Genomic DNA, 144179 nt, shown 5'->3' with positions numbered 1-144179 from the left:
TGCAGTGTTTTCTTTTATTTTTTAAGTATTTCTAACAATAAAAAAATGTTCTTGAAGCGCAGTCCAAAGTGAGAAGTGGAAGAAAAAAGAAAGAAAGATTGAAATTCAAAAAGAAATTCAAAGGGACCTGCGGAAGGGACAAAAGCAGAAAAAGAGACAAAGAGAAAGAGAGGGAAGTAGAAGAGAGTAAGTTAACAGTTAAAATCACAGGGACAAACTGGAATGAGGCGGCAGCAGTACATCTTGATCAACAGATGACTGATCATATCAGTGCTGGCCATCTTTCAACAGCCTCTGTTTGACGACACAACATGACCCCCTGTACACACACACACACACGCGCGCACATCTATTTCCCCCCATATACCCTTAGGGGGGAGCATCAATAACGTATGGCCTGGCCAGGGGCCTCAGTTAACACACACACAGAAACACACACATACAGGGGCACACACGGGCACACACACACACACACACACACACACACACACACACACACACACTATTCATTCACACAAACAGCACAAATGTGTGCACAAACATACACATATTTGTCACCTTCACATATTCATACATTCACACACACACACACACAAGCGTGCACACACACTCAAACACAAACATGCACGGACACACACACACACACACACACACACACACACACACACACACACACACACACACACACACACACACACACACACACACACACACACACACACACGTAGTGGTCAGGCTAAATGAGAAGTGAAGAACAAAAAGACCTCACAATATGCTCTGTGCCCTCAGGCCTGAGGTGTTCCCCCCACCCCTGGACCACATGTCTTCCTGCTGCCTTGCTGTGGTGCCTCTGTGTTTACTGACAGCCAGAATAAGACAATAAAAAGGAAAGTGGATTAAATTTAAAAAAAAAAGTTTCCACAAGAAGCAAGGACAAACAACGATATTCAGAGGGATATAAAAGATAAAAAGGAAAAGAATAATAAAAAGAAGACTGAAAGCAAAATTTAAATATCAAGAATAATGTCCTATCTATTCAAAATAGCTTTGGTTGTGTCTTCTATTAAGGTAAATACAATGTACAGAAATGCCATATCAAAATTATTATTTCACCTATCCTAACAATCCCTTAAACAATCATTTAATTTTAGTTGGACTACAGCATAGACAGTGTGCTTGGATTGGTTTCAAATGGGTCTCTGTCATTAGTCTGGTTGGTTTTCACAGCAATTGAATGTAATACCTCATGGGCCTGTTTTTCTTTTAAGGACAGTGACTTATCACTGACTTTAACAACAACCTATACATTGAAATCTTACTCTACTGCTAATGCAACCCGCATCAAAGCTAACAGTTATTGGCACTAAACGATTAGAGCTGTTTCTAAATATTAAGTTTGTTGTATAAAGCAGTAAATGATTGATTGAAAATTGTGAGATTTGAATGTAAAATAGATTTGCTACGATGACTTCTTACTCATGAGCCAAAGAAAGCTATAGTGTCACATGAAGTTATTCTACATTTTTAAATTCACACTTTTGATATGTCTTAAAATCCATTTAAAGGCCAATCAGAGAAGTGCAATATCATCTAACATTTCTTTAGAGGACAAAGTGGGCTCCTATCAAAACACAGATAAAAATATGAAATCATAACTTTTTATGATACATAAAACAGAAAGAAATCATTCATAATACATGTTAATGTGATGTGAATTTACCTCAGGCTAAGTGTAGAAGTAATCATGTGCTGACATTGAACCTCTAAACAGATTATGCATTACATAACTTTTTCATTTTTCAAATTTCTCATTGATACAGCAACAAATGAAACTGATCTTCTGTAGGGTGTCCTTTGGTTTTCAGAAGACCCACATGTAACTTTGTAGTGAAAGAAAGAAATCTGTTGCACAAATAGTATTCTACAAGAGTCTTCACGTTAATGTTAAATAATGGCAGATGGATTAAAGAATCATTAACACACAGACTGAAACATAAACACACCTCAAAGTTGTGTGTCTAGGTGAACTACACACATAGACAAAGATACATGCAAAAGGAGTGACGTAGCTGAGTTATCTCTCTCTCTCTCTCTCTCTCTCTCTCTCCCTTTCACACACACACACACACACACACACACACACACACACACACACACACACATGCACACGCGCACACACACACACACACATGCAATCCCGCAAACACGCAAACAGGCAAACAGTCAAACACACACATATACAGGATAATTATTACCTTCATATGTAAACGCCTGCAGTGCCCGGCTGGCAGTCTGACATTTTTTAAAGTGTGTACTTTTCTTATTTAATTAATTAAAAGAATGGCCAATGAACTTTAAATTAGTCCAGCATAAAATAATCGTTTCCACTGTGTGTGTGAGTGTGTGCTTGTGTGGATATTGTGCTGTATGTGTGTTGAGGGAAATGTGCATGCGTGTGTGTTAATAATTAGTTAATTGCATTTAGGATCCTGCCTGGGGAGAAAAAAAAGGAGGAACATAGCAGAGAGCAAGAAAGAGAACAAGAGAGAAAAAAGACAGAGTAAGAAAAAAAAGAGGGAGACTCTCTCTGCTCGCTATTCCTGAAATAGAGAATTCCCATGTAATCTGAGGTATAAACTGGAGCCCTCAGGAACAGGAAAAAACACACATAATGTCTATGTCATACATTCTCTTACACCCCCCCCCCCCCCCCCCCCACACACACACACACACACACACAGCCCCTGGGAGAAAGGAGGTAACCTTAATTAGCCTAACACTGTGGTGAAATTGATTGAAATGCAGAACATCAATTATTAAGCCTAACTGTTTTCATAACCCCACACTAAACCCGCCATGTAGCACATGCAGGAGGGAGTAGGGAACGGATAATAAGGGGGCGGAGGTGCTTGTGATGATAAGAAAGGGAAGATGTGAATATAAATGTTTGTGTGTGTGTGTGTGTGTGTGTGTGTGTGTGTATGTGTGTGTGTGTGTGTGCCAGCGCAACAGTATCCTATTGTTACCAATAACAAAATAAGATGGAAAAGCAACATTTTGACATGTTATAATGCAAAGATGAATTCGATGATCAAAGACACTCATACAGATGTGTGAATCGCTTTGTAAAAAGATCACAAAGAATGTTGTCATAGTTCACTTTTGTGACCTTGTCAGGAAGGATGCATGAAGAGATTGAAATTAGTGAATTCTTATCATGATTATGGGATTTTGCCAGACATAGATCTCCTCCAAATCTTTTTATTCTTTAGACATCACTGGATGATGTAACTCAAATGTAAACAAATATAAACCCAGTGGAAGAATGTAAAGTAAAAAATAGTGTTATAATTATTGATTATATACAATGTCCATCCAACAGTTGATGAAAAATGTAAACTGGACCTGAAAGTGCATCCCCTCAGCCAAACTGCTGGGGGAAAAGAAAAGAAAAGGTGAATGGACTTGAGTTTGTGTCGCTCTTTTCTCTGACTACTCAAAGCACTTTTACACTGCAGGTCACACCTTGATGGCAGAGGTTGCTATGTAAAGTTACCATCAGATTGAACTAAATTCATACACATTCATGTGCTGCACACAGCAGGGGGAGCAACTTGGGGTTAAGTGTCTTGCCCAGGAGCAGGAGCTGGGGATCGAACCCCCGAACTTTTGGTTGAGAGACAACCAACTGTACCACTGAGCCGCAGTGTAGAGTTTTAAACGTAGAACACACTGATAATATCTACTGTATATCTGTGGCTTCATGGGGTTGTTAGTTGACAAGTTTGTGAAGAGGTGAAACCATTATTGCTGTAGTTGTATGTTTTATAAAAAAGGTCTCCTGAAAATTACATGTAGATTGGGAAAATAATATGGCAACAAAATTGTTCCGGGATTTTGCAAAACAACAGACTTTTACATTATTCCAAGTTGGATATTTCAAAGTACGCTGAGTCCCCTGTGTCACTATCTTCCAAACAACTCCTGCTGTTATCAAGTGACCTTTTGAACCCAACCCGAGTGTAGGTCACACGTTGTAAATGATGTCGTTTAAACCACATACTTCCTGCTGGTTGTTCAAATTGGCCTGTGGTTGGATGAATCATTTTAGGTAATATATAACTAACACATAAAGAAATAAAAAGCCCAAAAATCAGAAATAAAAAGCCCAAAAATCCACTTCCCAAATGAATCCATGGCAAATTGATGTCAAACAAAATTATTTTTTAAAATACTAACAATGCCAAAACAGTTCGACCATGTGTTTGTTAATGACAGTTTTGAGTTTTTTTTTTTTTTTTTACATATTCCCATATGGGACTGTACATTAGCTAAAAGGTGCTGAAAGGGGACACGTTGTGGTTTACTTCATGGCTTTAACAGTAACACACCCAAGCCTAATGTTTGGTTGTGGTCCTTTAACATTTGATCATTCTCAGAAGCATAATTTTCAAGAAGTGGCCAAGTGGCTTGTTTTTGGTGTGACAGGTGTGCATCCTTTTAGTCCACTGCATTATTGAAAATAAATTCAAGGCTCCCTTAACTAATACGTAGCAAGCAATCATTAAATAGTTAAATGACGTTTTTTTTTTTTTCAAGGTTGCACATTTCCACAGGTATCACAAATAACAATTATTTCTGTTGCTCAGTTCTATCAGAATTTCTCAGTAAGGCACAGCAAATGGACAGTCCATATACTAGAATACTGAAAACATAAATTAATTCAGCAATCACTTCTTGCATTTTCACCTGGCTATCTTACGTTATATGTAAGTATCTATCATGAGACAGGCCTATTTTTAGAAGCAAATTAAATTAATAATATTTAGTCCTATAGTTCTAAGAAGAAGTTTTATTGGCTACAATAAGTGGCTGTCATTAGGGTGCAGGGCCCTAGATTTAAGAATTATGGGCCTGTTTATCCTTTCCATTTGTGAAAATGGTAAGATACTGGCTGATATTTTATTTACATCAAATCTAAGTCATTAAAGCTTTCATATAACAACAGTACTATTCTGCTGTAGTGCATACTGAAATACCTGCGCCCCCTTTGTTACTACAGTAGGCGCTGTCTCCCTGACTTTCTGACCTCCAGTCTATCTTTGTACCGGCACTGCATTGCCACAACCCACTGACTCAGTGGAAAACTCATTTAGGCCTAATTACATGGGCTGGGCTTCTCTCTCTCTCTCTCTTTTACTTCTCTCATTGAAGAGGAACTTTCTTTCTTTCAATGCTTCTCTTTTCTCCCTCACTCTGTTGCTGTCCTTTTCTCTCTGATCTCCCGTTTCTTCTCTCCCTGTGCTCCAGTTACCAGATCAAGGTAGCCTGCACGACTAGCCAGCCAGAACACACACACACACACACACACACACACACACACACACACACACACACACACACACACACACACACACACACACACACACACACACACACACACACACACACACACACACTCAGGACATCCAACACTCTAGTGTGGTCAAGAGGCCACAGGTACACTGGTACAAAGGCTTTTAGATGTTGCATTCTTCCCTGGGGTCAGCCATAGGTTAGCGCCCAGTCTTAATTAGTCGACATAACTTATACATGATTACCCCTCTTCAGGTCCTTAGCCCCAAAACACACATACACACACACACAACCACACACACAAACATGGTGGTGTGTAGTGCCAAGAAGTAAGTCAGTTAAAAAAAAAAGAAACACAGCAACAGAGTACACTACAAACAAACACACACACACTCTCATCATGTCTAAGGTTTACAATAGACGGGTCAGGTAGGTGAAATGTAAGGAACCCTGGGAGGAACCTAACCCCAGGACGTCAGACGGCACAAAAACAACGTCAGAAACTAAAGTCATGTAAATGATAGATGACAGTCTGGGGTCAGACCTCAGGTCCCATGTCGGGAACTTCATATCTGTCACTAGGTATCAAAGATGGCAAGGAGAGTTAAATGTGCGTTTAAAAATCCTACCTTGAGGTAAACAAATAAAATGTTTACCCAAGATACTGTATACAGCAACACAAAGATAGGTAGAGAGATGGAGAGACAATTAACACAGATCATTACAAATTGACTTCAGCTAGCTTTGATTTTCAGCATTCATTAATGTGGATATTATTTTTGTAATTATTTGATTAATCAGGTGTCGAAAATGTAAAAGAAAATGCTCCACTTGTCCTATCAACAATCAGAATCCGATAAGGAAGCAGATAGCAAAATGTTCTTTAAATTGACTAATCACTGCAGCTATAATAATAATCACAGATAATGTATTTATATTATATATATATTTATTATTTTAAATGTGTAATTTGATTTGTAATATATTTTCAGCTGTAAGTGGGGGAAATGAGAAAAAAAGTAATTTTTCGTTCAGGTTTGCAAACCCGTTTGTGTGTGTGTGTGTGTGTGTGTGTGTGTGTGTGTGTGTGTGTGTGTGTGTGTGTGTGTGTTTTTGTGTTAGCAAAATGTTCTGTTTGAGTGTATAATTTATATAAAATATGTTAACACCAGCAGTCCTAAGAATGCATCTTCTGTAAATTGTCCAGTCTTGTTGAACAAAAAGACGTTCCTCCAGACGGGACAACCCAATGCTTCTCTTTCTATTTGTATTGTGTGTCTTTATTTCCATACTATGAACCTTTGTACATCCCCTGGACAGTACTATGCATATTTATGTTCAAACACTTTCAGATACAGTTTATTATTCATATTATATTTTAAATGATCTTGTATTGTTTTTATTTGAGTTCTTTTACTGTTTGAGTTCTTGCAATTTATTTCCAGGCATCAAAATACCAAGACAAATTCCTTGTATGTTTAAACCTACTTGGCAATAAACCAGATCCTGATTCTGAAATGGAATCCATTAGACACCAACGGCTAATGGTATAAGATCACTGTTTTAATTATTATGCAACTTATTTGATTTACCAACCTGAAGCACTCTCATAGTTATTGGAAGGTATTCTGCATCTGCAGCCACTACAAGAGACAACATGGTTACAGAATGTCCGATCAATGTTTTGTCCATACAGCAGACGCCACAGTCACAGGAATTAACATGCTTGCGTCTATGAACCAGCCAGTATCATAAACATGAACTGAAATCCATTTTGCAACCACAAGAAATAAAATTGACTTCCACCATTATGAGTCTATATTACACTTCCAGAAAGTTTAGGTACATTCAGGTTACAGTATTAATTTGTTTGGGAAATGCTTACTGCTAGGTACTGTAATAGGGCTCTGGGGAACGGATGAGATCCAAGGCCAAACCATAAGGAAGGAAAGCAAACATCAACAACAACAGCTTAATGATGCTCTGGTAATGGAGCACAAGCGGATCACTTAGAAAGAGTACTCACTCTAGCAGGAAAAAAAAAAGACACTCAGACACAAAGATGTAAATGGGTTAATCCAGTGTGTGCTGATTATTTGTCCATGGACATACAAACAAAACTTATGTGCCTAAAATATGTAAACTCAGGTGTATGACCATAGGATGAAAAGAACAACACAACATTCAATTGGGAGCTTCAGTAAAAAAGTTCACTTTACTAAACGTCTTACATTTACATAATGTAGAAAGTTAATGTGCTTGTTGCGCACCTGCAGACATGATTTTTTTTTTTTTTTTTTACCATGACATACTTTTTACTTCAACCTGACCCAACCCAAACATTTTTAAGTATTTTAATGTTTAACTGTCTGGCCATTGTTTTATAAGCAGCTTGCTTTATCGTGCACAGGAGGGAGGGGTTTGAAGTTTTCCTAGCTGACAGCAAAGACCAAAGAAAAATACATAGGTAGAGGTAGAAATAAAGGTTTAATGTATGTTATTTATTAATTGCTGATATCATTATTTTATTGTTGTTTATATTAAAAATGAACAAATATTGTTAGTCTACACAGAGGTGGTTGAAAACATAGTTAGTAATCTTATGAACAAAAAAATATTTTAAACACACTTATCTGTTACAACACAAATATGATTAAACATCTTAGACTTGATCAAATATATATCTTGGCCAACCTGGGTTTTTTAATGACTCGGTAACTTAATTGTCCCAGCATATATTCATGTAAAAAAAAAAAAAAACATTTCTTAATTTAAATCTCAACAGATTCATCTTGGAATTTACATTCATGTAGAAAACTTAATTTAAGAGCATTAATGCTGCCATAAGTTATTCATTGTTTTCACATTGTTAATACAGTATAGCCTCTGAGTTGGTCTCTTATTAATGTGCTCTTAGCTCCCTCTACAGGCTACAAAAGTGTATTACATTGAAGAAATCCCCTCTAATAAAAGGTTCATTCACCACTTGTAGTGAACAGTAGTTAGTAAATGGAGACAGAAACTCTCCAAGTAGGATTTCAAGAATCTTCTATGAAGGTATTTTTTTTATTCTTAACTTGTTTGAGAATCCTAAACTCAGATTCATTGAAGGTTAAAAGCAGAGAAGCTTCTGGAAACATCTCTCCAAAATGAATTAAAGAAAACTGTAGAGAACCATCAGGTATTGTTTCACAAGGTTTTGTTAAAAGAAGAGAACATTTGATGTTTAGATAACCCATACAAAAATTAAAGATTTTTAAATTGTACTAGTATTACAGGTATTTCAGTTACCAAAACAGCTGGAGCACAGACTTATTGGAAGTCTATTGAACAGCAAAGCAAGACATGTTATTTTCCCATATTTGTATTAAGATTCGTCCAAATGCTAAACCCTTCCTTTAACTATGCATGAATGAAGGCTTAATACGAAGCGTTATACATTCTTTACTTCTGCTGTAAAGTTCTGCATTTTAATGAAGCTAAACTTATAGCAGAATATAACTGCAGTTTTTTACACCTTGACATTGGCTTTGTATTTCAGTCCAGTAGATATTCCCCTTCGTCAAAACAAAACATAATTAGTTATAATCCTTAAGTCTGTGAATGTTAGTGCCAACTGGCCTAACAGACCTACTGGACTTAATCTAAACTGCAAAACATACCTTCCATGTTTTTTTTTTTTTCTGTTGGCAATTCTGTTCCCCAACGTCTATACAAGTACACCTGCTTACAAATTAAAAAGCTTAAAAATAGATAAGCAACCGCAAAGCAAAAATGCCTGAAATATAAACCTGCAATAGTTCTAGAAAAAACGTCAGAAATCGTATTACTCTTGTGCTGACCTAAATCATTGATTTGTTCAACAAGACAAAAAAATACTGAGAACATGAACAGAGGATCCAGAACAGTAAACTCATGCCATGGCTCAAAGAACAAAAAGCTAAGACTTGGGATCCCTCTACATCCTGTAAAGGTGGCAGCTATTATAGTTGCATAGTTTCATTACATATAATGTTGCCCAATGTGACTGAAACTATAAAAAGATCACTCATGAGCGGTGTTTTGGGTTATCTTTACTTATCAATCACAGATGAATAAAAGGCAGTTTAAGTTGTGCAACAAAAGACAAAATGACAGTTGAATTTAAACAGCTTTATTAGTGTACACTGTAAGAAATGTCTATGTGAAATAGTTGAAAAGCCTATGTCACATCAGTGTTTGAAGAAGACAGAAATCCTAATAGCTTTTTGTCTAATGGTTGGACAGGAATGGTTGGTTGCAGGAACAAAGAGCAGTGTTTGGTAAAATAAAAGTACAACTACACAATAACTTCACTTGTGACAGGTTGAAAGTTCACTTTCTCCAAAGTCAGCCTCCTAGGAATTCATCAAAAGAGGCTTATTTAGAGATACACAATAGTCATTACAATAAAATAAAACGTTATCTAATCTGTAGATAGGAATGTGAACCCTCAAAGTGTAAGGTGAGGCCTACATGGAAATGCAAACTGAATAAGGTGAGACTAGCTGGTTGTTTAAGGGTCTGTTGGCTGGCATTCATTAAAAAAAAGTAAATACAAAAGCTTTTGTCGGACATTGGGCATGAGACCGTTTGTCAGGCTATCAGAAAATTCACAAAATACTTCTGAGATTATTTTCCTCATATACAGTCTTAACAAAGTAATATCACTGCATAGCATGTGTGTGTGTGATCAATGTTACAACAAGCCATAAGGGAAACACCACAATTTAATTGTAGCATGTGCACTAGGTTATCAGAGTCCTGTCAACTTTATTCATTGAAGAATGGAAAACAGACTGACCATCAATAAGACAGGACAGACGGATACGTACACCAACAGATGAAAAGCTTTGCAGCTTGCTGGTCTAGTCACAAAAAATTACTTTTATATTTGATCCCTGCAAATGTTGATGGAGGAAGAAATTGATTTTCTTAAAGGTAATGGTGAACATTTGCAATGGTGACAACAGCAGCAGATGTCGTGCAGGTTCATTCTTTGCTTCATCACGGATCTGAAACTTTCCAGTTTGGTCTGAGGGCTGAACAACACAACCTTGTTTTTTTTGCAGGATGCTGAGTGACAATATATATCATTAAAAATAAGGATTTCTGAATGGGTTTTCTCATCCATTATTGGATTTAATAAAATGTATTAAAATATGCTGTGTACCTTACCAGAAATGTTCCTGTATTGAGTAATCAAACAGAAAATTGAAATTCAATTTGTGAGGAATACACTGAGTGTAGTAAGAAGTCTAAACTAGGATATAAAATTGTAATAAAATGCCACACACCCACTGTAAATGAAAAGTGAACTATCATACAGTCTTGACAATTAAACATCAGTAGAGCTTTAATAGGCAGCAGCTGCAACCTGGAATGTCCTGTTACTGATGTAAAACATATTTCCATTGCTACCAACTAGTTTGGTACTGAAAGGTAAAACTATTTGTTCAGCTACTGATCTAGATCCTAAAAGCTAAAAAAATGTTGGAGTTTAGTGATTTAAACAGCATCCTTTTACTTACGACTATGGTATAATGAAAAAAAGTGTTTTTTTTTCCCCAAACAGGCACCTCGATGTGTAACTATCAATTTGCGACTTACAAACCCCAGAACCAAATCCAAAGTTTTTAATATTATAATCAAACCAATGAATTTCCATTCAGAAAAAAATCAGAAATCAGTAATGAAGGTTAAGAGTGATTTGCATTGTCCAGTATATACAATAAAACATGCAGTCAGTTTTTGGGACAGTCATAATTATTTTGGCCTCACCAGCCAAGATTAAAAAAAAAAAATTAAAGGAAGGCAAGCAATTACCTTTTTTAAAAACTGTAACATTTAAAAAAAAAAAAAAAACTTCTAGCAGCCAAGTAAGAGTTTAAAAATAGGGTAAAATGATGGTGAAATGGCCTCTCTGTCATTGAGCAGACAACTTGATTGATTTGAATTACTTGAACAGTTTGCAGCAGTTAATTCAGTGAAAATGTGACTCCCCAACTTCATAAACATTTATCAAGCAGTGACAATTTAAGCAGAGGGAATATAAAAAAAACATTTAATTCTAATAAAAAGGAAGAGAGCATTCGATTTGAAATATATTCTTATATAAAAATACAAAAATGTAGCTAAAAGAATATGTAAAGAAAACAATTGTTGTGCAGTATAACCGATCAAATACTTAAAGCTTTAACACTTTGAGTTGAAAACATTTGGACTTTGAAATACCTTAGCAGGTACTCTGACTTTTCAAACTGGGCAGGACATCTTATTCATATCAAATTGATACCCTAAAATAAGCAAAATCAGAAAAATGTACGAACAAATCTTTTTTTTACAAAGGATATTTAATATATATATATATTTGTAATTGTCTTGACTTCAATTTGACGTTCATACATTCCTTATCTGTATATTTCAAAGCACATCTTGCTGTATTTTATATCAAAGGCAACTTTCTTGTTACAATATTAAGGGTGCATCATTTTGGGGCAGTGCAAGTAAAGTGTAGACGCTATTCTTTGAAGTCCCACACTGCAGGAGTTTCATCTTCATCTTCTAATCAATTAAATGTCAATTAAGGGGCAATTGTGCATAAGTCCAAGAGATGGAGAATTCCTTAGCTATCTTTGTTGGTTAGCCACTGACCACACTTTTAAATAAAACTGGACAGAAGAAAAAACATCTTTGTTTCAGATCAGATCCACACTGAACACTGAATAATAACCCCCCCCGCCCTTCACATGTGACCAATTGACTTTAAACACATAGAGAAAACTATTTGTGGTTATGTCAAAACATAGATGTTAAAATATTAAAATAATTGTTTTAGGAATCTTAAAGGTTGTCTGTGTTTCAGTAGATGTGTGTGTATGTGAACATGTGGAGAGAGGCTATGTAAGAATAAGAGACATCAACTTGAACTTCCAGTAGTCACCTCTTTAAGAGCTGAAGGCAGTCAGTCCAATTAGGGTCATGGATCATGATAATACTGTACTTAGTAAGAATTAACAGGAAGAGTGGACATTTTAGATCAAACTGGAATGGAAGTTTGGTCAGCAATACAAAAAGAAATCATGTTCAGGCGTAGAGCTGAGTCTGGGTGAACAAGAATCTGGGAATGGCAGTACTACTGTTAAAGAACCGTGTGTAAACAGAATCAAAGTTGTGCTGTGGTGGGTAAGTATTAAAGTGACAGGGTTGGGAAGTGGTTGGAGAGACTGTCATGTAACCAGAAAGTCACATGTGCTATCCCCAATGTAGCGATTCACTTGACATGAACAGGAAAACAAAGCTCCATCATGCTCAGGTTTCTTTCTTGGGCACAACCTGAGTCAAATAGTTAATATGGTCAACTATGACATCACTCTTGTCTTTTTGATATTGTAAGGTGATATCAATTATTACGTCCATCGTTAATGGAATGTCAACATTAGTCCAACAGAGCACAAGGTCATCTGGACCACCATGACACCACTATTACCATCCCCCTTTTGTAAATCAGTGATGTCATTCTCCAATCCTCCAAATCCATTGTGGAATCCTTTCTTTATTTGTTTTGGTATTTATAATGTTTTTAGTACGTGAGTTGAAGATTGCATGGTGGTCTCCCCAAGGGCATGCTGATCAAATGTTGTGAAATGTCAGTTCGACTCAGCATAGGTATCTGCAGCTAAACCCCGTTTAGGACATACTGGAGCAGCGCACTGATGGTGAACCCATCTGGGTCAGCACTTTATCCAACCACTGGAGGGGGCCATTGAGATGCAGTTCAATCCAACAAGGAGTGCTGGTTACTGTCTGACGTCTGTAGAGATAGAATACAGCAGTTAGAACTTTTTTTATCCAGCTGAGATCAAAGTTAGTAAGACACAACCTGAGTGGTATTTATATATAATGACAGAAAGTCTCCAATGTAATGTTAGTTTAAAACAAAGAACTAGTCATACTTATCTTACTACAGTTATTCATTGAATTCTACATTTTGTTTTGATTACTAAGCAAATACTATATCAAGTAGATGCAGTAGAGGCCCAATACAAGAAGTGGTGTAGTAGTATTGTGCAGTAATAAAAGTGTTGGCAGTGATAGTCTACTTCAAGTGATTTAAAAGTGATGGACGCATGCTTTGCTAAGGCTTTATTAAATAATCCAATACACTAGACCACACTGCCTTGGCTCAAATACTCCCTCTCTTGCTTCTGGAAGTGTACACCACACAGCAGAGCAACAGGCAGAATGGAGGTTTGCTCAGTGGTTAATAGAAAGGGCGTCTGAGCCAGTTAGATATAAATATGTTAAATGGTAAATAGACTTGAGCTTGTATAGCGCTTTTCTAGTCTTCTTACTACTCAAAATGCTTTTTACACAGCCGGTCACACTTTTCACCAACTCACAACCCACTCACACACTGATGTCAGAGGCTGTTGTGTAAAGTATCCATCAGTATTAACTCATCCATTCATACACACATTTACATGCAGTCAAGGTAGCAGCAGGAGAAATTTGGGGTTACATGTCTTGCCCAAGGACACAGTGACATATGGATGCGGGTGCTGGGGTTTGAACCCCAAACCTTCCAGTTGAGAGATGACTGACTCTACCACTGTGGCTCAGTGGCAGAGACATCAACTTGAACCTTCAACCTCTGATTAAAAACACGACTAAAGTATTGAACTACGCTATGCATTATCTTAAATAGACCTTTTGTTTATATAATGTACAACACAAGACTATATTCTATTTAAATGCTTCCTCATCATTAGTCATTATTAATTAAGTGTGAGAGACAAGACAAAGGAGAATTCCATTCTCAATTAATGTTTCATACATTTGCTTTATTTACTAAATTAAATAAGGCTACCTTTAATTTGTAAAATCGGTTCTTTCTATTGAGCTGCATTAATTAATAGTTGGATGATCAGTGCCGCTGACTTAAATTACTGAGTGATTTTAGTAAAAGAAGCTTTTAGTCAAAAATCCAGACATCATTGTTCAGTCTCCTGATCAGTGATGCACTACTGAAGAGTTGAGTCGATAAGTATACTTCCCCAGCTTAAACAGCAGGAAGGCTTCATTTTGGGATGAAATAAGGCATGCTGATATGATCGACTTTAGTTATTTCCAGGATTGTATCTATAATGAGAAAGTTTTATCTGTACTTTTCTTCAGCTCTTCAATGGGATAAAAAACAACCACGAACTAGTTAATTTGAAAGACTGTTTATAGACAATTCATTGTAGATGCAGTATAACTTGGATCAAAGGGTATCAAGACAGCCTTAACATTTACTTGTCCCTGCTCTCTATCACATATACAGTTGTAACCCAGAAATGTAATGATGCATGTTTTCTGACTATATTTTCACATGGTTCATTCATATTAAAAAAAGATAACAATTCAATAATAAAGATTTGCTCTTTAAATTCCCTCCTAATTTTATGAATGATTTTTTTTTTTTTAAGAGTGAGGGCATAGCTCCAATTATTTTTTAAATATCCCACATTAGTCTTCTCCATTCCTAGTATGTTCCAATTTCAGCACCTACCTGTACTCTGCTCCCCAGCCCTTGACGAAGCTCATTCTGATGGTGCACATCCTGGTTAGTTGGTAGACTGCCTCAAACCCCTGATTGACTGACTGGGCCAGCAGTGCAGCAAACTCCTGGTTATTAAAAATCTTCAGGTTACAGCCTTAAAAAAAAGAAGGTCAAAAATATTTGTGAGGCATTTGTCATCACCATCAGAGAGGGTAGAGTCCGGCATAGCGAACACAACAAAATCTAACAATGCAAAATTGTGTGTTTTCAAATCAGACGACTTACAATTCTGCTCACATCACTTATTTGGACACAAACACAATGTTGAAAGTTGCATGGGTACAGATGAGTCAGTACTTGTGGGTGAGTCTGAGAAAAATTGTCAAATCATGGAGGTGATTTTTCTTAACCTTCAATTTTAACAATATCAGGTAAAAAAAAAAATAAGTACAATTCACAATCCAATTAGGAACAATAAGTGACTTAGTAAAGCCATTGCATACAAGCTGATTACATTTTTTGTTGTTGTATAATATAGGTGTTCCTTATGAGATCTAAGGTGCCATTTTAAAGTTAGAGCAGATACTGACTTAAAGTGATGGCAGTAAATATCCACACGAAAGCCTCCTCTGAATTTGCAATGAGAAATATTGGCAGTTACAGTATATAGAATCCATCTGGCTGAACAGAAAGAGAAGTACCAGTAACACTTTGTTAGTAAATCTACCTGGTGGTATCTTGCAGACAGTAGCAGGGTGCCAGCCATATCGTTGGTTGCAGTTGGGACTCTGAACAAAGATGGCACTGTCACTTAGGCACTCTGCGAACACCTCCCCTCCGATGTAGTACAATCTCACACCACGACCTTAATGAAAGAGAGGAGAAATAAGAGGGAAGACTACATTAATAATGAAAAGGAATTCAAAATGTTATATGTTAAAAATGGTTTTGTTTCTGTTCATAATAACATAAATAAATACATTTAGTTGTCCCTTATTGCTACTATGCATACTTTTGCCCTGATTACTTGCATTATAGTTTTAAATCTATCTTATGCATTGTTATTGTTGTTAGTACAAACAAATAGAAAGGTCTAGACCAGCTCTTTTGGGAAAGCGTCTTGAGATAACATTTGTTATAAATTGGGAATACAAAAATAAAGACGGATTGATTGCATAAACTTCTATAATTCACATGGGCTTAAAATCTCAGAAACCCCAACCTACCATGATACAGAGAATGTCCTTCATCTTGACAAGTTTCCTTCTCTTTAAAATAAAATAAACTTAAAACTTAATATTAGTCAATTTATTAACTATTTGTTAAACTATTTTATAAGTGCGTGTACCTATATGTCTTCTTGTCATTTCAACGGTTGCATTCCTGTTAACATTGCTGAGAAGGCCAAGACAGAAGCGTTCAGAGTTGGAGGGGTCTGTGAATCCATCGACTGTCAGGGATGGCTGTGAGGCGTGGAACGTTTCTCCAACCCGCTGGTTTAGCTCATAGTAGGCTATCGAGCACCAGAAAGCAGGCTCACTGTAGGTGACTGGCTGAAGGTCTGAAAAGAAGACATTTAACATGTTACCCATCCATGTTTTATTGCTTGCATTTGAAGGCTTTTTCTAACAAATTCCTTTACAAAATACTATAAATTCAGTCAAATTACAATACAACAAAATAATTTCTTACTTTCAAATTTCTTTAATTTAAGAGGCATATATTGTCTAAAAATAAATTAGAAGAATTTTTGATGGAGAACTACAAATAAGGTATTCTTACCCAGGCTGTGACTGACAGGTGACAAGCTGCTTGGTGACATTTCTGCCGGTGAGCCTTAGACAAAAAGAAAGTGTAGCATTGAGGATGACTTTTAAAAGCTGTCAGAAATTGTCTACTTCTCTATGTAGTGTCTTTTTTCACATACACTAGCAAAACACTTAACTAGTCTTACCTGTTTCCATACTTTGATTAATCTGCTGGTCGCTAGTTTCTCCATCTTCACTGATGTAGCCAGGCGGGGGAGTCTCTGTAAAATATCAAAGACCAAAAAACATACAATAAGCCCAAATTGGAAAACAAAGGTTAGGTGCACAAATGAACATCAGGTTGGCAACATTAACCTTAATTCATTTTCTAATAAAAAAAATCTATTTGTCTTGCATGACAGATAATGTAAGAAGTTGATAACAGAATAAAAACAAGTTCTTTCTACATACTAACCTGGTATATAGTTATTAGGAGGGTCTATGCCAGCGGGGAAGTTGGTGTTTTCAGGGATGGAGTTTGTAAAGTCATCTAGAGGTGGAAGCTCTGTCAGAATCTCTGTGTGCCTTGGAACCAACACAGGAGGCAGCACTGGAAAGAAAAGATTGATCTTTATTGACAAGGCCCATTTGCTATAAAAATAAAACATCTGGCATCTTGTACACATATACAGACAACACATGAAAATCTGCATTTTAACACATGTAGACTCTGCTACACAAACTAGCAACATTTAAAGTCATAAGAAACTCCAAACAATCTTTGTTACAAACTTTGCTTGCCATTAGAATTATTACAGGGCACCTTTAAGATCACAGACCTCATTACTTCCAGTAAAAAGTCAAAAAAAAAAAAAAAGTACACACACAATTGGTTGTCTTTCAACCAGACTCTCAGGGGTAAAATCCCTAACTCCTGCAGACACAGGTTGATGTGTCCTTGGGCAACCCCAAATTGCTCCCACTGCATTGACAGCAGTGTGTGAATGTGCAAGAATGGATTAGATAATACTGATTAACACTTTACATCTCTGTCATCAGTGTGTGAAGGGTAGGTGTGAGTATTAAAACGCTTGGAGTAGTCAGAAGACTAGAAAAGCACACACACACAAACACAAATCCATACCTGGCGTCTCCACTCTCTGGTAATGGTAGGGATTGACACAAACTTCATCCTTCTTCAGGTTGAAGGCAAACTGGCAAGCTTCAATGGCCCTCAGCTCGTGGTGGCTGTGAAGGTCAGGCCATCTCCACAGGCGACAGTATATGACGTGAGGCAGGCCCTTACGATGGGACACTTGAAGACGCCCATCCAGTGACCTGAGCAAAGATAGTGAGAGGAAAGCTAATAGCTCAGTAATGTGTCCAACTCTTGAATAGAGACTATATACTAGGAGTGATGCTTGAATATAGTCGTTCCTTTGTTTATTGTCTGGTTTGGTACTGTTTACCTAGTTCATAATAATAATACAAAAAAGTGTTAAAGGACAAAGGGACACTCTTAATACTCAGTGCTGCTGAGGTTGCTGCTATGTTTAAAAGCAAAATCTAAAGCTATGTGACTCATCAGTAAGTACTCAGACTAATCATAGAACTACAGCTTAAGAACTGGTAGGAGTTCAAAAACAAATCAAGACAGAAAAAAACAAATTCCATTAATAATTATTGAGATGGCCTTACATTTCTCAACTCTCTGGGACTTCAACTGAATTAAATAAACAGGAGAAGCCACATAGACCAGAGTTGACTAATACTGTAGATTTCAGAAAGACGGATGAACACTCGCACAACAAGTGTGGACATTACCATTTTCACTGCATAATCTTTAAAGGAATCTGGAGATGTACAGCAACTCACTGTATTCAAGTGTGTGAAGGTATATTCACCTGCTGTGGTCAGGGTATCCATACATGCCTGCAGAGTCCCACTGCTCTATCGTGTGTCCTGAGCCTAGACCCCATAGATCTGAGCAATTGCTACAGAAACACAGTCATATACACACAGACACACACGCAACACATACACACAGGACAGGTGCAAAAAAGGAAAAAATAAAAAAACAAAAGATGGAAAATCATGAGGTGTTTCATTCCAAATTAGTAGGATGAAATCACAAACATATAGTTGTCTTTTAATGGTATGGAGGAAATACCAAGAGGCTCCCACTATCTGTGAAATAAGGGGCACAAAGTGAATGACACATGAACATGAGACAAATCTGCATTTCACACGGAGAGATGCACAGGTGGTGCAAAGGAAAGATGGCTGAACAACATATACCTTAGACATGATGCCCATTTTTGAATTTTAGTCATATGGTACGAGAAGTATGAGGTGAAGCAACAGGTCAAAAAAGAAAAATATACACATGTACAAATATATTTGAATGGGGATCCAACAGACAGCACAAAATGTCTCAAGACACAACTTAAAAAAAACAAACATAAAGTTTGTACACACACTTTATGTTTGTTTTATTTTATTCTTTTCACATGACTGAGGTCTAGTTGTTCCCTGAAGCTCTTGAAATTAGTTGTGGAGTCTTCTCTCTCTCTCTCTCTCTCACAGTGAGAAGAGGAAATTATTTTGTCTCATTATTTTGTTTTGAAAATTATCAGAGGAAGGACATTGACAGACCTGTCTGTAAGACATCTTCAATCTCAGACATATCAACCTTCTGAAAGAGTTCTAAAATCCTAAACCTGGTTTAGATCATCTCCAGATACAGCTAATTCCTTATCTTCTTCCTTTCTCAGTTTAAAAGGTCACCAGTGCTCTCCCAGATGTCAGTGAAAAGCTCTCATTCTGAGCAAGACTCTCAACCTGGAACAAAGCTAAAAAGCTATACTTGTAGGTTCCCATTGCAATTCTATCAGTTAAACTGGATTATCTGAATATCCTAGAGTTAATTGTAAGCTGTTTTAGAACCTTTAGGAGGTCATCCTCAATTATCAAAAGACTGTTCATGCAACTAGGGTTGTCTCTAGAAACAGTCAAGTTCTAGCACTTGAATGTAAACCTCAACCCTTTTCACACATACAGAAATCTCTTGAAAAACTCAGGAGATTAGTCTACCTGGAGGTTCTTGTGTGAACGCAAACAGCCGCATTTTTCGCAGACTTCGAAGAGTTTCTCCGGCCAGACCCCTAGTATTTTTTCCGCAGAAAGTCAGAGTGAGCTGATGTCTGAATTTGGAAGCATATACACCGGAGATTTCACTTCAAGCCAATAGAAAGAGAATGATGTTTATATTCTGTGTCTGCTACATGGTGTAAAGAGTGTCTGCATGCAACCACTATGATCTCCGTGCACGTATTATACGGCTGCATTATGTTTTCTGTTCGTCAGTATGTTGTTCTCCTCTCTTTTGTGGATGCTGTCATTCCATTGGATTACACATAGCATTGATATAAAGGCAAATATTCTCATTATAACGTTGTGTAGTGGACTCTGTTGCTACGGCCGCTACTTCCGCGTTGTTGAACGCATATGTGAACGGCTAGGTTCTGACAATCTCCATCACTCATTTACAAACTAAAAAAACATGTCTTTGAACAGAGAGATGTAAGATTTGATTTGATGGCTGGGTAGCCTCCCAAAAGATCTTTCCCCAACTATTTCTTTTTTAACAAATTTTAATCCAATGTTCACTATCTAGTGAGCATAGTAGGATGTCTTTCCTGTTATACGTATTTATCTTTTTTATTATGAAAAAGAAATGTGGTATTCAAGCAAATGTCCAGCCAGCACCAACTTATCAGTTCTACTTCAGAAGCTATTATCTAGTCAACATTCCTCAGAGGGAAGACACAGAGAGAGGACATGGTTTCACACATGGTTCTTGTTCTGAACTTTTCACCCTCACTTTCTTTTTAACCATTTCTAACATTTACCGTGTCCATTTTCCATGTCTCTCACTTCTTACTATTTCCTAAACAATCACACCAGCTTCCAACAAACTTTTCATCATACAATATATGATATAATATACACTATATATGTATCATACCTGTTATTATAACACCAAGGGTTGGTAATTTTCAAAAACTATCATGATTTTGATTTTATGATTTTGAAAGTAGCTTTCCCTCATTCCTCCGTCTACACCCTACACTCCCCTCTGTTCTCCCTCAAAAGCCAGGCCCACACATGCACAAGCGCTGTTTGCATCAGAAGCTGACCTCAGCTCATCGCTTGCATTGTGTAGAAACTACGACGTCTCCTGTCTCATTCAGCGAAAATAAACTAAACTTTATCATAACACATGTAAAACATTTACTACACACAAGGCCAACAACAAACTCACAGTATAAACTCTGTCATTGGTGACGCACTTTGAGTGTGGGCTCGTGCATGCAAGGGGTAGAGAACGAGCACGGAGACAGGGAGGCCTGATTGGTTCATCAGATTGGTACCTCGTGGCAGACATTGGTCAAAGTTTTTACATGCTTACAACTGATACAGAAGAAGGATTTTCTTCGTTCCTTTTTCAAAGCACATGAATTATTAATTAGCAGGAGATAAAAAAACAATTAGCTCCAGCCCCCAGCTGATCTGATCTGTAGCCAGTATTGGTATGGAAGGGAAAAAAATTGATGTTTTAAATTTTATATTTAAGTACATTATCAAAACTAGAGAAAAGGAAAGAGATTACTTAAAAAGTAGAGAAGGGAAGCTCGTAAAAAATCTTCAAACGTCAGCTTAGATATATCCTCTTCTGATCCTACTCGGTAGATTGACGTTAATCACATGCTTCTTATGGAGATCCCCTGACGCTATCCTTTTCACGATAAGGTTTCACCTGATCTGGTTACTTGGTGTGTGTAGTCATATGACACAGGAGAAATCTATACTGGAAGACGAATTACCTGTAACTCTTCAGGCTTTGGGGGTGCTCCTTTCAGAATTTTCAGTTGTCAATTTTCAAAGTCATTTTACATTTTGTTAAGCACTGTAGTATTCTGTTTTCAGAGAGTGTATTGATGTCGAGTATGTCCTTTCATATGGGTCACCAAGTAACTTATAAGGTAGATTGGGCAATGCTAAGTACTGATTCAAAAAGACTCATGCTTTTATCGTATCAGTTATGCAACATAAGTTAGGATAGGATAATACTTTATTGATCCCCAGAGGGGAAATTCAGGTCATACAAAATACACATTAAACAATTATGTAAGTTATGTATGCACCTTGTATATACTCCATTCTACGTTAACCTTGAAAAAAGGGTGATAATATTTTGATTAAAAAACATGGAATCCAAACAAAATTGCAAAAGAAACAACTATTGATGAGAATTGGTGAATTCTACACCTAAGACTTTTTGGTTCATGTTCTTATTTTTTCATCACCTGTTGGACTTAATAAGTCAAAACCTAGATTTATTTTAGTTTAAATAGCTGTTCATTCTAGCAAGCCTTGTCAACTGTTTCATTTTTGTTATCAGATCAAAGGCAATGTTGAAACCAGGATCAATGTATGTGTATATAGTCAGGGCTACATCCAGCAATCGATGAAAGGAGAGCAAGCTTTTAACACTATTGTATATAATGGGAATGCATGGATAAATTTTGCTTGAAAATAAAATCTGAAGAAGCTCAAATTAAGGGTAAAAGACATCATATGTTGGACATCTGTTTCCTCTTATCAGGTTTCACTTCTGCCTTAACCTATGTAACAACACATTAAGGAAGTGAACCTGTTGTTTCACAACAAAGACTTTTCTTTCTGCAAGCTAGTGTGTGCTTCATACCCTCCTTACTTTCATGTGCTTTGACACACCTCGTTCCAGTGCATTGTAGTGTTATGGTGTACCAGTGCAAAGGGACTGTGAATTAGGGATGGGTCATTATGTTAAAATATTCAAATAGTCTTTTTTTTTTTTTTTTTTTTAAATCAGAGTACATGCAAACTTTTATCATCTTTAATCCCCCGCATTATTTTACTGGCTCCTTGTTGTAATGTGGTCATACCGCCAGGTGGTGGTTGTAATGCATCTAAAAGCTGTTTGCTTACAGTCATTAAGTAACTAAAGAAGAAGAAAGCATTACACAACTGTAGCTTATTGTAACTGTAGACACAACTGTAGCATTACAAACTGAACATAATGCTACAAAACTAACTTAGCGTCTCAAATAATCTATTTTACTCAAATTGATTGTTTCTTAAATTGTAATAACTGCATCGCTATGTTAAATCTGTAAGCCCTTTAATGGCAACTTCCATTACGTGATAGCATCAAGCTAACAAACCAAGAAGTACATCCCCATCCATCTATGAGAAATTCCACCTAGCCCCCCGCCCCTTGGACATTTCAGTTAACTGGAATTATTGCCAGTGTCTTTTGAATAGTAATTTTCCTTGAAAACGCACATCCTCCATTCTGTGGGTGTGACCATAACTTGGGTTTTTGTGCTCGGCAGGGCAATTTTAAATGAACCATTTAGGAGTTTAGTGATAAAATTGTCTTCAGATTAGAAATTTTAATAACTACGTCTGTCAACCTTGTCTGATGACAAACTTAAAACATGCTATCTGCTGCTGCTGTTTATGTACAAGACCCATATATTTGAGCGGAAGGGGTGTCTGTATTAGTAATATTGTGAGACACACTGTGTTCTTGTATTTGCAATTAAGAATGTAGAAGATCAGAAAGACATGGAAATACAGGAAAGTGCAAGTGACCTCACCTAGGTATGGTGACACACTTTGTGTTGCTGTTCTGTGTGCTGATGGCTTTCTCTAGCTCATCCAGCTGCCCTGTCTTCTTCAGCTTCTTCACCAAGCTCTTCACAGCTTTTTCGCACCATTTCTCCTCCTGTCCTCCTCCATTCTGTTCTCCTCCTCCAATTCCTCCTCCAGCTCCTCCACTCCCTGCTGGAGTCTTTTTCCAGCCCAGGAGGCGTTTCACTACAGGGGGGGTGAAGGGAAGGATGGAGGACATGGTGGCCCGCGCTTGAATGCGTGTCCTATCTGTGTTTTGAGGACCCTTTTAGGGTGACGTAGAGAAAAGGGACAGGGTAAGGAGGGAGGAACAGGTGATGATTGCCGTTGGAAGTTATTCTGGAGATTTACATAAAAAACCTAAGAAACAGAGGATAGAAAAGAGAAAACAAACATGAGCAGTTGTAAACCAAAATAGTATGTCAATAAACAAGATGAAAAGTGTGATGGAGAACTCATTGTATAACATGTCCTACTAACATGATGCCTTAAAGCATGCCCAGTCATCCAGATTAACAGTTTCTGCAGTGTCATGGCTGTCGTAGATATCAAGTATACTCTCTTTATTTTTAGGTATCTTAATGACATTGGGTATGTTATGCTTACATAGACAAAGGTAGATATTATGCATTCATAGGAGCCATTGTTGGTATTTTACAGTTTTTAAGGCCTGTGTGTTGTGCAGCTTTAGAGAGCAGAGTTATCCTTATTTAGAAAATAGTTTGTAGTGGTAGCGGGATGTAACATTGTAATATACCATCAACCTGTTTTTCATCATGCACAACAAAATGATTGGCTCATAGGTAGGGCCGCTCGATTATGGCAAAATCCTAATAACGATTATTTTGATTGATAATAAGATCAAGATTATTAAACACGATTATTCATTGATTTTACAACATCTGCAACATCTGTATAGAAATTAAACACTCAACACTATTCTGAACAAAATAAATACATAATAGATATGCAAAAAAATAAATAAAAACATTTTTTTAAAACATGTTTGTATGAGGTAATGGGGATGTACTGTTGTGGCCAAAATACAACAAACACTTTGAAACAACATTAACGAAAAAACCCATGGACAAAACGAATGTAACAATCTCGATTATCTTATTTTCTTGATCCTGGGAAGCCAAAAAATTTAATTCAAACTCTATTAATTGCCCATTCCTAGTCAAAGGTCGGGTACCTAGCCTAAAAATGAACGTTACTCATACATCTGTTGATCAGCAGTGATGCCTGTAACCGCTGCAATGAGTAAGTGGCAAACAAGACGATTTACAGAAAACAATATCCACAATAAGTGATCAATTCAATTTTGCAATACACAGAGGTGAAGATCAAAACAAAGAGAAAGTTCCCCAGTAAAATCTTTTTAATTATCATATCTAATTCCAGAGGATGTGGGTGGTCTTGTATTTAACTTCTTTGATCACGTTTTAGAAAAATCCCTTAAGACATCTTACTATCTGAAGTAATGTTCAAACATCTTTGTTAACTTAGAATAGATTTTATTTTTTGACTGAGGTCACAAACCTATGTCACTATTTACCCTACTCTAATTTTATCCCTACTAACCAACAGTAAACCTATCCTACCAACAGTAGAAGTTGCCACCCTATATGAAAGCTAAGTTTTGTCAGACTATGTTAAACCTTTCTCGGAAATGGGTGAAGTACAAAATGCTGAACCATTAACCCCAACTGCAAACCTTTTATGGTTTTAAATATCCTTACACCAATTTATTGTATCAACCGTTCTCGCAGGTGAGCAATAGATTTTTTTCTCATTTCATACAGTACAGATATTTTTCTTTAAATGACAAACGAAACAGCTGGAGGCCTTGACATAAATTCTGACCTTCAAACGTAACCGTATCCGATATTACAGTTCTTTTTCCAGCCTAGAGAGCAAACAAACCTGCCCAGAAAAGGTAAATCTAGAAAGCATCAACAGAGAAAAAGCCAATGGAATTAAAAACCTATTTAAAAAAAAAAAAAAATGTAAACATTCCTCTTTTGTTCTGCTCTGCTGCATTAGTGAAATAATGCAGAGTTCTCCACTCATCTTTCAGGGAGGAAGAAATAACTAAAAGCTCCTTCTAAGAATGAATTTGCCACTGGACTGTTTACTTTTAGAGCAAAGGTAGCCTATGGTTTTCACACCAAGGTAGACCATCTCTGAAAACAATTAAAAAGGGTCTTTATCTCAGTACCTGCAGTTGATTGATAATGTCTCAAGAACACGCTGTTAATCGTGACCAACACACTAATAGGCTACTCGCCCAGGGAACACTAGAGAAAGAGACTGTAAAATACATTATTTGTAGCCTAAATACACTGGTTGATGAACAGGCCCCCCTAGATTAAAGACATTGGTTGGCGACTATTCGGAAATATAAACAATAGGCCTAATCTAAATTTAGGGTTGGGATTTTGCTAATGCTAAAGATTGATACACAAAGGGGGATAGATAATAAGTAAAAAAACAAGTGATGGGTAGACCTAGTATCAATACATGTCATAGACTACTGTCATAAGGTTATGAGTGACCGAAAGTCTTCTGAATGGAACAAGAAGCACACAAAGTGCTGAGGTGGCTACAATGTATCTATCTGAACATGGGCATCAGGGCATCAGGGCATCGCTTTATCTTTTCAGTGCGTTTGGGTTATACATCTTCAAACACACAACGACACACACATCGCTTAGGAGAAACAGGCTACGCTACAAACACCGGTGGACTCAGACTTTCAGAAGGCAAAGGCAGCAAATACATTTCCCAATGCTCCTAGTTGTCATTGGCAGTTGCATACAAACACTGTGCAACATGCTTTGGTTGTCTTTTGTCTCGAAATGACTGCCAGCCAGCCAACCAGCCCCCTTGCCTCCTTCTTGCATAAAAAAAAAAAAAAAAAAAGAGTTCGAAAAAATCCGCTAGCAGGCTTGCTACTTTGTGTCACAGACAAATAAACAGGTCTGCTGCATGAGCTGTGCCTTACAAATCAAACATTTTACATTTTAAAACACACTTACCCCACCAGGAGACGAAACCACGTTGAACAGTCACTCATGTACCTGTCAGAAAAGCCTGCTTGCTCATTGAAAATGTAGCCAGAGAGACATAACTGCATTTTCCACCTTCGAGCCGCCGGGATGATGGCCCCTCATGCAAAGCTCAACCTAACTTGTATCGCTGCATGCAAAACAGAAACGGCCCCGTGATATCACCATGTCCCGCCTCCTCCGCGGTCCTATTGGCTGAATTCGGACATTCAGCCGATAACCTGTTGCCAGGCGTTTGTTCTATTGGTTTACATTCATGTCCGTCATTACGGACGAAGGTATGTCGTTGATGTTTTTAAGTGGATACCTTGATTGTCCTTTTAGAAATGCATTATTATGGTGCTCGTTATTTCAATTGAATAGAGGACAAAAAATACACTTTCAGCCCCTATGTTTTACAATGCTTTCCTTCTTATTACCTGCACCGAAACATGACGTAGCCTAGGCTATAATGCATAAGTGTCATGACAGCTGAAAACCCCGAATTTAATGCATATCAAACGGACAGGCCTATAATGTAGCCAAGTAGGCCTACGCTATATAATAATTTAACACTATGACGAATAGAAACTATACAGTAAAAATGTTCAAAATTAAACTCCACAGACTTCAATCTTAAAGTTATTATTTTATACCTATAGGCTATTTTCGCAGTGGATACCAAGCTTAAATAAAGGGATTATATATATATATTATATTATATAAGTGTTTGATTAAATCATACCACAATCAACCACACAAATACTCCAAGGATGCTAATTTTATTTATGTAGGGCTTTGTAGGCTACGTGTTGTCTTTCGTTATCAAATCAGAATATTGTAGCATATTGATGAGCTGTGACGTAAGCCCATATATGGGCAGTCAAGATTAGTCAACTTAATGTTATGTGATCGAATAGAAGGTGATATCACAGAGAATAACCACCTTGAGAGAAATAAATGCCCAGGCTGCTGAAGTCGGATCAACTAACATTTGGCCTCTTCATGCAAAAATACCCTTTGCAACCTCAGCAAATGCACGCAAATCCAGGCCTTTTCTGTTGACAAATAGCTCGATGAAGTTAGTTCCTCAATCCATCAAAAGTACGTGGACTCACGGGTATTTTCCTCATTATACGTTGCCGTGTGGAGGCGCATGCTCTGTGCAGCCACTTGAGACCTGTCGCTCAGCTGCGACTACTGCTTTGTTATAGGAAGGCTTCTTTAGACGGGATTCTTCTCGTTACCTTTCATCGAAATGGACTTAGATGATGCTCTTCAGACTGACCACGTTGTAACCAGCCTATACAAGCCGGATGAAAACACTAAAACAAAAGTTGGATATCCCAAGTCTGTGCCTTTTTTCTCAGCTGGCTTATCCAAATAGGAACACACGCGCGTAAGTATATTCTTTGCTTTTACTTTTAGTCATTGCTTAACTTGGCAGGGGTTTGGGGGATCCGGTACTCTGTCCTTAGACCAACCTACATCACATAATAAAAAAAATGTTTATGCTGACTAGGCTGAACATAAAGTCAAAATGCAGTCTTAATGCTTATTGCCTAATGGAAAGAATTGTGTCTTTCATTTAGTAGAAATAGATCGTTTAAAAAACAGAGATCTGCGGGGAAAACCATATAATCAAATCCTCTTAGAGCCTATAGGAGAAAGTAATGTCGATGTGTTAAGCCAACTTTTAATATTTAAAGGAAGAGTGACTTAATAAAAATCTGTTCTATGTTCCACACTGTGTCTACAGGGGCTGCAAGCTTACTGGTGGTGCTGGATGATGCTCTAATTGTGTAGACAAAAACAGGTAATAGCCCTCACTGGGCCATCACCAAGGAGACCAAAACCCCAAAGGGTAGCCTGCAGTGTTAGCTTTGAAAATCTTTTTTCGTAAACCCATGCCACTGAGTCAGTGAGTAAGGAGGATAAATTTAAACGTTTTCCTTGTCATAATTATAAAACAAATGCATCTTCTTACATGTTATTTTTTATGTGTCTGCAGGTGTGTGTCTGAATTGTACACTAGGGGATATGGGCAAATGCTGCAAATGCAACAGCAGACTGCTGTGCATGTGCCTGCTACCTTTCATGATGACCGGCCACCTTCTTGTTTACATTATGGTGACCATATTTGTCACCATCTCCTACACTCCACCAAAAATAACCGTTCACTATATTGCCCCGGGGGTTTCCATAAACTCCTCTAAACTGGCCTCTCACCCACTTGGCCCTTTCTGGAACCTTCGTCTGGAAGACAGTGCACTGTGGAACCAGTTGCAGCATGCATGGGACCGTCAGCATAATCCAATCTTGCGAGGAAACACAAATGGGATGACGACAAATCCGAAGACTAAACTCTTGCCAGAAATTGAAGATGAATGTATTTCTGACTGCATGTCACAATGTTCAATCCCTCGTATTCAAGGTTTAGACAGCTTTCCAGAGCAAGTGAGAGCATTCATCAGGTCAATGCACTGTAGGGAGTATCCCCTCCTGATCAACCAGCCTGGTGTGTGTCAGGGGAACAGTAGTAGCTCACCTATGCTCCTCATGGCCATCAAATCCCAAGTGGGGAACTTTGAAAATAGGCAGGCTATCCGTGAAACATGGGGACGCAGTGGTCTGGTGAAAGGGGAATCGAATAAGAAAGGTGGATTAGTACGCACTGTGTTTCTGCTTGGAAGGCAGGACTCCAGTACAGGTCCACATCCCGACCTTAAAAACCTCCTGGAGCTTGAGAACCAAAAATATGAGGATATCCTACAGTGGGATTTCAGAGACTCTTTCTTTAACTTGACTTTAAAGGACCTGCTGTTCTGGCATTGGCTCCAGCAATACTGCCCTACTGCCATCTTTGTGTTTAAAGGGGATGATGATGTCTTTGTTCGAACAGGTGCTCTTCTGGATTACTTGCACAAGCAGTGGGATGAGCATATCCTGTGGACAGCCTACACTAATGAAACAGACATGAATTTGTTTGTGGGTGATGTTATAAATAATGCAATGCCAAATCGTGAGCCATCCACTAAATACTATATACCAGGAAGTTTCTACAAAGGTGTTTACCCGCCTTATGCTGGTGGAGGAGGGGTGGTGTATTCTGGCTCTCTTGCATTACGACTGCAAAAGGTATCTGAAAGAGTGCGCCTTTTTCCAATCGACGATGTTTATCTGGGTATGTGCCTGCACAAACTGGGGCTCTCGCCAAGCCATCACCCAGGTTTTTTAACATTTGACCTCCGAGACACAGACAAGCACAATCCGTGTTCTTACAAATCTGTTCTGCTCGTTCATAGACGAAGTCCTAATGAGATGCTGACACTGTGGAAGCGACTGCAGAATCTGCCCAGTCACTGCTGAGGCTCATTTGCCTGCCAAATAGGAGCAATCCAGTACAGGATGCAATATAGCCAACACACTCCAGGGTAAAGTGTACACACTTGACTGACTGTTCACGTCAAGAAGGCAGCGCCCGTGAAGGTCAAATAGAATATAACTGCCTTCCTAAGAGATACACATCCTTGAGGAGAAGACTGATCTACCTCGAAGGGTATTTTTGGAGGCACTAAACTGTATAGGTTGTTGTATCTGTACCCTTTAACCAAAAGTTTTACTTAACACTATGAGGAAATTCAATGTCTGTCAAGAGAGTAAGTTATATTCGGGGTGTGGAAATTTGTTTATTAGTGCTTTCTTTTGTTTTATTCATGTCTCCAGCTTTAGCTAAGATACATTTTCAAATATAGTCCTACATTAACGGTTCAATTTTCATTGCAGCTGATCCTGAGGAAATGAAATAACGATTATTCAGCCACACGTATCACCAATCATTTTTACAGTGGTATTCATTAAGGAAAGAAAAGTGCAAAGTATAAAGTAATTACGGTAACAATACAAATTAAGGTCACAATAATCACCATTAACTAGTTGCTTATTAGCATGCTTATTGGTAGCTTACTGGCTGCTTATAAGTCATTATTAAGTACTTAGTAGTACATTATTATGACCATAGTATGTAGTTAAGAGGTCATCAACAAAGAGTTTGCCCTCAATACCCTCCAAACTACTGCTTATTGAGAGTAAGTTAGGAAGTTGTTGTACATTATTTATGATCTTAATATGATTTTGCTTACTTCCACCTTATAAGAGCCATACTAAGCAGTTCATATTAAGATTATTATTCATGTTCAACAACTTTCCAACTTATAAGTTGTTACTTGTTACAGTAATAAAATCATCTGATTTTGAAACACTGACGGTCAACTCCCCATTTTTAAATGTGAAACATGTTGCAGGGTAAAGATAGGAGTCTTACATTTTACACATCTTCCTTTTTTTTTTCTCTGGCAGTAACGCCACATCTCCACAAAAATAGATTTTCCTGTTATCTGTTGTGGACTTTAAATCACTTTATTTTGACATGGCGGAGTGGAAATGTACAAATAACAAATGTTTATTAAACGATTTTGTCTTTAAAATGGGAGGGATGAGAGTGTTATTGGACATGAACACATTAACAGCAAAGTCAGGCGAAATTCAAGGATTTCAACAATGTGCCACAGTAAAGAGACAAATTAAAGTAAAACCATTATGCAGCTCGAAAGCCAACCAGTCTTGCAGGTAAGCAATACATTTTAAATAGTTGTTTTAAAAGAGGCATTGGCCTTTAAAGGAATGCTATAGTATGCACAGATGTGTTTAATTAACTACTTTTTAAGGCAAATCATGTGAGGGTTTATTTGTTTTTTGTGACCATTAACAAGGCAAATTACAAATGATAAGAACCATCTTTATTTGCATGCTGAAGCAAAGGGGGTGGAAATGAGATGAATGCCCTCCATGGAGAATGAACGCTGTTGAAGAAAAACAAACACAAAGAGAAGACACTCCTCTGTTCTGTTCTGTTCTCTTTACTTCTCTTCTCTTCTCTCTATTGTATAAACTTCCCTAAACGTCCCTTTTTTAAAAAAAAAAATCAAAACTTAATACAAAACAATTACAAAATTAATACAAATATCTTACTCAGAGGCAACAGAAATAATTCTCTGTGCATACACTTTTTCTATTTTTCATATTCATTACCAAAACTCACCACTGGGTTGAGCTGTGACATCACTGGGTCGTCCTTTGTTTTCAGGAACACCCGAAATGCTGCTGAATTTGAAAGAGGTCAACACTAGATGTCACTCAAACCTATATCCCCGGATAAGAAATAGTCTGATTCAAAAGTATTATTTGAAATGATTCTGTTGCTCTCAAGAGTAGCTTCTAAAACGTTTCTGTTAGATGATATTTTATATATTTTTTAAAAGAAGATAATTGTGGGCTGCTAATACACATACGTGTCAGCACTCTATTGTAAGATCAGATGAGATAAGACAAGGCACATTTTATTGTCCCCTTGGGAAAATATTCTCTTGGACCTCGTCTAGCAACAGTTTTGTGTATTTTTATGTTTGAGTAGGCTATTTATTCATCCTACATATTTGAGTTGGTTTTAAGTGTCAAAGAGGGCACTTATTTATAAAATTAAATACCACAGCTGGTCTAGTTTTGTGAATTATTTTAACAGAAATAAGTTAATTTGGGTAAATAAAAAACAGTAAAGTATTTGTTTTAATTGATAAATGTCTTTTTTCCTTGGTGTCTTTTTTGAAGTTTGCCAGTTTTAACGTAATGCTTTTTGACATCAAAGCATGAGGTGATGTGAAAACATTTTGTATTCTTCAATCTCTTCTGATAATTCCCCGTCATTCAAACATGCCCCCACTAGATGGAAGCCTTTCCTTCCAAAAAATAATACTGGTGAAATTGTCCCCCAAACCCCAACAATTTCCTCCTTTCTCACTATTCAAGCACTAGTGTCATTCAGCTTTCAAATGACTTCATTCATGAACGACTATATTCAGAGATTCTCACAAACACAACAACTGTTACACTTACCTGTTACCTTGCATGCATTCTGTTTTCATTTTTCTTGTTTTGGGTTTGATCAAAGTGAAAAACACAACCTTATTGACACTTTTATGCATGAGCGCATCATAATGCTAAGGCCCTGTGTTTTCCAGGTCACATTTCCCTTGTGGATCGGAAACATCATGTGCAAGATTGAATCTGGACTGAGCAGACGTAAGTGAATTAAATGAATTTATGTTTTATGACAAATATGAAAAAAACATGAACTAGGGTTAAGTTAAACAGTTAAGTTATATTCTCAATGAATTATTTAATTATTGGCCCATAATTATGAGTAATTATTATAACTTATTATTTGATTTACTTGTTATAAGTGGTTTTCACCTTTCATCTTCCAGTATTTAATTATTTTTATTTAATTATAATTATCCAAAAAGTGTAGAGGAAAGACGGACAAACTGATACCTGTGTGAAGGAAAGTAAGAATGGATATAAACCCACAGTCCCCCCCCCCCCCCCCCCCCAACGTATTCTATCACTTTAAAAAGAGAGCAAAAACAAGGACTGATGATGAAACCTTGTCTGGGAAGCACACACTTTGCTCCTCAGGGATATTTTGTCAAGTCTGGTGTCAATGTTTTTGACATATAAAGAGAATTTATGAGTTGTTGTTTTTTTATGTGGGGGTATTTTTTGTCAGATTTTCACCTTTGTAACCTTTGTATGAACTCTTGAAAGTGAATGCAGAACAGAAAAGAAGAGGAGCTGGTAAAGGAAAGGTAACAAAAAATTGAAAGGATGAGGAGGAGGAGGAGGAGAAAGCAAGGCTCAGCCCCATGTAAATCATCCACATTGTTCTCCTAATGCTGCTTATATGCACAAACATATTTTTTAGAAAGCTGATGGGACAGCATCAGACACACACACACACACACACACACACTCATGCAAACACGCGCATGCACACACACACACACACACACACACACACACACACACACACACACACACACACACACACACATACACACACACACACACACACACACACACACACACACACACACACACACACACACACACACACACACACTTGCACATACTTCCTTGTTCTGGTCATGGTTTTTAATGCACCATAATCCCTCTTTTCCCTCTGAACAAATAAAAGAGATATCCTTCTATCTGTCTAAGTGGATCTGACGGCCACCACACACAAGCACGCACACACACACACGCATACGCACACGCACACGCACACGCACACACACACACACACACACACACACACACACACACACACACACACACACAGACATAAACATGTAGAACCGCCAGCTCATCAACATGCAGTTATTCCTTTGGTGCGAGATTGCAGGCTGTTAATTGGCTGCCAAGCAGAATGTGTTTGTGTGTGTGTGTGTGTGTATGTGTGTTTGTGTAGCTCTGTGCGTGTTGTGTCTGTACTGCAGAGACAGGGTTGATTAGAAATTCCTGTCACGTCTCCGAGCCTCGATTAAGACGTTGCTCTAGTTTCGAACAGACAGACATGTGGGGAGGAGGGGAAGAGCGGTAGAGAGGGGGAGAGGATGCAGCAATGGGGTGGGGGTTGGGAGACATGAGAATGCCAGAGGAGTGAGGAGAGAGAAAGAGAGGTGATGAGGCAGGACCCAGCAAAAGCGGGAAAAGAAAGGGTGAGAGTGTGAGAGTAAAGTGGAATGCCGCAGTGCCTCTGTGTGAATGAGCTGGAACTGATAACTCTCCTGCTCTGCCTTTTCTAATCACCATATAGATTTGCAAAAGAAGAATCCTTTCAGCTCTCTGTTTAGTTCCATTAAGTCTTGTTTGTTTTCTGCATGTTCAGTGTGATTGCCATCTGTGAACTTCCAAGTTCGAAATGGTATGAAACTCTCCTAAGAAATGATCTTGTTATTTGATAAGAACCTGTCAGCATGTTTACATGCACAGTCAAGTCCAGGTGCAGTTATTGCTTAATTGGGCGATTTAATTTGACTACTGTCCTTTTCCGAGTATACAACCAACAAGGGAGAAATGATTTATTGACGGGAGTATGTCTGACGCCCCAAAGCCAAAGGTAGATGGTGATGGGCCCCCTTTTATCTAGTTACTATTGGACATTCTTCTGGTTGACCTCTGACATCACATAACATACCATCTGACGATTTCCTACCATCCAGGTACTTTAATAAGTTAAACTGCTAAACTGAAATAAACTTTGTGTGGTTGTAGATCTAGCCCTCGCCATGTTGTTACCTTGTTTTCTTCACATCATTCTCCTACACAAACAGTTTGTTAAAGCAGGCAAGACATCTTAAATTGGCTCTTAAAGACTGCAACCAATCATCATTATACAGATTCATGTTTCAACGGGTGAAGTATCCCTTTAAGAGGTCATTCTAAATATGTCTACTCTCAATTCATGAATTAATAAAAAGTATGTTAATATTAACAAAACATATTTTAATGACGATTCTGACGATTCTTTCCCGAGTTGTTCCGAATTGAGCAGGTGTTCATGTGCATTTTACAACTCGGAAACTCGTTTTTTCCGATTGCGCCCAACACCACATGAATGCACCATGATTGTGTTTTCAGTGAGCTTCTCTTTGATCGGCTTTTTTAATGGTGAGCTGCTCTTTGATGGTCTAGCGCTGCATTCATGTGCTGCTCGGGTGGTCCAAGTTTCCGAGTTGGGAAGTGTTTTATCCTACTTCAGTGTGTTCACGTGACTTCAGTTCGGAAAGTCGGAATGTTGTAGCACAAAAAAAAAAACATTCATGCTACGAAGTCGATCATTGAAATGTAACTGTTAAATGTTATATTTGAGCAAAAAGTTGATTTCAATTCACAGTATAGCCTAAGGCATACTGATCATCTATTTCTCTTCACACCAAGAATCAGGAAAGAAATTGGTCGCCGTGTATTTAAATTTAAAGCTCTTCTCATATCTTTAAATCATCTTGACTTACTCATTGTCAAACATCCTGCTCTTGCTTTTGATTTTCTTTCTCTGTTGGACTTAGTTTGTCTGGACTTGCTCTCCTCTTGCTTGCGCTATGTATGTACTGTTCTGTACCTTATGCCTTAATGTTGCGTACACTATGTGTGTATGTACTGTATAGTGTGTATGCATGTATATATGTACATGAATATGCATTTATATGGTGCATATGTGTGCATGGGTGTACACAGCTCTACCTCTACCTTCACATGTATGTTATTGCAGAGGTTTTCCTTTCTTTCTTTCTTTTTTATTTTTTTCTCTCTTCAGATTTTTTCTGATTGTGTAACATTGGCTGTTAGGTGGGTGGCTAGGCTTGGGGGAGCATTAACTGTGAGTGACTGTGAGTGTGTGTGTGTGTGTTTGTGGTGTGGGTGTCTCTGTGTTTAAATGTTTGGTATTATGTTTTGGATTTACCTTTTATTTTGATTTTGTATTATGACGATTCATTTATGTTTTGTAAGGACCCCCTTGAAAATGAGATGATGCATCTCAAGGGGCTATCCTTGAAATAAATTACAAATTACAAATGTGCAATACATGATTAATAAAAGTATGTAAACATTAACAAAACTTATTTTGCCCCCCATTTGATGAAGATTCTGACGTCAAGTCGGGAAGTCAGGCACCTAATTCTATTTCGAATTTCCGAGTTGTTGTTCCGACTTGAGCAGGTGTTCAAGTGCATTTTACAACTCAGAAATGTGTTTTTCTAATGTGTCCGACATCCGTGAATGCAGCTTACTGATTGCGTTTTCAATGAGCTGCTCTGGGATTGGCTGTTTACAGAAAGCTTCTCTGTGATTGGCTGTATTTATAGTGAGCTCTTCTTTGATTGGCTGTGTTTGTCCTGATCTGCTTTGACTGATTGTGTTTTCAGTGAGCTTCTCTGGGATTGGCTCTTCTTACAGGAAGCCGCTCTGTGATTGGCTGTATGCTCATCAAACTGCTCTGTGATTGGTTATTCACAGAGAGCTGCTATGTGATTGGCTTTTCTTGTAGCTAACTTCTTTGTTATTGAGCTGCTCTGTGAACTGCTCTGCTCAGTTTTTTACTGGTCTGCGATTGGCTGTGTTGATATTTGAACTGCACTGGTGTTTCGAGTGAGCCGCCTATACCATTGGCTGTGTTACGGTGACCTGCTCTGTAATTAGCTGTGTTAACTTTGAGGTGCTCTTTGATTGGCTGTGATAACACTGAGGCGCTCTGAATGGCTGTGTTTACATTGAGCTGCTCTGTTATTGGAGCTTCTATTGGAGGCTGTGTTTGTCGTGACCTTCTCTCTGTGATTGGCTGTTCTTACAGTTCTGCGATTGGCTTTGTTTGTAGTGACCTGTTTTTCTAGTTATTAACCTTTACAGAGAGCTCTTTAGGGCTAGTGATTGGCTGTGTGTAATTTCCATTTTGTCCCCTTAACTTAATTTCCGGAGTTGAGCATTTATTTAGAATTACCTTTTAATTTTTAGGTAACTTTTGTATGTGTTGTGCACTCTGAGTCAAGAAGCCAATATTTAAACATGGAATGAAAACAGATACATAAAGGAATACAGGGAGAGGGCAGGGTTATCATTTGGTTACATATCCTGAACTCAATTAAAAAAAAAAAAATTAATTCATGAGAGGCTTTTTGACATTTTAATGTTCTCCAGATACACTGAGTCCCATGATATGAACCTGCCCTGATTTGCATAAACATACTTTAGACACATAACACACCAATTTTACAGCAGGTCTCCTGTTATGTAATCATGCCAGAGAGATGGTGAGAGAGTCAACCCAGCTTAATACCATACACGCACACACACACACACACAGCTGTCTGTCAGACTGCAGCAGGCATGTTGCTCTTTCCCAGCTGCAGCATTCAAATAACTTATTTTGATTTGATGTTGACAAGTGAACATCAGTGTAAAGTCAGTATTTTGATTTCAAGCAGAAAGCCTTTATTATTCATGCACAGCCAGTTGGTGACAACAGAAAACAGAAAGTCATCGTTCCTCTTGCCCCTGAGCTTGTAGACTGAAGGGCATGAGGTAAATGTTATTACACAGTTACAATTCATTAAACCAATGAAAAGAAAATGATGCCTACTTGTACAGAACTAAGAGAGTTATATAAAGTACAATTATGTTCCCTAATTAGTCAATTTGTCATATGTTACAATCTCCACCCATCGCTTAAGAAGCTGCTGTCCATGCTGTTTAGTGAATGAATACATTTTATGTTTTAACGTGACCTTATTTGACTCTTGTTCAAAAGAATAGGTGAACCCATGATGCTTTAACTTCTCTCTTTTTCCTCTCTCCCACTGTGTTTTTGGGACAGAGAGTGTGTGTGTGTGTGTGTGTGTGTGTGTGTGTGTGTGTGTGTGTGTGTGTGTGTGTGTGTGTGTGTGTGTGTGTGTGTGTGTGTGTCTTATGGGTTTGGGGAAGTGATCTCAAGGTGCTATCATGTTTGTTTAATGGAGGATAATTAAATCGGTAATAGAAAGCGGCCCGTATCGATTTATTTGCACACAAATACACACACACACACACACACACACACACACACACACACACACACACACACACACACACACACACACACACACACACACACACACACACACACAGGTACAGGCTCAATAACCTAAAGCCCCTGGTCTTTAAGAGCAGATGCTTGATACTCCCACATCAGCTATCAATAACCTTTCATGTTTTAATGGGTTTGTTTAACCTAATCCACATTAGGCTCCATCCTTCAGCTCGATGCCCACAAACTCTTAAGTGTGGCAGTCAAAATCAATACACTGAGACATTTGCTGAAAAGTGTCTGTTAAATGAAAATCAAACAAATAATCCTGCCAAAGACCATCAGAATCCTTTTTACTGCTCTTGATCCAAGGGTCTAAAGAAAACCAAAACCACAAAAATAATTGCATCAAGGAAACCAAACGTATAATTACAAAGGAGTAGTGAGTCACATGTATTGTCTGTGATTATTGTAGGTGATATTGACTTCTTTGAACCGTTCTTTATCCCAAGCAAGGAAGATTACTTCCAGAATAAATCAAGAACATACTGACAAATGTAGAATTTATATTCAAGATGCATTTTGCACGTCATCTGTTATAACAGAAAATATAGCACCTGCTCTTTGCCTTGAATTTAAGACAAGTGTCACTAATTGCAACATGGTTCTCTGCACCATGTGTGCTTTTGTACTCTGCATGTGTGTGCCTTCGTTCTCCCTAATGTGTTTCGTTTGTCCATGTATCTGTATGACAATGATTAGCTGTGATGGATGATAGTGACCCAATAATTGTGACAAGGACACAACATTAACATTGAAGCAGGGACAATAGCCGAGCAGCTGCACGACCACTGCATTATTCACAAAGGATGGATGGAGTAGGGAAAAGGAGAAAATGGTGAGTGGGAACAAGAGGGGCAGGAAGGAAGGATGAGATGAGGGAGGTAAAATGGGGATAGGAGGGATTGGGCTACGTATGGATAGAAATAGAGGTGGCAGAACAGGACAGATGAATGATTGTAATGAGGTGAAGGTGCTTTGGGTGGAGGTGGGGGTTGGGGGCAGTTGCATGGTTGAATACAATTTAGAATGAACTAACAAAACAAAGGTGAAGTGGACTTTTTTCAAGGACTTACTCTCTGAATGTATAAACAAAGGCTAATCTACTATTCTATAAAACTAGATATTTCATCGAATTTAGATATTTGATACGTTTGTCAATAAAATATTTTAACAATTTTGTCTGAAAAATGTATTTTTTTCACAGGACACATGAAAAAGACTATTGCAGTTGTGCTGCATTTTTTATCTCTTGATGAATGATGTCTCTGAGCTGTGTTGAAGGTTGTAATAAGAGTGCCCAGGTTTTCCAGTAACCAGTGGGATTTTACTAGATGACCAAAACTGTACACCAAATTTTTTTCTTGCTGGCACCTATGGTAAACAGAATAAGCTCCTACGTAACATAGTGGGCAATTGTCATTTTGCAGAGCTTGATAAATACAGATATTTTAAAATATTTCTCACAAATTGCAGGGTACAATACAAATGCATTTTAATATAATATTGACATAGTCGTTTGTTAAGTGAAACAGAAATATATCTATACAGTAAATATTCTGATTGTGTATCATTCTCATTACATTTATGAGTGACTGCTACCTTTAAAACTTTTTTTAACCAACTTGCCAGTTGTCGGCCAGCGTGCACACATCATCCAGTCCCCACCTTTGCTGCCATAAGAAGTTGTTTGCAAGTACCCTAGACTGTAATCGATGCCCTTGTTTAAAAAGGTCCAGGGGGATTTATGCCATCAGGACTATTTCTTTTCCCTAAAGCAGTATCTGTTCACTTAAAGTTGTGGTGTCATTAAAACTTAATTTATTATATTATGCTAATATATCTGTCTAGACTTCTATTCATGTTTTTAATTTGTTAAAATATTGTAATTTGTGGCATTATAGACAAGTTTTTGTTGGAACAGGAACAGTTTAGAGGGCTCAAGGCTGGAAAGGTCAGGAGGTTCGATTGTGCAGTTCCAGTGTTTGGTCCTATAATGGTCTATTTTCAATTTTGCTCTATGTTAAAATTTGTTCCATCTTGCCTGTGGTGTCAGCGAGCTGATAAAATATGCATGGTTTGGACTTTTCACCTTTCTGATTTTTATTCCTTGTATAAATCAAAGGAAAATGGAGCCTTTTATGGTTGGAGCTCATCCATGTTTGATGTGCAGCCAGGAGGGAGACCTAGATAATAGAAGCTATCAGAGACATACAGCACTTAGAGTGTATGTGTGCGCGCAGGCTTGTGTATTTCTGGGCATCTGTGTGTGTCCTCTTTTGGATTCTGTTTCCTTCCCAGGCATTAATGGACTTGAATGCATTACGACATGCACTTTCAAAAGGTCTGATACTGAGCTAAATGGGTTCATACACAAATTCTTATGAACACACATGCAGATTATGTTGTTTAATAATTACAGTAAAACTAGACTGCAGTAAAATGCAACAACATGAGACTGAATCAACCACGACATCAAATGAGGTCAAGCTGTCTAGAATGTTTCTCATCCTCCAAGACATATGATAAAGAGCAGACATACATTTGAATTGTAACCTGAAGCATCACTCAGTCATCCACAGCTTCTCCATACAATAGGTATTGGTAGAGTTGGTAGTCTCTCAACCGGGGGTTCAATTCCCAGCTCCTGCAGACACAAGTCTGTGCTTGGGCAAGACACTTAACCTGGTGTCAGTTTGTCCTGCTGCTTCATAAGCGGTGTATGAATGGGATCACATCTAAGGGCGCGGTCACACTGGCCATCCGTACCGTGCCGTACTCAAGCACGATTGGCCCCCCCCCGCTGCGCCATTCCCACGCTGGCCGGCACGGTCCGCGGTCACACTGGCCAGGACTAACCGTGCCTAAGCACGTTTACCTCTTGTACATAACGTCGTAATACAACACGTGCACGCTTTATGTTATTATGAAACGTGCTCAGTTTACAAACAGGCGGACGAGAGAGAGAGGGAGAGAGAGAGAAAAAAGGAACGTGCAGTCGAGTCCACGTCTGCATATCGGAGAACAACACAGAGAACATGACAGTGCCTACTTTGTGGCTTATATTGAGTCATTTTAGTCAGATACAGCCATGAAACTACAACATAATGTAATGAAGGCTGTCAGCGTTGTGTACCCGTTTGCTGTCAGAAGACTAAAAACGCACTATACGAGTTCAAGTCTATTTACAATTTACTGACAAATTAATCCTGTCAAATATTTCAAACTGTCATTTATTTTCCTAGAGGAAGGCTACACAATTTGATTAAAAGATCTTCTCACGGAATATCACCAAGTCACAAACTAATAAAAGAACAGTGCAGTGATGCATCATCAGCTGTAAATGATCAGCGATCCTCTTATTGTCTTTGTAGAAACTTCGGTCATATCTAAATCTGTGCATCTTTTAGTATTGGAAGCTTACTTTTGCTGTGGGACAAATTCAATAGTGACTGTAGGAGACATAATGTTACCTCTGTTGATTATTTGTAAAGTGTCTCTCCTTAATTGGGTTTGATAAAACTTAATTAAAGTAAAGTAATTTTCAGCAGGCGTGGTTTTACCTTTTTTTACCTGTTCAGTTGCGTGGCGGGAGGCAGGCAAAGGGTAAGTGGGTTTGAATATTTTCTGTTGACTGTCATTGTCATCACAATTATCTAAATCTTTTGGACTTTTGTTAATAAATCATTTCCCCCCTTTAGTTTGATAAATCAGCAAAACTTATCTGGAGTTGGATTTTTATTTTTGATACGAAAGAGCCACCTAGAATTCCAACAGATACATGGGCATTGCGTGCGTGTCAGCTCTGCTCTATAACAGCTCTGTGCTCCCTTGTCTGTCAATGTCCACAAGCTGCTTCCTCAGAGCGCAGCCCGGAGAATTAACGCTGGACAGCTGGAGTCTTGAGACAAAGGAGTTCCCGCTGTAGTTACAGAATCATGTGCGAGATAACACAATGTATTTTTTATGAAACTGTATAAAACCCTTATAATCACAACAACAAGCACGCATCAAGTCATTGTTCCCAACCATCAAAACAGAGTGTTTTATTCTGAAATTAAGCCAGATGTTTTGATGTTGTTTCGGTGTCTGACTTCACATCCAACTTGATCTGCTCTGTGGTAAATTGATGCGCCGTGCCCTGGCATCCTGCAAAAATAGAAGCCTTTGCGTATCTGCTGCAGAGGGGAAGGGTCTGGCGGAGCGGATGCGCTGCATCTCATCTCCGTCCCTCATAAGTTTTACTGTAATCTGTGTGTGTGCTTCCACTGGCTCCACTGTACTTACAACAATATTGCACAACCCCTTATACCAGCAACACCACCTTACAATTCATTCACAATCTTTCAATTAAAACTGTCTCAACTAGGGGATCACGTGTCGGCTAAAGCTAGAAAGATCATGGACAGCTTTGTGAACAGACAACCAGATGATCCACCATCCTCACAAAGTGGAGCTGCTGGCAAGCCCACTATGAGTTTTCTGTCTTTTGAAATAAGAGCTATACGAGTGACTTGAACACGACACAAGAGAAATGAGCGCCAGTTTGGAGAACTTCAAAGAGAAAATTGGCAACCTGAGATCATGTGTGATGAAGCTGAAGTTCAGATTGCCACATTGGAGAGCATCGCAGACACGTCCAAAGAACAAATTGAGGTTGTCTAAGCAGGAGTGCAAAAGTTAGACTACTTGTGTAATACAGGACGATGCTGCACCGGAGCCTAAAGAGGGAGAAGCAGAAACGTGACATGCTGAAATGTGATTTTCTGTCCCCACTGGAGATTCAGAGAGCCCATAGAGTACCCCCGGCCTGCTGAGAGGTGACCGGAGGGAAGCAGACAGACCGATGTTTTGGTTAAAATGCTTCGATACCAGGTAAAAAAGGAGACACTCCTCTACACAGGGGAGGGAGAAGGTGCACATTTTTTGGCATGGAGTTAAATAATGATTTTCCCGGATTACTACAAGCAAGTAATGGACCGGAGGTTCTCCTTTAGACAAGTGGAAACAGATTTTAAGAAGGAGGGATGGAGATAATCCTGGAGATAAAACACAACTGAGCGTGCCATTGTTTTAACTCGCCCGAGGAAGAGAGGAAGCTTATAGTTTGTTCACTATTACCAAAATCTCCTTTGTTTTAGGAAGTTTCTGTCTCACTGGACCATTTCCCTGACAATATAAAGATATGGTCCATGCAGGATAAATGACCTCTTAGTTATGCTATGACCAATGTATGTAGTTTAAAATGATCCAGTTGGACTCTAAAGGGACTTAACCATATAAATAAATAAAAAACAATTTTGGCATATCTAAAATCATCCATATATCGTCGGCATAGCCTTTGTCCAGGAAACCAATCTAAACAAAAATTCTTCTTTAAAACTTAATTGCTCCTGGGTTGGGCTGGGTTGGGCTGTGGGCTGTGGGCCTCCTGTGTCAGCAACTCACAGACTAATATTTAGCCGAAACTGGGCTAACTGCAAGACTTCAACTAGATGCCATGCTACTCAGCTTGACTTCTCCTGCTACAGCCTGACAAAACCTATAGCATATGATGTTGCTAACATTTTTATGCTAGTTCCAGGGCCCTTAGCTTCACCCCAGAACATGAATAACCAGAAACACACATACAAAAAAAAACACACACACACACACACACACACACACACACACTTAATTGAAATGCAATATTCAGGTGATGCATTGCAGTCTTTAGTACGGAGCCCAGTGAATATTAAGACAAATAGAATGTTTCTCACAGACATCAAGATTTCTTACAGCTATTATCTCCAATTTAAACATATCTGAGGAAAAACACAAAATATTACACAGTATGCTTGGTACTGGCATTAATGGCTTTTAATAAGAAGTTACATTTTAATCTTTAAAAAAAAGTACAGAGATGCTGCCTTACATTTTCGTGCTGGATTGCGAGTCCGCAGTAAACTGCCTGGCTGGTTCGCTGCATAAATACAAATACAATTATTAACATGTAATAAATGGTGGATGGGTAATTATGTATGGATTATGTTTTATGATTTTTAGAGCGCATAGAGGGGATGGGGTGGATTCCTCCCTCACTACCTGGATCACACTTCACCTGACAGGATGATCACAGTTTGTCAGGCTAGGGATCTGTGTTACTGGTACGGTGGTTAGCAACACAAGGGCTCCTCAGAGGACTGTGCTAGCTTCATTCCTGTTCACAATGTACACAGCGGATTCCAACACAAATCGGAATTCTCATTTTTAGGGCAGGTGTAAGGACTCACTGAGGATTGAGATGGAGAGACGCATGGGAAAGAAAGAACAGGATATATTGGACACTGGTAGTCATCCTCTCCATGACATCGCAGGCCAGAGAAGTAGCTGTAGTGGACGGCTAACTTTACTGCAGGATTGAGAGGTTCAGGGGATCCTTTGTCCCCACAGCCATTAGGCTTCGTAACACTCAGACCAATCGTAGCAGCTCATGACTGGAGCTGTGGGTGGAACGTCACTGTCGGCCTTTTTCTCCTTTCTCTCCCTAAAACTCTTGGGATTGGTGCAATAATAAGATGTTTTTAGGACTGCAGTGACTTTTAGTATGTTAATCATCTTTTAATTTATCTATAAATAAATTAACATTTTCGTTTTCACTGTCTGGACAATTTGATCTGAATGTGCTTAGATTGAAGCATGCAACTTTATAACCAAATATTATATCATTATATCCAGATACTGTACATATTTTGTACTCTGGCTCAGTGGAAGGCTGATTATTGAGAATGTATGGCACACAGACAGTAGGATAATACCCCTCCAGCTCTCAGTGGGTAATGTCAAAATAATTTTCAGACCAGACAGCTCAATGTGCAGGCAGATACCTCTTCATTATGAAACAAGTTTGATAGGGCTAACAACCTCAAAAGTGGCAGTGCACACCATACAAGGTTTTGCTTAAAACGTTCCAGTCCTTCTTCACCATCACCCTTAGTTCTGCAGCTCATTCTCATAATTTAATTGAGTTTTAAAGGCACCTCATGTCACTGCTGCGTGGTTCTAACTCTTGGACCTCTCTAGGAATGGTCACAACATTTTCCTGCAGTTTACTTTTTGTTTGTTCACCATTTGAAGTCAATATTGTAGAAACCCAGGTTTAACCAGGATCCACTTTATCTCTACATAAATCATCGTAATGTATCAAAGAGGTAATGTTGGATTGTTTTTGTCATTGTAAATGAGACATCAGCCATCTTTTGTGACCATTGTTTAGAGCAGCATTCAAACTATTGCCTACAATTGGACCAAAAATGTTGGTAAAGGACTAGACAAAAATGGGAGAAGCTAGCTTCAAAGATAGGGAAGTAAGCTTTTCAATCAATCAATCAATCAATCAATCAATCAATCAATCAATCAATCAGTCAATGTGTGGGCAGCTGGAGAGGTGCCAGTCCACCTCCTGAGCACTGCCATTGAGCAAGGCACCTAACCCCCACCAGCTCAAGAGCGCCCACTGTGGGCAGCCCCCTCACCCTGAGACCCCTCCATTAGTGCATGTCCATAGGATCCTGTTTGTGCATGTGTGTGTATTTCAGCCTATGTTTGTGTAGCATGTTAACTAGACAGAGTGTAAAAGCAAATTTCCCCTCGCGGGATCAATAAATTATAATCATTATTTGTATAGTATATATTTCTGCCTCTGCACCTTTAAGAAAAAGCTAAAGACCCAGCTCTTTATGAACACCTACTAACTTAATAATGATGGTCTCCATATGATTGATGATGATGATGATGGTAGTGACGATGGTTTTTGTTTGATAACGATGACTCATAAGATGGTTTCTATACTGATTAGAGCTCTCAAGAACTGCCGTCAATGTTGTGTTTTGCCTCTGGTCACTTCCTGTCAGCACCTGTGTGTCCAATCGGACTCAAAGCTGATCGTTTTCTCTTACTGACATTGTTCCCTTTTTTCTAGATCCTTGCTTGTGTTGTACTTACTCTCTGATGTACGTCGCTTTGGATAAAAGCGTCTGCTAAGTGAATTGTAGAATTGTAGTAGAATTGTAGAATTGTATTTGTAATATATCAAAAAGGTAATGTTGGATTGTTTTTGTCATTGTAAATGAGACATCAACCATCTTTTATGACGATTGTTTAGAGCAGCTTTCAAACTATAGCCTACAATTGGACCAAAATGATTTGTATACCGCCAATTCATAACAAGTGTTATCTAGAGATGCTTTACAAAAGAGCATATGGGATAATATGCAGGCAGGATTTCGACATTGTATCCTTTGGGTTCCTGTTGTCCACACTTCCTTGCCGCTGAGGTCGGAGAAGGCCGTGTATGAATGAGGACGGCACAGTGTGATGGTAGCGACTGGGCGTCAGGCGGTGGTTGTGATGACACAGCTTTTAAAGTGTTTTCTAACAAAGAATAACATAAACTGGATAGATGATGAAACGGAAAAAATAACAATACTGATGGCATATTTTTCTATGAATCACAGCACATGGATTACCATAGAGCCGTGCAGATGATTTTTATAACACGGGAATGTGTATGTGAATATTCAAGAGAACCATGAATTACATTTTGTTTGAGATGCTTGATGTAGTTTTTATATATAGTAACCCAGAGTGTGTCTAGCCAGGTCGTGAATAAAGTGTGTGTGCGTGCACGCATCTGTGTGGAGGATATTTAAGCTATTATTAATATAATTCCTTTGTGTCTCAGGTTAACTGCACATTTTTTTCACCTTGACTGACCTTGCACTTGCACAAACATGCATGGATGCACGTAACTGAGCCCCCCTCCACCCCCGACAACAAAGGGACTTCACATTATGGACATTTCTGCTCTTATGATTGACTGCTTCGTATAAAGGACCTTGGAAAAACATCTGGGCAAGTGAAGAAATATGCCCCTGTGGCTGCCGTTGATGAAGGCGACAGATACTGTTGGAAAGAGAGAGAGAGAGAGAGAGAGCGAGAGAGAGAGAGAGAGAGGGAGCCAGTGTATGTTAAGTTATCTCTGGAGCTACACAAAGGCTACTGCTGTCAAGGTTTCTGTGTGTGTGTGTGTGTGTGTGTGTGTGTGTGTGTGGTGTGTGGTGTGTGGTGTGTGGTGTGTGTGTGTGTGTGTGTGTGTGTGTGTGTGTGTCCTTGCCAGCCACTTGACATCACACAGCCCTCTCATCGCCTGCTACTCGGATCAGTGGCAGAATGGATAAGGCTATTTACCAGCAACTTATTTGTTTGGGGTCAGACCTCTTGTAACAGTTTAATGGGTGTTGAGGGTGTAAGGGTGGCCACTACAAGGAGGCAAGCAGCTTTATCTGGCAATTTGCACCTTGAGCTCTCATATGCATGACAAAGAATTTCAAAAATAATAATTTTGACAACCTGGAAGTAGAAATTCAGTACAAGTACATTTCTTATTTTTATTGAATATTACACGAAAAAGTTATTATGAACAAGAGTGATAATGTATCCTCTTAAATCTTCAGTGCAGAAAGATGTTGGTGAGCTGTTTTGACTTGATCTCATATTATATGCTGCAGTATGAACCATAAATTCCATCAGTTAGAGTTTTTGTTAGAATAAATAAACCATGACTTTAATCGCCTCATATGGTGATTTAAAGTAAAAAAATCAGCTTTATTGATATTTTCTGAAATACTGGAGCACAATTTTTTTTTTTAATAAGCATACATAATAGGCAGATATTCTCACACAACAGATGAAAACACAAGTACGTAATACAGTAGTTCAGCTGTAAACAGCTCAAAATGAAATATAAGAACAAACTAGACTTATGGTGGTATTTTAATCATATTTGACATATGAAACAAAGTAGGCATAGGCCTACTTCATTCAGTGTCGATTTGAATGTGCATTAGCTTTATCTCCAAACACAATACTGTATTCACACACATACGCTAAATGTCCTCTCACCTTTATCCTGTTTAGTTTATTAATTATCCGTAATTAAATGAACATCTCCATGCGTAAATGTAGACTCTTATTCCCTGTGGAGTAATGTAACCCCTTCATCTCGAGGCTCCTCGACTAAAAGACATGCCTTTTTCGACAAAATAGTTTGTTCTATACTCTACAGTAAGCTATAGCCTACCTAACAAAGGCTTTTCTATTAAAACAAACTGGATTTTTATTTAGACAAAGGGTGAATCTTCATTAACACGTGCGAGTGAATGAAAGAATAAGGAAATGCAACGGTGTTTCTGGCTCTGAAAGAGGGAGGAGACCGAGAGAAACTTGGGGTTCATTAAAGAAAACCTGCTCTCGACCAGGTTAGATTCACACTCAGAGCTAAAGTTACCTCCCTCTCTGGAACGGGCTTGAGTTACCCCTCTTTCCCGGCTTTGAGTGACCTCCCTGTCTGAAACGGAAAACCCAGATGTTCCCTCATTTCAGGGTTAACTGACTGAGAGTTTGCACAAAACCTTCTTTCAGAAACGATCCCCTGCCCACTGAAACAGGCCCCAGAACCCTACAAAACAAAAACAGAAATTTAAGGCTAGGTCAAGTCATTCTCATGATAACCATTTCTATTTTAAACACTTTTTTCTACTTATTGAGTTATTATGTATTCGACTTAAATGTATAAGCACTTTATAAATCCTTATTTCCTTCAGGAAGTAAATCTAATTTGACTTATTTGTTGTGCTAATATTATTGTATTTGTCTTTCGGATGTTCGAACATCTGAAAGACAAATAAATCGTTATTACCAGGAAAAAAGTCGGTATTATTATTACCAGGAGAAAGTCATTCACCAAGCTGAACTATTACCTAACTGTGTTTTCATCTGTGTTTTTTGTTACCCTCTTTATTGAACCCTTTTGAACTGAATTGACTAAATAAATCTAATAAACCTGTACCAAGTTTCCTTGCTGGATTCATGCATCCTGACCCGATGCCCATGGTGATAGTTTCTCATAAACCTTTAACCCTTCTTAACATACAGACACCCCCAAAAAAATCATGTATCCCAGGCATGCCTACATCCTGACATCCATACACAGAAACCAGTAGATTCACTGGCAGCCTACACCTAAACTGACAGCGAAGGTTCTGATGAAGGTCATTCATAATGATTAAAGAGGTATCTCTGCAATGATTTTCAAATGACCCTGGGGACGCCTAGACCACTGACAACTCCTCAATAGCAAATTACTTGAATGTGCCCTGGGACACCTGACTTCAGCCTGACACAGTCAGACAAGCAGACTGTAACGAAAGACAGACAGAGATGTAAAAATAAACTGAAAACCAGACAGGAAGAGAGTCACAAATGGAATGGCATACATGATAAGGAAATGTACATCCATGTGGCAGTCAAGCAGAAGAAACTGGTCAAAACAGAGAGAAGCAGAGAGCAAGTGTGCCGGTGTGTTAGGATGATGATATAGAGACAGCCCGGTTTGCCCAAAGCAAGAAACCTAGCTGTCCATCCATCCAGGAACAATTACAGTCAGCACCAGTGGAATTATATAGCCCCAGTTCAGTCCAGATACACATATACACTCATACACACACATACCCTGTAGCCTTTTTTTTTTTTAAAGCTGCTGATACAAAGGTTTCAGTAATAGCCACACCGATGGTGTTATGGCAAATTTCACCTTTATACACTTGATGAGTGCAGGCTGTGGATTCCCCCAGAGATCAGCCAGTTTGATTTGACATGTTCTCTCACACACACACACACACACACACACACACACACACACACACACACACACACACACACACACACACACACACACACACACACACACACACAAACTACTGTAGAGCGGTAAGAACTGAACATCACCTTCACAGATGATTGAAGGTTATCACAAAATGAATAAATAGATTGAAATAGATTTTTTGTTGTATTGTAAACAAACGCAGTTATTCCCTTTCGTAAAATAAAATCATAGCTATTCAAATAAAATATACTCCACCATGACCCTTCTGTTTGTGATTTGGTTTAAACAATCAGATTTTATTTCACTATTTGTGGCAAGGCTTTCACATATAATGTGAGTGATCACACAATAACAGCTTACTGCTGACATCAGCAGCTAATTCATCCGACAGACACATTGTTGCCAGGCCTTGCATCATCAGGTCTTAAAACCTCATGAATTTTACTGAACCTCACAGCTCATTATCACTGTAAACCAGTGATAAACTGGATCATTTTGTCAGCCATGATGCACTGACAATATTAACCTTCACTATTAACTTTTAAATAGCCCAGCAGAGACAGGGCTGTGTTATTAATGATGTCTTTTCTAACTTGGGCAGTACTTGAACTGTTACCAAAAAAAAATAAAAAATTCACATATGCACAAAACTCCTGAAAACTTCCATTCATTGTCAGAGTTGAATTGCGTGTGTGAAAACAAACAGCCACATTTTTTCACTACAGCTTTACCCAGAATTTTTCCTGGCAGCCTCATAGTAAATTTTACTTATGAAGTTGGTGTGAGCTGTTGTAAGAATACAGCAGGAAATATTAAGGAAAATTCACCACAAGTGAGTGGAAGTTAATGACATTTATATCCTGCGACTGATGGATGATGATGGACCTTGTGACCAGTGTGTTCTCTGTGCATGTATTGAATCTGCTACATTATGTTTTCTGTTCATCAGTATGTTCTTTTGTTGATACCAGAGATACAAGAGAAAAACTGCTCATCACCTAACAACATCAAATGTTGTCTATTAACTGGGGCATATAGATAACAATAACAGTTTTATCCAAATTGCACACAACTGAAGCCAGAGAGTACTTCATGAACAGTTAGAAAATGCCCCATTCCTTACTGCCTAAACTGCAACATTAAAAATTTGCAGAACAGACATCTGTGCCTTTCCATAATGTTAAGTCAATACATGCATGGCTATTACTGTGGACAGCAGTAAACAGAAAAAAAGAATTGACATATATAACGATGGGTATAAAGAATAATTGGCTGTAATCATATTTTGCTTTCCTCTGACAACAGGGAAAAATGACAAGCAAAGGGATCACCAATAGCATCACAATTCATCATTTGAGGATTATGAATGCCTGAATCAATACTTTTAGATTCTTACAATTGTGTAATATTATTTAAGAATGTGTTTTTTCATGCAGTTGAACTTGCTAAAGGTAAATCACAAATCAGACAGTTGCTTTTTAAATGTTTTATTGTAAAAATATAGCATTTTATACACTACAAAAACATCAACACAAACATAATACACAATAGTCTCAAAGACGAACCAATAGCACAACAATTGCTAAGTATCTTTAATGTGCTTTCAAAGAATCACAAAACAGTAATTCAGTTCTTTTAGCTTTAAGTGTGACTTAATGATAACATGATCATTGTCTTTGACTTGGGGAAGAACCTATGACTGCATAATCAAGACCAACTGTGTCATGACCACATAAATATACCTATTTCCACTTCCTGAGAAGTTAAATACACGTTGTAAAGATGGCTGGCCATTGGTAATAAAAGTATTTTTCCCACTTTCAACTTTTCATCACACAACAACACTGGAGTCCCCAATACCATTTCACCAGATGCAAATACTTAAGCCCTCAACTAGTTAATGGAAAACTGTTTCTTTCCCAAAAATGAGTTTGTCAATGGCAACATATTACAATGCTCACATGCCTTATTGGCTGTAGCCATGGAAAAGATGTCAGCTAGAGATGTAAAATTTGCTTAATATTATTACAAACATCTTGCAACCAATCCAGACATGAATAGTCTTGTGCCTTTAACTCTTGCCTGGAACATCTGATTCAATTGAAGCTCATTCTGAATGACTTTAAGTAATGCTCAAACAGCTTATTATAAACAATAATTAGTTGTCCTGGCCCCATTACTGTTTCTGCTTCTTCTCTGATCCTTTTAAGGACACTGACACTATGTTTTTCATTATTGTGTCTTAATCTCGTTAAGATGTTATTGCAATTCTTTATGGACGTTATACCTCCACACATTTATTTTTGCTATCAACATCATGTATTGCTTGTGTACATTTACTAAAATTCTTTCAAACCGCGAAAATGTTTGTGTATTTCATGTGAAACAATATATTATCCACTTTGCAAGTCAATTTCACACAACAGAGTTGTTTTTTTTGATATAAAATCAAAGTTCAATCAAAGAGTTTTGCATTTGAATTTGACACAAAATCAGTTGCTGCTATTGATGGCATTCTAACACTCATTGTCAAGTAAACACAAATCCATACTGTAAATGTAGTCTCTGCTGGTTTGCCTGCTTTGCTACATTGCAAAGGTAGCAAAGCAGGCTACCTTTGCAACCTGATAAATGACAATTGCTTTGTAAGAGATGATCAGGAAAAATGGCCTCATTGCAAAAGTGTTACAATAATATGTCTTTCTATATTTTTAGGCTAACAACACCAAACCACAATGACAACAAATCAATGCCTCATAGTTTTCTACTTAGCAGTGGTAATGCTGAATGCAACAAACACTCAGATAAAATTTGGGTCTTGACTTTGTTGACATCAAAGGCTAGTGCAATTGAATATTTATAAAATCATATCAAACGCTCACTGCCCTTAAGATTTTTTCAACCAGGTACTTACATTCTCGGGGTGTATCAATGTGCCGTACACAAGAAAACAGTGCTCTATATCACTGATGCTTCAGTTTTCCTTATATAGCTTTGCTTTTTTAAATAAATATTACCAATGCCTTGTGCTTTCTTAATTATCCTCTGGGAAGCATTGGCAATATACTTAAGTGATATAATCAGCATAAGGGTACATAGTAATTATAGTAAATCATTGAGAAAAATATTTTTCACAAAAAATCAGCCATCTATTGAAAGTTTTAGTCAGAAAGTGAAAAAAATCTCATAAAGTGCAAATTAAATTAGTTCCAACATACACATTGTCTGACATTCTTCTTATTGCCTGTAGATATTGTTGGCAAAAAAAAGGAAATAAATAGAAAGATGGGGCAGAATTGGGGCAGAGCATTTTGGTGGGAGAGGGAATAATGGTGCTTTAAAGAAGAGAGGCACTTTAAAGGTCAGAATATTCACCAATTTTTCATGCCCTAAGTACTCTTTTCAAGTTGAAATGGGTGGTTGTAAAAAATCCAATTGACTAAAATTTTGGTAGGATAAAAACACTGATGTCATCTAGTGTCTATGGTATTCATATGACTAAGGACATTTTAATTAAATCTTTCTTTCACAGGACATACCTGATACTATCAGAAATAACAGCTGCATCATGTCAATATAATATCAATAATGTATTCCCCAACTCACTTAAAGATCTGCTTGGGGATAGTTGACAAAGCATATTTGTATTACTTCCATAGATTTGTTTGCATTTTGAACACAAGACCTGTCTGAATTAAAAAGGACCCTGCTGCTGGGAACCAGCCACTTCTGCAGGGAAACCACGTAAGTATCTAAATGGCCCCTGTTCTTCACAATTCAACTACAATACAGACTGAATTGTAGTCTTACATATGAGCTGGAGCAAGTCATGAATGTTGAAAGATAAACATATGTTTATCTTGTAATCAAACTTTTACTTTTACTTGTATAACATCTTGCCTTTAAAACACATACCAATAAAAAATCACTGTTGGGATGATTCCCCACCTACATTTTGTCAAGAAACAGGTCAAAAAGTATGATCATTGTTGGCAAGTGTAAGAGCTTAAACGCCACAAGGAGGTTGGCTATCTAGCTACATTTACTTTGACTCCTCTTGAACACACATGAAGGTGTGCATGTTTGAAAAGTAGAATTATTTTCTGAAAAAGTGAAACACCCCTTTAAAACCTTACATTCTTCTTGTGTGCGTTTCTATGATTTTCATAAAGTAAAGTGTCACCACCTCTTATAAAACTAGCTTTACAATCTCATTTGGTCTCCACTCTTAAACCACAACACCAGCAGTACAGTTGTGTAAAACCAAAAAAAAAATGTGTTACCTTTCGTTGACATCAAGGGCTACATACTGTCAGAACTCCTGAACACGATGGTGAGAAGGGTTCAAGTTTTAGCAATAAAGCACTGAGCAGCAATGCATAACATACCATCCCAAGGAGAAGTAAAGCAAGGGCTGACATCATTGTATACTTTTAAACCATACCAGAAGTTCATATAACAATCCCTGTGTACACTTCTCTGGCTATTTAGAGACAGCAAAGTATTTATTGCTGCCTCATTATGGGAGATAAAAATATTAGGTCTTGCAAAATTTTAAAAAAGACAATCACCAACAAAACAACATGAATATTTGATAATTCTGCATACATTTTGCAGCTTTCATATGTGGAGACAGTAATGCTGGTTGCATTCACCTGACAGGCGCCCTGGTCTAGGTAGCAAGAATGCCGATTTAGAAAATTTGTCATGATTTACTAATGTGTACTACTCTGAGAGACCTTAATCAAAGCTGACCTGTCTACACGATGGTAGACAGGAACAATGCTCCCTGCTTTAAATATATAATACAATATATACATGAAAGACATGTAGACAAAGCTTCTTAGTAGTCAAAGAGAGGATTATGATGGAACACAAACAGTTCACATCATTCATATTTTTTATAAACAAGTTTTAATAAATAAATGATTATCAAGTTGACCAATATTGCCTTCTTTCTTTCAAGCAGTCCTTTAAGAGTGAGGCTTATGGTGGTGTGGCAGACATGGTGGAGAAAGACTGAACAAATTGCTGAGGGTTTTGTGTGGTACCTGAAGGTTGTTGGTTAAGTGAAGGCTCCATGAAAATCTGAGTGCACTCTTGAGTGAAGGCTGCATGGGATCGAAGAGATATTCCATTGGAATCCGAGCAAAGGTTTCTCTACAATACAAGCAAACAGACCCAGCAGAATCTGGTTGACCATTTTCAGTTGAATTTATGTGGTAGTTCCATCATGACAGTGACAAATCAGTTTTTACTTTAACTTTCCATGACTTTCTGATTGAGATTTCCAGTTGCATCCTTTGGGAAGTGCCTTCGAACATTATCTTATTTCCATTTGAGGGTCAGTCTCTGAGCCTGCATGAGGGTTCATGAGAATCTGGATGAAGGATCAGTTCTGCTATAGTATCTGCTTGACTCTAAGTGACTGATTTCAAAATGTTAATTTGAGAGCCTATATGATATTTACCTGAAATCTGAGACAAAGTTCCCTTTAAACTTGTGCAAAGTATCTATTGTATATGAAGCAATTTAAATTTAAATCTGCATACCCCTACATACATTTAGAGCAAGGATAATGAAAAGTCAGATGAATCTTTTTTAAGTTTAATTCAGATGCTAGTTGTAAGGACCAACATTTTAAAAGCCAATTGATATCCCGCTTGAGGGCATATCAATAAAAATAGACCAGTTTTTTGTTGCATCTGAACCTAGTGTTATGTGTAAGGTAATACATTCATGCAGAAGAAAAGTTATGGATTATACTAAAGTCTAGTCAAACTTTTCATCTGGAGGGCAACAAGACCTGGTAAATAACTTTTTTTTTAAAATTTCAGCCTACTGAAAAATTGGTCTGGAAGATATTCATAAGCATACTGTATAGCAAAACAGGAGGAAGAATCATTGCTGAGTTGCTGGGTTACAACTTCAGTCTTGTTGCATGAAGTCCTGCCTGAGACAGAAACGCTCACTCCGGAGTACATCAGCATGGAAAAGCAAAAGCTGAAACTAATGAAGATTTTTTTTTCCTTTGTTCATTATTACATGTTAACCCTGCCTGTGAATGGCACTCAATTCTCTGACTGGTCAATGGAAGTGTAATTTCAGACAAAACTCCAATAGAAAAGGTTGGTACTGTTCAGAGCCACTGGGTTCAGATCCCCTGAGACAAGCTGACTGAGTAAGGGTTGCGGCCTGCTGTATGAAAACTTCCATATTTGTGATACTGTCAAAAAAGTGCTGTTTGGTCTCAAAGCCAGATCTGGGGTCTTTGTGTCAGGTTTGATCTGAGAGAATCCAAGCAGTGCAAGAAATTTCACAATCTCAAAGAGTCACAAAAATTAAATAATTAAAATGAATAGTCTTCCCTTGGTTTTACTTCAGTTTAGCTCTTCATCTTTTTCCTTTCATTATGCACCACTCAGCTTCAGTGAACAGTTTGGTTCAAGTGCTGCAATGTCAAAAATCCACTTTGACAACACAAGCAAACTCCATACAAAAGCACCACAAAATGTGCTTTCTCCAGATAAGATCCAAAAACACTGGGGTCTCCTTAACCATAGAAAGTGCTATGCTGCTCTAGGTCCAACAGCAAATCTCTGTTTTTTCATCATACTAGGTCCAAAAATTGGGTGTATGTTTGTTTTTAAGTATGTGTCTTTGTGTGTAGGTTGCCTCTACATATGCATCAGATGTTTACAGTAGAGTTTATGTTGTTCATATGGACTCTCATCTCCTGAATGCTTGTGATAATTTTTTTCTGATGTCCAGCTAAGTTGACTCCGACTCTTCGTAAATCCCTGAAAAACAGCAAACAACATGTACTTATTTATTAGGACCCTTGTTTGATCTGCTAACACAAAGAAATATATGATGCAGGTAATAAATATTACTGTTTTTATACCTTCTTTTTGGAAACATTTGGAAAACTACTATTTTTGTTCCAATATGTTGATAACATTATTTTGTAAATTCTTATCACAGGTAAGCAATCAAATCTAAAAAAAAAATCCTATAATGGTTTTTATATGTCAAACGAATGCTCTTTATGGAGGCCCTCGATTTTATAAAATATGGGCTTGTTATAACATTTTCACATACTTGAAACATTTGAATAGATCCTGCATTCTCATGTCACTGAACATTGAGTGAATATTGCTTCTCTTATTTGCCTGATATAATATATAAAACTGTATACTATTAAAGTTAAATTCATCTCATTCTGCTAAATGTAAGTCTTCTACTGGCAAGTCCACATTCTACTGGGTAAAAAGTCGGTATAAAAATGGATTACAGTAAGGTCTGTTGATCGCGAGTAATTAAAATCCAAACAATTTGTAAGGGAAGATTACACAGTAGGCAACTGGTTTATGTTTTTTGTGCAAGGAGCAGACTTACTCGGATGTCATCTGAGCCACTGTCTCCAGTGAAGAGTATCCACCTTCCATGAAGAGCTCAGTGTAACGACCCATCTTAATGGAGTCAAGCCACTCCCCAATGGTCTGGCTCCGAGTACTGCAGTTCCCTTCTACACTGGCATGCTCCACTAACAGGTTGGAAACCCTGGCACAATCAAGAGAGCACAGTAGAAGAAAGAGTGAGGCAAATCATGTCAAAACACAAGATCATCAAGATTATTTCCGAAACTATCTTCTTTTACGATGACAGATTATCACATTTAATGCTTTACTGTAACCAGCCACTTCTCACATTATTATAAAACATTTTAAGAAGTGTAATGTGTTGTGCAGTCAACCATCTCTTAAAAGCCAAGGGCTACAAACTTCTGACAGTTACCAGTGAAGCTTAAAAAAGAAAAGAAAAATGCAGCATTGACGCTATAATTGTTTTCTACTTTTGTCATTCAACTCACCCTCTGAGCTAACAAAGAGAGCTCTCCGGGCTATAAAAAAAAAAACGTTCTTGCTAGCTAACAATATCCGCCAGGCTGTAGCTAAAACAGAAATGACATGGAGCAATCACTCGTCCTGTTTACATCTAATTTATCTTCCATATGTTATTGCAGGGGGTTGGGTTTGACATTCTAGTAGGTGTGTTCCCATTTGTGCATGTAACTGTAAACCTTGCGGGAGAAAGGAGCAAAAATCTTACGGTATTATTCCATTTTCTCTGCAACGTACAAGGTAATTTGTATGCTGCTTGAAAGCTCTCAGAGCCTTTTAATGCCACTCAGTATTTCTCTGCTTTGTATATTCATCACATAGTCTAATTCAATGTTCATAACACATAATCAAAATACATCCTGCTTGATACAATTGGGATGAGGATGCCTTGTCTACAAGTGCTTCCTGTAGTCTGTTCTGTGGGAACAGTTCTGTTCAATGAGCAGTGGACGCTTCCGTTCATGCTTCCGAAACCTGTTCTCAGCCAACGGTAAGCAGGTCCAGGGTTGGCTGCCACCAGGTTACAGCCTTTTCCTGTTGGCTATTCTGACGCCTGTAACTTCAGTGGTGCCACTGGGCCTTTTTTGTACCAATGGCCTCCATTTAGATCCCGGGGTGCACAAAGTCTCCTTGCTCTGCGGCCATGGAGATGCAGGGAGTTTCTGTCCAGAGGCAGTGCAGAGCAGTGAGAGGGAGTTGGACAGCGCAGGAGGCTATGCAGCACATAAATGTGCTCTAGCTCCGTGCAATGCATTTACCACTCATCGAGTTCCTGTCCTATCTACCATATCAATCACCAAGGGGGCATCAGGTCGACCCGGCTGCTGCAGGTGGCGCACCATCTATTTGTATGGGCTTTCCCTCGCCTTGTCGGCCTCAGGGCCATGTACCTGCCAGCGCCACAGAATGTGGTGGCAGACTTTCTATCTCGCAGGCTGCTGGACGGACTTCCATGGTGCCTGTCGAAACAGCAGGACCTGCTCTTTCAGCTGGGGGGCAGCATCTGGCATCTGACCCCGGAGCGCCTGCAATTTTGGATATGGCCCTTGAGGGGTCTGAACCACTCCTAGGTGCTTGTGACAACGCAGTATTCCGGTCCATAATGGACTGGAGGGCACCGTCCACAAGGGCACTTTATGTCAACAGGTGGAACCTTTTTTCAGAATGGTGTAGAGCCCACAAAGGGACTTCTGAGATTGCCTCTGTGCCAGTGGCTTATGATCCCTTATGTTTAAAAACAATCAAAACTGGCCCAGTAGAAAGGGCCACACATTTAAAAAAAAAAAAAAAAAAAAAAGTATTTTCAAATAAATATGTTGTTTTGTTATTTGAATTCATACCTGTGTGAGGAGTTGACAAGTTTTTTTAATGAGCTGGGGTTTCGAATGAGCTTGTCTAGTAGACAGACAATCTCATCAAACTTGGGCCGGTTGCTGCGTTCTCGCTGCCAACAGTCCATCATCAGGTGGTACAGAGCCTCAGGGCAGTCCATAGGACCTGGCAACCTGTAGCTCTCCTCTACCGCTTTAATTACCTAAGGAGAGGCAAGGACACAATACAGAATAGTTAAAAAAAGATCTGCTTACAATTTAGAAGTTGAGAAATGTAGTGATATGGAGGTAAAGGGTTAGAAAGTAATACCCAGTTAAAACCCAGGGGTGGAGAAGATATGGGGTTACAAGCCAGATAATTAAAACCTCCCTGTAAGACTCAATCCTCCTTTAGAGAGAAAGACGAGCAAGAGCCCTGAATATCATTTTAAGTAAGTGGAAATTAGTAAGAAAAGAGTTCCTAAAATGATCTAATATTACATAAAAACACATGCTTAACCCTTCACAAGACTTCATAAAGTCCTCAAGTGACAGAAATAACTTCATCCATCATCCCATCAGGTGTGCAATAGTTATAAACTGACTCGTCCTGAGCATTAAACAATTTCATGAACATGTTTATGACTGTTTCTCACCCTATAACATGTCCATCTTTGGTCTTTTGAATAAGTAACTTGATCTTTCATGATCAGTTTCTTCAAGTGACTCTGGACTAGGACAGGTTAGTCCACACAATGAACAACATTTAACAATCTGCAGAGGGTGTACTAACCCTAACCCTGTGAGGAAGTCTCATAAAGTATACACACACTTTAAATAACACATCAGCAATACACATCCATGTTAATGAACCTAAATTAGTACCAAAGCTAAATTACATCAGTAGTTTCCTGAGGCAGGGAGGTACAAAAATAAAATTTTCATTTTCAGGAGACCCTGCGGGACAGTCCACAAGACGGCATACAAAAATATACTAGTAGGACTGCTGCTGAAATTCTCCAGGGCTTTCACACTTGCTGAAAACTCCTCAAAAACTCCTGATATCTGCAGGAGGAGCTGCATGTGTGAATGCAAACGGCACACATTTTTCCCTTCCTCTCCTGCCAGCCCCATTGATATCCACACCTGCTGTTTGTCTGACCTCTCAGTCAGACCTCTGTTATGTAAGCAATCAAGAAGGAATACTCTGTGGGGACAGCAACACATTGTAAAAGCAAAGTTTGTTCATTTGAAACACTGCAAAACCCAGTGAATCAGTTCTCTTGAACTATGCAGAACTCACTGACAGATATGTTTGGGGTGGAAAATTGAGTAGAATGAATAATAAATAAACATGGCTCTCTCTGTTAGACCCGGCTGAAGAAAGCAGGCTGGATTCCTTAGCCTAGTTCTGCCAGAGCAAGACACTGGAGGGAATTGATTTGTTGAGTTCATGACAGCCCTAACTTGTGTCAAATTCCCACAAAGGACTAACGTGATAGCACTCCAGTACACATGAATGCGTGAAAGCTCACGTACACATGCACCAAAGCGTAAGATAGAAGCGCAGCATTAAATCATTGCTACGTGCTGAGAGGGAGAAGAAATTCACATACTGTAGCTGACTGGCAGGGAGGAAAGATCAGAGGAGGAAAATGAGAGGCCAAGGTGGGAGAAGAAAAAAAAAAGAGCAGGAGGTGAAGAGGCAAGGAAGAATACAGACAGATATTGCATTTCTGAGAGACAAAAGAGAGAAAGAGAAAAAAGAAGAGAGAAGCAGAGAAGGGAAACAGAAGGAGAGAGCTCGGAGAAAGAGAGTGTGAGAGCCTGCACTTTCTGGCGTAGATCAGAGAAAATCCAGCATAACGCTTTCAATTAAACATCAAACGTCTCTTCTGCCTTCCCCTCATCCTCCTCTCCTCTCTTCCCTCGCTCTAGACTTCTCTGAGACAGGCAGCCTAATAACCAGAAGGAGGAGGGGAGGGGAATGAAGAGGTCACTGGAGGGCTGTGTGTGCATATGTTGCCTGTGTGTGTGTGTGTGTGTGTGTGTGTGTGTGTGTGTGTGTGTGTGGGTGGGAAATGAATGCATGTGTGTGGTGTCTGAATCAAATGCTACATTCTCACTCTTTGTCATGTCACAGGATTGCTGTACATTTGGGTACTTGCTGAGCAGAGCTTACTTGTTACAGCTAGAACATCATTAAACAGTTACACATTTGCAAGTGTTGCAGTTTTAGGGGCGGCTGTTGCTTAGTTGGTAAGAGTCGGTCGTCTCTCAACCGGAGTTGGATGGTTCAATCCCCAGCTCTATCCCCGCTCTGTGTCCTTGGGCAAGAAACGTAACCCCGCATTGCTCCCGCTGCTTCGTCGGTGGCTTATGCATGTGTATGAATGGGATTAGTTACTTCTGTTGGACACAAGTAGTCAGAAGACTAGAAAAGCACTATACAAGCTCAAGTCCATTTACCATTTTGCACATGGAAAATATTTTGAATAGTAATATGATTCTTACAATAATCAGAAGTTTAGAAGGGATGACTATTTAGAGATAAGTTCTTTGAGTTGTGGAGAAACTAGAACAGTGCTTCAGAAGTGCGTCAAGTAAACGAACAGCCTGTTTGCTTGCCATATTGTTCTACTAAGCACTTCATCTCCATTTGCACTCACCTTTTGCCTCCACACACCTTTCACTATTTGACATAATATCTGTGTGTGTGTTTCCATTAGAGCTATTCATTGCCATTGTCTGCACTTTGCAGTAACAGATTCATTTCAATGGAATCAGTCACAGCCTTCCCAATTTCTATCCACATTTAAAACTCCCAAGCAACAATGCAGTAAGCCTTCTTCTAACAATTGCTACACTAATGGAAATGAATACTGAATGGCAGACCAAAGGAACCTGCTAAATTCAAGGTGCAAATGTAAAAATATGCAATTTATTCAGGACGCATGACCTTTGAGTTGAAATAAGTTATGGATTAATAAAAAGTTTATGTAAGTGAGAAAGGTAGAACAATGGGCAATGGCCTGTGAATCTAAGAGCTGTTCAACTTTAATTATGCATGCATGAGGTAGAGAACGAGCAGGGAGACAGGGAGGCATGATTGGTTCATTAAAATTGGTACCTCGTGGCAGACATTGGTCGAAGTTTTTACATCCTTACAACTGCTACAGAAGACTGATTTTCTTTATTCCTTTTTCAGAGCACATGAATTATTAAATTCTGTCAGGGCCTAAAGACAATTTCAACCAAAGTCTTAAAAAGTGTATCTGGAAAGAATGACCAATCCTGCCTTGAACTGTTACTGCTAATACTACACATACTTTACCATTATAACTATAAAATCTATCTTCTTCTTCCTCATTGTTGTTGTTGCTCTGTTTGTTTCTTTCCTTCTCCTTCTTTCTGCATCTCCCTCTATCCCACTTTCCAAACCCAACACAGTTTAGGCAGATCGCTCTTCAACGTGAGTCTGGTTTTGCTCAAGTTGTCTGCCTGTTAAAAGTTTTTTTTCTTGCCACTGTAACTTTGTTAAATGTTGCTTAGTGCTGTGCTCATTGAGCTTAATGTTTGGTCTTTGTAGATAATATAACCACAGGTAAGGTATTTAATATAATAACAACATAATACTGTATAATATAACAAAGAGGAGGGTATTTTACCTACTCAGTGTTTTGAGATATTTGGTATTAATTGGCACTTTACAAATAAAGATTGTTGATTGATGAACTGAGCAAACTCAATCTGCTGCTAAAGATCATATGACTGAAAGCTCCTCAACACAGCTACTAAACAACTAAACTACTGGACATGTGAGTCATATGGCAAACAATTTCATTGCCCTTGTTCAGTCCTGCTTTCTTTCCATGCACCACCCAAAGGTTAAAAAGATAAATGTTAAACAAGACAAATTAAACCAACATGCAGTGAATGCACACAAACAGTTTTCATAAAAATGCCACCTCAAACTTACATCTTGATTGGACATCTCCCAGTATGGCCTCTCTCCGTATGACATCACCTCCCACATGACAATACCATAACTCCACACATCGCTCGCTGAGGTGAACTTCCTGTATGCAATCGCCTCTGGAGCTGTCCAGCGAATAGGAATCTTCCCGCCCTGGGACAACATGGGAGGAAATTGTCCATATCATGCAAAGTGCTTGGTGTATTTAAATTAATGTTGGCTGTATGTAATCTTTAGCTTTTCATTTTTTGTTGATGGGAATAACCCAAATATGTTGAAATTGACAACAACTGAGTGCTACTCTTCTACAAATGTATATCAGTAGGGCTGCACTCTTTTAAAAGTTTTTACTTTTTGTCTTTCTCTTTTTTTTTTTACACAAGGTAAGCTTTTTTTTATTAGAGGATAGGACAGTGCATTCAGAAGAAAACTCTGAAGAGATAGGCGGGGGATTACATGTGGCAAAGTGCCGAGGGTCTGACTTGAAGCCTGGCCACCCACCTTTATGATATTGGGTATGAGATATAAATGCTAGACTATCTGGTATGGCACCCCAGAACAGATCTTAATTGAGACATTTCTGCTCCATGTGGTCCGACCAACCCACAATTACACAAAATAAAAACCAATCCAGGAACTCATTAATGAAACCAAGTTTCACTTTCCTTTTCAAATTTCCTGAACAAACTGTTGGGGGCCAGGGATTTTGCTGAGTTTCACAGGAAAACGAGGTTTCAGCTGATGAGTGGTAAAATTAGCTTGATGCAGAATTGATGAAATTAGCAGCAGGATATCGCTGGGTCTGATTATTTCAAGGGGGTGAATTATGTTGTTCTCACTACTCTGTAAGGCTGTAAGGTAAAGATAGCAGAGAAAACGGTTGTGGAGGTGGGGGGTCTTAAAATGAAAGGTGATTGAAAGTATATTTGACATTAGGCAGCAATACCCACTGCTAATTGAGTGTTGTAGAGACTGAGCAGAGCACTAATTGGTCATCCTCCTGCCGAAAGCAGCTCCTTTCTGGCTGACAAGTTGCCGCTCAGCCTGGGACTCATTGCACAATTAAAAACCTGCTGCTGCCGTCCTTGAGTGTTTGTGAGTGCGAGGATGTATGTGTGTATTGGATTTCACCAAGACTCTTGTGTTACATTTTTCCACTTAATCCAAAGTCTGATATGCAAAACTCTCTGCATGAACACACACAAGTACACACAGGATTAAATATAAATGTCCTACACATGCCGTTGTGGACAGTTTCAGATTAATATTTCTGACGTTAAGCATATCAGTGAAAACTTCTCTGGCTAAAGCCCTTAATGTCCATCATTGGCTTCTTATTTCTATTTCTATGTGATTGTTAGTTGTCAAGCAAACCGTTTTAATTGTGACAAAACTTTAAGGTTCAGAAACATAGCTGCAGCCCAATTCTTCACACACAAACGTGCATTCTTACCCGTGTGGTGTATGCAGCCTCCGGGTCATCTTCAAGGACTCGGGACAGGCCAAAATCAGATACTTTACACACAAGGTTACTGTTGACCAGGATGTTACGAGCTGCAAGATCACGGTGCACATAGCCCATATCGGACAGGTATCTACAAGGATCATAAATAAAGGAGGGGATTATACATGAACGTTGTTCCCGTTATGTGTTCAGTGAATACACTTTGTGTTAATGTGTACTTGTTCGTGTACCTCATGCCAGAAGCGATGCCACGCAGCATACCAACCAGCTGAATAACGGTAAACTGAGCATCGTTTTTCTGGAAAAGAAAAAAAAAACACTTTGTTAACTTGGTTCCAGTATCTTTAATTAAACCACTGTACACATTGCATGTGAATAATTAACAGATAACATTAAGTGTGAAACAAAATATAAAACAAAACATACCCAAATTCACTTTCAGTTATTGAGCATATCCAATGCAATACTTCTTAACAGTGCCTTAATGCATTTTAGTAATTCTGTATTCTACATCTTCTCGTTCTGTAATGATAACAGAGCAACCATATGGTCTGACATTAGAAATATACTGTAAACATTTGAGATTGATTTAACTATAAAATCAATAATTATAATACAAAGCTAACACCACTTCTCTGAGTTTCAGTGGTTCATAGCATTATTGGAGTTTGCCTCAAACACAGGTAAAATGTCAACATGGTGGTATGCACTAGTAAAGGAATTTGTAAGTTCTCAGAGAGGATTACTTACTCCTTTGGAATTTGTTTGGTTATGAAGTGTCAGATCTCGAGTAAACCGCTATTAGCGCTATAAAATCTGGTAACTAGGAAGCAGCAGTATGACTTATTGCAGCCAAGTGGGATAAAAAACCTGCACTGCGAGTTGAACATAAAGTCAAAGTGAAAATAATTTAGGGCAGTAGAGTTACTCTCATTTGCACATCTCATGCCTGGAAATATACAAATGAAATAGTATATGTCTAATAATCAAATTACCTTCTTGTAATGGCAATGATGTTCGCACTCTAATAATTCTTCTCCATGTTTGGTATCGACTGACCATCTTTGTACCTCAGATCATTTATATGTGTTCTGTAGGCTTACCAAAACCAACATTAAGGATTTCTCTAATAAAAGCATGTTCATTTATTCTGTCCAATTTAAAATGATTGGTAGTTACTGGAGTTTGCAGTCTACCTGACAAACTTGACAAAAAAGCAGATTTAGTATATAGAAGTAGTATAAGAAGAAGAAGTAGTAGAAGTAGAAGAAGAAGAAGAATGTCTGACTCATCAGGAGGTAACTTCTTGAAGAGCTGGCAGACTCAGGAGACTAGATCACTGATTTGGCCGTTCAGCAGTGGAGTGCAGCAGTCTCAATGTTAAGTCTTTTTATCAAACAAATCCTCGTCAAAACCAAGCACATGCAATTCCAATCAATTCCTGACTATAAGTTCTGAGCAAAGTAGCCTCAAGTAAACCCAGTGATCAGGTGTGAGCCTAGAAAACTACAAACTCGCTCCTCTTAACTACAGATCTCCTTTTTCATTTTCAAAGTTGTAGCAATTTCTTAAGATCAAACCAAGAATGAATAAAATATCCCTGGAATCTTCACTTCTGGTCACATCACTGATCAAACCCCATCTCTTCCAAGTATGTTTATATTTTTACCAATTGGTCATCTTGGCCATCAATCTTAATTATAACTTGATAATAGTTTATGCTACATAACTTTGTAAGTGGTCCGTTATTGACCAGCACCAAATTGTGATTAGTGTATGAGCAGAAAACAAAACAAGGAACAATTTTCCTTTAGCTTATTACTATGAAGGGTTGTATGCCTCCATACGTAACTGATGAAAACAGAACATTTCAGAAAGTCTCATCCTCAATCATGGAAACCCTGTTGATTTCTTCAGATAACAGCTCTCACTTTTAGTTCAAGCCTTTCGATCCAAAAAACAAACCATCCATCCACAGCATCATGTGAAATGAGATGTTGAGTCAAAGATGTGAGGTATGAGTCCTATGGTGCAATGCCCATAACTGTGACACTAAATCCAAAACTCAGTTTAGCCCCTGCTTCTCTCATGTCTGTGTCATTTATACCGACCTCAGTACACCAGTCATCCATGTAATTACTTCACAGGGTTTTTTTTTTTTCTCTGCTCCGCCTGCTTGTCCCCCAGCTCCTCTGCCTCCCCTTTGCCATCCAGGATTACTCCCGAGGCACACCGACCAGTCATGTCAGCAGTTTCCAGTGACCATAAAGAAAATCTCCAATGACCTTCCTCTGTCTTTTGTCTCACAACGACAATTTTATTCCACACTGTCTGAGTGACGATATCTTGTTAAGGTAAAGGTCCTGCATTACCCTTAAGACCTATCCTTCCAAACACTACCTTGCTATCGCCATTTCCCAAATATTTCTGTAATTGCCTTTCAGAAATATGCCCTAACAATTTCACAATTGTTTGACCTTATTTTTTCCTCATCCGTCCATTTACCATCTGCTGCAGGAATGTACCCATTTTTTCATGCAGGATTTAGCCTTGTCTGCCAACTGAACATCTTGCTATTGTAACCAGTGAACAGACTGAAGTGCTCTGGAGAGGGATCACTTCATTTAGGGATTTGACAGCCAGTCCCTCCATTAGATTTCACCTTCTCTATTCAGTATACTACACATTTTCAGGAAAGTGCAGACATTATTCCAGCTGAGTGTTTATGTTTATTCAGATTTTCCAGCAAAGCGAAACATTTCACAATTGTAAGAATAAAATTAAAACGTGTATAAAAGGTATACACACTGAGGGCTGAACTCCTTAGATAAAAAAAAATAGCCACAATAAAAAAGATTCAATGATCAAATGTAGTCAGGAATAATACTATTCTCAATACACAATGAAGTAAATTTGCTTTCAGTCTTTATTTGTATAGCACCAACTCCCATTGAAATATGTTGCCTAAATGATTACCCACATTTTCACAACTATCACATATTCTTTCCTTATTACCTTATGCTTGAATGTGTAGAATGATGGCACTGAATTGGATTGATAATAGCTTTGGCTGACTTTCTTTCATCCAGGCTGATACTCTATGCCTCCAGTGATGTGTTTTCCTTTCCAGAAGATAAAATGCTTTTCCATCTCTGAGATAATAATCATCTCAATTATAATGTCAGCAAGTAATGGTTCTCCAACTCTACCCATTTGCCATTTACTTTAGTACAGTGCAACACAAGTCCACAACTGAGATTTTTACTATGCATTATTTTACTCTCCCTCCTCATTATCCACCTTCCATTTCCTATAATTATCATCTAACTATTTATCAAAGTGTTTCTGCCCTTCACTAATACAGTCCTTTTCTTCATTACCTTCTGAGTTTCCATGACCCTATTCTTTTGAATTCTTATTCTTCCCCGGTCTTACCTTGAGGAAAGTGTCCAGTGATCCGTTCTCCATGTATTCAGTGATGATCATTACTGGCTTGCCTGAAACCAAATATCCACAATAAACTTGAGAAATACAGAAGAATACATAGAAGATACATAAATAACAATAATAATTTGAGAGAAAGAAAAGATGAGCCATAGGTCTGTTTCTAGATAGATAGATTTTTTTCCTGTACTGAACCACCAAATGATATCGGTAATACTTTTGAGTTTAAAAGAGTAAAAACCACAGTACTTTATAAATCACAGCTGAAGCTGTCGAGAAGAAAGTAATGTAATGGATGCTAAAAAACCCTGACAATGAACAGCTTGCAGACTAAAGAATTTAGAAGAGTCTGACAAGTAAACCAGAACCTGACATGTGCAGCTTGAAATGTCTACATAGTAGAAGGCATTATGATGAGTCCTAGTAATCTGCATTATGACATATAGTACATCCAAGAGGGTGTCCTTCTAAAATCTGCTGATAACTTACTCTTGGTGACCACACCCTCCAGACGGATGATGTTTGGATGGTTAAACTGGCCCATGATTGATGCCTCCCACAGGAAGTCACGTCTCTGCTGTTCAGTGTATCCTGCTTTCAAGGTCTTAATGGCAACCTGCATCTCTCTTTTCCCAGGCAGCCTCAGAGGTCCACTGCATACCTCGCCAAACTCCCCTAAAGAAAAACACAGTGTTTGACTGTGGACCCTGAATTCAGCCCATATTGAGCTGCAAAAGTTTAGTCAAACGGTGAAACCAACTTTTCAAAGTAACCTGAATCTAAAAGTTAAAAGTTCACATTAAAAGGTGGTAGTGTTGTAAGGATTCTTGAAAAAAAACACAACATTTTGAAGATAATAAACCCAAATGACTTCGGAATGCTAAAATAAAGCTGGTCCAAGTTTAAAAGAAACTAATTATTCATTAATATTTAATAAATCTACCAATTTAAATCCTGCATGTGTTGTTCAGGGTCAATAACTAACTTGTCCTGTCTACCTGCAAGCATCACTTAACACATCAGTGCTCCTAATGTTTATATACACTAGACTGACACCAAACTACTTTATATGTACAAGGGCTGATTTCACTCAACATGTTTGAGCCATGGGAACTGTCGTTTTCAAGCACAATGTTTGATTTGTTTGACTGTGTCTAAATGTGTGTTTATTCAATGGAAAGCATTTAAAGATGAGACTATTGTCGAGGTAATGAGAAAATGATGTAATTCTATATGATTCTATATAACTTGAAGACGTAAGTCCAGGCTCATTAGTGTTTAGATGATATGTTTAGAGTGTTACAATGCAGCATCACATGCAGAAACCCACCAGCTCCGATGATCCTTTCTATAGAGATGAATGAAACATCAATCTCCTGTGCAAATTCATGGACCGCCTGGTTGGGATCTTCATAGGTGAGGGGGTCAATGTAGGTACGCACTCCTGGAAACTTAACTGCAGACACATGCATAGAATTATTACCATCACTATATATCATTGACTATTACTTACATCAGTTCAGGGGACACAACATGGATGGTCCAACTCTGAACACCTGAATAATGACTTTGCTACAGATAAAGGTATCTTTTAATCACTATTGCCAGCATTAGAATGATTATTTAGTTCATTAACAATAGTAGAATTAAACATTTAAGATAACATTTATAATACATTTTTTCAAAATATTTACATTCTGGCTAAAATCTGCTTTCATGCAAACAATTTTGCGTTGATAAAATTTGAAAAATTAAATGAAAACAGCTTCTCACGCTTTTCATTGTTTTTCCTGACTCATTGTATTGTTTCTGAGATTTAGTACATGCTCAGAACTACTGAATCCTAACACGCCACATACTTAATAACAGAATACAATACATCTAACATGCAAATACAATTCACATCCTTCAATGTTCCCCAAAACAAAACATTCTTAAAGTCATTTTTCTGTGGGCATGACTAGTCGTTAACATATTTTCTTTCACAGTATGTATCAATATGACATTAAACCACACATACTGGCACTTGTTAGTGTTGAATGACCCATCACAGCCAGCTCTGATGGCAACAGATGGTTAGCAGGATACCATGCCAAAAATGTGGTGGTGAATATTAAGCTGTTATTGCCTACAAATCATCATAGCTTGTGCGCCTTCTGCCAACATGGCTGCAGAGGAGAAGGCCTGTGGAAGTGCCAGTCAACTGTACTGGTAACACACACGCATGTGTTTGCTTAGAGGGAGGTACAAACTCATGAACAAGACCGCTGTCCGAACCCTGTAGTGTGCACATAGAGTAAACTTTAGATGAACTTTCCCTCACACACACATACACACACATACACACACACACACACACACACAGACATACACAGACAGCATGAATTTGGGTTTTCTTAACATACTGTGACCGTTGTGGAAATGCATCTTCTCCTCTTCAGGATCTTGCTTTGCTTTGCTGTAGCCACAACGTCTGCAAGGGAGAGGACACAAACACATCAGAGCAAATGTCTTGCCTCTGTATTATCATTTACAAGCTTTTTCTGAAATTTGAGCATCGAAAAAAAAAACATTTCAAGATTTTGCTGTAGAATAGTTTTACTTTGTTCATTCACAATACCATTATTTATCAATGCATGGAGGTATTTTGTTAACACACATCTCCAGTTTCTAGTATAATGAAGCAAAAAATATTGTATGCCTTTATGGTTAAATCTACTGTGTCTCTAAAGTGATATTTACACTCAGGGAAAAGGCAACAAATAGATTTCACAGTAAAGATAGAACAAAATGGCCCATACACAAAAACACAAATGTTGGCCAATAGAGGGCAAGATCACACTCTGATTATGTTTTTTATTTCCTACTGCTAAAATAAAAGGCTCAATATAATTTATGAAATGTTCAAAACTACAAATGTATGAAATTACAATTTTTTTCAAGTTTTTTTTCAACTGAAAGATAGATAATTTAGGTCGAGTTAACAAAAGTACATTTTTTTAACCCCTGGCTATATTCATCCATAACAGATCTTTTTCTGTCATGCAGATGTGAGAAAGTATGTCCATGTAGCCCCCGATATATAGGCCAAAGCCCTGTCATGATTGTTTGTGGCATGCATGTGCGTCTGTGCGTACTGTATGCTCAAAGCTTTAGTAGTCAATATTTTGACAAGCAGCATCAGAGATAACCACAGATAACCCAGATTAAACAGGAGGTTTGCTTTTCAACTGGATCCTATGTGCAAACACACAAAAACAAATGATGCTCTTAGGACACACAGACTCATGCAAATGTGTATACCTTCGGGGTAAATGCTATTTACTTGACTACATTTGTAAGACACAAAGTCAACAAAATAAGGGTTTAGAGTTTTTCTGACGTATTGTTCTTGAAAACAATGCATGGGCCATCTACAGGGGTGGGTCCACTTCTTTCCCATCGTGACTCTCTGCAGGATAACCAAGCTTGGCTTGAGGGGTTTGGCATGGGCAGCTGGATAGTCTGGGTAGGGGAGTCTGTGTGTGTGTGTGTGTGTGTGTGTGTGTGTGTGTGTGTGTGTGTGTGTGTGTGTGTGTGTGTGTGTGTGTGTTTTGTACATGTGTCTGCCTGAGGGTGTTTAGTTTGCCGGATCTGTTGAGTCAAGGGGATTGAGCACGCTCAATGCCCAGCATGCCCTCCAACTTCCTACTAGTGTGTGTGTGTGCGTTAACAATGCATGCATGATTAATTTTGTGTGCGCATGTGTGTGTGTGTGTGTGTGTGTGTGTGTGTGCGTGTGTGTGTGTGTGTGTGTGTGTGTGTGTGAACATGTATGCTCTATGTCTATGTATGTGTGTATAGAGGGTCATGCAGGGGGGTAAATTGTGGTTGGAGTGCTCGTGTCCTAAATCCATTACTGGAAAATGTTGGTATTCCTCCCCCACACGAAACGAGAATAATCACCAATCCTCAAATCTGGTCTTGCTAAACCCAAATGCCTTCTATGTCTTTCTGATTTACTTTTCAATCATGACCAAAGCTCCACCATCTATTTATCTTGGCTTTTGACAAACAACTACATATTAACAGACTTCAAAATAATAAGAAAATAAACTAAGTTGCTGAAATGGAGACCAGTTTAAGCAGGATGGAGAGTAAATTAAGTTCAATAACAAAAATATATGAAAGGGGTGAAATGTGAATGACTACATCACCAAATTATAGATGTAGATCTAAATCCACACTGAGCTTTGACCATCCCCCAACCGAGCTTTACATGTTGCAGTAAAATTAACTTGGCAGTAGTTTCATCAAATTAAATAATATAAAATTGCTGTTTCTGTTGAATAGCAAATATGTAAAAAAAAGAAAGAAAAGTGTAAATATATTTACAGAGATTTTAGGGAGTTTCAAGGACATCCATTACTATTTAAATTAAATAAGAATGTATAATAAAAGCTGCTAAAGAAAGATCCCTTTTAACAATGGCATGCTAAGTACTAGTTCTCAGCAACAACATGTTTCTCTCTGTGTTTAAATGCTTCCACTGCAGCTTTTGCATTTGTATATGAGGTGTGTGAGCATCATGTGTGAAAATGAGTTGCTCAAGGTTAAGTGAAGGTCATATTAGTCCAGAGGCATGCAGGTTCAGCAAAAATGTGGGTTTTTTAAAGTGTCAGGAAAATGGTGCGAATGTGTAACAAAGCAACCCTGTGGCATGAAACCAGAGCCTCGACTGGATTGCATTGATGAACTACTGCTGAAACCTAAAAAGCATCCTTTACATGGCCTATGGACGAAAAGAAAAACTACCCATGCTTCTAAAACCGAATTACTGCTCAAAAGTCAGAAGAGTCCAAACCGAGATTTCGATAGGTCAGTAGGGACAAGGGGACGCCCTCATAGACAGAAATGTTACATTACATGTGTGTGTCATAAAGTTAAAATAATTGTATTTAAAATTAGTTTATGCTCAACTTTGACCATCACACTCACACATGTGAATATTGCTTGACGACATGTTTTTATTTCTTACCGTCCACTAAGCAAGAACCCAGCAACAACTGCCAGTAGTACCAGAGCCAGTGTGATGGCTACAGCTACTATCAAAGCCTGAGTCCGCTCACTGGTAGCCGTTACTGACAAAGAAAAAAGTTGAGATTAGACACAAATACTACACGCACAAAAATCACACCCGGTGTCTGTTGCCGATGTCGCATCCCAAAATGAGGTGTGATTCACATACAGTTTGACACTTTCTGTGACATCATGCTGTCACGCACACTTTCTCCTTCTCAAGTGTACTTACAGTAAGGGCTGGTCTGGAATTCAAAACGTCGGCTAAACGCGCCGTAGCCTGCTGAGGTCCTGGCTCGCACCTGTAATGCATTCAATCTGATCACATCTACAGATATCAGATCATTATTTTCTAATAATGTATATTTTAAAAGAGCTCTGAATGACTTTGATCCAGCAACTACTTTGTAATGTCTCACTCATCTCAGACTGTTATTAAGAGCTTTTTGGCATCTCTTCACACTTGAATGTCTACACATAAATATTTATCAGCACTGTGTTTGACCTGGAAGATGTAGGCTGATGAGGGCTTCAGGCCGTCGACCACCATTTCAGTCTCTTTGGACTTTATAATGGTGTAGCTGGAGTCTTGCTCCTGTAGTAAGAGAAAACAAGTAGGGGTTAGTACTATTCTTTTACATGCATACAAACATTTGTGTAGCCTCAATGGTTATGTTCGCTGTGTTATTCATTCAGCCAGTATTTAAATAGATATGTTTTTCCTGAAATTTTTTTTTTCTTCTATTTTTGTACATTTTCGTAGATGAACTACCTGTAGTTGGTGTGAGCTTGATTGTGTGAAAGTGCATGTGCAGTATCAGTTTCCCAACTGTAACCACATCAGGTTTAAACAAAGCTAAATACCCGGTCCATTAGGCAGAAGCCATTAGCAAACCACTGACCACAAATACTGCTCAGCTCTCCTGTTTGCCTTTATTCTGACCTTTCCCAGAAAAGAAGGCATCAGAGGATGAAAGAGAGAATGTAGGGACGTGAACAAAGATCGTAATAGAGGCATCAAATTGCTGTCTCTACCAAAGTCCAATTAAAAAATACTACAAAAACAAGACCTTTTTTTAAACAGCACTTTCCAGTGTAAGGGTGAGTTAAGGATTTTTCAATGTGCCTGATCAAGCTGATCAAGTAAAAAAAACTTACAGACTAACTGATTTCTACAAATAAAATGATGTTAAGCATGATGCTGTTATCTTTCAAAAAAGTTACTTCATAGAAATGAAGTATGGTATGGACATATGTGAAATGTAAAAAGATGATAAAAAAAACATCCTTATATTGGATGTTGGTGTTGAGTGGTTTGCGTTCCCCATGTACAGAGCCCAAGGCTTCAAATCTGATCTGTGGCTCTTTTCCAGCAAGTCTTTCCCAGCTCTCTCTCCTAAATTTCAGACTCTATCTACTGTTCTGTCTCTCCAATAAAGAACCCCCCCCCCAAAAAAAAAGAAAAGTATATGGAATAGTCAATAAATTAGCTTCAGAGAAACCAACAAAAATCTTCATAAATCTCATCGGTTAAGCACCAATAGCGGTTTTATAGTGCACTTATTAAAATGAAAATAAATGAAAGACAGAGTGTATTTGGACCCAAAAAATAATTTATAGATTTATTACCTTCTCAAAATACTTGATCTCATACTCCAGGATGATGCCGTTGGGCCGATCGGGCTCTGCCCAAGAAAGGGCGATGCTGCTCTTCTCTGTATGACCTTTTCTCACCACACTCACTGGGGAGGGCGCTGCACACACAAAGGTATAAAAAAAACATTTTAAACACTAAAGCTCATTATCTGGTTTTACTTGTAAAAAAAAAACAGTAGTATGATGTAGTGTTTTAAAGTGCATCTCTTTAATTTGAAAGCCTAACCCGACTTATGTTCCATAAGAAAGCACTGTGATTAAACACAAAATAACATTTTAGCTGTGAAATCTGCTGGAAATCAACAGCAATGATAAGTCCTTTCTCTTATGGTGACACCTCTTTATTTAATTGTATCATGTGCAGAGCTATTTGTGATGCTTGCTGTGATTAATATGCATTATGAAATAAACACAGATTGTACTTTTTTTTACAACTTTTAAACTTGAGCAATACTGTCAAGAATGAAACTCTAAGGTCTAACTATGTTTTGTTTTTTCGTGTCTTTGCAAAGTTTTCAATTCTATTATTTTATTTTAGGGTGAGATTTATTCTGCAAGTTTGGCACCCAAGCTAGGATGATTTTAGATCAATCATCAAACCAGACTGTTGTAACCTGAACTGTTGGCCCCTCTCTCAGAGGGACAGTTGAAGAGTCTCTGACACATAAAGAGCTTTTCACCAGGCAAAATGCTCCCTAAGGCAACAACATCCTGAGTGTGTGTCTGTTGGAAATCCTCTACTGAAAATGCTAAACACTGTTAAGGTTTCAATGGCCTCAGCAGAACTCTGCAGGGAATAAATCATTGCTACAAACACAGTAACTCTATCCATGAGTGGATGGTTGCACAGAAGTGTTATCTGCCACATCTTAAAAGCCTGAAACCAGAAACCGTATCACACACACACACACACACACACACACACACACACACACACACACACACACACACACACACACACACACACACACACACACACACACACACACACACACACACACACACACACACACACACACACACACACACACACACACACACACACACACACACACACACACACACACACGATGTGTAGATGAGAGAGAGTGGTTCTTTTCTCAGCAGCTTAACGGGTAACAATACACCAAACTTGAAGTTCAAATCCACTCAACATGAATGCAGTTTGCCTTTCTATATTTAATTGAAAGTTAAAACAGAAGATGCCCTATGAGGGTGTACAGCTAAAGCCTGGTACACCAAGTTACATAAGCATAGTAAATGTGACTAGAAAACACCTTAAACTTAGGATGATATAAGGCATACATTTGAACTTTTAGGGGTTGAATAAAACAGTTGTTAAATAAACTTATTTGCAAAAATAACATCGCCGTTTTAATCCAGAAAAGGAAGCGTGGAATGATTTAAGCTTAATTAAAAGCTGTAAAATGTGCAAGATTGAAGCTCCCTTTAAAGTAATTTACTTTTCTGTGGTATTTTTTCAGAGTTGTTTGAATAGTATAGTGGTACTTTTTTAGTACATGTAATACATGAATATTTAAATATTTGATATATAAAAATGTTTAAATCAGCAAATTTGCACTCTTACCATTTTAGATATTTGGTCATCTATGCCTGTTCCTTCTTAACTTTCCCAGTTTTTGTTTAATACAACTCAGATGCAACATGTCTATGTACAAAGGCAACACAAAAAGTAACACAAAGTCAGCAGATGCACATTTCTGGACAATGTCACACCTTTAAGTGTCATAGCTCCTTGGCTGAGACTAAATGAACCAGTCTTTTAAAATGTGTTTTAACTGAGAAACATAGAAACAGCAGGAGATTGGGGGTTGATGGAAGAAGTGGGAGCTGACGGAGGAGTGGGAAAGTGTGTGCTTAAGGAGCAGGAGGGGATGACACAAATTGAAAAAAAGTGAGAGATGAATTATGAGGGGGAGACATAGAGGGTGAGACATAATGAAAGGGTGTTGACAAAACTCAAGCAACACTTTCAAGTTAGCAACCGAGGAGATAGTGGAATCACACTTCCATGTTTAAACACTTCCAGCGTGAGCTACATCTGCTAACAAGCAACACTAGTGTTAACTCAGACACAAATGAACATGCACTTCACCAAAATAAATCTCTGGAAAATGCCATTCCATGCAGACAAAGGTCAGAAAATGTAAAAGCTATTTACTGGACATATGCAACTACAGCCTTGGATAAAAGCCATGTTTTTACAGTGCAGAATGTAAGCCTCTCTCTGTCGAAAGTATCACCAAAATCAATACAGAACTTTAACTGTATGGTTTAACTATCGTCAGAGAATGACAAAAAGTAGGCTCCAGACACAGAAAGAAGTAATAGGAAAGTATTAGTATGCACACTCACCATACCAGATGTGTTAGCTTAGAATGTGTTTGATACATTTATTTATGAGTAGTATTTGAAATGAACCAGAGCTGAATATAAGCCAGCACTAGTAATAAGAAGGCCAATTATTTATGGATCCTTGGTAGGTGTGGCCACTCACTCTTCATTGAACATTAAGAGCGTAAGCATAAGCGTGGAGGGCGTCTGCCATTTTTCAAAAGCTCCCTTAGATTTTAGATAACATATTGGTTGAGTATCACAATCTGGCTACCAAACATCAGCTAAGTGATCGCAAATACTTTATGCCACCACTGGAGGCTTTCAAAAGGCAGTCAACAAACCCATGGGTGATGTCATGGGAACTCTTTGGATTAAGACATTTACGTATTTATAGAGGTACAAAAGTTTAGATACTCCTACTGATTGATGCTCTCTTTGTCTTAAGGTAAAGAGTGTTGATAATGGATGTATTCATCTGGTCGTTGGACCCTTGTTGGATGTTATTTCAATGGCTGTGGAAATTATATCAATTTCTGAATTACATCAATTTCCACAGCCGTGGCTCAGCGGTAGAGTCGGCCATATCTCAACTGAAGCTCCTGCAGCCACATGTTGATGTCTCCTTGGGCAAGACAATTAACCCCAAGTTGCTCCTGCTGAAGTGTCAGCTGCATGTGAATGTATATGAATGGGATAAGTTAATATTGATGGACCCTTTTCCATTGTAGCCACTGCCATCAGTGTGTGAATGGTTAAGTGTGACCTGCAGTGTAAAAGCACTTTGAGTAGTCAGAAGAGCTCTTTACAAGCGCAAGTCAATTTCCTATTCTCCTATCCTTCTTTTCATATAATGCCTTGCGTCTCTCAACTGTTGAAATGCACCATCACAGACAGATGTAAGAAGTCTTTGTAGGTGAACAAAAAGGTTGCCTCTCATTCTCTCTCTTTTTTTCTCTTTTGCTGTCACGATTAAAATTAGCAAAGTTAGCAATGCATGCTGTTAGTTCACAGTGCTCAACATTAGAAGCAGATAATGCCGACTTTCAACAGAAACCAGAACAAGCTTATTAGCGACTAAATGAATGAATTGTTGTGATTATAGAGAGACAATTTAGCTTCTTATTTTCATGATTTTGTTACATGTAAGAGACACTTTAATTATATGATTATTGCCACTCAAACTTTTAGAGTATAATTTACAAGGAATGATCAAACATCTAAAACATACACACTTAGAAAGCCATTGGGTTATAAGGATAGTTCTATATTGAGTTTGGTGATTTTTTTAAAACAATTAATTTCTTCAGCTTATTAAAGGTTGCTTGCAAAGCCACCTTATCACATTTTTGTATTAGCATGAAAGGAAACATCAAAGCAGTGCAAATATATGACTTGCATTCCAAATTGTTAAGCTGCACAAGACTTCTGAGTGTTTTCTGAATTTGTTCATTTGACCCCCTTCCTTCTCTTTCTTCCTTATCCTTTTCCACCTGCCAACTCTTGCAACCATACTTTTTATTTCCTTATCACAACTACCTCATCATTTCTCTTACAGTCTGTCCCTCTAACTCTGACTGTGTCATGTTGTTCTTTCGTTTTCTTTCCACCTTTCCTCCTGCCATTAACCTCTCCTCATCACGAGAACCGACACTTTATTATTCAGCAGGGCTTCACAGGGACACTGTGAAATCACCTATTTCACGGATCCCTTATCGAGTGTGACACCTCCCACATCAAACGGCAGACTCTCCAACTCCTTTTCTCAATCTCTGTCTGTCTGAGTCCCTGGTCTCCCCTGTCTCTCAGAAAATCAGTCTCAGCTTGTTGTAAAAACCTTTTTACCCACACAAGCAAAGAACATTGAAAGCACACAAAAACAGATGTAGTGCTGATCATTGTCTTATTGGGTAATTACATTTGAGATAGAGATGGAGGCAGGATCAGAGTAATTATTGCCTCAGGATTATTGTAATGATTAGTCTGATGACTTTGGGAAATGACTTGACACAAAGATATCAAGCAATTAAAGTCCAAACATTGCAGCAGTGATACATACTGAGGGTGTGTGCAGCATTACATCACTGCTTAAGTGTGCTAAAGTGCATCAGAGCTTAAGGCAGCATTTGCAAGTAAGGCTGGATGTAGTAAGAGGTTCTTTGGAAAAACTTTCAGCCAGAAGACAGTTTCATAATGTACTTCTAATGAATGTTTAGACACTGTTTATTAAGTCCTGACATTTTACTCAAATGAACAGCTGTGGAAAGTTTTGGAGGAATAAAACCAGATAAGAAGAATATATACCTAAGACAAATCAATGGAAATTAAAAATTCCAAGATTAAAGCAATTGCATGTCGCAAAAGTCATCACCTTTCCTATTTCTTTGGGCTTAAAGAGGTAAATCCTTCTGGTACGCACAGAAAATCAAATGAATATAGTGATTCTGATTCAGATTCTCTACGTTAGACCTCAAATCATACTGCTGACCCTTTGAGAGGTCCAGACCCCATGTTGGGAAGCATTAACTTAAAAAAATATGATTCACGATTTATTGGGATTTATGGGTAACATTATTTAATTTATTTGATCTTAATACAAATCAGCCAATTGTATGAAAACCTTCTGTAACAACTGTTAATGGAACTGCTGAGGACCACATGTTAGAGATTTTCTACAACACATGACAAATAGTTAATCAAACATGCTGCTGTGAACTCAGGAACTATTGTCTGTGTTTTCAATATATGATTCGGCAGCTTTTCAACTTGCTCAAGTGTTTGGAACAGCCTGACTGAAGATTTCAAACGTGCCTTTAGTTTAACTTCGTTTGATATAATACAGTACATGTTATAATATTCAAGTTTATTCACATGTGTGTCACTTTAAACTGCACTAACCTGTATGAAAGTTGCAGCGTGAATAAACTGCATGGGTACTGAATTGATCTGATTGTTGTACTTAAAACACCACCCATGCCAGAGAGAGGCACAATGTATCTGTCTGTGACTCCGTCGACCATGTGTAATCTAACGTAATCCCTAATCTCCACTTGGTCTAGTGACTGGCTAACTTTAATCCAGCTACAGCGCCAACACGCCAAATGTGTGTTCTGTGGTATGCTGTAATCCACTCAGACTGCTGACAGCCACAGTGACAACACAGTTAGAGGGCTGTCAGTTTTCTCAGTTGTCAGACAAACGTCTGCCTCACTCTCTGTCTGCCTGTCACCCTCTCTCTCCCCAAGACTAACTGTACCCAACCTGCTACAACTCAGGCTGCTGTGGCTTTAGGATAGAGCAGATTGTACATTGTTAGGAATTTCAGCGGTTTGATCTTCCTCCTGCAGACATTATGAATTTTCCTTGGGCACGACACTAAACCCGATCCAAGTGGCATAGGCCAGTGCTGTTTGAATAAGAGTGAATGTTTTACATAAAAAATAAAAAAAAAAGATAGGCAGGATCGTTGGCTGTATGGTAGTGTCTCTAAGTGCATGAGTGTAGACCAAGAAGGCTAAAACATCCTCCCTTAAAAAATATATTTTTATTCTCTGGCTTTCCCTCCAGATGGAAGCCTTGTTAAGAAAAGCATTAACCTCATTTAACAGTGTACCACTAATTTCATTACAAGCAAATAAAATGCTACAACGGGACGCTCTTCCCGTAAACATTAGACTGGGTTCCTAAATTAATTGTAATATCCCTTTAAAGGAAAGACAACAAAACGTTCAATACTTACAGCCATGGGAAGCAGTTGGATTCTTTTTATGGTCCTATATTGTTGAGCTCTTTTTAAGTTTGCCCACTGTGCTGCTCAATTTATCGTTTTTGGTTCGGTGCTCAAAATAGTTTTTCTAAGCTTCCCTCGTGTTACACAAAAGCTGCTGGTTAAAGCAGCTGCAGTTTTCCTTTTTGGGGATTGCTCAATAGTGATACTTCCCAGCCTGGAATTACTATGCATCATCAGCCTGATTCATAAGTTTATGATAGGCATGAATAGAATCAAATAGAATAAACACTTGCTACACCACAGAAACAGCCCGCATATGAAGCACTTTCAGTATGTTACACATTCTTGTTTTTCTTGATTTTGTAATGAGGGGACCAAGCTGCTTTTTCAGAAACAAATCTTGGAAAGAAAGGCAAAAGCAAAAAAAGCGTTCCACTGTGCAATGTTCTCTCCTACACTGCGGGGAAGGCGGGTGAGGGAAAATGAACACAGTGACAGATTTGTTGGACAAATACTGTGATAATTTGATCATCTGGTGCCGATGCTTTCAAGCCCTGATTATTGTTTAATGAATTCAACTTACACATTGATTTGTTGCTGTCTCAATAGGCAAACAGCTATGTCTAAATGGGGATTATTTATTCTGGGTAAAACTCAAAAGAAGCTTGAATACTTGAGATAGAAAAACAGGACGATGTGGTGCTAATTTGAGAACTCATGAGGAGGCTGTGATGGGCAAAAGGCAAGTAGTGATAGTTGTTATACATCTCGTGCTACATACCTGCCTGATTGGTTGTCACATTAAGTGACACATACTGCTTTGCGTGATCTTTGGCCAGCTCGGACACACCATTGACAGCCTCAAGCAGAAAGCTGTAGTTGGTGTGTGACTGCAGGTCGGCAACCATCACAGACGTGTTTGACAGGCCGACGCGGCGTGGCAGAAAGCGTACGTTTGGACCACATTCTTCAAAGCCCCTTCCATCTGGTAAGACCCGTCTGCACAGGATGTTGTAGCTGACATCCTTTCTGCCACCTGTTTCCATCGGGACAGACCACTCCAGGAAGACGCTGGTCTCGTTGACATTGGAGATGGCGTTGCGTGGAGCAGAGGGGGGACCTGAGGGAGATGTAAAGGTTTAGCAGCAGACAAAAAAAACAAATACATCTAATGTTATTACACAACGGCAACTTAAGGAGCAGAAAGTTACATTTTAATTTTAAAATCTGATCTCATTATATACACAAAATATAAAATAAGCCCATTTACAAAAACTTGGCAAAGATTGGTTAAATCCAAAAATAAGAGTGAATACATAGAAATGTGTATTATCCTCACGTGTGCAGGCCATATTGGGAGGGTCCGAGTCAATTTTATAGTATCCATCCTCACAACTGCAGGCGGTGGCTCCGGTCTGCCTGGCCACACTGTGGGGAGGACATTTACTACAGCCCACGGAGTCCAGCAGCGAACGGTAAAACCCTATTTTGCAGACTGAAAGATGAGCAGGAGGGGGGGGAGGGGGGGGGTGTTTGGGGTTGAATAAAGACAAGATGAAATGATAAAAGTAGACGTTCCAACAGAGAAGGAAAGGGGTTTATTGGAGTAGAAGGTTTGTGAAAGCGTGGGGGAGAGAAAAAGCAGGACAGTTCTTAGTTCCTATGACAAAAAAAGGAGGTCAGTATCAAAACAGTAATGTCATTTCCCGGGTGGTTGAGGTTGTTTAAGCATTATCAGAGACATTAAAAGATACACATTTTTTTGATTTTTGATTATGATTTGAACCTTCTCAAGTCTGATTTGTTCTTATATTCCTCTTGGGACTTGCATATTTGTTGTTTTATTTTCTTATATCTCAATCAAAATGCTTGTTTTTTTTATCATATTGTTCCTTCACACAGGGAGAATTCCAGACAATGATTTTCAACCCGTACCCGATTAGTAATTTGCTCTTGCATCTGAACAAATGTGCACCCAAACAACCCCGTATGTGAGGCATACTAAACAAAACAACCAACACCGGAACAGACATAATCTCTTTTCCACACACAAACAAAAACACAGTCAGACGGGTGATCTATCTGGGGCAGGTAGACACCAGGGCGACACACACAGAATGTTAACACCCAAGAATACATCAACATCCTCTGTTGCCATCGCTGCGTCCCAAAGCTAACCAATCAATGAATTATCATAACATCATTTTCTACTTTGTTTTGGCTGTTGAAACCCATGATACAAACACAAATAGAGATATGCCATGGAGTATAAAATACTTAAGGATATACAAATATCTGTTTTGTTTGCTGTTGGGGAGAGTTGCAGATACCAGAGAGAGGAGACAGGATATTTTTCATCTTCTTTGTTCTCTCAAAGCTTCAAGGTGCAAATCTATTGCTTTCCACATTTTTGGTCTGTGTGGTTGCATGAAGCTATGCAGCCTGTACCTGTGATTTAGAACTATATACTTAGACTAAAAGGTCATAGGAGAGAAGAATAAAAATATGAGAGGAATATACAGCTAAATAAGAGAAATGTAAATACTATGGGAGAATAACATGATGCCGGATAAAGGAGGGAGAAGCCAAGTTCAAATGGGAAAAGAGGCAAGAGGAAAGACAAAGGAAGAATGGGGGAGAAGATTTGTGAGTGTGTCTGTGTGTGTGTGCCCATGTGTGTTTCAGTCATTAGGCAGCAGTGGCTCTGATTCCCCTTGACAGAACCTTGGTCCATTGTCATGGAACATTAGGCCTGAAAAATTTTCCTTCTGCCCTGGATCGCTCTGTGTCTCACCTCTGGATCACGCACGCACACTAAACCAGTACACAGAACACAGGATTCAATGCTTAGCCTGATTATGTGTTGAGGCTCAAGACAATGCTTTTGAGGCATCCATGAAGCTGGCCTAGTTTTAAATTATGAGATGGTATAACATTTGATAATCCATGCGTAACTGAGAAAAAAAAAATGATAATGAATGCCTTAGTGCATCTTTTATTCAGACGAGGAAAGATGGAAGATGTTTTGTTTTTTTGCTGCAGCATCAATTTTGTCTTTGTCTTCGGTTCTGTTAAAATGGTAAAATTCCCAAAAGGAGACATACATTTTCATACTGATGCCTACAAAAAAGTACGCACAATTACAAAAAGGTATATTTTGAATTGCATCTCTATATTGTTCACTTTTTGTGTTTGTGAGTGAGACAGAAGGGAAGGATGCAACATTGTGGGCAGAAGGACACACCTGATCCTTTGTCTGCTTCAGCACAGTTTCTGCAAACACATTTATGGTTCCATACAGATTTAATGCCATAGTCCACCACCCCACCTCCAACACACAAACACCCCATGGCCGAAACAATAAAAATGGCGTGACAGCTTATTCCACATGTACAGACCACAGACTGTAAATATTAATGAACGAAGCCTGAGCGACGTCACCCATCTGTTACTGCAGGAGGCTCATGGTGTCAGCCACCATGATGGAAATCATTGTCTCAGTCTAACTCTCATACTACCTCACAACAGGCTAAGAGCTGGAGCTGACGTGGGATTTAAGCCTCCTGACAAACATGCATGCAAACAATGCATATCTTGTATATTTCATGAAATCGGTTGCGTTTTTAAAAATTCAACGCAAAGTAATCTGACCAATACTGTTTTTGTACCAGGCCGCAAACGTGTTAATTTCTGCTGTAAAGTGAGTGTATGAATGGGGTGTGTGTATGTGACTTCTGGGCTCTTGGAGCCAGCCTCAAGCGGACCCTCGGAGAACTGAAATCTTTTTGTGTCTGTCAGAACATGAGTAGAAAACATGCAAGCTAATTAAATATATTTTAAATGGGAACAAAGTTACTGTAAATGTGACTTGAGTTTATGTGGCCTTTGTATTTAAATACAAAGTGACTAAATGAAGGTTTTAATCCAAAAGATATACTTAAATAAATGCTCAGTGACAAAGAAGACCAATGCACATACAACTATTTTAGGAACGCAGACATATTTATTTGTGCTAGACCAGTAATGTATCTGGCACAACAATGTATAGCTTCTTTCTTGAGTAGATTTATGATTAACAATATGGACATACTTAACTTGTGTCAAGGACCTTTTCTGACTAAATATAAAAAAAATAGAGTCATTGTCCAACCATCTATCAGTATTGCCATGTGGTCAATAGCTTAATTTTAAATATCTTATTTTAAACATGTCTTGCTACATTTAATTGAATTATCTCTTAACTTTGGATCTTCTTAGATGTCCTTTAATGAAACAGTCTCAGATGCAAGGGCGGTAAAGATGTTAAATCTTAACGTTAATTGTGTTAAAGGATACACAAAACTGGTGCATGCACTTTTGAATCCACAACCCACACAGACATTATACACACTTATCATTATGGTCGCAATATGCTTTGGTATAAGTGTGTGAGTGTGTGTGTAGGGGTGTGTGTCTGTGTGTTGCCCTTAGGCAAGCTGTCTTTCTGATGCTATGCAGCTCTGAATTCACAACACAAAGGGTAATAGGTAATTAATATGCAGTTCACATTAATGTGCCTGTATGCATTTGTGTGCGAGAGGTTAATACGTAATTAATATGCGTCACTCAGTGGAATCCCAGGCAATTAAGGATCCAGTGGTGTCCGCTGATGCCTCTTAACAAGCATCCTTTTCTAATTGGAAACATGTTGATTTATATGACTGGCTGTCATGTGGTGAGATTAAAGACAGTAAGGCAGACAGAGAAATACAAACCAGATGGGGAGGGGGGGTACAAAACAAAAGTTTGACGTTACTGCAATATACTGTGTATAAAAATCAAAATCTATAGGAAAACACAAAGAAAGATATGAAACTAATAAAAGGGTCACACTCACAACACAAAGTATTTATTGTGTGTGACACTGGTATGTTGTACTTCAGGGTTTTTGTCAGTTTATTCAACATATTGATACAACAAGACACCGTTTTAATGTCATTCTGCTGGTTTTTGAGGTTGTAAGTTGTATAAATGAATCTGATGATTCATTATTATTATTATTATCAACACACAGCCAAGTTTGTTATGTAATGTTTTAAATTCATATCTTAGCTCATGTCTACTATTCATGAGCACCACTGGTTATATCACACATTCATTCATCTCTTCTCTTCAACCTATACCACTCCCCTTACTACTTCCCACGTCTACCTGCTCTGGTGATCAGCTGATTATGGACGTTTTTTCTTTCACAACCTCTCTCAACCAATCATCCTGCTGCTGCCAAATGCTAAACTCGTTCTCTCTCTTCCACAGTCACTCTCTCTTTTCAATGCAACCGCTGCAACCCTCCTCCGCCCCAGTCACCTCCATGCCAGCTCAGCCGAGTCCAGATTCAGGCTCAGAAACCCACTCCTCATCATAGCCTCCATTCCTCTTCACCACCACCAGTGTCTAGACTCCACATGGGGATATCCTATCCCGCTGTCGGCCTCATTACCCCTCCGAGTACATGAAGTCATCACGATGGAGTCTAATCCCCAAAGACTTTGCACATTTAATTCTAAATTGTTGCACGTTTAATTGTTAAATAAATAATTGTCCATTCTCAATTAAGTCTCTCCTGATTGTAATACCTTTATTACACTTCACCAAGTTACGCGGTACACCCCTTCATTTTCTTTACCTTTAGTATTTCCTCAAACTGATCACATCTGATCCTTGAACGGATCTAGAAATAAAGCAAATGAATTTGAGAATTTAAAGTCAAAATAACTTGTTTATTGTGAGTGTGCAATTTTTACATGCTGGGTTATTTCCACTCAATCAACTTTTAGGACTGACTGAATGTAGGACACTTTGACTGAGGGCCAAGTGATAACTTACCACCTGGAAAGAACTACTGAGTGAGTTTACCTAAAGCTGTCCCTTAATGTTAAATAACCTCATAATTAACTAAATTACAGTACTAAGTACATGTTTTTGAATTAATATAATGATGTACTCCACTGAATATCAAACAAAAATCTGAAATGAGAAAAAAACGGCCCAAATGTCAAATGGCTCTATATGTGACATTACACTTATATTCAGTCTTTCCTGCCTCTTTTTCAGCTGTACACAGACACAGCAGGGCTGACATAAGAGTAAACTATGGCCGAAGAAACATAGAAATGGTAAAGCTTAATTTCAATACAATGGATATTTTGTTACCAGATACTATTGTGAACTAATAAACCAAGTCAGGAAACACAGTAAATATCCTGTTCCTGTATTTGTCCCACAGTGAGCTACTGGACAAAGTAATATAAACAGAGTATCTGTGTGTGTGTGTGTGTGTGTGTGTGTGTGTGTGTGTGTGTGTGTGTGTGTGTGTGCCTATTTGTATTTGGGTGCATGAATGAGGATGTCCTACCGTCACCTATTATTGTTGTATTACTGTGCCTGTATGCGTTTTCCAATGGGCATGTGTTTGTTCAAATGCAAGCTCACATTTGTTTATGCCTCTGTGTGAACACAAACAAAGCCGAGTGATAATACCATAACAATAAACAATCAAGTCAATGGGGGTTTTCCTGTTTGCTGGATGGCAGAGGAGGTCATTGTTGAGCACCCATTTCTTCTCACAATCAGGCCTCTAGAAAATACCAAGCGGTTAAAAAGGTCCCAACAAGCTTTCAAACATAAACCAAATCATTTCCCTTGTAAAAGTCGAGTGATCAAGATTAACTATGAGCAATATATCATCGTGACAAATCAAGTGCCAACTCATGCTGATAAACCAACATCAAACCATTGGACCATAGCTACGAGTAAACTGTAAATATAACATGCACTGACACTCATTTACTTATTGCAACAGCAATTGACCCACAACTTAGAACATAAATTGCAAGCAATCACATAGGTCAGGATCTCAATGACATTATTATTACTCCAGAGACATTTGATGTCTAATTGGTTGAGGTCTATAAGTGAAATGCTTGCACATGAAACTGGTTTTGAATCAAATAAGCTTTATTTTGTATGTTTAAAAACGTATTACAAAAGCGTGTGCATATGTTATATGCATATACACACGCTGTTAGAGTACATTCAATTAATCGTATATATGATATGCTTAGTATTAAAGAACAGTACTGTTCTTTATGCAATAAAACACCTATGAAATTAGCAGCATGAGTTAGAAATGTAAATGTAAATAGAAAGGAAAATTTCATAACAGCAATGAGATACCAACAATGTCATCCAAAAAACACAGGTCATCTGACCTAATTAACAGTGAATTGTCCATAACCTGCCACATCCACCACTGTCTTGGACTCTAGAAATATCCATGTTTTCATGGAAAGAAGCTTGCTATGCTAAATGAATCATTGTATTAATATTTCACCAACTGCAGAAATGTGTGTGTGTGTGTTTTCTGTATGTTCAGTTTGCTCTGGTATTACTGTGAGGACACTGTGAATTGCCTACATTTCTCTTTAAAAGAGATTTTTAAGGGTTTATGTCTTGGTTTTACTGATGAGGTTATAACAAGGTTGACTTAAAGCTATGCAAGTCACCTTTCGTGTTTGCTTTGACTAGTGTTAGGATTTAGGCCATGTCCTTCGATGTCATTAAAGCTCCTCACAAGTATAGAAAAGCATGTGAATGTGTGAGCATGTTACTGTAGCAGGGGGAGGGTAAAAGGGAGGAAGCACTTCTGGGAAACTCAGTTTACCCAACAAGCACTCAGGAAGCACTTTAGTTGTCATGACAGCATCACCATGGTGAGATGACGGGATGATGGAGGTGGGGGGGGGGGGGGGGGGGGGGGGGGGGAAGAGATGGAGGGGAGAGAGACATGCAGGAGGGGAGAACAGAAAGAGAGTGTCGTGAAAGAAGCCATCAGCAGCTTCCAGTTGAATAAGATCTAAAAGATGAATGGTCTCTGCAATAAACCCAGCTGATTCATATATATCAGGAGAAGATGGAATCAAAAAGCTTCCTGCCAATTGCATATTTTTGGAATATAATTGAACATGATGTTGTGGGCAACTCCTGGATGACATCATTTTTATGTTTGTAAAGTTTTCTGAATACTGTTCAACTTAAGTTATTTTAAAAAGGCATATCTTAATAAATGCATGTGGAGCAATCGTCTACTCTGTGGTATCAGTAGCTACCTTTAACTTCAAAGGTACCTGTTTATGATGGTTGTTATATGAGAAAAATGAATTACAAAGTGAAAGAAAGCTAACTTTTATTTCTTTAAAAAAAATATTTCTTAAAATAATTGAAATTGAAATGTAACGTTTTATCATTCATCTATTTTTGTTTTGACATAAAGTTGTTCATCAATAAGTTATTTAATCAAAAAAACAAAATACAAAAAATAAAGAAACCCAATGCATGGTGGGGTCAAATTCCAGAACCCTATGACCACATTAAGGTCATCAAATTCAAAAGCAATCGCATTCATGACCTTATTGTTTTATGCAAGGGGCCGTACCGTTTTAACCACACCATCAACCACAAGCCCAAAGCTTCTAGTGTGGTTCACTTTTTCGCCCCTTTCATAATTCCCTCAAGAAGGCAGACAGAGAGCTTCCTCACATAACTACATCAGTGAGACAGGTTCTGATGGAAGCACCACCGCCATGACCAAATTGAGTTTGACATATGCTGCAGTGACGTCTGACAGGCAGGCAAACATAGAGGAGGAATATCCAGGGAACCCTGGCACCGAAACAAAGTATCGTCGAGGGAAATCCAGCTCCTCCTATGACACACTTAGAAGGCACTCTTTAGAAAAAAGGTATTGCGAGAACAACCTGACCAATTTATTTTAATTGGGGATGCAGTTGTGCTAATTTTCATTTCAATTCCTCAACTATCATAGTTTTTCCTCTTTTCTGCATACCCCTACCACCCAACCCCCACAAAAGTGCCCATCTTTACACCTGCCTGTCATACATCACACAACTGTCATTCCCAGAATCTATTCAGCATTTCATTATTCTTACCAATGTGGCATTCAGCTTCAATCCCATTATTGCAATATTTACGAAAGCCCCTATTCCATTTTTCAAAGTTTAAATTTAGACAAAGTTCCAATATTCAGCAAGCAATCCCGAAAAGTGAATCCATTATTCTGGAAGGTAGTTTGGCTTTTTCACTATCATGAAATACAAATTTAAACTAATTATTACATCATAAAAGCAACCCGCTCTCAATCAACCCTGGGTATATCATTTCAACTCTATATTTAGCTCTAAAATTCCATCATTCAAAGCTTTGTTGTCTGTCTTCTAAGATTTACTTTTTTTTTTTTTTTAACATTTATAATATTGATGTAATTTTATTAAAAAATGAAGTAAAGAAGTTAAAAAGTTAAAGGTAAATTGTGATATGAATATAACATTTTCAGATCATCACATCATTATAAAAAGTATGGTTATATGTTGATATAAAATTGAAGTTTGTTGTATTATTGCTGTTCTTATCTTTTTAAGGTTTAATACTAACTACACAGTACACATGTGTGTAAATGAACTGCTCAGTTAAGTTATGGCTTGAATGATGTAAACCTAGAAGTGATCTGACTAACTTTAGTTCCATGAATCCACATTCAATAAAATGATCATTCTTAAATTGTATGAAGTCATTTTCCTTACAGCCTTTTCAGTCATCATTCAACCAAAGTACTTTTTTGAGGCCACACTCAATCTACAATGCCCCACTTCTGATCTTTCTCTTCATCCATCTGCCTACTTCCCTCCTCAGTTATCCTTCATCTGTCGCTATCACCACTGAAACAACACCCATCCGTCTCTCTGTCTCTCTGACCTCACACCCTGTGGGGAGAAATCCTCTAATTTATCTTTGTCCCCTTGATTTGCCACCATGTCTCACTGTTACCCCCCCCCCTCCCACATCCTTCCATCCATCCATCTACCCAGTGGTTTACTCCCCATCCTCGACTATTCTGTCTTTTCTGTCTTGCCGAGGTGACAGTGCTGCAGGCTTCAACCAATTATCCTCGCTAAAGTACAGAGCCTACTACATCTATACATCTTACACAACAACATACAATTTATTTAGATGTTATCTGACACTATATAACCTCTGGTAGTGCAGTCCTGTCCAAAGAACAGAAGAACTATAGGCAAGATAGAAAAACGATTCTACTTCTGACAAAGTCAAAACAGAGTGTTTTTTCTAGAGATTTAGAAAACCTGGAGAGAGGGGACTTAAAGTCTTATATTGAGATGAAAAAACATAAATGTATCTTCATATTTTAATACAGAAGAAGAGAATTGTGGAATTGTGAAGACCATATGAAACTGAAAGAGAAATGGATGGGACAGCAGTAATCATTGGACAGTAAAAGCAAGAAAAGGTGATAAGAAGTTCTGTCCTACATTCACAGAGGCTGTGTTAAATCATGCTCGACTAGGCAGCACTACAGCCAGGAACCAACACACATATTCAAACATTTCTCTGTCCCACACACATTGTACCTGCAACCCACTTATTCACAGTCTATATGAACACTAGGATGCTTAATAACCCAATTTCATTTGAGCCTTTTAAGTTGGTCCATTAAGAATGCCGCCTGCCTTTTTTTCCCCAAGCTCTACAGTTTTTAGCACACTGACATTCACTGAGTGGGCAAAATAGGCACTAAGAGTTGAAATTAAGTAACTACACTGAGTGCAGTTTCTCATAACCAAATCAGCAGGTGTTCAGAACTTCCAGATCAGAAAAGGCCACCAGAAACCATCCCCCCCCCCCCCCCCCCCCCCGAAAAAGAAAAGAGACTTAATACATAACCGCTCACAGTATGGATCCCAGCCTCTCAGGATTTAACACTTCTCAGATATAAGTGACTGAAATGCACATGAAAAAGAGTTCTCTAAAGCAGCTAAAACATGTGCTTTACTAAGCTGAAATAGAGGACACCCTGCCATGTTTTCCTCTGTAGACAGTTTCAAAAGGCTCATTTCAATCTCATATTCATGGAAGCTAAAACTGATTTACTTTCTTAGTTTCATATAATTGCTGGGTATGTGTTTACTCTGACAGCTTACAGTTATTTTTTTTTTCCACTTCATTTCGCATATGGACTATGATTAAAAAATGTTTTTCCCATGAGCACTGGTTATTTTTTTTTTTATTCTACAACATTTAACCACATGAAAAAAGATTTGCATATCAAACAAACACATCTTCCTGGAAAGCAAAACACACAGAAACTCATTAAAATGAAAATATGTTCAACCTTCTTTAACCTTAAAATGTTGTTCCTTTGGAAAAGGACAGTAAAAACATGCCTAAAGGCTTACTGTCAGCATAATGCAAGACATGGGGGCTGGGAAAGATTTTTATCAGCACTGTTTAACTCACACCCTTTTTTGTAAAGAATGAAAGGGTTTAGCCTTTAGAACATATTCAACAAGAGAGAGTATAGACTCAGTTTTGTGTTTCTTAATAGCAATAGCTTCATACCAACTTAGGAACAACTAAACTAAGAGGGATCTGCACATTCATGCATGAAGATCTCAATCCAGGAAACCATGTTTCTTTACTCCAAAAACATGAATACATGATGACATTACTTTTTATAAAAGCATTGTACGTATGGTGAAATTCTTAACACTTTATGCTATTTAATAAAGTTAACACATGTTTATTTTTACACGTCTGTTTAGAACAGGATTCTCATGCAGTGATCCTATGTATAGTGCTCAACACCTTCCATAATAGAGCAATACAATGCAGTTTGTCCTTTTTTAAACTCTGCAGGATAACCTGTTGTTACACAGTACAGGTGTACAGTTAACACACAGGGTTAAAAAAATCATTCTGGCAGTAACAACATCCTGTACTGTCAGCAACAGATCAAACGCAGTGTGACTCTACAGTCTGTGGCAGTACGACTCCAGGCAGGCCAGTGGCATACTGACAGCTACTTCTTAATGATCTCCCCACAGAGACTCAATCCCTGACAAGGTTAACCTTGAGATAATGCACAGTTTGTTACAAAGATTATACGTTTAACAATTTCATTATAAAAGACACAATGACATCTTGTTTCTTAAAGGCCAGGATTTAATGATTCATCTCTCTAAGGTATTCTAATTGAAAATAATGTAAAATATAACGCCAAGAAACCAAAACCTTTTTTCTCCTCCTCTTACACTCAAACATACAAAGTGTCCAATGTATGCACTAAAGATCTCAAAATGTTGTTGTGTTTGTATCCGACATTTAAAAGAACTAAACAAATTGTTTTTGGTAAAGCTGAAACTGCAGAGGGAAGGAATATTTCATGCTACTCATAGGGTTAACATAAATCCAGGTTATTATCGCAATTTCACAGTCACTCATAAATTAGAAAAAAAGATATCACTGCATGTACCATTTAAAGCAACAATAAGTAACTTTTCCAATTTAAAACAGTAGTTTCAAAGGTCGGTTTAATAGCACAATAACTGTCAACAGGGAGAATGGTTTCTCTCCAGTCTGCACAGCCTGAACGATGTTTACTGCAGTATATGTAACTTTGGCAGCGGGCCCAGGTCATCTTGCATGTGCTGTCGACTTTACGGCACTAGCTGACACACAGCTACCTCCAGTTACGAAAATAGATCATTTAGGCTGTCTCTCAAATTGACAGAGGAAGCAGGAAGAAGAGACAAAGAGAGAGTGACCGGGCAAGAATCGTTATCGTTGCCATAGTCCTCATGTTAAGCAGCTTTACTGATGTCCAGAAAGTCATCTAACCCAAGTTACGTCTCAAGTTTGCAAACAAAATGCATCAGAAAGATGTCTCTTTGCTTGTCGGTCTTCAAGTTAGATTTATACTTGGAACCTTAAAAACCTTTTCACTAATCAAACTCAACTAGCATAATAATTTAACTTATACAATACAGCCATTTACCCACAGCCCATGGATGACATGGCAACACTTAAATCCACATACTCCACATGTAAACAGTTTGCCATCAACAGGCTGTAGACGCTGAGTGGGATCAGCTCTCTCCAATGCTGTGTGTCAGCGTTACATATTTCCACTTTGATAGACTCCACAGTGCAATCTTTAAAATTGAGAAATGTAAGGACAGCACAGGGGAAGATTGGAGAAGACTGAAGGAGAGAAAAACAGGGGAGGACTGCGCGCCTGTAGAAAAGGCAGTTAAGGTCGGCAATGGGGAATGTTTGGGCTCGAGTCAGAGAAGAGCAGAGTCTGTAGAGCAGCAAAGTGCTGCAGGGCTCGGGGGAATACCCTCCACTAAAGGAAGGGAGAAACACACACACACACACACACACAGTCAGAAACACTCAAAGACTAAACAGACCCAAGCACACACACAAGCACACAATACTAAAAACAAACACAGGCATGGATATAAAAATAAACAAACAGGGTGAAGGTAGCAACCGACAGGAAACACAAGCACAAACCCCGAAATGTGAACACTAGATTTAGGATGCGCAAATTCTCACAATAAAGAACACGTTTGGTTTTCTTGCTTAATGAATGTAGCTTTCTAATATGAATGCATTCATCAATAGATCTTGATTAAGCATCTAATTTCTCCTCTTACCTTGACATGAGCCGTTAATTTCCTCAAATCCCGGCTGGCACACGCACTTCCCAATAGGCACCAGCCATTCTCCCTCAGTGCTGCAATGCATCCTTGGAGGCTCATATAAAGGCAGGGAGTTATTGACACAGTGCCCCACCACTTCCACCAGCTGCGAGGCCTCGGAACCCGGGATGGTGTCTGGAAACTCGGCCAAACTCTTCACCAGAAAGGGGCAGCGTTTGTAGAAAACACGTACCGAGACTAAAGCGATACAGGCCCCCAGATCCTGAAACGCCAGGTAGAAACCTTTCCGGATCAAGGGACCTAAATCCCGGACTTCAGTGTTGAGCTTCATCACACGATCCCCCAGGTCCAGCTCAGTAAAGCTCTCGTCAGCTGCTATTGTGTCCACTTTAATATATCTACTCTCCTTCATTGCCCGGTCCTCCTCTTCTGTCATCCCTGTTCCATCTCTCATTTCTCCGTACTCCATTTCATCCTCATCGCCGTCTGTTTCGTAGTAGTACATATTAAACGTCTCTTTGCAGGTCCCCACGCCCCCAGGGAGGCTGTTGCAGTCTCTTAGAGTGAACTTGAGCTCGATGAAGACCCTCTGAGCTCCCTCAGTCAGGATCCAGTTGGTGTGGAGCCAGTTGTTCTGGTTCTGCTCCATGACCCGGCACACTTGGTAGGTGTGGATGGGGGCATAGTCCTCGTCTACCTCGCCGATCTCCTCCCACTGAGACAGGAAAAGAGGAAGATGAATAAAAAATTGAAAAAACAACAGAAACAATTGCTGACCTTTGATAACAGGTAAGAAGAGCTGGATTGGACAGTGGTGGATTAAATGACTTCCATTACTTATGTCAAAGTCCTCAGCTTTTATAATAATAATAATAATAATAATAATAATAATAATAATAATAATAATAATAAAGTTTATTTATAAAGCACTTATCAAAACCAACGTCACAAAGTGCTTTACAGAAAAAAGAAAAAATCCCAACACTCAAATACACAACAATAAAATCCTATTAAAAGCATGAAAAATAAAACAACAGTGCAGCAATCATCCAATTAACAGAGAAAAAGGGAAAACAACCGAGACAAAGACTGGCTAAAGTTAACAGTAAAACAAATTAAACATCCTGGATGAAACAAGGATCGTGAGAAGGCCTTATGATAAAAAATGGGTTTTTAAAAGTGATTTAAAAGAAGACACTGATGTAGCTAGTCTGAGATTACAGTAAACATTCAAATCAAAAAGCATTTTTTCATAAAGGCTATTGAAGAAATAGTCGTAGTTGGCCTGATTATGTGTGACATTGGATTAAAAGCACTGATATACCAATGTGGTAGCATCTTTTCACCGTTAAACAGAAGCTATTAGGAAGGTGGTTCCCAACCTAGAGGTAATAAGAGCAATCTGAGTGATCAAAAAATGATTAATGAGGCAGCAAAACAAACAACAAAGTTGAGATACAACAAAAGATAGAACTGCTAACACCATGTATTGTGATTATGTAACATTCATGTTAAATCACAATGTAAAAAAAAAGAAAAGAAGAAGCTAGACAGATATTAGTACAGTAAGAAGTACAAAGGTGTGGCTCAGTCCAGGAAGAAAGCATTAACATTGTTTCACATCAGTCAAGACAGTAACAAACTGGTCAGGAGAAGTGAAGACTGTCAGGATGAGCTGTGACCAAAGAAATACTGCTCCTTCTATCTCTCTTGTCAACCCTGCATTCAGTGGGTTTTTTTTATTTTTACATTGCTTATTAAACAATCGAGTGAAAATATGTATTAAAAATAACTAACTTGTGAAAATCTCAAAAATGTTTTCTAAAATTTCCTCCTTCTTCCCAAAACTTCTAACGAGCCGGATGAAACCTGCTGTTGGGCCGGTTTTGGAGGGCGGGTCCTAAGTTTGACACCCCCAGCTTTCTGGATGAGTATGGTGTCAAATTGTGTGTGTGTGTGTGTGTGTGTGTGTGTGTGTGTGTGTGTGTGTGTGTGTGTGTATAATCCCCATCCCTTCCACCTCATTGTCTCCTTTAGCAACAGACAGAAAGACTAGATAGTGTTAGAGGGTACATATATATGCCTTCCTGAAAATGGGCAGGAGTTCTTGTCAGCAGAAAAAAGAATTAACATACACATTAAGGTGGGTTGTTGTACGTAGGCCTAGTGTGTGTGTGTGTGTGTGTGTGTGTGTGTGTGTGTGTGTGTGTATATGTAAATTATTCTGTCAGAGTCCAGGCTTGTGCTTGTGTGTGTGTGTGTGTGTGTGTGTGTGTGTGTGTGTGTGTGTGTGAGTGTCTGCATCCATACCTATGTGAGTGTCAGACAGCTGCATTAATTCCCTCTGCAGGTCTCCAGGGACGTGGCTATTATCTGCATCACTAGCACTCTCCCGTGGCTAATACAGGCGCTTCATCATGTCACCATAATATGGCCAGAGGGACCAGACTATGATCTGGTGTTATAGCTTAATAGCCCGTATTAGTCAATGCTTTCTGTAGCAGTTGTGAACAACCTTCTGTCTTTTCCCTTTTTCGTTCTTCTCCCTGTCTTGTTCTCAAATTGTGTTTTTTCTCTGCCTTTTCATTTTTGATCATTATCCAGCTCAGAATTGTAAATGAATGAAGACATTTTAAAAGGTTCATTAGACATTATGTGTTGCACATTGTTCAGTGTTCCTTAGCTTCTTTAATCGTGTTTATTTGTGCACTTGTCTTTTACAGGACAGACTGAAGTTTGAAAACAAAAGTGGCTGTTTTGGAGCTGACAGTTTAAGAACAAAGGTAACTGGTAATAAAAGTTCTTCATATCTGATCTTTGTGTGCCTGTTTTAGCCGAGTCTCTGTCTTCCCAGACTTCAGTCAGTCCCAGTGCAGACATTAAGCCTCTTACTGGTTAGATCACACAGATCCAGCAGCCTGTTCTGAGATTTACACAGCTTAACACAAACACAATCACACACATATATCACACACATATACATACGCACACACACAAAGACACATACACACCCAAACCATTACTGGTAGCACAGCAAGGAGTTCAATAGACGATCCTCTCTAGTATTCCCTGGGACAAAGTGGGTTCATTTGTTTTAAAATGTGGTTTACAACTCTGCAGCTCTAACAGGGTTTGATTACCTGATGTTGATGCCATATGACATCTGTTTTAGCTTATCATTTATTATTATATATGATCCATTGAAATGTAAATACCCCATGATATGAGCAGTAAAAGGAACACTTCAAATAACGCAATGCTAGTCTTTGCTTTGCATGTGCCAGTAAATTAATTATAGTTTAAAATAAGATTCTGTAGCAAGAACTCTGACTTCTTAAGTGAAGGACTCTTATTTAAGAAGGCTGATTCTGGAAAAAGGAATAGTTTTCTTCGAAGGAACTGCTCTTAAAGGAGTTCAAGTGCCTGTCTGAAAGAGTTCTTAAAGGATACTGTACATGGTGTTAGGCATTAGGGCCCCTGAAGGTTAAATGTTAAGCTTTAAGCTACATACTAACACTACAGGGTCAAGACCACCCATGTTAGAGTGAATTGGCAAAATGGTAACTTTAACAGAAACAACGCTTTGTTACCTTTTTATTTAACACTACCATTTATTTCTGCTTTGCCTTTTCATCTCTCAATGACTCTGTAAAGTTAGTCACGTTCTTTTTAATTTAAAAAAAAATGGAATAGTAATATCTTGACTTCATTCACCTTCTTCAATGCAGTTCACACAACCTATTCTTCTCTCATATACCAAGAAACAGTGATGTGATTTGCATCAGGAAAAAAAAGCATATGTAAATATGTCATTTTGAATTACATGGTTGGAATGGCTAGTTTTGCTTTGCTCACTTGCAAGAATGTTATAAAATGCAAAACTCAAACATGATTAAGAATCTAGTTTCATTCTGAATTACAGATGGCACACAGTTCCAACAATAATACATTTTTACTGTCAATCCTTCCAGATCTTCTCATACTGTAAAGCCCTAGCACCTCTTTAATATCTGCGTGTTCTTTCCTTCACTTCCTGCCCTTTAACACTTTACTGTCGCTTAATAAGGTTTCCTTTTAAGTCATTTCCCCATCTTTTCTTCATCCATCTCAATCTCTAACATCCCCCTTCTTGGGCCTCATTTTACTGCCATGTCTATAATACATTTCTGGTTATGTATGTCCTCTATTCTTTCTTTAGTTATCCAATTTTATGTCTAACCCAGAAACACCGTTCAACCACATCCCCCCCTATATCTGTCTTCACTCAAAGCTTGACTTACTGTCATCTTCTTGTCCCCAATATCTTGCTTCCCTACCCTATTTTCTCTACTGTTGCACCTTTCTTATTCTCTCCATAATCTTTTCTTTCTTCTCCTCTCTGTCAATTGAATCACCTACATTGTACAGTTCTGTTGTACCGGAAAAAAAATTATCTGCTGAATAGCATGAGCTGCAGCACCACAAACATGTATGAGTTGTTCTTTATTGATTGAATTATTCAGATATATTTTCCTTTTTACTTCGTCTTTTCCTTCCCTCACGTTTCACATATGATTCCCTGTGTGTATTTTATATTCCAAAGACTAGTCTTGAGTGTTTCCTGTTTCATTTTGTAGTTTGTTCCTCTTGTGCTTCTGGTTTAGTTTTACTTCCTGCTCTTAAGTGTTTCCGATTTTTTTCTCTTCAATGTAATGTATAGTTTCAAGTATATTTTAATTCAGTTTCAAACAAAATAATTCAATTTCAAATTATGCTATTTATTCACACTAAGTCAAACTATGTGATTTAAATTCTAACAAGTTGAGCAATTCAATTAACAATACACACATTTCTGTCTATAGTTTTCCTCCAATTTGATTTCCCATTGTTTACTTGTGTCCTTGTCCCTTCTATCTTGTGTCAGTTTGTCATCAATCCTTCCTGTGTTCATGTATGCTTGTGTATTTTCCTCAGAATGTCAACAAAAGAGCGGAGAACAACATACTGGCTAAAACATAATGCAGCCGTTGAATTATGTGCACGGAGATCGTAGCAGTCGCACGCATACGCTCCTTACACTGTGCAGCAGTCACGGTATATAAACGTCACTGAGGTGAATTCAATTGGCTCGAGGTGAATTCTCCGGAGAATATCCTGCTGCATTCTCACTTTTTATCTTTTCAGGAGTTTTCTGCCAGTGTGAAACCCCTATTAGTCTGCAATTGGGGCCTCTACCTTTTTGTTTAATCTCCAACCTGTGACACTAAGCAAATACTAGTCAAGCTGTTTAAAAGCATTTCCCTTTCCTTGTCTTCATTTCAAGCCAACATGTCAGTGTCATACTGTTCATTGATATATGTACTGTAGTTTCCAGGACATCATTTCAAGGTCATCTATACAATTCTCAATCATTCTCAAATTCTTTATTTCAATCAATTTCCTGTGTTGCTTGAATGTATGTATGAAGAACATTCAAAGCACACATTGGGAGAGGAAAGCAGTGCACAGAAGATGGTGAGGTGAGACAAAAAAGATGACAGAAAATAAGAGGACAGGGAGAGGGGAAATAATGGTAAAGAAAGGATGTTTAACTGATTAGAACTAAGCCAGAAAAAAAGAAGAATGAGAGGGGAAATAATGAGGGGGGTGAAGGTGGGTGGATACGAGGGATGTAACGAACCATCTGGAACATGAAAAAAAAACAAAAAAAAAACTCTACTGTTGCCTAAACATCTTATTTAGCCAACAAATACTGCTGTTACTAAGTGTGTGTGATTGTTTGTGTGGAAAATATGCAAGAGTACCCCTTCAGATAGGGCTCTGTCATATAAATATTGAACTAGAGAATAATTAGAATAGCCAACAACAAAAACGCCTGTCATTTAAAATGCCAAGCATGGAGAACATTGTTTAGTGAAACATGTTTGTCATTTCACCAGACAATTAGTTCATTAGGGGGAAAAAGGACAATCACATTAATCCTATGCCTGTTGGAAAATAGCAGTTTAATAAGAAAAGATCCTTAAATATTCTTATCACATCTTTTGTTTTTTTCCCCCTCTACCACAAATTCAGTTATTTATGCAGTTGCATTGTAGGAACCACACACCATAATCACATCTTCATTAATATGATTGTGCATACGGCTGCTTTTGTCAGCACTATCTCTCCCATCTACATACCGCCACAGAATGTGTCGTGATTTGAATACCCGGCGCAGAGAAATACTTTATGGTCAGCACTATTTGGTCCGTCGTGTACAGCGGCATATTTGCCAACAGGAGTGATGATGATAGTAGTGATTTTACATGTGGATCAAATAGACACACAAATGAATTCCTTTTTTAATCAAACTACAGCACTATCAATCCCCTGGAGGATGGGATTTATTTGTATTCCCTCAGAAAGATTCAGCTATGACTTAATGTAATGCTAAAACTTCAGAATACACAAATTCTTTTTTTTTTTTTAATCAATTACAATATACTGTTCAACACTACTGAAAACTACTTTTCAATTCCAGGAAATCCTCTTCTAATCGGTCCTCCCCTTGGGAATGCTTGGAAGAGGAAACTGGATTGCTGGCTTGAGGATAATGTATTCCATGGTGACTTTCAATATCTTATTCATGAATTTAATTTATTCTGATAATGAACGGAGAATTCCTGGAAATAAAATGACCTTTATCCTAGGTTAAAAAATGATGAGTCTTAAGCGCAAAATTCATAAAGTTATTGGTGTTCTTTGTCATACACAGAAGTCGCCACCCCAACTCCTTCACTGTGCTATCAAGGTCATTTTTAGATGGACACAATTCTCTTTTCGATGTAGTTCTTTATTTGTTTTAATACACTTAGGTTAACACAAGCTGAATTATTCCTCATCTTTTCTCATCAAGTACATGGATATTAAAATACTACATATTTAAATAGCCTTCCTCAACCATATGTCTCCAAAAAGACAACCAATCAAGAAACAATGTCACTGTCATCACTGACAATCTAAAGATTCAGTTATCTTCCAATTCAACATTTAAAGGATTGGTCATAACTCACCCCATTCTTAGGATAGGCCACCCATCCAAGGTCTCCCATCACAGAGCGAGAATCCAGCAGGTTCACTGTTAAAGGATGAAAACAGGGGCAGTCCTTAGCATAGACAAACAACCAATCAAGACATTGAAACAAAACAGGACATAACTGATTATTGCTCATTCTGTCATCCTTCTTCTAATACTTTTGTAGTACAGCACATTTGTGCATCTTGTTGACCAAAAACTGTAGCTTGACTTAACTCTCCAACACTCCTCTCAGCTCATATTGATCCATTCAAATTCTCCTTCCTCAGACTCTCAGATGAAAGCTGTCAAGAGCAATTACCTGACCATCGCACTCCTCAAAGCATGTTTTCATCTTTTCATGTACAACACTGGAGACAGTCTCTTGATTCCCAAATACTTAAACAGATTCTTGTCAAAAGTGCATCCAAGGGTGAAGCTTATTGATTTATTTGGAAGGAAAATTAAAGCAGCACACATGATGCTTCGTCACAAATGGGTTATCAACATAGAGCTCTGCTGAACCCAGTTCAGCTTGAGGTCTGTTTATAATCTAAACATGTAGTTGTAAATTCATTTCAGTTTTCTTCAACACAAACATTTTGTGAAGAATCCTCAACAGCATTTCTACACTCTCGAGTACATCACATCAATGAGAATACGTTTTTTTGTTATTACATGCCGTCTTCCAAAAGCTTCAAAACCCTTCTGAGTTTGGCCTGACATAACAGGCACTTCATGAATACGATTCAATTTTTGTCAAGCCATAGTTCCAATAGTTCTTTGTCTCATCATTAATAACATGTGGCTTGTTATTGTGTCCTACAAAGTGTATACTCGAGAAATGAAGTAGAAAGAATCATTTATAACACTTTCAAGGTTTAGGACTTCAGTAAATGGGAACAGATTAAGTTTTAGAAATGAGTAAAAGCCACATATTAAAGTTAAATTGTATCAGTACATGTTTTAAAATCTCTTTATATAACTCTCTCCTGTGTGTTTCATCACCCAGCCTCATGAGGTGTTCACTTGTAAATTCACTTTTTTATGAACATTATTTACGCTACATTCTAAAAATAATATTAATAGGCTGTGTTCATCTATTCTTTTCACTAATATAATCACTAATATATATGTTGGTTGACGATAATATTAACATCTTTCAAACTTGTTGCACTAAACTGACAAATACTGGGATGAAACTGTAAACAGACTCACAAAAAAACAATGAAAGTTTTTCCTATGTGTGATAGTTATTTTCTCATAAAATCATTATTCAAATACATGCCAATTACTAGTTTTGTCTTTGTCTGGTCTGAGCCTACTGGTCTTGATTTGAACCTATTTACTGGATATAACGTTGGGGATTTAGCATGTTTGTTCTTGTTACAGGGACTGGTGATGTGAGACATTCATGCGGTGGAGTATAAACTGGGCTTTAAAATGTTTTAAACTTTTCTCCTTATCTCTAGTAAAGCATCGCACATCAGCAGGCTCTGCTCTGTATTTTGCCTAAACCCTTTTCAGTGAGATATCTGGGCACTATAAAAATGACAAATACCTTTTTGCCACTGTTTTATGCAGAAGCAGCAAAAGATGTTTCCTCAAAAACATTTTCTTAACTCTTAACACAATGAAGTTCAAACTCGAATACTCGAAGATTCAATCAGTCATTGACAAGTTTTATGTCCTCTCCCTGTCCTTAGCCAGCTGTTCACTTCAATATATCCAAACACACGTCCAGTCCTGTACGTTATAAAACAGCCGTTCCTCTTATCAAGCCTTCCCAAATGTCAACAAAAGAACTGACATCCTCAGAAAAGCAGAACAAGTGAGGTGAGTTCAGTCAGAGACACACTTGCTCTGCAATTTTCCTCACTATACACACACACACTATACACACACCATACACTCACACACACACAACTAGTCTTAACCTCTCCACTGCTCTGCTGAGAATAATAAAAAATGTCCTTAGGAGGCGATAAGACAACTAATTAGGCCATAAAGAAGAGATAAGTGATGCTGAACTAGATCATAAGGGGTATGTTACCACTTTCTCGCTCTCTCACTCGCTCTCTCTAAGGATGAAACCTCCGAACAAGAACACACTCAGCAGTCCCTATAATCAGAAAGTATTCTTTAAGTGATCCCCAGAGAATGAAAGAGGTGATTTTGTTTGTAAGTTTTTTTAAAATAAGTTCAAGAGTAGGTGTAATTTCAGGATGGTAAATGTGAAAAAAAAATTTAATTGATAACTGAATATTAGATCTGGCAGCCACAAGGCTACCTGAGTATTTGTTTTTTTCACTGCACATTATAGCACCCTAGCAGGTTATGGGTGCCAATATTAACCTGATGATCCCTGATCCCTTTTTGAAACCGTGCCTTTCATCCTAATTCTGAAGAAAAAAAGTTTAGAATGTAAAACTTGTAATTTACAAAACACATTAGCCTCTAACTCTACTTTAATGTGTCCCTGCCTTATGATTTACTGCAGCATTTACATGTTAGTTTGGATAGCTCAAGGCTCAGTGGCCTGCAAGACACAGGAAGGCCAGTAACCATGCACGTCTGAGCCATTTGCTATAATTTACTCATTTGTTAGATCGACAAATTACAAACAAAAAGCAAAGTCTAAAATGTAGGCTCCCACGATCTAGACACTCTTATTTAGTCAGACATTTTCAATCGAACACGATAACAACGTCTTAAATGGATGAGTCTGTGTCTGGCCTTGATCAAGATGCTCTCAGGATTAGATCTAAATAAAAATGTGTTAGCTTCAAGGCAGGATAATGATCAAGGTAGCACAATGGTACAGTTTTCTTTGTTATCATTCATTAGTTCCACTTCAGGATTCATTTCCTCTCTATCAGAGAGATGTAACAAGGGTGCATCAGAACTTTTCTCAGTTCAGCTCACAAACTTGCAAAAGATGAATGCAAGGCAAACTTTAACTTGAAAGAATGAGTATGAGGTAAATCCACTGCAGGATATCAGCATATTGTTACTCTCAAATTGAGACATGAATCTGAAAGTGGTTAAAGTCCCACATAACTCCAAGACATCAGAAGAAGTTGACATTTTGTCTAATATGACTTTTTTAAATTACTGTGAATGAGAGAATTGTTATTTGAACTGGTTCACCATCCTTTCAAATTAAGCATGCAATGCATGATTATCCCTGCAACGCAAATGTGCCAAATAATCAAAAATATGTTGAGTGGCAGCCCCTGGCAAAGCTTCTCAAGTTGTTTAACAGTTTTATATGATGTGCTGTTGAATAAAGTTTTTGGATTTCCTGTCACATTGACACTTTTGAAAAAGCAAACAGATTTGCATGTGCTGTGCCAATGCAAAACAAAAGATTGCGTTTTTTTCAGGACAGCAAAAAAAAAAACTCTCTTACAAATATGAACCTGATGTGAGCAATACATTTACCTTGTGTTTTCTTTTTCCTTTCTATAAAGCCTCTTGTCATTCACTGTACAATCCAGCGCACAAACTCATGATGCAGACTGCCATTGATGTATAATTCTTTAAGCCTTCACTTTGCTTTTAACAAGACTGTGAGAAACAAAATGTAAATGTATACATATATTAACTTGTTTCAATTGAATCGGACTGTTAAATATAATTCCAAGCTGCTTTGTGAAAATGTTTCACTCTTCTGCGAACCTTGTTTGTTAGAGTAAGTTGTATTTTATTCCATCTTACTCAAACTCTTAGATTGTTAAATTCATTGGGGGGGGGGGACACCAAATATAAAAGGTAACTTGGCTTAAAAAAAAAAAACACAATGCAAAACAATGCAAACCACTCAGGACCCCTCAATGCCCCGTGGTCACACTTTCAGAACCACTGTTGTGACTCTTGACGTTGTACGAATAAATCTGTCATGTGAAGAATAAGCAGGTGATGAATGCGCTGCCTCCCTCGGATAATGCTTTCTAATAGCCTCAAACAATGGCATTCATCCCATGCTATTAAAATGTTGCTCCGTCTGCGGACAATACCGTGGGAACAATAATTGCACCAGTTCAGTTGAGACTAACAATGATGAGGCTAGTTAACAATGTGCAACCCCAATGGTTTGCCAAATAAAACTCTTATTGATCCAAGTTACATCACTCTACCATATAGCCTATAACGCATTGTTAAAAGGCACTTTAACTGGCTTCACTGGTTAATGTTAAAATGATCATTTAGACACAGAATGTCAGACTACATCTGTAATCATACTAAAGAGGCATGAATAGAAATATCACAGCAACGTTTCTATTGTCTATATGTGAAGGTGTGGAACAATTCATGGGACGATAACATCTCAATGGCTCACTTGTATCCCCATATTTTAAAATTCCATTAAATGCTTTGAGGTGATTGTCAACTCAATACTTGAGCCCCCCCCCCCCCCCCCCCACGCTGCAAAGAAAACGCTTCAGACTAACCCACAGTGTTTTTAGCAGCGAGCTGTGCGTCTGTCTGCGCTGTTAAGTCCTCAAAGGACCAGATATCTGGAGACACTCGTGTTCCGTCCAAAGGTCCTTTCTTTTTTTTTTAGTTCAGCTTTCACAACTCACACTAATAAAGCGTCGGTGAAGACAGCTATCATGTGTATATTATCCTCAAATCAATTTTACAGGCGACCTATTTTTTCAGTCAAAGGTTGTCGGAGCCGTGTAGCCTGTCTAAAGGAGAGCCACGGTCTGGGGCACCAGAGGCAAAAGACAGACCTTTAACCGGTCAGACTTGTCAGTGCCCCCCCCCCCCCCCCCCCCCAAAAAAAACATAGTCGTGAACCAAGCAACGCTGTCACAGGCTTGTCTATGCGTGTTTTACCTTCATTTGCGGGAATGCACCACGCTCCAAGCAATGCCAGACTCCAAATCCACGTCCACGCCACCAGACGAATCCCAAAACTCCACCAGCGAGATTGCATGGCGCGTCCAGAAAACACAACCGGTAACAGGGGGGGGGGGGGGAGATTTGTCCTAAACGACAGCAACTTCAGTCAGCATAAAGCGGGATACCGTAAAGAAACCATTTGTTTCGTCACGCCTCCGCTTTAAGAGAAGGGAGCTCATACTAGGCGGCGGGGTAGATGAAGATATTGAGGATCTGTGTGCGCTCTGAATTTGGAGAGGCGGACAGCGCGCTGAGGGGCGGAGTGAAGCACAAGTCTCTCCAATCACTGAAGACCCTCCAACAGGTAAACCCCAGTGAGTGCTGCGGGACTCGTTTCTCCACATGACAAATAATTGCTGCACCCGTTACCATTTCCTAATGTCATTGTATCACTTTGTATTGCCTCTTACTTTTTCTTGAGCAGCATTTCTTCCCAGCACTCTCTTATTATGAAGTCCATTTTACAATACGCCAACACTGTTAAAAGACATGTTCAACTGCTGACCTCCTACCGCACAGCCCAATTCATGTTAGAGATTAAAGATTGTGTTATCAAGAAACCAAATTACAAACCAATGCAGTGTCCAAACTGCGTTAACATTGGAGATAGTAACCCGAACATGGAAAGTTTACTCAGTAGCATGAAAAAAGTTTCACCATTTTCCCCATGACACTGCAAATGACAAAGCTATCCTCCTCCAGTGATCAATAATATTTTAATTTAGTGGCTATAAAAAGTTTATAGAGAGAGGGCCATTGTAGATAAGGGTCAATGTTAATGATCATGTGTGCTGTGTCGTGGTCATAAAGCTGCACACCAGCACTAGGAAGAGACATGAAAAGCAACTGAAGTGGAACCCAGTGACACAATCAAGCGTAAGTAATTCATTGTCATATTGTGGTGAGCAAGATCTCCCTTTCCCACTCACTGCAGTTGCCTAAAGCTGTCCATACATTGTGGGATTTATTGGACGTCCTTAGGCAACATGACAACTGGAGCATCTTGCCATGTTGTGGCATTTTTCCTTTCTTCTTTTTATGATAACCATTGATGTTTCAAATATATGACAAACTTTCTCTCTTTTTTTTTTAAATCTTGTTTTGTAGAAAACGTGTGATATTATGCATAGTGTCTTTACACATAATTAATGAATGAAAATAAAAAAAGGTAATCAAATAGTGCAGAGAATGTTACATCACATGGGAAGAATAAATTCTGTACCAATAATTCAGTTTTTTTGTTGTTGTTGTAAAGGTGAACCACCTCATCCTGGTTTTTAAATAAGTTCCCCAGAAATACTTACTTACTTACACACGATATTTCAGTCTTCCCCATGGTTAAAAGTCTCTGAGAGCAGTGGAACTCTAAACTTGAGACAAAGCGATAGTAATTAAAAAAATATATCTTTTCAACATTTTCCAAAGCAAAAGTTTGGTTTAATGATTTGAGTGTGAAACACAGAAAGTTACTTACATGTACCAGAGCTCAAGTAAGGCTCCTCATGATGTTTATCTGAAAACAATAGGTGCATGTCTCTCTGAAGTGTAATATGAATTGTAAAATCTTCCACCCTTCAGCACAAATACACACATACACCCTCTCTCCCATCTTCACACTCTGTCTGTAAATGGCAATATGTTCTTTGTCTGCTTTCTGGTTACATTTGTGTTGTCAACTATACTATCACTTTCTCTTTCTTCTACTTCAGGCCTATTTCTATTCCAACTCTATTTTCTTTCCCCTTTCCATCGCCATCTCTATTTGTCTGTCTCTCATCCTCACAGTTTGTCTGTTTCTATATTTCTGCCTCCTTTTCACTCTCCTTGAGGCAATTATATTCTTTGATCACTGAGGTATTCTTAGTGATATTCCTGTGGATTGCCCTGCTGACACCTCCCACTCACCTTGTGTGTGCACACAGAAACATGTATATGCAAAGGAATCCATACATACAGCCTTCACACAGCCAAGGAAGACGCACACCTTGATATCCTCGGTGACCTCACTGTGATCTTCCTTCTACCCAGACAAGTGCACAAAACATCTAGCATCCTCATTATATTTTTTTCCCCCCGTTGATTTAAAACGTTGCCCTTCTTTTACAGTATGTTAAACATTGTTTTCCAAGCACAGCCAGGACTTTAAGTGTTGTGCCAGAGTTGTGGTTGTGTATTGTAGACATGTAGGGGTCTGATCAGCAGTGACAGCGGGTGTGGAGGTGGTTCTGGAATGCCAGAAACTGTTGTTGTCTCCTGGAGGTGTCGTCGGATTAATTCTATAAAATGTCTTTGAAGGATGGTGCGAAAAAAAAAAAAAAGAAACCTTAAACCGCCTGCTTACATCTGATGATCTATGTTTTTGTTTTGGTTTTTTTTGGGCATGTATGCTTTTTTTTCTTTGTTGGTTTTGGTAATGAGTGAATGTTGTGATGTTGGTTTTAGATTTTTCTAAAATCTTCTTCAATTGGATTTGACAGTGTAAGAATTAGGATTAAAGTAACTCTCTAAGTAGAAGATAGTGCTGGATGTGGGAAAGCGGCACATCAGAAAAAGAAAAAAAAAAGTCCTATCAAAATATGAACTCCTTGGTTAAACCTTTAAATGTTTTGGCCGTGAACAGTGACATGTTATCACCTTAAGGAGGACAGTTGCATAAATACATATCCAGCAGATGAGTAGAAATCATAGCATGCATTTGGTGTCTGAATGTTTAACATTGTTGCGTGTGTGTTGCAGCCAGCTGAGGTGAAGCAAATGGGAGCCAAATTAGAAACGTTGTGGGTCGGAATACCAAAAGAGGATATGAAGTTCTTAAGAGCTGAGGAAACTCTGACTTCTTGTAATGCTTCTCAGATTTTGTCTCCACATGTGATAATCAGTATCCATTTTAATTTATTGGAACAGTTTGGTTTTTAGAAGAAGAGTAAGGCTGGTTTAGAATTTAGAGGGAATTATTGTGCTCCAAATATTCCCCAGATCTCCGTCATATTACAATTAATTGATATTAAATGTGAAAATAGGAATGCCCTTTGAAGGTATACTTTGAACCGTTTATCTTCTTTTCTCAGGTTGTAAACATTTCCACAGGACATATTTTGTACTAACGCAGAGAGCACCATATTTAATCATTTTTCAAACCCAATGGTTTAGTGCAATCAGATGTGATGGTATACCTTGAGGCTGAACATTCAGCTGTCAGTTTGTGTGTGCCCACTGGTGACAGCAGGGGGGAGAATGGGAGAGGAAGGTCAGACTAGGTCACTAGAACACAGACACGCACACACACTACTCTGCCTCCCAGTAAGTCACACGCACACATACACACACACACACACACGCACATACATACACACACACGCACACACACACACACACACACACACACACACACACACACACACACACACACACACACACAAATTGTTAAACGAGTGTAATACAGCTTTACTGTTATAATGAAAAAATGCCTTATTCTACAATGCATGAAGCATAACCATGAGTTTACAAAATAAACAAAGCTTATCTCAAGTTTAAAGCTAATGATCTATGAATTGTTGATGTTTGATGTTGATCAAATATTTTTCATACAGTGTCCAGACAATACATCCCCTTGGCAAAAATGGGCATTATGGACCCCGCTCCCCCCTCCCCCCTCCCCGCTCATCCATTCCCTTACAGACACACACGCACACTGCACCCCCATTCCCCAAAATAATCAGCTTTCGAGCTTGACCAGCTGGCCTGTGCGGTAAAGAACTCTGGGATTTTCCAGAATGTCGTGGCAATTTGTTGAGACATTGCAACACACTTGATCTCCAAAGAAACGTCTGTGCTTCTTCATGGTCAAAATTACATCTTTTCATTTTTATCAGCTCTTAGTGTTCCTGGAAAGTTTACATTTAAGTAGAACATATACATCGTTTTATTTTATATGTAAGCAGTTAAATGCAAAACTGCTTTTTCCCTTTGAGTTGAATTATTCACGTTTGCAAAGCAAAAAAGACAAAACTGACTTTGGGTATTCCATAAAGGATGATTATATTTTTAATGGCAGGAAATTTGCCATGTCATAGCAGGGAAAGGATCTTTCTAATAACTGTATTGACATGAATCACAGCTGAACATCTTTTACATGTCCTAGTGCCATCATGTTGTTACACCGGTTTCAGCATTAGTCAAATTAACAGCATGAAAAAAAATGTAATAAGCATCACAGATAAGAAGTCAGAAGGAAATCATTCAGAGAAAAATGCACCGGAATCCCCATGATGGTTGGTCACGCTGACTGTTCAGGATTGAGGAGACAAGCAGAGATGTAGAATAAAGCATTAAACACGTTATTTGTTCATCCTTCATGCTTTGTAGAAGACACATCTGTTTCATCACCTGATACTACCTCAAGTGGATCCTATGCAGGTGGAGGTAAACAAGAACTATATAAGTGTTCTTTAACCAGCGTGTTGTTGTTAAAATAATCTGTATACAATCGGATGGTTAACTTATTCCTGACAAGTTATCAACTCTCAAAAAAACTTCTACATTAATAAGTCTATGGCCTCCGTTTGACCCCGAAACATGAAGCACTTGTTTTGGGCTTAAAAAGAAGGAAAGCGCGCAAAAAACACATACACACTTACACCGACATGCACATACACACACACACACATCCCCGTGGGCATCGTTAAGCCCTGCTTAGCAGCTCAGTGAGGCTGGCAGGCAGCGCTGCTGATATTCTCTCTCTATTTTGGCTGCTCCCCTCTGCATGCTGCTCCAAATCCTCCTGCTCTCTTTTCACACATTTTATCTCCCAACTCAGGGCCTACAGAATATATACTTCATATAATGAAGTGTGTGTAGGGGCTGAGGGATAACTTATTCTTAGTACAACCCTTGGAGAAAAAAATACCAGAGGATCCAAGATGAGCGGTAGAATAAATAATCAAAACAAAGTGCTCTGATTAGCTCTACAATATGAGAGAAACATTGACTTTATGCTAATATGTCATTACATTAGATGGAAACAACCTACATGCATATTTGTTGGACCAATCAACATTCAAGATGTGTTGATTTCTTGATACAGTGATTTAAATAGTCATCTCCTGAGCCAACAAGACAAAACATCTCATTTATCCCTTCGCTGAAAGACAAGTGGGACCAAAGTGATCTTAATAGAGTAAATGAGATGATCCTCCATCACTTATATTTGCCATTCAAAAATTTGTAAAATGTCGACTTGCCAACCATGCATCATGACATGGGCTACATAAACAATGCTATGGCATACCCTCAGGTTCATGCAGTTCAAAGGGAAACAGTGTTTGTGGCTTGATAAAGCACGAGTCAACTCGGAGGAGAGATGAGCATGTTCCTGAATTCAGACTACCCCATAATAACCGGGCTGCCATTTTAGAGTTATATAACAACCCCCTCCTCTCTCTTTTACCCCCAAACACTTTGGCATCTTTTTCAATCGATTGACTTCATTTCCCACAGGCAAGCCCTGCTCCCCCATCCTTTTTATCTGTTTCATCCTTTTTGTGTTCTCCAACACCCCCCCCCCCCTCATTCCCCCCCCTACTCATCCAGTCTTCCTCTTCATCTTTTCATGTCAGTCGCTTTGCTTTTCTCTCCTTCAGCTTTTTTCATACAGACATACATTATCATTCTTCCTTTTATAACTCATTCTTTATTCAATATATGAACCTTTTTTTTCAGTTCTCACTTCCTTAACATCTCCGTCCAGTAGTATCACCATACCACTGTGTCCCTGCAAGAACTACTTGACATGACTAATGGCTCAAAGTGGCCAACAGGGTTTAAGCCTTTTGAGGACATTTACCTTTAAAATGCATTTATCAATATATACACACACACAACAGTACAGCCACACCCATCCATAGATCTCTGTATTTCCTCTTCCTTTTAACCTACAACTTCCACTCATGATGGTCACACACACAAACACACACACGCACACACACACACACAAACACACACACAAGCACACACACAAACACACATACACACACACACGCATGTGCACATGCACGCAAACACCCCAGGGGTCCAGGGCAATCCAATTGATTATTTGTTCAGGTCAATGGTGTTAGCTTAATGCTGGCATCTCTCTTCCTTTTTTTCCTATGTCCGTCCGTTATCAGTGTCATTTCCTCTTAGGTCAAAAACAATGAAAAACAAGCTACTTTCACCTAATATATGATAATCAGATTTGTATATTGTAGTACATTCAGATATGTGGACTATGCAAAATTAAATCAACAATTTTAATTTCAAGCAAAAAAAAACCAAAACATGACAACAGCACAACAGTAATCTGTTACAGGAATAAGGATAAATATACATTCATGGTTAATATTAATGTCATTTACAACCATACCATTCTTTCTATGTTGGAGGCATAAAGGCAGAGAGACAAAGACACAAATAACGAAAAGATTTTGCTTAATTAACGCTATGATTGACTTGATTGATACAAGACAATTGTAAGAAAATGACGGTGTTCTTGTGTTAATCAAACTCTGAAGGTGTACAATAACTTTACCAAAAAGGAAAGGCTTGGATTCTTTTGAAACTGTTTCATTTTAGCAATTTGTATATATATATTTATCTCTGCATGCTTTTATCTGACAACAAATGAGTATGCATTGACAGATTTTCTTATAACGATACAGTGGATTCATTGATAAATCAGAAGTCAATACTCTGATGATGATTTACTAGAAAAATCAATGTAAACCCTTTAGCGTATGACTTATGTAGTGTTTTCATTTTCAAACCTAAGATTCACAAATATTCTGTATTTACCTCCTTCCTCCTATTTCCTTCACTTAATTGCACATGCTGCTTGATTTGAATGTTACACATGAAAATAAATGGGTCCCTATAGAGCAGTAACAGAACAGAGGGTGTGTGTGTGTGTGTGTGTGTGTGTGTGTGTGTGTGTGTGTGTGTGTGTGTGTGTGTGTGTGTGTGTGTGGATGGATTAAAGGGGGGTTCACTGTGGATGGTTCCCTTGGGAATAATCATATATCATAGTTTCCATTCTGTTAACACATAAATGATGCACATTAAACGAGATATGCATTTTTTTTTAAAATTTTAGTTCATGGAAGGATTTCTTATGAATGTGTGGTCACACATACACATGGTAGAGTTGAACAGCTGCCCCTGCTGGTTGAGTTTGATGTTACAAATTCAATAATGTCAATTCAGTGACATTTATCATATAGTACTTATTACTCCATCTAAGCCCCACCATGTACATTCATCCAAAGGTATCTTAACAGCTCCCCAATATTCATTTAGCAGATACCCAATATCACTGGAGATATGTTTGACTTGATACTATTACCATGTTTAATCTGTCTGTCTGTCTGTCTGTCTGTCTGTCTGTCTGTCTGTCTTTCTGTCTGTCTGTCTGTCTGTCTGTCTGTCTGTCTGTCTGTCTGTCTGTCTGTCTATTTAAGCTACCATTAAGATTTCTGGTCTCTCCTCTGCCCTTTCATCACCAGCTCTAAACCAGTACTGCACTCTTGCTCAGCTAGGCAGTTTAAGATATCACCCCTTCGCTCCTCAAATTTGGGCATGTAAAAGAAAACTGTAAGGAGTGTTTAGGTCGGAGTCCAGACGCCAAACACAAACTAGGTTCTTCTGCTGCAATATATATTTTTAAACAAGTACAACGTGAGTTCTCTGACTGAAACATAGATATACTGTGCAGTATCTGAGCGAGAGAGAGAGAGAGAGAGAGAGAGAGAGAGACAGAGAGAGAGAGAGAGAGAGAGAGAGAGAGAGAGACAGACAGACAGACAGACAGACAGACAGACAGACAGACAGAGAGAGCAACAGTGAAACCCATGTCACACAATGAGAATATACAACAGATTGCAATTTGCTACAGTCTGGGATTTTACTTTGGTGAATGTCTGTCATTTCCACAAGGGACCAATGTTTTCTATACCTTGCAAAACCGATTAATCACGCTATTGTGTGGCAAAAATGTAGTCGTAATTAAGTCCAATAAAGCTAGGTAATAGGCTATCATCTTTTCAGCAGATTTTCACTCTGACATCACACTGAAACTTTTTTTTCGCCCTTCATGACAATACTTTTTTTTTCTTTCTATAATATCAATATCCAGCTCAGCACTTTACCAATATGGAGGGACATTTGATTTGATGTAGTGATGCAAATATATAACATGTAGAAAACTACAGATGTACAGTATGCCACTTTGTCACTCTCTGATTTCCTGAGCAGCATAGAAAAAGCATTTGCTATCTATCGATGTAGCTGAGGAGGAGGTGGTGGTACAATGCCAGTTTGAAGGAGGACATATATTCTACACTGGTGTCGCCGCCTCATGCCCACAGACACAGATGGTTTTATAATTGTGTGGTAGCTTCCAGTAGAGAGTTGTTAAAGCTGGGAGACACTGCTGAGGCTCACTAATAACAGCTTGTATATGGGCTCACTGGATGCTCATAGTGTTTCACTGAAAAATTAAACCTTAATTCATTTATTTTATATTTATATCGTTTGGCCTTCAGCTGCTTTATTGACTACAAAAAAATGTCAGGGGCAAATTTAAACTGTGGTCAAGGAGTTTCTCTATTTTAAGGTGGAATTGAACAGAACACAGCTTTTACAGACATCTTTATTGCCCATTTAAGGATTCCTGAAGGAGAGAATAGAATACATTTATGATTCAGTTGTTGTCTATTTGCCATATGCCATGACACATTACATTGTCCATATTTAATTTAAGGTGCTGCTTCTTGGGATGCAAAACAAATTCTTGCTTAAAAAGCTGACTTTATTATGCTATCACGTCTAATCAGGGCTCATCATTTACCTGCCAAGGGAGCAGTGGCACAGCTGGCGAACTGCAGTGCTGCTGCAAGAACAGCTTGCCTCCAGACATATAGGACAGCAATGAAAAGAGATATAAAATACCGTATGGCTTAATGTTTCTTTCATGGGCTGGGAGACACTGCGTCCAAAAATGCTGAAACCATCAATTTCACCAAAAAAACCTTCATACATCAAGATGAGATTATTTGTGCTTTAAATAAGACGTGGCAAAGTTAAAACATTTTTTTTTTTGGAAAGGTAGCTTATTTTTCCTCTCAGGAACTTATAAAAGGCTACAAACAAGACTAAGCAAAGTCCACATTCCTCTCCAAGCTTACACCAATATCCCTTGCTGTCTGACTGATGTTGGTATAAAGAAGTCTGATCAGTTCATATTATAATTCAACATTCTTAATGAAAAACCAAACAAACACCAAATAATAAGAAGGACATACACAGGATTTTTTTCATTGTGTGGTTATGTGTCGGTCCTGAACAGGATATGTAGTTTAGAAAAAAGGAAGAATTGATCAACTATGCAAAATTGCAAGTGTCTTGTTGGATTTGACAGATGAGGTGCATAACCACTCCATTATAGACCGTCAGGTAAACCAGTGGAAAATAGTATTTAATAAGCTTAAATCCCACATTAACAATTCATACACCAGATTGAGCCATCTGATGTTTCTTCCGTGATAATAGCGATCTGCACTGCAACTACAAATGTAAAGATCATTCTAGTGACTTGTTTTGGAAACCTTTTGTACCTGTTGATCTGGTGGTGCAAAGTTGTTAAAAAGAAAGTGCATTTAATAAAAAAACATAAAGCACAAAAATGAACGATGTGAGTTTGGACCTATGTCTTTTGTTTCTGATACAAATTAAAACTAGCTGCATTTGAAAGGATGATCATGATTGTAAAATACATTGTGCTGTCTCTTGTACTGAATTAGTGATGACGACTGATCACCTTAGTCAGTCTAAAAAGGCTTGTCTTATACCATCAGACCTTTACTGATAAACATTAGATTCAACATTAGATATGTTCTAGTTGTCTGTCTTTTTTTATAGCATTCACACTTTGCAACCATTTCTCAACCTTAAAGTAGTGGTGGATTGATGGAGTGCCTTTGACAATGTGAGCTATGTTATTGTAGGCATGGGTTCCTATGATCATTTATTTTCCGAGGGTAGGGTGAAGAACAAGATTGATTAATTGATTTTTAATGAATCAGTCAAGTAGGGGCTGCAGCACCTTGCTTAAACGAATACCTGGGCTCCCTCGGAGAGCCAGCTCTTACAGACAGAAACTGGCTCTGGCAATGGGGTCCTCTGCAGTGAAAGCCAGATGGCAGGCAAAGGCTGGAACCTGGGTCTGCTGACTGAAATTAACACAGACTGGTTCAGCTAAAATTACAACTCTCTGTAGCAACAACTACATATACTGTGGGCTCACCTCATGATCATGTCTCATCATGATGTCTCATCAGACACCAAAGAAACAAATATCACAGAGAGGGACAGCTCAGTATCGCACATATTTTTATAATTATTTTATCGATTCTGTACAAGAACTTGGAAGCCCCCCCCCGAAAAAAAAAGTCTAGTTACCTATTGTCCCAATTAATTAAATAACTGCTTCATTTTGCAACAAAATCATGTCCTCACTGTTCAACTCTCCCAGACTAACAAGACGGCTCTAAACCCAATAAGATCACTCTATAACCAAGCTCTTAAGGTCTTAGATAAGAAACCACGACAGTACCATCACTGTGATCTACTCACAAAATGTTAAGCTGTGACAACCTCATCACCTCTAGAGGTGACTGCAACACCGTAACACAAAGTTCCTCCCTCTCTCAGTCAGCCTTTTTTTAAAGAATTGAATAACATCTCTCACAATCTAAACAGTAATACAAACTACTACAGTTCTTCCACAGATTTTGAGCAATCTTGTCAGCACTGATCCTGTATAGGTGTTCTGGGTACTTTGGCCACTCTTAATACAGTTCTTGAATTTTTATATGGCACCTTCTATTTTAGCAGTGTATACTTGTGGTTTTTATGAAGTAAAGTACCTGCACTAGCATCTTCGTTACTTTTAAACATAATTACTGTGTCCCTCATATTGCACCTTCTACTTTGCAATATGCACTAAAAGGTCACATATTATGCAAAATACACTGAACAATGTTTTTCGAACACTAATGTGACCCTAGCCTGTCTTCAAACCCCCCAATTATAAGAAAAGCCTTTCCTCTCCGTCCCCTGCCTTCTCCACTTTTCAGAATATGTGTGCTCAAAAAGGCCTGTTTAAAGATTTGTGTGACATCACAAAGGGCAGTAACCCTTTATAACTGCCAGGTGGATCGCACTCCTACAGCTAGTCTGCCCTATCATTGTAAACATCTGGGCATGGTGCAAGAAAGCCTGTTTTGAATGAGTAAGGAACCTCCAGTAGTATCTTGGTCACATTGTAGTACCATATCTTGGTCACTTTATAATGTAGCTATTGTGTATTGTATATTGTCCCTCATATCATGCAGTTTGTATTATTGTCCTCCTATAATTTATTGTGTAAGGTCTCCTTATATGCAACTGATCATTTTAAAAACATATGTTTTGTATATTCTATATAATCTTTTTAAATACATTGTACCTAGCAGGATATACTTATTGTTTTCTAAAGTGTTAATATCCATTTATTATGAGTTTTAATCTATGTCTTGCATCACTTTTATAAAGGACTACAGTTGGAAATAAGTGAAATCAAAAAATCTGATGCAACCATCTTTTCATTTTTCTTTGTATAAATCATCAGTGTCATTGCACGCTGTCTGATGAATAAAATAAGTTACTTATAAGAATAGCTGTCTTAGTTGTTCCAGTGTTTGTTTGTAGGTTTTATACAGTATATATATATATATATATATATATAGATACATGCAATTTTAACGCCTATATTTTAGTGTACAATGATACTAGTGTGTTTGTTTGTGTTTGACAGCCATTGTTTTTCCCCATGATGCAGTTTTCCTCATATGAGGGCCCTGAGACATATTTTACCAAAGGATCACAGAAAGACTAAACATATTCTCATCTCTATAATCCCTCCATTCGTAAACGGAGCAGAGGGTGACAGACAGAGCAGCAGACAGAGTGAGGGACACACACACACACACACACACACACACACACACACAGAAAATAAGAAAGAGAAAGAAATAAGTGATGTACAGAGGGAGATGGTGGGGAGGAGAAGGGATAATACGGTGAATTAGATAAAGTGATGGAATTCAGATGAGAAGCTAATATACACAGAGTAAGGACTAAAGGAAACGAGGGATGAGTGGTGATATGAAGACTAATAGACAATGGAACAGTATAGTTGTTGGCTCATAAACGGGAGAAATAGATGGGGGCAAAGATTTGTGACCATGCTTAGTGAGTAAGACATGCATAGCTATGAAAGAGGAAAGGAATATAATTAAATTGTCTTCTCATTTAAAAAAAGAGATGACATAAATGCATTATACAGTGACATCGTGCAGGAGACATGGAGAAGAACAAAAATGTCATGGATTTGTTGACAACATTAATAAGGGTCAGGGCTCTGTCTGCATACTCTCACTGTAACTGTTCTTCACACACACACACACACACACACACACACACACACACATACACATGCACGCACACACACACACACACACGCGCACACACACACACACATACACATGCACGCACACACACACACGCACACACACACACACATACGCACGCACGCACGCACACACACACACACACACACACACACACACACACACACACACACACACACACACACACACACACACACACACACACACACACATAATTTGGAGCACAGGAAGTGTCAAATGACCCCAATAGAAACAAAAACAAAGAACCACCAGAGTCACAGACACATATGTCCACATATCTGCATATAACACACTCCTGAGTGTTTGTCAGAGTCAGTGCTACAAATTGAAAAAGCCTGATGCAGGAAACATCTTTTAACTATGAGAGTATAAAAGCAACAACACACATCAATTCATGCTCAGTGATACATTCTTACTGCCTGCACATGCTCCATTGAAACACTCTAAAAGACAGTGAGGTATTTCTGATGACAGAGTCATCATTTGATATTCTACATGTTGTTTTCTCTGATGGGGAGTCAACCTACTTCTACACAGGCATAAGGGAGAGAAACAAAACTTGGAACAGAGAGAGAGAGATAACATATACAGAGAGACCAAAAAAAATCCAACCTGTCAGATAAATTCTTAACCATCAGAAAAGCTGGAGGCATAATATGAGAGAGTTGGGAATACTGAAGGCAACTGTAGGTGACTTTTATAAGTCATAGAATTCATTTCATTTTCTACTTTGGATAGCTCTCGTTTGATTTTCTTCCAATGAAATCAATTTATTCAAATTATAAATTATATTATTAATTATAAATACATTTTATGAAGTGGTTGGCACTCAAGATACCAAACACCAAAACTGCATAAAATGTAAATTTCTATTTATGTTCCAAGAGGGTTTGACTCTTTCTTTTTTGAATACGTTTTTTTTTTTGGGCCTTTTTTCCTTTACGAGATAGGATAGCTGAAGAGAGACAGGAACTGTTGGGAGGAGAGAGAGGAAAATAACATTCAGTAAGGGACAGATCGAGTTCGAACCCACAGCGGTTGCGACTGTAGCGTACAGAGCCTCTGTACATGGGCTGTGCGCTAGACCAGTGGTTCCCAAAGTGGGGGTCGGGACCCCAAGGTGGGTCGCCAGAAACCAAGAGGGGGGTCGCGAGATGCCTTCCATAAAAAATTAAAAATCATTTAAAAGTGCATAAGTATATCTTTTTACCATTTTTGTAAATATACAAAAAGTAGTCCAATGTCATATAAGACAGTATCATTAAGTGAAATGGAAATTACATTTTTAATTCTTTTAGGCGTTGTATTATTTTGTGTTAGTAGTTTTTGGATAGGTTTATTAGTGTGTGCGTGGCTGTCGCTACGTTATATACCTAACTAACCACCTTAAAGAACAGTGGGGGGTCCCCAGTTTCTGTCACCCTTATTTTGGGGGTCACGACCTGAAAAGTTTGGGAACCGCTGCGCTAGACTATCTGTCACCCAGAAAATGATTCACCTCTTATAGGGTTTTAATTGTTATCTCTGCCACTGGCAATGGATGCACGTCAAACAATGACAATGTAAAATGCCCTTTCTGCACAATCCTGACAAAATACAACTGGGCTGATAGCCAAACCTAAAAGAAGAGCTGACTAAAAATGGCCATTAAGTGCCACTATTGATTCCTAAGGGGCAATGTCTCCATCTATTGATTTTGAATGGGTTTGCCTTTAGGTAAAGGATCCTCTTAAGTTTCAGCTGAGTGCAATTTTGAGGGTTTTAAGTTCACAATGGTTGAAACTGCACTTCTAAAATAGCATGAGAGAAATAAACTAATGGTTGGAGTTTTACTTGTGACCTTAGGTGCCCTGTGTCTCTCCATGTGTTCTTTCTAACAATTAATGATACAAGATATAGCCCCCTTGAGGTATGCATCCTCCAATAATACCATAAAAGAAAAATGCAATAAGTGAACAACAAACCAGTTTGGAAAGTTATACCTTCAGAGATGAACAGATCCCTTGTGTATGAGAAGCATGTCTCTCAACATAGTGTAAACCAGAATTCCCCCTCAGTGATTAATAAATGTACAATTTAAAAAATAAATACAAATAAAGCATAGTCAAAGTACCACTTTATATTGGAATAAGGTGAGCTGATAGGTGTCCAACTATTCTGGTATTGAACATTTAGTTTTAACTGGAACCTTGTTGCTGTCTAACAATGTGCACTGCATTGTTCAAAATGTTAATGAATAAGACAATGTTAATCAATACAGTTAATCAGTAGAGGGCGGCTGTGGCTCAGTTGGTAGAGTTGGTTTTCTCTTAACCAGAAGGTCGGGGATTTGATCCCCAGCTATTACAATGAATAACATGGAGATGTGACTTGACAAAAATACTTTGGAGCTTGGACTCTATACGGGGTGGTTGATGTGTTTGGAGAATGACAATTCTGACCATCAACAGAATAAATCCCCCACCATGGAGTCCAGACACTGGTGGTGGTGAAGCTGATGACTTGATGAGACCGGATGGGTAAAGAATTGATGGCTGATGATTCTGCAAAGATGGGCAGTGATGGTTAAATGGAGGGGCGCACAAACTATCAGCATGAAGGAACTATGGCAGAGAAAAAATCATATTTAAAAGAGGAGCAGAACGATGATAGGACGAAAATGAGGGAGGGACGCCATGCTATTGGTTAGATGAGTACCGCTGACAAGACAGCTGATTATCCAATGACAGCTCAAGAATGACAGCTTGAGATTGACAGTGAGCGTGCAAAAGGGGTTGAATGAGAAAGACCCGATCGTTAAGACAAATAGTCCTCCTGACTGAAGTTAGAGATTAATTTAACCCCAAGTTGATCCTGCAGCTTTGTATGAATGTGTATAAATGGGATTAGTTAAAACTGATGGAAACTTCACACAGCAGCCTCTGCCATCAGTGTGTGAATGGGTAGGTGTGGCCAGTGGTGTAAAAGCGCTTTGAGTATTCAGAAGACTAGAAAAGTGCAATACAAGCTCAAGTCCATTTACCATTTACAAAAATCTATCATTGTAATGCATGATTGAATCCATGTTTTATTTTATTCAGTCACCTTTCTAAAGCTGTTTTACCTAGAATCATGATGTAGTATGGATTCTAAACACAGCTTTTGTGTTGCTAATATCTCACTCTAATGGCTGCAGTGTTTCTTTAACTCCTGTGCCAGCCCAATGTGGATAGATTTGAAACATTAACAGACATATCTGTCAGTTTAATCTGCTTTTTAGCCCATTTCATGGACTTAGTCCAACATAGTGGCATGTATATACAAAAGCAAGTTCAAAGATGCTTAGCCGTGTTCCTTTTTGTTTGTGGTCACCTTGTACTGCCCTACACTTGCACCTTCTCCAAGGGTGTTTGCTGTGTGTGCATGTTGGTCTGTGCATGTGTGTGTGTGTGTGTGTGTGTGTGTGTGCGTGTGTGTGTTTTTTCCAGGGTAGCGAGTCATTGTCGCAATTCAGCATTCCATCTTTTCAGGTCTCAGCTCCTAAAGGAATACTGTCCTTATAGGCAAACAACCACTGATCCTCTTAACCCCCATCCCTACAGCCCCACTCCTAGACAGGCTTTAGCACACAGAGTTAGATGCACACATGCATGCTCACACTGTAGATGCTCAATCTCAGAGTCAAAAAGTCATTGGCATTCGCACCATGTACCTTACTTTGGGGTCGTGACTTTCTGCTGTGTACATGGCCCAGAGCTATATAGCAGGGAGAGAGTGCACACTCTCTGTGATCTCCCTCTGTCTCTCTTTTTCTTCGGCCTGACCCCTCTCCTCAAACCCACCCACACCTGCTGAATGATGTTTCAGTCTATTTCCTCTCAACACAAGACAAAAGAGAGGTGATCCAAACTTTTGTCTCTGTGTGTCTCACCTCTCCAACAAGAGAATTACACCTGTCTCTTTCATTTTTTCCAACTCTCTTTATTTTTCACTATCTTTTTTCAGGTTTCAGCTAAAGTAAGCATATTTTTGAGTGACTTACGTATTTCACACCAAGCAGACAGTCTGCAAGCAACAATTTGGGATCAAATAAAAAAAATTGCTTGAACGGTAACACTAACACAAGTCCACACATTTTGCATATTTGCATATTTCGGAACCAATGAGGAACACACTACTAGTATCAGTTAACAGGTAAATATGGTACACACATTTTGCAAAGTTACTAGGGAACAAATAAGGAACTAACTATTAGAAAATGGAGAACGAAGTTGCGCATCATACTGGGGTAGTTACTCAGTACTGAAGCATTCCCTAATCATTAGTTAGACCTACTTATTTTATCCCCTTTAGTAAAGTGAGACATCATAATGGGTGAATCATTACATTATTACCTTTTCATTTTTTACCTTTTTGTTTGATTACCAGTTTTTAGTGAAATAAACATTGAAATAAATTTTAAAATACTCACATAATAACTTTAAATCAGTTAGTTATCAAGGTTGACGAGCAAAACAGCAGGTTATAATGCGTACAAGAGGTTTTTATTTAAGGAAAGCAATGGAAATCAATGTAGAGTCTGTTAAATTGTATTTTTAATTAGAATACTTTTAATATACACAATCTTTGATGGTCATTTTGTCTTTGACACTCTGTCCTGGTTGTAGGAAGACGTCAGATGCATTGGAAACCTGTAAACAAACAAACAAACAAACAAACAAAAACAGTCTATCATCCCTGGTGAGAGATGAATTACAGTCCAGTCTGTGATGAGGTATTGCATTTCATTGCAATGCAATAAGAAGTTGGATCTTATCCCTAACCCAATAGATTCCATGGGAAGAATATGCAGAGAAGGCATAGAAGCTCCCAACCATGCAATATAGTTAAGCTTGATCAAATGTTGTCTCTACTTGCTTTGGTAAAACAAAGGGCCAATGATGAACTTCACTCGGTAATGCAGACTCAAGCCCCCATCGTCTGACAGAGATGTCTGTCATAGTGTCTAGACCTCCTTCTCTGCTTTCAGCTCCAGTTGTCTTCCTAATCCGGGTTTCCTCTTTCTCTTCTGTCCTTCCAGTGTTTTTATATCTATCTGTTCAACTCTCTTATGCCTTTAATCTCCAAATTAACCTCATTTTTTTTCTCTGTGGTGAACTTAAAAACTCTGTCGCATGTTCCTCATCTTTCAATTCCATTTCTATAAACCCAAATCGTGTTTCCTCTTTTTTTCCTCTCACCTCCTCATCCTGACATCCTCTCTGTCTTCATCCTTTTCGTCACCCTCTTTCTCACTCAGCCCTCTCATCCTTCCTCCTCCTCTTCCCCTTCCCCCTCTCTGCCTGTATCTCACTCTGTCCTAGTTTCCACAGCCTGCGTTATGAATTATGTGCAACTAGCTTGCCTCATGAAAGAATCATCTTGGCCAATGAATAATAGATGCTAAGGAGAATAGAAGTGTAGGTTACAAACTGTGTTTACCCTCGCTGCCTCATCTACTGCCTTATTAATTTCATCATAGTTAAACAACTTACTGACTGACTAATTTTATTAAGCAACCACTAGTTAAAAAGAGGTAGCCTGTGTGATCTCAAATCTGTCATGTATTGTAAGTATAAGGTACACACTTCCTAATACTACTGTATTGATTTCAACATATAAAAAACTGATTGTAGTTACAAGCCTGTTACCATCGTCAAGTCAGTTTAAAGATACAGTATAAGATACATCGGGAAATTTTTGTAAAACAAATCTCTTCCCCTATGACCTCAGACATTGAATTATAGTGATTGAGAAAAACAATCATAGATAATAAACTAAAGTTTTTCTTGATCACAAGCGATGTTTGCTGTTAGGTTCACCATACCTTAAATGCAGAATACCTGAATCTCTGACTTGTTATCATTTTTTGTACACTCAGATTCATACCAAGATAACTTTTTTGCTTTTTCCGGTAACGGTGTTATGTGGCAGTAAAACAGCATTAAAAGGGATTGAGCATATGAACACATATTCACACACAAAGACCTCCCCCTCCCCCCCAAAGAAGACTGTTTGGTGCAATATCAAAAAATTCTGTGCTTGAGACCAGAGGAAGATGATTTTACAACTCTCTGTGTTAAGATCTCAGTAGATTCACCCTAAATATGTGGTTTTAAGTATTATTTCTCTCCTGCAGAGTTGTAACAATCCACTGATGAAAACACCACATTTCCTTATATGACCAAAAGCTTGAAAAATGGGAACTCTTATTATGAAAGATTTGATGGAAATAGAATGTCTTTATCTTTAAAGCTTTAATCGAGCTACATTAAGCTGAGATTTGCACCAATATTGTCAGTAGTTTTACAGCGCTTCCACTCTGACACCAGGATGAGGGTCTGCCTCAGGCAGTGAGCCTGTGAGACAACTGACTCTGACTCTGAGTGTCAGAGTGAAACATGCAGAAGACGGGGGTCTGAATCTGAGCCGTTGTCACAAATCACGATTGAACACTACTTTTATTTACCTGCCTTGTGGTGGCCCTACAACCAAACGTGTGTGTTTAAAGGGATACCATTTGCATTAAGCTTTGTATCATTAGAAACCTGGTAGTATTTTTGAATGGTCGTGCATCCCGCCCTCATTTCCCCCTGAGACGGGAAATCTTTGTATTTCTAATCAAGAATTGAATCATACCACAGATGGACTCCAGTAAAGCGGAGTAACAGCTCAAAGATGATCAAGATCAATGGGATTCAGCTGAGCAAAATGTAGTATTGAGTGTATTGAGTGCAGATTAATGAGGTAAAAAAAACATTTAATTGATTTTACCATAAGGGTGCAACATAACAAAATGTGAAAAAAGTAAAGGGGTATGAATACTTGCTGGATGCACTGTATAACGTACATCCCTAATTAGAACCACACCAAATCTGTGAGGTCACTTAGAGACAATGTTTGATCCTTGGACATGAGTCTCTCTGTAGATGTAAAAAAAGTAATGTTTAGGTAGTAAAACAGGTTCATTTTCTGATGACCTTTTTAAAACGTTATCATGACTACTATTTGCTATTTTGGCCAATAGATACCCAAATCTTACATACTGCAATTGAAGAACTCATTAGCCAACTAAAGTTGGTTGGTTGGCTGTTGTATAATGTCTGTGACTCAGCATTGCCTTTTGCAAACTGTCTCCCTTGGTGTCAATGTTAGATGACCTGGTGTCAGATATAAACATTTACATTAATGGCTCATCCAATGCGAAGATCAGGCCATCGTGAAATTACACAAGATATGTGATCAACCTATGTCATTTAACATTTAAATCAAGATCTTATTTTTCTTGACACAAACAGAATAACAATGTTAAAACTGGTATGTATGTACCCTGTGTACACACTCTGAGATAGGCTGGCAAGAAAGCATGGAGAAAGAGAGCCAGGGGTAGAGAGAGTTGTGTGGTAATTATAGATCAAGAGGATGGTAATTCTACCGAGGCTCTATCCCTATAGGGTGGGGTGGGGTGGGGGGGGGGGAGGAAGAGAATGCAGAAAGAGAGGGGAAAGACTCAGGGATGGAGAGAAGAGCAGGAGGAGGAAGAACCAAGTCTCAGTAAGAGAACAGGGAAGAAAAGTTAGAGAATTGAGAGAGGAAACTCAACTAACAGGGAAAAGAAAGATCATTTAAAGTGTAAACAGTCAATAAGTAATATCCTCATAATAATGCTCTTATCTTACGTATATTAGTTTGTTTATTAGGTTTAGATTTTACCATGTTCACCCACAGTAAAGCAACACTAATTAAAAATGAATTGGGAAATCAGGAAATCCTTACTATCATTTATTTTCTAATCTATTAACATTTAGTGTCTATCAATGTTTTGGTTTGCTTCAGAGGACACACTTCTGCTCCAGCCTTGGTATACCATTTGTGCCAGCAACAAAACTGTTTTGCTACTATGAGTGGTGGGTGACTGTGTTGCAGTTAAAGCATATCATTTGACCAGCATTGAGGGCCAATATATAAGACATTGATGTTTTATTCGCCGGACTAGTGATTCTGGTGCTGACTAGTGAGGGTAATGATGTTTAACCGTCTAGTCGACTTATTCCTCACAGTGGTTCAGTTACAGAGTCAGTCATTTCTCAGCCGGAAGGTCAGGGGTCCTATCCCAAGTTGGGTAACATGTCCGATGTGTCCTTGGGCAAGACACTTAACGCCGAATTGCTCCCGCTGCTTTGTGGTGGTGTATGAATGGGATGAGTTAATTCTGATGGATGATACTACATAGCGACTTCTACCATCAGTGTGTGAATGGGTAGGTGTGACATGCGGTGTAAAAGCGCTTTGAGTAGTCAGAAGACTAGAAAAGCACTATATGAGCTCAAGTCCATTTATCATTTACCATCCCGAGCTCCTGAAGCCACATGCTAATGAGACATGTGAATGGGCAATTGGGCATTTTATGTAGCAGCCTCTGCCATCAGTGGATGAATGTGGTATGAATGACATTTAGTATAATAGCAGCATTGAGTTAGAAGAAAGTGCTGTCCAGGACCATTTACCTAGTTAAACCTTTAATTGTGTGTAGAAATATTCAACTCTTTAAAAATGATTAGTAGCTTATTGTTTTGAGACTAGGATTGTATCATTCATTGCTTCATTCAGCTGAAATCTAAACTCCGTTTAATAAATGGACGTTTAGACACTCACATGTATTGGCAGACTGGAAAATTTGCTCTTGTGGTATTTTTGAGTACCACTTAAGAGTGGGGTGTCCATCCTGATGGGGTAAAATGAGAAAGACATGGACAAGTCAAAACAAGAGACTGAAAATAGAAACAGCTAGGGATAGACTTAGGTGTATAATTAAAGAGGGAGGGACGGAGATTAATGACAGTGAGTGACTGTAAATGATGCAAAAAGCAGTAAGAAAGAAAGACAAGAGGAAAGACAGAGAAAGGACAACAAAAGCTTCGGAGAAGTATATGAGAGAAATGAGAGAGCCTGCTCTCTTGTCTCTTCAAGCTGAGATATTTCAATATTGACACAGCTAGCTGCACACAGTACATTCTCCTTGGTTGGAGTCAAGAGGATACAAGCACAGCCTGCATCCACACTTAAAAGCTTCAACACCTCATTGATGTTTTTTATCCCCTAAAGGATTCACATCAGGACAAAGCTTTAAGTCCTGCTCTTTTTCAAACCGAATATCAAAAGTTTTTCTTACGTGGTTTGAATATTAATATTAGATCAGATATCAGCTCTTTACCTCTGCTCTTTGGAGCTAACCAAAGTCACAAAAATATGTGTGTGGTTGCAAAAGTCTGACTCTCTGCATTACTATGTTTGAGCAATTCTGCTCATGAAGTTTGGAATTGTGATCTAAATTAATTCCTCACAAAGCTTATTAAAACATATATTTATAGTAGTATATTTTTTATTTTATTTTTTATTTACATAAAAGGGGGGGTTACCATACAGGGTTACTTTATTTACATTTCCCTTAACTTTCCCCTTCACTCCAGCTAACTTAACTCTAGCGTCATAGTTTCCAGCCTCACCTATTTAACTAGCGAAATATAAAATCAAATGTAAACCAACTTAAATGTGTTTCTATGATTGCTTATTATTAATATTTGAAGTGTTCATCTTTCAGTGATTTTATTAATTTTTTTAAAAAATAAATAAAGAAGACATCACAATTCAGGTACAATAGCCATAAATAGACTACATCAATATTTCTTACTAAGAAAGTAGAATTGTGTACTGTGTTGTGTAAAGCCCACATAATGCTGGTTGGGGTCAGGAAATCGGTCCCGTACCCTCCACACAACACAGCTTGGCATGACAATTCGATTGCCATGACCCAGCAGGCCATGTTGCCACACAACAAACTGTCGTTAAGCAGCATGACCAAACTGTTTATTATCTTCTCCTGGATGTGGAGGGTCTTCCCGAGTCCGGATATCGTTCCAGACCCTCCAGGCAAGGCGAAGGACACCCTCATTGAGGACATAAAGCTCTACATGGGGTATCAGGGAAATGCAGTCTTGTGGAGGCTGGCCACAACACTTATTTTCCACTGCCCTGTTCATTGGCCTGTACTTCCTGCGAATGCACCACTCAGGTTGGTTGGGGATACGATCAGGAGAGGGTGGTGGTGGATTGGCCATAACATCAAAAATGAGGCTGGATTCCCTCGCAAGACACATAGCCAGAATCTCCTGACACCGTTGGTGACTTAGAGATTGTATCCTGGTCTGAAAGACAGAATGTCAGGGAAAAAATAGTTATGAATAAACATTCTTTACTTACTTCATTATTTGGAAATTGACTAATGTCTATATTGAGATACCTGTATAAAGGCAATCATGCAAGCTTCTTCTTCTTAGATACGGTAGAAGTCGTCTTCACCCAGGGGGTCCCTCTACCCCGTCGAGACCCTCTGCCTCAGTCACTGTTGCTACCACAGTGACTTGCTCGGCCTCGGCCCCTCGCTCTGCCCAGTCCTCTCCTTGCCGACTGTTCAAGTACATACTTGTGTCAGAGTCCGTGCAATACTGTTAGTAATATGAAATATAACATAGTGTAAAGTAACACATTTGTCCTTGTGAAAAACTTTGTAAGATGTTTGTTTTCTTTTCTCTGTATATACACTGAGCAAAGATGCTAATGTTAGCAACACAGTTTTGTGTTGGAAAGACATTGTTTTTGTCGATTCTAATAACAATTTTACATGGCGAATAAATACTGTTTGTTGTTCGGTCATATGTTCAAGTCGTTCATGCTAGATTATTGTAATCAGTAACAAAGTTCTTTTTTCCCTGTGATTCGGCCGTTATAGATGATACCGCCACTTGCACCAGCACCAGCAAAGTTCTTAATATTCAGCGCGTTCACAAGGAAGCAGATGAAGGGAGGGGTGAGCTTCGGTACAGAAACAGGGAGCGGAGGGGGGAGTCTCATAGAAACTGCATACACCAGCTTTAAGTGTTCAACTTCAAATGTTAAACACATTTTTGACGTTGTTGCATCTCTCTTTAGTTCTTGATCCTGCATGTTTTGCATACAGTAGTGCAATTGTTTTTTTGTTGACCACCTCTTACTTTTTGTATGCTAATCGAAGGAATTTTGTTAGCATGTTTGTGCAGCTGGCATGAGCTAGCTAGTAATTAAATTGCTCTGGCATACAACGAACTAACACGTGTCTTCATGGGTTGTTCTAAAACTTGATTGGATGTTGGCAGATGCTATACGAAAAAGGTTGATTCCGAGGGGGAATTTTCTCTTGCTGGCAATGAATGAATAAATAGTGTTAACGTTAGTTGTTTCAAAGGGTGAAGTTAATTATATTGATTTGTGGCCTTATGAAAGGATCAGTGCTCAGTGAAGACATCCCTGATCCCAATAATGCCCCTTTTCCTTACTGATAAATTACATTACCCCCCCCCCCCCCCATCTGGTCCTTAGTTGCCACCACAAACAAAACAGCATTGCTAGCTTCAGCAGACCCAGGTAGTGTTGATGTGAACTCCAGGTAGTGAAAACGCAGATACTACTCACTTTCGAGTTTTAAACTTCCCTCTGTTGTTGAAACATATTACCTCAATTGGAAATCAAAGCCATCTACCCGTCTGTTAGACCCCCTTCCTACTGTCCTGGTAAAAACATTCTTACCCTCTCTGTACTCCCTTATTCATTACACCACCTGCCCACCAGACCACCATGGGGTACTGAGCCCCACTGACTCCCTCTATTTTCAAATCTTGTCTAAAGACACATCTTTTTAAACAAGCACCTTGTCTTCAAAGTAATGTCATACCCTGTAAGCTTCTCTATTTAATGTTATTTTTAAATAAATTATAGGTACTTTGTTCATTTTTTATAACTGCTTGGTAAGGTGGCTTGAGTGTTTAGAAAGACGCCGATGAATAAAATGGAATTAACGTCATTTTTTTTGGAAAACTTTTAGCACAAATTTGGTTAGCTGATTTCCTTGACTCCTCCTTGCTCTCCCCTTACTTTTCCCCATTGGCTGGTCAGTGCATCACCTATAATCCAATGGCTTCATTAAATGATAAAGAATGGCTTTAATGAGCACCACTGCACATTCATATGGATGTTAAAAAAAAAGAAAGAAAGAAAGGAGGACCTGATGAAAACAGTGCAGAAGACCAAATGTACATTTTAAGAAATCAAGTTTTCAAGCGTTCTCTTCCTGAAGGCTTGAGTTTCTCTATTGGTATTGAGACCATCTCTCTGCCCAGCTACTGTATACTGCTATGGCAATATATACAGGCATAATATATATGGCAGACTGGATCCAGTGACCTGTTGCCATCTTTTGTCATCAGACGCGTCCTTGCCCAGAAAGTCCTTGCTGACCAACAAAAGGGGGTCTGTGCTGCCCAGTATAAAAGAGTCTCACTTATCAGTGGATCATTAACCTTAACCTCAATACTTCATATTTAGCCTAATATATGTTTCTCACTTGTAATTAAGATTTTCAAAGTATAATATTAAAAAATCGGGACAGTGCACGTTAATGAACATAAACATGTAGATATGCCAGATTGTAATCATACGCTTATTTCCATGATGTTGGCAGGTTTGTGAGTCACGCAAATACAAATTTACATAACCACAATGATAAGCAAAAAGCAAACAGCAAGCAATGACCAAACAACAACATAAACTGTACATTAGTTGACAGAGACATATACAAGAATACCATCAGCAAAAGGATCAATCAACTGCGGACAATAGTGCCAGTAGTTTTTATTAACTATATATATATATTATGTTTATATCACAGTGTGATGTTAAGTTTGAATACAGGCTGCTTCACACACTCTGCTTTCTCATTATTTAGCACACCTTATGAGGCATTGGTTCGCTACCTACCGGGCTATGTCTGCTCTGAGGTTGTCAAATTAAATTTTGCATATATTGACCAAGTGGCATCCGGTGTTGAAAAATGAAGCCAATGTGGAATTGCATAAACCTGCAGTCCTTGACTGTCAACTTGAGGCTGTTACTGCAGGGGGGCTTTGGAGAGGGGGCCATGTTAGAATTGCCGTCTCACCCTTTCAGTCAAACTAACAACAGGCTGATAGCTGGAGCTGAGGCAGGTTTTAAGTTTCTTGACAAACAGCTACACTGCCCCCACCTGTCAATCAGGTCAGCTACGCGCCTTATTGTGAATAACGTTTATTCTTCATAAAATCAAACGAATGAGTTATGAAAAGAAACCCCCCATACAGTTTGGGCTGGGGGAAGACATGACCTAATCAGACTAATTTCGTTCTTTTAACCAGGCTTTAAACATGTTAATTTCTGCTGTAGAAACTGGCTTTTTTGGGTGTGCCTGGGACTGCAGGATTTTACACTTCTGATACGGACGCTTCATATTTCAACACCGGAGGTTGCCACTTGGTGGAAACACATGGTTGTCGAGAGTGAGAGCAATTGGTTCCATTGTGAACGCGGAGTGCATAAACAATGTAGAACTTGCCGGTGAGTGTTATATATAAGGCGTCTGGCTGACCTGACTGACGGGCAGGATGTAGTTGTTTTTCAGAAGGCCTTACACTCAGGTCACTTGTCTCCTTACAACATCCTGGCTGAAGACGAAACATGCCACAGCAGTTGCCCACTGCAAGAGGGAGAATAGCCTGGTCAAACTTACTGTTAATCCCCTGGTATATTTTCTTAAAAAATTGGAAGCACAAAGGAAAGAAAGCCCCCTTCCAGAATCAATAAAGCTCAACAGTGAATCCCATTAATTTTCTCCAAAGCGGATTTGATTTTTGGCTGTAATATAATAACCATCCAAGGTATACTTACCTCGATCTACCCTAGTATGAAATGATGGTATATACTCCTGTAGAAGGCACACGTTCATGTAAAATCGACCTTGTTTCAAGAAAAAGAGGCTTTATTCGCAATCTCTTTGAAAAAAACTTCACTACCCATGATCCTAGAGTGTCACCTCAACGTCTCTGATTGGTTGAGCTTGCTGTTACCATGGCAATTTTTCCAGCCCCTCGGCGCTGTATGCGAACAGAGAAGTTTCGCTAGCATGCTGGCTTGTTAGTTAGCTAACAAGAAAAGTACTAATAACTTTGTTCTGCCGCTGTGAATGTAATTTATCATTTCCACAACACAAACTACAAGATAGTACAACAATTGGATTAACAATATAAACACTTTAACAACGACAAAAGTTACTTTTTAAGAAGAAACGATATCATTCGCAATGGATTGTGGGATGGGTAATTCCTTGAATCCAGACGAAAATGATGTACACAGTCTTACCTTTGCCTTTCTTTCCATTTTTCAATGTCGTTTTGGTGCAGAACTAAATGTAATATAGTCCCAAGTACTGGGGTAGCTGATTGTCTCGGTTTCAGGTGCCAATCTTTTATAAAGATATAAGGATTTTGTGAAAAATCAAAGGAGGATTTGAATGGGTAAATTTACTTCAGGAACCAGAGCGACCGAAAACAGTGTCACTGTTGAGCTCTATAGGCGATGACACTAATGATAACACACTGAATGTAAAGTTTATTTAAAGGTCATAACCTCTGTTGATCTGCTAGCTCATTTGAATGATTTTTCATTCAAAAGGTGCTTTGCATTAATCATTAAAAGTTAAATATGGGCGTCTGGGGAGCAAATATGAGGCTGAGCCACGTGCGCCTATATTCAGGTGAATCATGATTTATAAAGGGACATTGCCTGCAAGTGTGCATTTTCCGGTTTTTGGCGTATGAACACATTTAGTTTTGATTCTACACACTTTTATTAATGAAACACCTGGTTCCCATCCCGCCATTGATAGATAAGACTCAGCCAGCTTGGATGAAAGTGTGTTGTCTGCCATCAAGGCAGCCTGTGATGGGGAATGCAGGTTTTTGAAGATTGTATTGTCTATATTGCACACTCTTAAATTACCTAAACAGTATTGACAACTTGAACAGACAAGCTCCATTAATGCAAGTTCCAGGTTTGCTAAATAGATTATTTTAGGCATAACCTTTTGTGTTGGATTCTAGATGGAGCTGCTTGAAATGGTTCCAGGTAGGACATTGCCCAAAGAGTTTTACCTGTAATCAAAATAGGGTTCTCCTTTGGGGACATGCAAAATAACCTTAAATAGCTCAACAGAGCCCTTTTATTTTTGAGAGTTAAGAAAGAGAAAACCAGGGTAGAAGAGCCTGGAAAAAAATAAAAGAGCTGATAGTTTTGAGTCTAGAGAGAACAGTAAAAAAAAAAGTTCTACGAGTCATATTTCAGCAATCCAGATAGCTATTCATAAACTATTAAAAAACTGACAATCATTTTAAGAATTACAATGTTCAGTATCCGACAAAGTTTTACTTATGACTTGAGAACTGTCCCTAAATTTAATGCTGGCTTAATTTATGTCTGACTATCAAGCTCATAATGGTCTGCGAACGTCAATCCACGCTTGATGTCCTTCCAGCCAGACCATGAAATACCCCAATAGTCTGGATCTAAAGTGATAACACACTCATTAATATAAATCCAATCCTCATTGTCAATACTAATTAGTAAAGTTGGACAGAACTGTAACAGGGCACAGAGCTCCAAACTTCAATAAGGCAAAGTATTTATGTGGTCCAGGACTGTGTGTTTGGTTCACACACACACTCTTGTAGCTGTTCATCATACTAATACACACTCAAAGAGCTCACACTACAAAGATGAATCCTCCAGGGTCTGTAGGAACAAGTGAAAGCTTTCATGGCTGTAATTAACTAAATGTAACCCTATGTGTTGTGTAGGATGGGTGTAATAAATACAAAAAAAGAAAATGCAGTAAAAACATGACTGCTGGACACAGAGTGTACTGTTATGACTGTCTATGTTGATAAGGTTTCAGAAACCTTATAATAACCAGGAAACAAACACACACAAGTAGGGTTAACTGCTACCCTAGGTTAATAGATCATAGAATAGTCTTTATACGGTATGTTGCTTATTAAAGCATTTAGTAAAATGATAATAATGAACCTGGGGGCCCTATCTCAATCTATATTTTTATAGTGCCAATTCATAACAAATCTTATCTCAAGACACTTTACAAAAAGAGCAGGTCTCGACTGTACTCTTTGCCATAGATTTCTTCTTGTAAAGCAACCTATAGATCTGTCTCTTAGCTCATTCGATGAAGGAATGAAATCAGTGAAGGACATTAGATACAGTTTCACTCTCAGCGACAGTGAAAAGTTCCATGCTAAAATATCTGATGACACTTGAAGAGTATTTCTATCGTGAAGTTCTGCAGTGGATTGGTCCAAGGGGGTAGGCACTGTAAGCTCAGGTTGTGAGAGTACAAACTGGACTTAACAAAGTCATTTACATGTTTGCAGCTCTTTTAGCAGGATGCTACGACGGAGGATTAGGGCCACGTAAATTATTTTTATTTTTTTTAAATTTCGAGATTAAAGTCGTAAATTTACGAGATTAAACTGCTTTTACTGCTATTATAAGCAGTCATGTTTTTACTGCATTTTCTTTTTTTGTATTTATTACACCCATCCTACACAACAGATAGGGTTACATCTAGTTAACAAAAAAGCCCCAACACAACTATTTGTGTCTGTTATCGGTCTGCCTTGTTAAAGTGTCTCATGTTCAGAGACAGTTTGTGTCCTGTTCATCATTTTACAGATAAACAAGGTCTTGCAAATTGAAGTGAAAACTTCTCTTGAACTGACTGTTTTTACCGACTACACAAGGAAGTAGCCTATTTCCTTATTAGGGAAACCTTTAGGACAAGATGCTCCATGTTTGTCATTTGAGAACAGGATGCTGCTGCTCTTCTGATATAGACTAAAATAACGACTTTATTCTTTTATTCTTTAAAGACTATAAGAGTTCTACTTTCATCATTTTCGCGCAGGCTGGTCTCGAACCCGTTAATTTACGAGATTAAACTCGTAAATTTGGGAGTTTAATCTTGCAAATATACAAGTTTATTCTTGTAAATTTATGACTTTGATCTCGTAAATGTACGACTTTATTCTCGTAAATTTACGACTTTAATCTCAATTTTTTTTTAATTTTTTTTTTAACGTTGCCCTAATCCTCTGTTGTAGGATTCAAAACTGAAAGAAACAAAATAATCATTTTTGTTAAAAAAAATATAAAAAATACACCAAATACATCAAAGATGTATTTACTATTTATAGAACATGTGATTTCCTATTGAGCTTTGATTCATCACATCACATTTCTTCAAATACCAATGCCATATAGGTCAAAAAATTGATTTCGGGATAAGCATTTATTGCATGATCACATACTTTACTTTTTCCACATTCATGCACAACCGACAATACAATGGCAAACGTCAAGCTGATTACAATCATTACATTTTTTGATGTCTTTTTTTATTCAACCTGCCCTATTTATGTTGGGATAATCATTATTTACAAGCTCTAGTTAGTTTCTACATTATATGTGTGAATGTGCACTGTGTGTGTTTCTGCATGCCCTGTGTGCCCTCTCATTTCTCTGATCCTCTGCTGCACTGAGATGCTCACTTAAAGCCTTTCAGCCTGAAGAACTCTCACATTAAGTTTGTTGCTGTCACTCGGTGCACCAACAAACAAGCTTGCTGCACCAACAATTCCCATGTACCAGCACGCACACATTCCCATGTGGGAAGCAATCTCTTTATCACTTTCTTTCACTTGTCAGTCTTCCTCAATCCTCCCCTTGCTTTCGTTGTTGGGGGTAGGAGTGACGTGAAGGTCTTGAAGGATCAAGCCAAGATAGAAAAGGACAAACGGTGCTCATTAATTTTACATACCCCACAGTCAAATCTAAATCAGTTATGATGGGCATAGAACACAAGGGTATGCTTGATTCAGTGGATGACAGAGCAGCTGGCCTGATGTAACTCCTGTGGCCGCCATGTTTGCGTGCAAACTTCCACTTAGTGTGCATGTTCACAGCAGTGTAAACTCACAGGCTGAGGCAGGCCTCAGTATGTGTGTTTATGTGGGGGCTAGCATGAGTGTTTGTTAGACTGTGTGTATGCTGCAGCTCATATTTTATTGACGTACACTCCTCAGAGGGCGGCTAAAGCTGGCACTGTGTGTGCCTTCAGAGAGCTGTGTGTTTTGGCTGAGGGGAACTGTAGCAATCACACACAGATAAAAACATCACAATACAGAGAACAAGGATACCTCAGGAGGGGGGAGGGGGTAATCGGAAGTGGCAAAGGTGCACACACAGAAAGACACACACTCTTACACAAAGAAGCTTGATTTGCAAGCCTGAGTCTTAATACTTTCCCCAAGATTTTCTTTTGCAAGACATGCAGGCTCATAAACACACATTATCAGGGGTTCTAACATCCAGGGATATCATGTTTTCAGAGACATTTAAATTAAGAATGTAGACCCAATTAATACCTTTTTTATCTCACATTTACAGTAAGGTTTTCCCGAGGTTAATATTTCACTTCGTTGCATGCATTGGAAGTTAAATAAATGTCCTCCTCTCCTCTCTTCTCCTCTCCTCTCCTCTCCTCTCCTCTCCTCTCTTCTCCTCTCCTCTCCTCTCCTCTCCTCTCCTCTCTTCTCCTCTCTTCTCCTCTCCTCTCCTCTCCTCTCCTCTCCTCTCCTCTCCTCTCCTCTCCTCTCTTCTCCTCTCCTCTCCTCTCCTCTCTTCTCCTCTCTTCTCCTCTCTTCTCCTCTCCTCTCCTCTCCTCTCAACATCTGTGATAGCAGCTGGGTGCCGATTCTGTCCTGAAATAGCTACCTAATATAATCAGAGATAATAGCATTATACTTCACATTATTTACATACTGGCTGAATAAATTATTGTCCTGCTCCCATCCTCTAAGGTAAAACTTAGAGACACGTTTCCGGCTACCTCCTTTCTCAAATATGTACCAGATTTATATATATATATATATATTCTTCTGTCCATTCCTTTGTTTATCACAACTTTTTTACTCTTTTCCATTCACAATAATCTTAACAATATGAATTTGTTCACACATTTCAACATTTGATCCTGAGGTCAGTCGTATTTGAACTCACCACTAGTTACTTAATGACCCTTCAAATGAGCTACAACTTGGGTGCATTGACACCTATGCCGTTCCATTTTTATCGAGCTTGAAGTGCACATACCTGTGCTAAATGTGGTTACACATTGCTCCCGTGGATAAGCCAGTTCAACCTGACACAGCCTATATGACTTTACCTCCATTGTATTGATCAAAATACTACCAAACTGTGCCGCACTACAGGGTGCCATTCTTCCATTGTCCTGTTGTACACAACATTTGACAGGCTTTGGTGCTCTTGACAAAGTGCAGTCTCAAAGCAAGTCCAATGAGCAAGCAATGATGATCACTAAAGAAATTGTAAAGAAAAACAAGTCTTCTGGAAGACTGCGAAATAGTTACACTTCCTTTTCTTGATGAACGTAAGGTCTAATTGATCAGACCAGTTTCACATGTTTATTTGCTTGCATGTGAAATCCCTTGCTGACAAAACAGAAATCCCTCCAAAGAATGTTAAAACTCTATCTCAGTTAAACATGTTTAGTGGTTTGACCAGTCAAGGAAGAAGAATGCACTTGTAAGTCTTATCTGTTTCTTCTGGAATTCAGAGATGTAAATATTCAGGGTTTTATCCCCACAACCTTTTATGTTTAGCAGTATAATAATCTGGGAGCTGCCATTAAGGCATTAATCAAGACCTCATTCATCAGCTAAACCAGGAGGGGGCAATTTTAATTGGATAACAATGCACAGTTTTTTTTCACAGTCTTCCTTATGTGCTTAAATTAAACAAAATTATGAGATTGGATTTAAGATAATAGAAACATAAATAATAAATTAAAAAAAAAAAGATCCAATCAGTTCAGGCAACTGACGACACTGTTAATTTTTTGTGTTTTGTAATTTCTATTAAAGGACAGATGCACAGCGGGCAAGTCAAAATAAAATTAACAATGGTTGCCGTTGTGGCAAAACAGCTTGAGCCAGCTCTGCTGTCAAATGATCTGCAATGATAAATAATATCTTCATTAATCACAATAATCGCCTCTACCACAAGAGACAAACATGACAGCTGGTAGGCCAGACACTAGCCTGCCTGACCAATAGGATACATTAATGCTAAAGAGAGAAGGCAGCCAGTCCTCAACAATAATTTTTCTCAATAAGAGCCTCATCTCTTAGAACCATGCCCTGACCTCCAACTAGAATCTATGTGTGTTTGTGTGTGTGTCATTGTATGTGTGTAAGGGAGAGAAAGAGTCACAGGAGGGCTACAGCGCAAGAGATTGATTTGGAAGATGACATGAATGGATGAGGCATGAATGGAGGTCCCAGGGTGTGAGAGAGACATGACACCTCATTATTCAGGTCTTGGTGTGTGTGTGTGTTTGTGTGTGTGTGTGTGTGTGTGTGTGTGTGTGTGTGTGCGCGTGTGTGTGCGTGTGTGCGCGTGTGCGCTCCTGCTTGTGTGGTTGGTGGGTGTGTGACTGTATATGTTTATGTTGAAATATGGGGGCAGGGGGTTCAGGGATGCCAGATGTCTCATGAATTTGACAGAAACACACAAGCACACCCACAAACTCCGTCGCCCACATGTTTGTTCACATAGTGATCCTCTTCATGATTCCTAAATGTTGTTGCATGGTTCGCATGACGCTCACAGCTGTTAAATTTGGCATCACACCTCAATTTTCTGCCTATTAAACATCTTGAAATACGAGTCTCTTACAATACCATATCTGTAGTATAACTTGTTTTAATGTGTCATCTTAAATTTCCACGTGATCTATAGTTTACACAGTCTTAATTTGTCATTTTATGTCAGATAGTGTCTTGCACTTTGTCTTGTTTACTGTTAAGAACACTATTCATGTGGTAAATGTGTTTCAAGCTGGTATGCTTGCAGAGACAGATGTGAAACCATCTGGGTTGGTCAAAAAATATTATCTTTACATCTTTTATTTAGCATTCATAAAACTTATAAGCTGAATTAGCCTACTTCGGAGAAATTAACCTGGAAATTGTATGTGGAAATGTCTAATTTCCTTGGCTCACTTCCAACATGGTTAAGCGTGAGACTGGACTGTCTGTGTATGTGTATTTATATGTCTGCACATGCAGTAATTGCAAAGATGCATCACTGAATGTTGATTTTCTGGTATGGAGTAAACATATGTCAAGTTGCAGTTATGATACAGACATCTGCTTGCTGCTGTGTTTAATAACAAATCAAATCATACAAATCAAACATATTCATTGTATGGATGATGAGGCGATATCATCAGTTGTTATATACTGGTTGTTTTATCTTGCGCTCGCATACTGCATCATGCACAAATTGTATCTATGCATTACAGGGGTTAATGGAGGGAACCTCTAGAGGGCACACCAGAGAGCTCAGGCGGTATGCAACTGACTGATGGGCAGGATTTTAACAATAGACATGGAGATACTCCAGGAGGTAACGATTTAGTAAAGTATGAAGTCAGATTTAAGATAATAGTAACTCAATAATCAAAAGGAAGATCCGATCAGCTCAGGCAACTGATGACTGGTGGACAGAACACACCGTCAGCACCATCAGCACTCTGTGCATGATGTAACAGTCCCGGTAATTCCAGTAAACAAGTTGTTAACTTTTGACTTCCAGCCAAATGTGTCTGTCGATGCTATTGTTACAGCAGCTGTTGACAATTGTAAGAGTCCTCTCGAATGCCTCTGTGTAGTTTTTCATCAAAATGTTAAAATGGATTTAAGTGCAGTAGAAATGACCCATCAAACAGATGTGGATAATGTGGACTTGGTTTGTCAGCACCTCTAAAATGTGTTTCCTGCTACTATTGGCCCCATCACCTCATTGCCCCTACTGTTCATGTGCATACTGCATCTTCTGACTGTGCCATGTTAATTTTTGAGGACTTGCACAGCCCACACCCCAAACAGATGCAGGCACAAGTGGCAGCAATGTTGCACAAGCATAGTAAAGAGCAAAACAGTGCCTGGGAGGGTGTCCACACCAAGCGGCAACCTTGAAAAAAGTCTTGAAAAATGAAGCCAATGCAGAAGTGCAGTTCGTCGAGTGCCCGCTTGAGGCTGGCTTTAGGAACACCGGAAGTCACATACACAACAGGCAAAAAATAAATAAAAATAAATTAGACTTATATAGCGCTTTTCTAAATACTCCAAGATGCTTTGACAGGAAACAACAAAAACAAAGAAAAAACTATGGGAACAATACAACAGATAAGTAATATAAAGGGAGGGGGGAGCCAGGTTGTGGAGGGCTTTGTAGGTGAGGATGAGAGTTTGAAGTGGATACGCTGGGGGATGGGGAGCCAGTGGAGGTCATGAAGGACAGGGGTGATGTGGTCTCTGGTGCGGGAGTGTGTGAGAAGTCGAGCAGCTGAGTTTTGGATGTATTGAAGTTTCTTGAGTGTTTTGGATTGTGAACCGTAGAGGAGACTGTTGCAGTAATCTAGTTTGGAGGTGATGAATGCGTGGGTGAGGGTCTCAGCAGCTGAAAATGAGAGGGATGGGCGGAGGCGCGTGATGTTTCTGAGGTGGAAAAAGGCTGTTTTGGTGATGTGTTTGTCAAAGGAGAGGGTATGGTTGAAGATGACACCAGGGTTACTGATGTGAGGGGAAGGGAGCGCTGTGGAGCCATCGATGGAGAAGTTGTTGGTGGATTTGATACTGGATTTGGGGCCGATGATGATGACTTCTGATTTGTCGAAGTTAAGTTTGAGAAAGTTGGTTTGAAGCCAGGATTTTATTTCTGTGATGCAGTCAGTGAGTGGCAGGAGTGATGGCATTGTTGGTGATGTGGAGCTGAATGTCGTCGGCAAAGCAGTGAAACTGGAGTCCATGGCGGCGGATGATGTGACCAAGGGGGAGCATGAACATGATGAAGAGGAGGGGACCTAGTACTGAACCTTGGGGAACACCTTGGGAGAGAGGAGCAGTGGGGGATTTGCAGTGGTTTATGCTGATGATCTGTCAGAGAGGTATGATTTGAACCAGGAGAGAGCAGTGCCGGTGATGTTGAAAGTGGTTTCAAGGCGGGAGAGAAGCATGGAATGATTGATGGTGTCAAATGCTGTGCTTAGGTCCAGTAGGATGAGGATGTTGAGGTTTCCGGGCTCAGAGGAGAGGAGAAGGTAGTTGGTGATTTTTAGGAGAGCTGCTTCGTTGCTGTGGTGGGAACAAAAACCAGATTGAAATGTTTCATAAAGGTTAATGGCAGAGAGGTGGGTTTTGAGTTGAGAAGCAACAGCACGTTCCAGAAGTTTTGAGAGAAAGGGGAGGTTGAAGATGGGCCTGTAGTTGTTTGGGATGTCGGGATTGAGTCCAGGTAAAAAAAAAGCAGTTTTTACAGCATAAATTAACATGTTTAAAGCCTAGTACAAAAAACAAAATAGGCACAGACTGTACGGGGGGTTAATTTTTTACAAACAGCTCCGTTTTGATTTTGAAAACGACATGTGTTATTCATAGTTAGGCTCATAGCTGAAATGATTGACAGGTGGTTGCGATATAATGGTTCGGCTTAAAACCCACCTCAGCTTCGGCTGTTAGGACAACTGAAAGTTAGGCTGAGACAGGATTTCCATTATGGCTGTGGCTGCCGATGAGCCTCCGGAACCCCCTCCCGTAACAAATGGCTGACGTCACTCAGGCTTCGTCCATTAATATTTACAGTCTATGGTCAACACACACTCTCTCAAACACACAGAAATCCTTCTTTTTTTAAAATTTTGCCATTCTTTATACGATAACTAGTGTGAAATGGAAATTTAATACAGAACATTTTTCTCCTCTCCGTAAGCTATATTACTTAAGATATTTTAGTTCAACCAGGAGTGTGATGCAGGGCTGATATCCAGTTGAGGTTAGTGTCTGTACGGGAGACAATACTCTGGGACGTGTTAGGTTGGTGCATTAGTAGGAGGCTGTAAGGCTTCTATTGAGTTATTCAACTTCTAGTATAACTTCAAAGTTGTTTGAAATATTGTGCTGTTTATCAAAATGACTAACTTAATTAGAAGGAGTCATCTTTGTTGGTTTTGGTTGTGTGGAGAATTTTAGTGTGTATGAACCCCACAGTTTCACTGAGTACAGTGCTGTGTTCTGTCACCAAGGCTAACGTTACGCTTGCTGTTGATGGTCACTAAAAATGGCTTGGTGATAGTTGCGCTGTCGCCTCACAGCATGGACCTATCTGAATTGAGTTATCGTGTTCTCAACATGGTGCTCGGTTTGTGTTTTGTCATCAAAACATGTTTTACTGTCCTTAACATAACTTAAAAGCTGACTGCTGGTAAAACCACTCACATTGTGTTTTCCTGTATGTAAAGTTAAAAAAAAGGAAGTATCGTGGAATTTTAAGATAATTGAAGGCCTGTTTGATGGTGTAAAATGTCAAGAAAAATGATTTCACCAATTATTTTTTCTGATAGGTGATCTTTTAAGTAACATAATACAATATGTAATACATTATTTTGGAATTAAATTTTTCATCTTACTTTTCTAAAAACACCTATGGGGCATTATATACTGGACATTTACAAGACTATGTACAAAATGTAGCTGGTGTAACATAACCAGCAAGATCAATGAACTTTCAATTGCCTGAGGAGGTCTGGGGATTAAACAGACTTCCCTCTAGACTCAGGTTCAACAATCTGATTCCAGTCAGACACACAAGTGCAGCTATGAGCAACTTTATTTTATTTTATAATAGTTAGAAGTTCTTACAGATGGCAGACAATGAGACCAAGCTGATAAGTATTGAGAGCTCCAGAGAAATATATAGTTTAGACAATCTGTGTTAAGATGCAAGGGTTTCATTGCCCTCTGCAGGCCAATAAAAGAAACATTACCAAGGAGATCTTAACTTTAAAATCAACAAACAATAGAATACAGTAGTGTAGTCCTCATATACACAACTCCCTACCACCAGACATTACATTACTATGTATAATTTAACTTTTTAAAAGTGGTCTTTGTTACAGATCAGGAAATGGAGAGTGATGCCTCTCTGAGAAGTGATCAAAGGGGCTCCACAACCCCCAGCACACATACACACTCACTCACACAAGAACGCACGCGTACACACACACACACACACACACACACACACCCCTGTCCCTTTATTCCTCTTTGAGTCACAGCAGCCTGCCAGCTTTGTCTACTACACATCTCACCGTATGCCCCACCATCTGGGGACGTTTCTCCTTTGTTACATCCTTGTGTTCTCCTTATCGGCTGTCTCGCTTTCAGCTTTTTGTTTCATCCCCTAACTTCCTCCGTTTTTTCACTTCTCATTCCCTCATTTCCTGCCATCTGAGAAAAGTGTGAACTGTGAATTTCCTCCACAGTATGTTATGCCTGGTCTCAGGTGAGTTCTGTCTCCTTCTGTGGTCTTGGCAGTTGCCTGTATGAGCTCTCCCTTCCTTTCCTTTGTAAGGCTCCTCTTTCTGTCTCTCTCTGTAAACTTGTTA

The 144179-nt window shown here is 38.6% G+C and overlaps 3 protein-coding genes across 4 annotated transcripts; 1 reads left to right on the top strand and 2 right to left on the bottom strand.

Annotated features, from left to right (window-relative positions):
- Positions 1-9492: 9492 nt before the first annotated feature.
- On the bottom strand, positions 9493-26597 carry smad2 (SMAD family member 2). Of its 2 annotated transcripts, XM_061060675.1 has the most exons (11): positions 26448-26597; positions 23373-23766; positions 18570-18659; positions 17810-18003; positions 17141-17275; positions 16872-16946; positions 16700-16753; positions 16266-16478; positions 15645-15782; positions 14927-15071; positions 9493-13186 (listed from the first exon to the last, which is right to left on the bottom strand). In XM_061060675.1, the coding sequence occupies exons 2-11, from the start codon at positions 23624-23626 to the stop codon at positions 13063-13065; spliced, it is 1422 nt and encodes a 473-aa protein (XP_060916658.1). In that variant the 5' UTR covers positions 23627-23766; positions 26448-26597; the 3' UTR covers positions 9493-13062. The 2 variants fall into 2 exon arrangements, with proteins under 2 accessions (XP_060916658.1, XP_060916659.1); XM_061060676.1 differs by lacking the exon at positions 18570-18659.
- An 840-nt stretch (positions 26598-27437) lies between these two features.
- si:dkey-175m17.6 (N-acetyllactosaminide beta-1,3-N-acetylglucosaminyltransferase 2) lies at positions 27438-30116 on the top strand. Its single transcript, XM_061061842.1, has 3 exons — positions 27438-27855; positions 28216-28272; positions 28468-30116. Exon 3 carries the CDS (start codon positions 28497-28499, stop codon positions 29823-29825), a length of 1329 nt encoding a protein of 442 aa, XP_060917825.1. The 5' UTR covers positions 27438-27855; positions 28216-28272; positions 28468-28496; the 3' UTR covers positions 29826-30116.
- A 24757-nt stretch (positions 30117-54873) lies between these two features.
- On the bottom strand, positions 54874-106320 carry LOC132992413 (ephrin type-A receptor 5). Its single transcript, XM_061061673.1, has 19 exons — positions 106038-106320; positions 101191-101255; positions 94151-94871; positions 81916-82071; positions 81358-81696; positions 74465-74589; positions 73341-73430; positions 73068-73137; positions 72795-72897; positions 70183-70250; positions 69108-69233; positions 68267-68452; positions 67769-67830; positions 64564-64631; positions 64322-64463; positions 62872-63021; positions 58923-59116; positions 57077-57241; positions 54874-56478 (listed from the first exon to the last, which is right to left on the bottom strand). Exons 1-19 carry the CDS (start codon positions 106135-106137, stop codon positions 56367-56369), a joined length of 3042 nt encoding a protein of 1013 aa, XP_060917656.1. The 5' UTR covers positions 106138-106320; the 3' UTR covers positions 54874-56366.
- Positions 106321-144179: the final 37859 nt, after the last annotated feature.

This window comes from Labrus mixtus, chromosome 17 (genome assembly GCF_963584025.1).
Source record: "Labrus mixtus chromosome 17, fLabMix1.1, whole genome shotgun sequence".
NCBI classification, from domain to species: Eukaryota; Metazoa; Chordata; class Actinopteri; order Labriformes; family Labridae; genus Labrus; species Labrus mixtus.
Note: the sequence above shows the minus strand (reverse complement) of the source record. Positions and strands in the feature narration are given on the sequence as shown.

Excerpts from the sequence above, each read along its gene's own strand:
- smad2 (XM_061060675.1), bottom strand. The coding sequence starts at position 23,626 with ATGTCCTCCATCCTTCCCTTCACCCCCCCTGTAGTGAAACGCCTCCTG. Across the intron at positions 16,754-16,871 it reads TAATCAAAGTATGGAAACAG|GCTCACCGGCAGAAATGTCA; the intron begins GTAAGACTAGTT and ends TTTTTGTCTAAG. Across the intron at positions 15,072-15,644 it reads TGTCTGCAAGATACCACCAG|GCTGTAACCTGAAGATTTTT; the intron begins GTAGATTTACTA and ends CTTTTTTTTAAG.
- LOC132992413 (XM_061061673.1), bottom strand. The coding sequence starts at position 106,137 with ATGCAATCTCGCTGGTGGAGTTTTGGGATTCGTCTGGTGGCGTGGACG. Across the intron at positions 74,590-81,357 it reads TGTGACAACCAATCAGGCAG|CGCCCTCCCCAGTGAGTGTG; the intron begins GTATGTAGCACG and ends TTGTGTGTGCAG. Across the intron at positions 73,138-73,340 it reads CATCAGCCTACATCTTCCAG|GTGCGAGCCAGGACCTCAGC; the intron begins GTCAAACACAGT and ends AATGCATTACAG.
- si:dkey-175m17.6 (XM_061061842.1), top strand. The coding sequence starts at position 28,497 with ATGGGCAAATGCTGCAAATGCAACAGCAGACTGCTGTGCATGTGCCTG.